Below are 144,179 nucleotides of genomic sequence, written 5' to 3' on the forward strand. Positions count from 1 at the left end.
AGGCGGTCTGTGCTTTTTTCATGAAGAGTTACCTTCCTTCTGGATACAATTTTAGCACTCATTCCTAGGGATGTCAATCCAACTCGAAGCCCGTGGGGTGGCCCGATTAACTCGTTAATCCGAGAGGTTTAGGGTTAAAAATTTTCAACTCAATAAAAATTAATCTCGACTAGCCCATAATCGACTAGCCCAGCACCCAATAGGGTTGGCCCAACTAACCCAATAGGTTAGCCGGAAACTCGAATACTTAACATAAAATATTTAGATATAAAAATTAAAAAATGATAAAATATTATAAAGTCTCATCATTTCACTTCTATGTATTTTTAATACAATACTTAACATGAAATATTTAGATATAAAAATTAAAAAATAATACTTTTTTAATATAGGGCAAATATCATGAAAATCCCTGAAGTATATCCACTTGATCAAAACTACCCTGAAACTTTTGAAATGTTCTCTAAACCCTCAAACTATCAAGTTTTTATCAAATATATCCCACATCTATTTTTCGGTTACCAAAAACGTAATGTGACTACTGGCTTGCCGGATACCATAATATAATTTATATTCTATTTTTCTTAAATGACATGGAAAAGCGATTTCGTTTAGTACCAATTTCTATCGTGTTTATCCATAATTCTAGGTTATTAGCGTAATTTTCAAACACGATAAGAGTGAATTTTAAATTTCAGAGTGAATTATTTTAAATGATATGGTACGAAATGATGTCGTTTTTACCATTGCATTTTTTAAAAAATAGAATATAAATTACATTGTGGCATCCAAAGAACCACATCACATTTTTTGTGACCGAAAAATAGATGCGGGATATATTTGATAAAAACCTGATAGTTTGAGGGTTTAGAGAACAGTTTCAGCGTATTTTTGATAAAGTGGATATACTTCAGGGATTTTCATGATATTTACCCTTTATATATATATATATATATATATATATATATATATAGGGAGAGGTTCAAGAAAGAACCATAAAAAAAAGAAGACCGGAGAACCATTTTCAGCCATTCGATCATCAAGATCTACGGTGGATGCATCATCTTGTTGGATGAATGCAGATCCTGGGTTCGAATCCTGAAGGGAACATTTTTTTTTTTTAGTGCATTAATTTTAATAGCGAATGCATTAATTTTTACAGTGGATGCATTAGATTTGATGGTTCTCCCGTTCTCACAAATAATGTAGTTCTCTCTAGAACCACACCCTATATATATATATATATATATATATATATAGAGAGAAGGGTTCAACAGAGAAGCTAAATATTGTGGAGAATAGAGAATTCGCAAAATAAAAACGAACAGATCTATAGTTTTAATGAACAGATCAATGTTCCGCATGAACAACAATTTGCCCCGGGTTCGAATCCTGCTGGTGGCGAGTTTTTCTATATTTTTATTAAATACGTCTGTTCATTACTTATGTTGATCTGTTCGTAAAATATATAGATTTGTTCGTTCTCTCGAAAAAGATAATTCTCTGTTGAACTCAACCCTATATATATATATATATATATATAGGGTCAAGTTAAACAGAGGATTATTATATATTTCATTTTGAACAAGTCTATACATTTTATGAACATATCAACATAACTAACGAACAGACGTATTTAGTAAAAAAAAGAGAAAAACTCGCTACCAACAGGATTCGAACCCGGGGCAAATTGATGTTCATGCGGTACATTGATTTGTTCGTAAAAATTGTAGATCTGTTCGTTTTTATTTCACGAATTCTCTATTCTCTAAATATTTAGCATTCTCTGTTTAACTTATATATATATATATATATATATATATATATATATATATATATATATATATAGGGAGAGGTTCAGGAAAGAACCATAAATAAAAGAAGACCGGAGAACCATTTTCAGCCATTCGATCATCAAGATCTACGGTGGATGCATCATCTTGTTGGATGAATGTAGATCCTGGGTTCGAATCCTGAAGGGAGCATTTTTTTTTATTTTTTTGAGTGCATTAATTTTAACAGCGGATGCATTAATTTTTACAGTGAATGCATTAGATTTGATGGTTCTCCCGTTCTCACAAATAATGTAGTTCTCTCTAGAACCACACCCTATATATATATATATATAAAATAAAACACTCAAGAGTGAGGGGTTAGATAGACCCCCAACTAGTAAATAAATCAAATCAACTAGCATCTCATACATGACGCTGCCCAAAACGTTGCATCTTTATATATTTATTATGTAAGTCGATGTTGAAATTTTACATATTTATGCGTGTATTTATTTATTACAAATATAATATGGTCAATAAAAATATATTAGTTAATTTTTTTAAAAATAAAACTTTTAGCTCGACTAACCCGATGGGCTAGCCCGAAATCCGAACATTTAGGGTTAGGGTTGAAAGTTTCTAACCCAATTTTTTTTCAAACCGTTTAACCCGTAAATCGATAGGGCTGGCCCAAAATGCGGTGGGTTGGCCCGATTGACATTCCTACTCATTCCTAAGAAGGACAACGTGACAATAGTGGCTGATCTCAGGCCTATTATTCTGTCAATTTTTTTTGTTTAAGATTGTCTCTAAAGTTCTGGCTTGCGGTTGAGCCAGGTGGCAGCGAAGCATGTGTCCTCTAATAAGTTGGTTTCATTGGGGGTGGTCTATTTATGACTGCATTATGCTGGGCTCTGAGGGCTTTAATTGCATGAAGAGGACGAACAAGGGCTCTAATATGGTGTGTAAGATTGATAAACGCAAGGCTTTTGGCATCAATCGCTGGGATTTCATCTATTAGCTCCTCAGGGCCAATCGTTATCACGAGAGATTCATCCAGTAGATTTGACTATTTTCAGTTCTGCCAAGATTTCGGTTATCCATAATGGTCAGCTTAGTGGTATTTTGCTTGCTCTAGAGGCATCCGATAGGGCGATCCGCTTTCGCTTATTCTCTTTGGCATCGCGGAGGATGTCTTGAGTCACTTGCTCTTCAATTGTTTTCAATCTCGGCATCTGGTGCCTATGAGTTACAACCGCGCTACTGACTTTTCCTTTCACTTGCTCTATGCTGATGACATTATAATTTTTTGCAGGGCATCTGTTAGGAATGCCCGTGAAATCAAACATATTTTGGATTACTGCGGCTCGATATCGGGACAATTCTGTAGTCAAGAAAAGTCGAATGTATTTTTTACTAATGGTGTTCTGCGTCAACTCGTTGTGCCACTAACCTTGAGCTCGGGTTTGCTATTGGTCACACGCCTGTCGTCTATTTGGGAGTGCCTATTTTTATAGGGCGACCTAATGATCGTGTTATTAACAAGTTTGCGCGCTGGAAAAATTGTCATTTATCTATGGTGGGCAGGATCTGTCTGGTGAGATCGGTAATTCAAAACTCCGTCATTCACTCCATGATGGTATATAAATTGCCTAGGGCTGGTAATCGGTCCGGTTCGGTTATAATCGAACCGATTTACCGATTAATCGGAATCGATTAACAGGCAAAGTGATAATCGAAAATCGAACTGGTTTTCAATTCGGTTAACCGATTAATTGGTTCGGTTAACCGATTAAGTGGTTACCGATTTTTAACCGATTAACCGGTTAATCTTAATAAATCTCAACAAATTGACAACATCTTTCTGCAGCTAGGGTTTTCAAAAGTTTTAGTAGCAGCAACCGCAGTACTTCTCGTCAACCGTCGTTTTTCCCGTCAGTACGCCCGCCGCCTTTCTAGGGAGACTTGATTGTATGCACTGAGCGTGGAATAATTGCCCAAAGGCATGGCATGACGCATTGCCCATCTTGATCTTGGAGCCCAGTGCATCCCAAATTTTGTGGATTTGGCATACCTTTTTCAATGTCACCAACTCGAACAACGACATCAACGTTTTGAACCAATCGCCTATGTTCTCCGACGTCTTGGAAGGACCGTCATCGCCGGTGATCTTTGAAGTCAACCAGCAATACTACCAGATAGGTTACTACTTGTGTGATGGCATATATCCGGAGTGGCCAACGTTCATCAAGAGTCCACCGATGGCGACCAATCTAAAGAGGTGAGGTTCAAGAAGATGCAAAAATCGACGAGAAAGGATGTCGAACGTGCTTTTGGAGTGCTTCAAGCTCGATGAGAAATCATTCGAAGTCCGGCCCGGAATTGGTATATTGAACATCTCAAGGACATCATGATGGCTTGTATTATTCTCCACATCATGATAGCGTCTAGTAGTGACTCGACGGAGAGTGCTCGATCAACACCACCTAGGTTCGAGGAATACGTGCAAAGAGATGCAATTCTCCGAGATAGGGCAGATACATGACATGCTCCAAAATGATTTGATCGAGCACATTTGGGCACGTTTCAGACCTCTAGGGCCGAAATAGTTATTTTAGGCTATGTTTTTTTTTGTTTTAAGTTTTATGTAATTTTTTTAATGTAATTTAAATTAATACTATTTTAATTTGAAGTAATTGTTATTTAAATTGGTGCCATTTAAATTAAATGAAAAATGAAAAAATCAAAACTAAAGAGAATGAGTACCTTACTCATAAGTGGTCCCCCACTCCATTGAGTAAAGAGCTTACTCAACCAATGTGAGTGCTCTTATTATGATGGGAGCCAAAAGCTTCATTCGAACATTCAAAGACGACGATATAGATCTCAGCCTCACAGCTGATCCCAAAAAGAACACCAAAATATGGCAAATACCTGTTCATATTTATACCAGGGAAGTATGGGAATGAGACAACTGCTGACCTTAATTTCTCTAATTTTTGTTACTCTTCGTTATTTCAAGAATGTCTGTCTGTGGTGTTAATTTTTTCATTATTTTGTTAATACTGGCAAACTACTATTTGAAAATTGTTGTTTTGTATTCATTATTTTGTTAATACTGGCAAACTACTATTTGAAAATTGTTGTTTTGTATCTATAAATTTAAATTGGTTCCTGTAATATGTATCTGATCCACTCATGTATACTATACCATTTCAAAGAAATGACAAAAACATGAGCTAAATTTTCATTCGTAGTGATTTGCTTGAATATTATACATAATTAGTAAAAGTTTTGTTTGAAACAACCAACAAGAAAAAAAAGAAAAAGAAAAAGGTGATCAAGCAAAACAGAGGCATCCTAACTAGGTCAGCACCCCTCTGCAAGCCATCATATCATAGATTAAAGTGGTGGTTGAGTTCAGCAGTCGTCGTCGCTGTCGTCTGCTTTTTTCTGGGGATGAAAGTAGACTACTGCGAGCACAAGTTGTCGAGAAGAATGGTGTGAAGTGTTGAGCTTGTATTCTTGCATCAGCCATTGGGTTTTCTTCTTGTCTTCATAATACTTGAAAGATGTTTTGTAGCCAATGATAGTTCCACTTATACTACCCTTGATTTCTTTGGGGGCCTGAGTTGGCTTCCAATTCCCCTTCTTCGATTTTATGCTTCGATCTGTCTTGGATTTTCCGATCTTCTTAATCATAGTATAGAAATACATCTTCCCATCTCCATGATCTTCTTCAACCAAACCTGCAAGTTCAGTTCAACATTACGTTATTAATTAATTTGCTATTGTAGCCCTCAACAAATCAGAAAATGTTACCAACAAATTTCAAAATTGTGATCCTGATCCTAAAAATATTCTACATGAAATACTCCCAAACTCATCATGCATGGATGTCTTTTAAATAAATTAACCAACGTATCAACACTACAAAAAACTAGTCTTAACGATGAAAAACTATTATTAAACCCAAAATTCCACCGGTAAAATAATCACAGAATGTTAAAGATATCGCTAACAATAGATTGACGACGGTAGTTTTCGGTCGTTAATTCGACATCTCAGTTGACAACCGATTTTTGGACGTCGAGTTAATCCGTTGTAAATATTATAATTCCATTGGTTGATGAAATCTGCATGTAAGCATGCACACGTACACGTACGGATTTATCATGCGTTTGTTATTTTCTTTTTGCTTTTCTAAATCCATATATTCAAGAAAGTGTGGGAAGTCATCAAGATTCAAAACCCCCGTAGAATCTTTAAACAAAAAGAAAAAGAAAAAGTGAATAAAATATATATACCAGAAAGTTGATGTGGCTCGTAATCGTAGATATCTGCATGCTTGATGATCCTTGTCTGCGGAAGAGAGGCTTTAATAAACTCCAGCTGTAGGTAGTGCACGATCAGCTCCTCGTCGGTCGGCCGGAACTTAAACCCGGGAGCATAAACAGAGTTGCCGCCGCCGCTGCCGCCACCTCCGCCGCAATCTAATTCGAACGGTTGATCATAAGGGGGATAGTCTTCGATCGTGAGAGAGGCGGCGTCCAATGGCGGCAGCGGCGCAAATTCGTTGAATGGATAATATGAGGGCACCTGAGAAGCCATTAATTATAATTCTTGAGAATCAATTTGATTGTGATGCAAATTAGGTACTACTCTTTATATATTAGGATTAGTATCGAGTCCGACTCATGATCGGGGAGAGATTCAAATTAGATTAAAATTACTATAATACTGTAATTATTTGTCAACTCTAATAACCAATCATCTAAAATTTAAGCTTACGAACGTTGTAAATTCAATCTCTTGAGAAGTATCTAGAAATTTGAAATTTATATACTGAAGAATATTATCACATTATAAGTTTTAGTTTGCATACTCGCCCACTGGACCTTAGTTATAAATAGATCTGTTGGGTCAAGGCCCATCTCATCATTTGTATTCTTTATATTGAGTCGTACCGCAACTGCCACTTTGCAAGTTTCTAATAGATATGATTTAAATCATAAAAATAAAAATAAAAATAGATATGATTTAAATAATTACTTTAAGAAATTGTTTACGGTATTTATTTACTATAAGAAATAATTTTTGCATAACTTAAATGTGTAGGAGGTGAATCCGACAATTACGGAAGTGATGTCAGTTACGTCTGGATCGACGGGCACTAGCAACCTGATACCACAAGCAACGTTAGAGGCTTAGAGCCCTCTGAAGAGCACTGATGGAAGGGCCTCCGATGCTCAAGTTAGTTAATCGATATAAATAATAGACGTAAGTAACGTAATGCAAATAAATAAATGATAGAAATGAGATAGTAGTAAGTGGTATATCCGGAAGATCGGGGTATCCCGGTGGTCGGAGTTAGGGATATTGAACTATGTGGAGTAAAGGGCGACGGACGTCCAAGCTAGCAGGACCAATTGGGCGATTGGAACCCTCGAGCGTCGTGAGCGTGGAGGCGGAACGGAAGAGCGGGGAATGCGAGAGTGAGAGATTATGTGCGAGTGCAAAAGTAGATACGAGTGATTGTGGATGATCCGATTTCAATAGTGATTTGGTATATATATATGTGACGTACCTATGGGGAGACGGTTAGGATTAGGGTTTGTTGGAATGCCCCTTGCAACCCTAGCAGTTCCAACTTCTTAGGGAGCGATCTCCCGCGACTCTCGTCTGACTTAGTTGCCAAGTAACTGCCGAATTTAGGGTTTTATTTTACGGACTCATGTATCCCCCGTGTGTGGATTTGACTCTGATCTCATTTCATCAATTGAGATATTGGCCGCTTCATCAAGTAAGTCCGTTAGCCCACGTGATTTTTGCTTATTGGACCTATACGAATAAATTATATATCTAGAAATGGCTAGTTCCATTCTCACCTACCCAAACTCTCATTAGACATCATTCATTATCTTTTTAGTGATAAACAATTCGATATAAAAGGTGTTGGTACGATTTAAATTTGACCTGTAATTGACCATATATGGGTTACTAATTTAAATGAGGGTTACTACACACATTTATCTTAAATGAGCTCGTGCAATAATATACTTTGATATTCCCTAAAAAAAGTATACTTTTGTAACTTGAAAAATTGTTTGTGCAATAAAGCTCATATATATGATGTAATAAAATGTGTAATAAAAATAGCTATGCTCGTCATTTTATTTTACATTCTACTCCATATAATTAATATTCTCTTTGTCCCATATTAATAATGCACAAGGGCCACACACAAGATTAATCTTCTTGAATTCATAACCAGATTTACGAATTCACAACTTAATATATGTTTTTGAATTCACAATTTAGTGATCTTTGAATTCACAACCAGATTTGTGAATTCACATCTTAATTGTTAGTGTTGGTTGTGAATTCGAGTTTAAAAGCTCGAACTCACAACTAGTTGTTTTGGTTTTTAATTCGAATTTTAAAACTAGAATTCACAACCAATTTGATGAATTCACAACTGAATTGCTAGTGTTAGTTGTGAATTCGAGTTTTAGAGCTCGAATTCACAACCAACTCTATTAATAGTAGTGAATTCAAATTTTAAAGTTTGAATTCGCAGCTAGAAAGAGTGGTAGTCGTGAATTTGAGTTTTAAAGCTTGAATTCACAATTAGAAATAATGCTTTGTGAATTTGAGTTTTAAACCTTGAATTCACGGCTAACAATATTTCTAGTTGTGAATTCAAAGTTTAAAACTCGGATTCACAACCAACTCTAACTATTCAGTTGTAAATTCGGTTTTAAAACTTGAATTCACAACTAAAATTAGTGCTGGTTGTGAATTTGTGGATAATTTTTAAGTTTTTTATGTAAGGGTAAATGGTAAGTGTGGCCAATTTTTTTATTTATTTTTATCTTAGTAGACAATTTATAAATGTACTATTCCAAAGTGTTTATTTTCAAAATCTCCTCTTTTTATTGAGGATTTATAAAATATTTAATAGACTCCAAAGAAATTATGGGTTGAGACATCTGACTAAAATGAATACTTGCTTGGATATTTGCCTTATTGCTGCTTAGAACTCGACAAATTCTAGAATATGGGCTTGATAATATTTAATACTCATTATAATTTCACGAATATTTTCTCCGTCTTCTTCTCATTGAACATTTCCTTCAAGGCATCATTCTCATGGAGTATCTCTCATACCCTCCATGATCTCTTGAAGAATAATCATCTATTCATTGCATCTCAGACAGTTATCGGAATTCATAATTTCTTTGGAGTCTCCTCCTACATAGGGATAATTACTTAATTATAATAAATATTTTATAAATCCTTAATTAAAAATCGCTCTGATGCCATTTTTACGAGAGCGTGGGATTTATACTTATAAGAAATCACGTTCACTGAGATAATTTATTAAGATTTACATACAATTTTGAAAGTGGACTTTTTGTACACATAAATTTGAAAGTGGGCTTTAAATTTGTGCAATTTATTTTGAAAGAGGGGATAATTTTGAACATTCTAAGATTTAATGGAGTTAAATTTGAACGGCAATTATAGTTCACGTATTTTATTGAATTTTTTAAAGTTCGTTTTAAAAATTGATTCTCGCCAAAATTGATATACTTACATGCAATTATCTCCAAAAATTGTGCAACAATAAACTCGAACCCAAAATTTTTGAGCTTAGAAAGCACCTACTTTCATATGGAATCGCCACTTAGAAAACAATTAACATTACTTATTGGAAAACTAGCGAAATAATTTTTTGCATGTAGCGAGAGTAACGATCAAAATAATTAATGAAGAAACCAACGTTTTTGCTCCACGAATTTTTGTAAGATTTCTAAGCATTAATAGCTAGCATTACGTCATGATTTTAACAATGAAACATAACTTAATTGATAAGATATTTTTCTTTCAATCAATAAATTAAATCGTAAGTTCGAGTCATTTAGAGAAATTAATGTGTAATCTTAGAAAAAAAAAAGAGTAAAAATTTAAAATGCCCACTTCCTTATCTTTTTTTGTAAAATGTCCTCTCTTATTATACAAAGCATTCTATGCCCTATTCTTTAAATACCATTTGATTTGATGGGTTTGCTTGCCTTTCTGTGAAAGTCTTACACATTTGATTGATTTGACACCTATTGACAAACATGGTTTTCGTACCTCAATTCCACATGATTTGTTGTCATTTCCCTTCATATTTTGCTTGCCAATGCGTGTTTGTACCATAATATTGAGTTTTATGAAGATTTGATGTCTTGGTGTAGTTTTGGAGTAATTTCAGGAAACATCAAGGATTAATTTGAGGATTTTGAAGATATTATATTGAATTACGTCTCGAGAGGAATCCGTGAGCGCAAACGGCGATCAAATCCGAGTCCGGACGAGGGAGAACGGAGCAAAACGAGCGGACTGCGCATAACGCCCAGTAGCCCGCGGTCACCACCCGCGGCCGCGGGGTAAGACCGCGGGTCAGCTGTTCCCGACTCAGGAGACACCCGCGGTCACCACCCGCGGCCGCGGGGCGGGACCGCGGGTCCCCTGAGCATCCCCCACGTTTGAAGGCCGCGGACGCGGGCCGTGACCGCGGGAAAAGGGCGGGGCTCCCCCAAATGGACCCCAAACGCGATTTTAGCCTCAAAACTCCATTTTTCTCTTCTTTTCCCCAATCATTCACCACACACACCCACTTCATCTTCCCCAACACTCCATTTCCAAACCCTAGCCTCTATTCTCTACCATTTTTTCTCTCTTCCACACACAAGAACAACACCAAAATCAAAGAAAGAAGGGGAAGACTTGGAAAGGAGCTCATCAAGACTACATGATTGAAGATCAAGATTATAGGATTTGTCTATGAATCTCTATCTCTCTATATCTTTATTTATGTTTTCTTATGACTTGAGATTTGCTTTTATTATGAATATGCTTGGCTAAAATCTCTTATCTTAGGGATTAGATTAGATGGATTTGTAATGGATTGATTTCTTTGTTCTATATATATCTTGATTGTGCTTATTGTTATCTTTTCAAGTCCTAGATTTATCTCTTGTATGATTGGTTGGCCACCTTTTGTGCATTTCTAATTTGTGATTTGAATCGGGAGAGGATAATTACAATAGATTAGGAGTTTGATACATATCATCTCAATAAACCGGGAGGTTGAGAGTTGGGTGAGGGCTTGTTGATCTTTTGTGCTCTTGGGAGTTATAGGTTAGAAATTGACCGGGGACGGCAATTATGACCCGTAATCTACTGTTTTATGTCGTCCGGGAGGGGGCTAAAACTAGTGGGGAGATCGCCCTAGATAAGTAGGCCATATCAAGATTAATATTGCTTTAGATTGAAGTTCATTACGATCCATCGAAATCTAGTCCCTAGGATAACTTTCCTTCAAGTCATTCCCCAATTTATTAACTAAGTTTATCTTGTTGTTATTTTACTTTGCTTGCTTTAATTTAGCTTTGTTTTAGTTATCAACACCTCTTCATCTTTGGTTGTCTAAATAGATTGAAAACAACTCATTAATAGTATTTAGAAGTTTGAATTCACCAATCCTTGTGGGATACGACCTTGCTTCCACTTATTGCAACTACACCGTATACTTGCGGCGTGGTGAAAATAATAGCGAACAAGTTTTTGGCGCCGTTGCCGGGGATTGGTTGAGTTTTTACTTTTGATATTGTGAAAAGTTGTTTTTATCTAATTTAGATATTGTTTTTATGTTTGTTTATTTATATGTTTATTTGTTTTTGTTAGAGAAAATTGCTCCACAACCGTAAAAGCGGCACCAAAAATGGATGATGGAAGGAATGAGTTGGTTGAGCAACTCCAACTACAATTGGCGTTGATGCAACTTAAGTTGCGTGTTTTGGAAGCCAAAAGAAATTGTAGGCAACCAATGATCCAAAAAGCCTTCCAACCAACACCTTCCTATGGTGACTTTTATGACATGGGGTGCAATGCCATGGAGTGGCAATCACCATTGGAGTATGAGGACCATTTCAATAGTTGGAATTATGAAATTTCTTATTCCACTCAAGAAGGCTTCCAAGGGGGAAATCGATACTATCAAGAGGAGAAATCAAATTCAAAAGACGATCTCCTTCAATGCTTCATAGCTACACAAGCTTGGATAGAAAAAAGTCTAGCAAAATCGGAGGTTATGCTAGAAGAGCAAAGAAGGTCTTTGGCTACCACTATGGAAAATCAAAAGCGAATTGATGATTTGTGCATAGCCATTAGCCTACAAAATGGAACCTTGTATGAGGAACCAATGCCGATGCTAAGTGAAGAGCCTCAAGAAGAGTATGAAGAAGATAAGGATCAATTCTCCAAACCCCTTGAAGTCGAGAGCCCAACTTTTCCAACGCAACCTCTACAATTCCAAAAAGATGAAGATGTCACAAGCTTTAAAGAATGCAAAGTCAAAAATTTTGTCGATCCTTACCTCGACATGGGCGATTCTATGAAGGCTTGCTTCTTTCACTTTTATTTATCTTCATCTTTTGATTTTCACTTTGATTTGTCTAATAAGGAATTGTTTGAGTGTGGTGGTACTCTAGATGGTGAACGAGATTATCATGACGCCCGTGATGTCTCAAGAATTGCAAAGCCACCATATTTTTGGGTCGCGGTGGATGGAGCATGCAAATTTGATGAGAAATGGCCACCGCCTAAGCCTCCACCTCGTTTGTGAGTACGAGACAAGTAACCATTTTCTCCTTCATCCAAACTTATTTCTCCTTTGTGTGAAATAAGTTTGGGGGGAGGGTGAAGATGGGTTACTTATCTCATTTATCCGTTGTTTATTTATTTAGTTAGTTTAGTTATGTTACAATAATTAGTTTTGTCTATGTTTTTTTAGCTTTTCCTTGTCTTTTGTTTTTGAGCTTGATTGTTGAAAAACATGAGTTGGATGAAATGTGTGTTGGGCTTATGATATGAATGTTGCTTTTGAAAAGAAATTGTGTGTATCACTTGTGGATTATGCATGAAAAGTTTGAACTTGTGACAAGTGAGTTAAATGTTTTGCCTCCAAGAACTTGATAATGAGCTTGTAAGATTTGAGCCATTGATTGTCATATTATCACAATCTCATTTTGTTCTTGAGTGTAAATCGATTGAGCATGTATGTTGGTCTCTAGAACTTGCCATGAGTCCTCTCTTGAAAATAAAAGTAGATGTGTTGTTAATATTGAAGTGATTTAAGGCCATCTTTGTTAGCCACTTGACCCCAATTGTGCCAAATTCTCATATGATCCTAGTTTACCCATTTTGTGCCTTGTAGCCTTTCTTTGAATGAACCAATGATAAAGGGGTAGAACTTAGAGTGTTAGTGGTTGCTTTGATGAAGAAAAAAGTTTGGGAAATGATTGAAATTGCTTATCAAGCTTTGATTGTGTGAAAATCACTAATCCCCTATGAGCTCAAAAAGAAAAAGAAATGAAAATGAATGTGAATAAAAGAGCATAAAGGGGAGTGATTTGCCTTTCGAATCATAGCCATGATAGATATCACTAAGGATGAAAAGATGAAATGTAGGGATTTTGGTTTTTGATTGATAAGAGAAATGGTGAAGTTGATTTGTTCATTGTGATTGATGGATTGTGGGATGAGTCACTTTGCCTAAAAAAACTACTCACCTTACCAAAGAGCCCTCATTACAACCCAATGAAAGCCCTTTTTGATCTCTATTTATAACACATTGAAGCATAGAGAGTTAGGACAAATGGCAAGCCTATGGTAGATTGCATGCATTGTTTCGAATTGAGTGTAAACACGTCCATTCTAAACACTTGAGAGTCGAGTGCATCATTGAAACATTCACCTTGTGAGGATTCAAGCTTGGAGGCTATAATGTTGAACTTACTATCACTTGTGACTTCTTGAAATGCATATCTACTTGTGATACACTAGTGAAATATTTTGAAAAAATTGAAGCCCTTGAAATGACACCAATTCATTCTCACATGTTTGTTATCTTTTATTTCTCTTCTCTTTGTTGTTTAGGGACAAACAACGCTTTAAGTTTGGGGGGGTTGACAAACATGGTTTTCGTACCTCAATTCCACATGATTTGTTGTCATTTCCCTTCATATTTTGCTTGCCAATGCGTGTTTGTACCATAATATTGAGTTTTATGAAGATTTGATGTCTTGGTGTAGTTTTGGAGTAATTTCAGGAAACATCAAGGATTAATTTGAGGATTTTGAAGATATTATATTGAAGTACGTCTCGAGAGGAATCCGTGAGCGCAAACGGCGATCAAATCCGAGTCCGGACGAGGGAGAACGGAGCAAAACGAGCGGACTGCGCATAACGCCCAGTAGCCCGCGGTCACCACCCGCGGCCGCGGGGTAAGACCGCGGGTCAGCTGTTCCCGACTCAGGAGACACCCGCGGTCACCACCCGCGGCCGCGGGGCGGGACCGCGGGTCCCCTGAGCATCCCCCACGTTTGAAGGCCGCGGACGCGGGCCGTGACCGCGGGAAAAGGGCGGGGCTCCCCCAAATGGACCCCAAACGCGATTTTAGCCTCAAAACTCCATTTTTCTCTTCTTTTCCCCAATCATTCACCACACACACCCACTTCATCTTCCCCAACACTCCATTTCCAAACCCTAGCCTCTATTCTCTACCATTTTTTCTCTCTTCCACACACAAGAACAACACCAAAATCAAAGAAAGAAGGGGAAGACTTGGAAAGGAGCTCATCAAGACTACATGATTGAAGATCAAGATTATAGGATTTGTCTATGAATCTCTATCTCTCTATATCTTTATTTATGTTTTCTTATGACTTGAGATTTGCTTTTATTATGAATATGCTTGGCTAAAATCTCTTATCTTAGGGATTAGATTAGATGGATTTGTAATGGATTGATTTCTTTGTTCTATATATATCTTGATTGTGCTTATTGTTATCTTTTCAAGTCCTAGATTTATCTCTTGTATGATTGGTTGGCCACCTTTTGTGCATTTCTAATTTGTGATTTGAATCGGGAGAGGATAATTACAATAGATTAGGAGTTTGATACATATCATCTCAATAAACCGGGAGGTTGAGAGTTGGGTGAGGGCTTGTTGATCTTTTGTGCTCTTGGGAGTTATAGGTTAGAAATTGACCGGGGACGGCAATTATGACCCGTAATCTACTGTTTTATGTCGTCCGGGAGGGGGCTAAAACTAGTGGGGAGATCGCCCTAGATAAGTAGGCCATATCAAGATTAATATTGCTTTAGATTGAAGTTCATTACGATCCATCGAAATCTAGTCCCTAGGATAACTTTCCTTCAAGTCATTCCCCAATTTATTAACTAAGTTTATCTTGTTGTTATTTTACTTTGCTTGCTTTAATTTAGCTTTGTTTTAGTTATCAACACCTCTTCATCTTTGGTTGTCTAAATAGATTGAAAACAACTCATTAATAGTATTTAGAAGTTTGAATTCACCAATCCTTGTGGGATACGACCTTGCTTCCACTTATTGCAACTACACCGTATACTTGCGGCGTGGTGAAAATAATAGCGAACACCTATCAATCATAAAAGTCAACGATTTGACAACTATCAGTCAAGAATACATATGAACGATGAGTGGTTAGATTATGTGTCCGCCCGGGCGAACACATAATTTCACCGGGCGGACACATAATTTTATCGGTCGGACACATGATTTGGGTGGCGGATCATGTGTCCGGCCGATGAAATCATGTGTCCGCCCGGTAAAATCATGTGTCCGGCCGGACGGACACATAATTTCACCGGGCGGACACATGATTTTATCGGTCGGACACATGATCCGGGTGGCAGATCATGTGTCTGACCGATAAAATTATGTGTCCGCCCGGTAAAATCATGTGTCCGACCGGGCGGACACATTATCTAGCCATCCACCGGTCATATGTACTCTTGACTGATAGCTGTCAAATCGTTGACTTTTATGACTGATAGCTGTCAAATCGGTCAAATATGTAAGACTTTCACAAAAAACCAAGCACACCCATCAACACCAAAGGGTAAAATATGTACTTCACATAATTAGGGCATAAAATGCTTTGAATGATAACTTAGGGCATTTTTACAAAAAAAATTAAGGAAGTGGGCATTTTTGCCTATTATTGCCGTAAAATACATCAAGTTTGTCAATTTTCTGGTTTATATCATCACTTTTTGTTTTGGTAAAAAAATACATGAATTTATAATTTGTATTCAATTGTCCCACCATTTATAATTTTTCCCAAATTAATCTGAGGTGGCAGTCGGATTGCCAACGTGGCTGCCGGAATTGCCAAATCAAACATACACACACTTCTCTCTCTCACACACACTCACACACAAACACGCGCGCACACACACGGACAGCCCCTCCCCCTTCTTCATTCTTCGGCGACGGTAGCGTCGCCGCCGCTGCCGTCCTCTCATCCCTTAAACCATCCCATGTCTCTCACTCTCTCTCACAGCCTCTCTCTCTCTCTCACCAACCGTAGAAACCGTAAAAACGAGCTCAAATCAGTAGCTATGGCTTCATTCTCTTCAGCTGCGGTCACCGCCTCCGCCACCGTAGCAGCAGCCACCGCGGTCCTCGTTCAGCTGCGACCGCCCCTCCTCCGCCAACAGAGTTCCCTCTCCGTGGCAGACCCAACTGATTTATGCTTAATTTACTCTACTTTTAAGGGTTTGTATGTGCAAGTTTTAAGATAATCTTCTGGAAATTGGTGCGTTTATGGTGTATTTTATGCTTTGCAGGAGATTTAGGCTTTCGAGATGGAAGAATGCAGTTTTGGATGAATTTGGCGTTTTCTAGGTGTTCTGGTCTCCAGAGCAGAGGAACCGAAGTCTCCAGAGCAGAGAAATCATCATTCCTCTGGAGTCAGAGAAGTCAAAGTCCAGAGCAGAGAAGCGCCAGCGTCAGAAAAGCGAAGTGCCAGTACAGCGAAATCAAGTCTCCAGTGCAGCGGAATCAATAGCCAGAGAAATCTCCATTTCTCTGGAGTCAGCGAAATCAAGAAGCCAGTGTAGAGAAGTCATCACCAGAGGAGTCAATAGTCAGAGCAGCCAAGCAAAAGTCCATTACAGCGGAATCAAGAAGCCAGAGAAATCACTGTTCCTCTGGCGATACCAGAGAAATCGTCATTCCGCTGGCAATCCATTCCTCTGGCGATACCATTCCTCTGGCGTGACCCGTTCCCCGGGTGACATCCATTCCTCTGGCGAGAGCTGCAAATTCGGCGAGAGTAGGAGTATTTTTCGGAGCGCGCATCCAGCTGGAGAGTTGCCTTATTTCACACGATTCTATTACCTTTAGAATTCTACTTTGCATGGCAACTTCCATGGTGATCCGAAGGAAATCTGAAATCTATAAATAGGTCCTCTTTTGACCTATTGACTGACCGAAAAACCCGAACCCGAGCATTCATATTTCAGTTTTCTAGCTTTAGAATTTTATTGTTTTCTAGTGTTCAAGGCTTGGATCAAGATTGAAGATTCAAGTCGCTACTTCAGTTTTCATTCAGTTTTATTTAATTCAGTTTTTATTATTGCTTTCTTTTTAATCATGTTTATGTTTTATTTTGCTATGTCTGGCTAGTTTCCTTTAGCTGATTCTAGGGTTTGTAAATAGTTGATTGAATTTATGTGATTTATTTGTTAATACCTTTGTGCCTTCCAGTTTATGATTCATAATTCATGGTGCTTGTTTTCTTGTGAATTATTTGGCCAATAGTTTGCATGTTTAGCTATTCGGTTTTAGACCTAGCGGAGATAACTGCTTAGCGGATTCAGGAATGTATGATATGATTTTAACCTTGAGACCTAGCAGAGATAGGTGGATCATAGGAAGCTATTCTTAGGAGCTATTAGGAGTTAGTAGATTTTCTTGAGACCTAACGGAGATAGAGAATTTACTAATCTACGATCGTTGCTGCTCTAGCGAGAGTAATTGATTAATTAAGTGATCTCTCATCATAACTGGATTAAATTGGTACATAGGATTAATAGATTAATTACATAGATTTAGTTAATGAATTTACTACCCTAGGATCAGTTGTCTTTCATATTTGATTTTTCTACGTGTGTTTATTTATTATTATTTGCGCTTTAGTTAATCATTCAAATCTCTACGTTTTGTTGCCTGTCTACTACTTAAGTTTGTTTAGGAGATAGCTAAAGTAGTTTCGTTGTGTCAGTCCCTGTGGATACGATACTCGGTTACTTATAATTTGTGCTACAATTGCGCCGTGTTAGTTGCGGTAATTTGTTGCTAATAATTTAGTGATCACCAACAGCGCCACTGCCTTCGCCGCGCCACCGCAGCAGCAGCCGCCGTCCCCCGTAATCCACCACATTTGTCCCAGAAATGCTCGAAATCCACCGTGGCTATCATATCCCTCTCCTCCGCTTCCAAAAACGAAGTTGTAGGGCTATCGTTTGAGGAAATCAAATCCTGTGCCGATTTTGGGGAAATCAAAATTGAGGAGGATTGTAGAGAACAACCAGTTGTAGAGGATGAGGGAGAAGTGGTTGCAGCAGGGTTGGGGGAAGGGGAAGGCTCTGCCGGGCTGGAGAAAGGGTGGCGGCGGAGGTTGGGGGAGGGGGAAGAGGAGGAGGACGGTTTGTTGGTGGGGTGGGGGGAGGGAGGAGGGGGACTGTCGGGTGGGTTGGGGGGGAGGGAGACGGTCTTTGGGTGGGTGGGTGGGTGGGTGGGTGGGGGAGATGTGGCAACACATCATTACTCTTAAATGCCATGTTGGTGCCATATAAGCTACGTAAATGACACATAAATTTCGATTTCGTCGGAGTTACTCATCGTGGGATTTTTGCGAACAAATTATAAATTCATGTATTTTTTTGCCAAGAAAAAAGGTGATGATACAAACCAGAAAATTTGTAAACTTGATGTATTTTACGACAATAACCCCTAAAAAGATTACATCATATTTTATATATATATATAGGGAAGAGTTCAATAAGAACATAAATATTTGCAAAGTCTAGAGTCATAATCTCGTTCGTTAGATCGATTTTAATCAAGGGCTGAGATTAAAAGCTAATATTAGTATCCCTTAAATTACTCACATCCCTCTCTCCTCTCTCCTCTCTCTCTCTTCCGTCACTTTTTCCCTCTCTCCTCTCTCCTCTCTCATTTCTCTCTCTCTCCCTTCCCTTTTTCCCTCTCTCTCTCTCGTCTCTCACACAGAACACACACACACACACACAGAACACACACAAAAGGTTGTAACGGGTATTCTAGGTGCGGGGATCTCCTTCGCCGTCTATCTGCCGGTGATGGAGGTGATCTACCGCGAGGTGCGGTACTACGCGATGGTGGTGGAGATGCAGCTGCTGATGGGGCTCTCGGCCACGGCGGGGATGGCGGCGGACGGCGGGTTCACGGACTTGAACTTATACGTATAATTCTGTTGAACTTATAATTCTGTTGAACTTATACGTATAATTCTGTTGAACTTGTGTTGAACTTGTCTTGAACTTCTGAACTTCTGAATTTGTTGAACTTATACGTATAATTCTGTTGAACTTGTGTTGAACTTGTCTTGAACTTCTGAACTTCTGAATTTGTTGAACTTCTGAACTTGTGTTGAACTTGTCATGAACTTAATTATGTATTTTGATTTTAAGATTGAGAGAGAGAGAGGAGAGAGGAGAGAGGGGACGAGAGAGAGAGAGAGGATAGAGGATAGAGAAGAGAGTAAATTAAGGGATATTATGAATCTTACCAATTTTAATTATATTAACTTCTAATCTCAGCCTTTGATCAAGATTGATCTGACGAACCAGATTGCGACTCCATTCTCCATCTAATATTGTGTTTCTGTATAATGCAACCCTATATATATATATATATATATATATATTCAATAGAGAATAACCCCTTACCTTAAGAAATAAGAACAAATCTATACCATTCAATAAATAAGATCTAACGTACCAGATTTAAGGAACATAATGGTTTTATTTTTTTTATATAATTGCAGAAATTATTATTCAGATCGAAAAGGCTATAGTTGTCATTGAGTAGGGTTCAGATTTGGGAAAGTTTCATCGAATCCCAAAATTTTCGCTCTTTGAATGTTTATGGCTTTGATTACCAGATTTCGACAGTATAGTAATCTTTCAATACTCAATACTATTTTCTTATTCTTTTTCGATTCAACGCCATTTGATTTACGGCGCATATGCGATGGATATCCAGAACGAAGAAGGTAATTTTTGTTTGATTTTTTTTGGTTTCTTGAATTTTGGTGTGAAACTATGATTCATGCTTTATTCACTTCGTCAGATTATTTATCTTTTAAATCAGTTCATTTCGTCAGATTATGATTCATGTATTTAGTTGAATTCCTGATTTGCAATACTCATACTAAAAAAAAAACTTTCTTCATTTCGTCAGATTTTTAATCTTCTGAACAAGTTGATTTGTATAGCTACGATTCATGTGTTTCGTCGATTTTAAGTAGTTTTCACGCAAATCTCATAAATGTTTCGTCGAATATAGCATTTGTTGGACCGAGTGATTAAGGTAAAATAGACAGTTATTACTCATTTGCTGGGTGTTCATTACAATAGTCGAAATATTCAACAAAATAATAAAAAGGTTCAACGAAACCCAAACAAACTGATGTTTGTAGTCGTTATTTACTGTGTTTTGGCTTAATTTTTTTTGTCTTCTATCTAAATGGGAATCTACGATTCAATATCCCTGGTAATATGTATGTGTAGATCTGTGATTTGTTAATTTTAATGTTATTATATAAATGTCCAGTTAGTAGATACTATTCCTTCCCGCATGAGTTCGTTGAATGTATAATGATTTGGTACAAAGGCATTGGATAAGGGGGGCCACAAGGTTACAGTAATGAAAAATTGGGCTTTTGTGCTGGGAGTATGTAATTAATATTTTTGTTCAATAGATTGTGTTGTGGGTTCATAACAATAAGCATTAAGTTTTGTTGAACTAAGATATATATTTAATATACATTGTAATGTGGGTGACAAATAATCATATTTGAAAGTAATCAATTTTAGTCCTGAATTATTGCAAATAAACATATAGTTGAAAAATCCATCACAGAGCATCCAAAAAATGGATAACGGGAATAACGAATTTCCATATTTGGATTATGGGAGACTATTATTTTACGGTACATTCAGTGAATATAGTATTGATAAATATCTGTTGTGGGTACTACTTTTATGATCAAGTTCATTACTTTATGAAATAAGTTCGTCAGTTATATTGAAAAATTCATAAAATTTATTGAAAAGTTCATTAATCTCATTTACAGCTTCTCACTAGAATTGAACCTTCGGATATAGTTTTTCAAAATTATTGAACTTATTTGTTTGAATACAAGACATTGTGATACACAATATTCATTTTATTTTTCAACTTTGTACTATCGGTTTATGTTTGAATTCATTATTTGTTTATCATTTTATGATGTTTTAGTTTTGGATGATCTTAATATATTGTTGTAGTAATTGATGTATAGTAATATTAGTTAACATATAGTTCGATGATATTTTTGGAAAATCTACCTATAATAATAATAAAAAATAATAAGTTCAGGAAATATAATATGTTAGTTCATAAATTTGCTTGCAAAGTTTATAATTATATTATATGTCTGAACTAATATATTAATGATGGTTAATATAAGTAAATTGTAATGTAGTGGACGTACATTTTGCTGTTATTTCAGTCGGAAGAATTAATCCAGATTTGGTACAAAGGCATTGGATAAGGGGGGCCACAAGGTTACAGTGTTGAAAAATTGGGTTCGACGAATTCCGCCATGGATAGCAAGAAAGTTGAAGGTAACAATTCATTTATTTGTGTCATTTATTTGGATGTTCATTATAGTAATGGTTAAGTTCAATAAAATATGAGCGCAAGTTCGACGAACTGGGAACGAGACATGTAACACTAAAAAACACAAACGTGATGTTAAATTGGTTTTCGATAGGCGATTTTCGTATGAACATATAGATATGTTAATTTTGTTTGAACATTTCAATTTTTAAGGTTCCCCACCAAGATTTATTGTAATGTTATGATTTTTTTCTTCGAAATCCAAATGGCTTGTAAAATTATGCTTGACCCATTTTTCCAATTTGTTTCAACAGATTGGTTGGTTGGAGCTCTGGTTTGGTTGAGTTGGTCGAAGAACTCGAAGTCCGGTGGTGATGGCGGGGTTGGAGATTCTCCCAATTCCATATCGAAGAGGTCTGTGAAGAAGTGGTCGAGGAGGTTGAATTGGGTCTCACATTGTAGGTGAAATTGTGATTTGGCAGCCGCGAAGCAGTGAAGCTTGAGTGGGAGAGAATGTGGGGTAGTTTGATGGCCTGCTAATGTTCAACACGTTCAAAACAATGTACCCTATGTTCATCAAATATATGAACTTTTTTTTAACATTACGCCATATTTTTATGAACTTAGCATTATTTGTGAGGAATTTAGTGTGCGTGTGATAATGTTTAAACAAATGACAGCTAAATTAGATATACACAAAAAAAATTGATAATAACAAAACAAAAAATTTGAACACTGAAATTTACCAATTGAACAAATTATATTGCAAAAGTGAAAAACAATTTCTTATTGGGTAATTAAACGTAATGTTTACGTACACTATAATTAGACATTGAATATTTTTTTTTTGAACTTTACGCCATCTTTTTATGAACTTGTTTAAATTTTTAATGAAAGTACTTGTTGAACAAATAAAAGTCTAAATTATAGTATTAAACAAATAAAATACCGTTCATTTTGAATGTTTTCTGACTTGTTGAACTTGTTTTAATCAATAGCTATCCTCCATGATGTATTACAAAGGATGGAGTCTATTATTTTAAAAAATGCCTCCAAAAGAGATGGAAAGCTACAGAGATTAACATATGGAAAGATAATGATTATATCTACCATAATTAAAAAGATTACAATCAGCTTAATAATAGAAAAAACGGTTGGCTGAATATTTGATATTACACATATGTCCTTGCTTTATTCAAGTCAGCCGAATATGGCTGTAAATCTGGAGCGTTGGATTGCAAGAAATCAAGGGATCTGATTACTTCTCACTTCTCACAATATTTGAGCTTCTCAATTGAACCCTTGCCTATATATATATATATATATATATATATATATATATATATATATATATATATTAATTGACGATTATATATATATATATATATATATATATATATATATATGGGGCGGTTATTCAATAAACCACCCTTATTTTAAGAATTACGAACCAGCAAAAATGCATGAATTTTATGTATAACACGCATGAATAAACTGTATAAAGGTATTAATTGCGAAAAATAATTAATTTTTTTGCTACCTTTGGGATTCGAACTCAGGACCATGAATTTATCCAACAAGGTGATGAATCAACCGTAGATCTTGATGATCTAAGGACTGAAAATGGTTCCTAATTTATATTTTAAGAAGCGTTCTTATTTTAGCCTTCCCCTATATATATATATATATATATATATATATATATATATATATATATAGGGAGAGGTTCAAGAAAGAACCATAAATAAAAGAAGACCGGAGAACCATTTTCAGCCATTCGATCATCAAGATCTACGGTGGATGCATCATCTTGTTGGATGAATGCAGATCCTGGGTTCGAATCCTGAAGGGAGCATTTTTTTTTAATTTTTTTAGTGCATTAATTTTAACAGCGAATGCATTAATTTTTACAGTGGATGCATTAGATTTGATGGTTCTCCCGTTCTCACAAATAATGTAGTTCTCTCTAGAACCACACCCTATATATATATATATATATATATATATATATATATATATATATATATATATATATGAATGAATTTACATATATACATATCTTCAACATAATTGTAACTTATCCTCAAATTCAAATTAAATATAGGGTTAATTGCCCATAAAATACTGAACTTTCGTCAAATTCTGGTTTTGCACACAAACTTTGAACTGTAGCGTGATAATTACTAAACTTTAGATTTTATCTGATTTTGCTACTAATCCAAATTCCGGTCAAATATCAGGCTAATATGACGTGCCAATATTTGACGTGACGTATCTATTGTTAATTTCTTATTAATAATAAAAAAAAGAACACAAAGCAAATAACCCAAATTGTCAATAATTTAATATATCAAATCAAATAATAGTATTTTTTTAATTCTCGAGTTTAAATCAATTTTTTCTAGTTCACTATTACACAAATGATTACTCCAATATATAAAATAAAAGTCATTCAAATAGTATAAATATATATAGTTTATAAAAAAATTAATCTTTAGATAATAAAAATTTAATAAACTTTATTACTTAGCTAAATAAATTTTTTATATATTACGTTATTGATAATTAAAATGTTCTTTGAGTGACACACCTAAATTTAAAGAATCTCCTTACTATTATTAAATTTATTCAATTAATTAATTCAACTAAAATATACTATTATTTGATTTGATATATTAAATTGTTGACAATTTGAGTTATTTGCTTTGTGTTCTTTTTTTATTGATAAGAAATTAAATAAAGAATATTATTTTGCCAACTAATTGTCACGCAATTTGAGTAGTTAATTGATGCATATTGCTTGTGCTTATAAATAAGTGTATACTATATATTATTGCTTGAAGAATTATGCGCTTGGAATCCAATTCAAACCACTTGAATACGTGTGGCAATGAAACAACGTCATCCCCCCCATTTATCTTTGTTTGGCTTAAATTTCCTCATAGTTTCGTATTGCACAAATTGAAGGAATTAAGTGGAAGAAATTTGTCCAATCACAATCACTATCACTATATTGGTGGAGTGTGGAGGTCACAATTAATTTATTACAGATATCTCATTGAGAATATTTTTTGTCTTCCTTATATGATAAAGACATTAAATGGGTCCATGGACTTTATATTAACTTTTAAAATTTAGTTTTCTACTCAATGGGTCATATGAATTTCATTATTAGGTACGAAGGTCATGAGTCTCTGCCTTATGCATCTGATCATTCTAAAGATATCAATGCGAGTCATATGAACTTCATTATCAGAGTGTTGATTAGTGTGAGACACTCTTCCTACTAAATAAGAACAATCAAATTAGTCGGAGGAGGTCTATCACTTGATACTTGTGAATAAGGGTGGGACGGTACCGTACACCTTTCTAAATTCGTCAAACCTTTATTACAAAAAACAAGCTAAATATCAAAGAAATTACCGAGAGCAAGTTGGCCCTCGGTAATTATCGACTGACGGAAAAAAAAACGGGTCCATTATAATATAGTTACGGACGAATTACCGAGGGGAGCAGCCGTCGGTAATTTATCAACGGAAAATGCCGTCGGTAATTTTAATTAACAATTTAATTATTTTGTGTATAATGATACCAACGGAACACTTGCTTACCAACGGCACTCACCGCTGTCGACTATAGCGGGTCGGTTATTACCGACGACACATGCCGTCGGTAATGTTGCAGTTCAAAATCGGGTTTTTTCTGCCCTAAACTGCATTTCCGCCGCACACCCGCTACGTCGTGCCGTCTCTGTCTCTGTCGATCACCGCCGCTGCCGTCCACCAGGTAATTAAGTCCTCCGTCGCCTCTCTCTCTCTCTCTCTCTCTCTCTCTCTCTCTCTCTCGCCCTCTCTTTTCTTTGGACTCGCTCTTTCTCTCTCTGGACCCTCTGACCCGTCTCTCTCTCTCTGATCCGCCCCTCTCTCTCTCTCTCTTCTCTCTATCTCCATTTCAGTCGAGCCGCTCTGCCGCCGCGCCACCACCGACCACCAGGTAAGTCTCTCTCTCTCTCTCTGACTCGTTCTCTGTCTCTCTGATTCGCTCTCTCGCTACTTTCTCTCTCATCTCAGTCCGTCGTTGCTCCGCCGCCGACCACCACCGTACGCTCTCGCCAATTTTATTTATTTATTTATTTATTTTTGTTTCAAAACTTGAAATTATAGTGATTTATGATTAATATCTCTCATTTAAGCAACACAGAAAGAAATAAAATAATTATGGGCTGAAATTTACTATTATGTGTTGAGGACAAATGATTACATATATGTTACTATATTGTGGGATATATTTAATCAATTTCTTAAGGATCTCCTCCCTTTGGGATAGAAATTGATTACTTCTTAAGGATCTTCTCCTAACAAATTATTATTTTTAATTTGATTATTGTATTTTTTATTGCTTATTTTATATTGTATTGCTTGAATAATTGGGAGCAGGGTAGACTTAATAAATTAGAACCATTATGGTTAACATAGCTATTGGTAGAGTCGAGCACTTGGTAGTTAGGATAGTGAGGTTATGTTGTCGAAATTTCGTTTGATTCAAGTAATTTATGACTTTTCTTTATTTTTTTTCAATTAGAATTTACAAGAATGAGTGATAATCGTATGTGGATGTATGCGAGATATAATGATCGTTCTACATTTGAAATGAGACTTGAGGGTTTCCTTAAGTATGCGATAAATCAAACGACTTACACAAATGGAGTAGGTAACATTAGGTATCCGTGTAGGAAGTGTAAGCACGAGGCCTTTTTATCGATGCCTACAATCAGAGAACATGTTACTAGGCGTTGATTTGTCCACAATTACACAACATGGGTTATCATAGGGAAGCACCAGTGTATAGGCCGCTAGAACTTACTAGAATAGATGAGGATGATGAGTCATACAATAACTTGTAACACCCCGATTTTCCATTAGAATAATATTAGATTATTTTCTAAAATATTTGAGGAATTTGAAGAAATTTAGGATTTCCTAAATTGCATTAGGTTTGAGAATAACATGTCATTACTCGCTTCTCATTATATTTTTTTTTAAAAAATCATTAATATTTCCTTAAGCATTTTCATAAACTCAACTGTATTATATTACAATATTATTCCTAGACTTGAATCTATATTTACCTAATAGCTATTCTAAAAAGATAAATTATACTATATAGATATTTAAATTATATATATACGAGAGTATATAATATATAGCGCATACATATGCATATATATCTTAAGCTAATTAAGTAGAATTTTATATATACATTATATAACACAATACGTATATATAGCTATACTAAATAGCTTTTAGTTAATAAATATCTACATATATATAAATAGTATGGTACAAATATCAATGCAAACCTTATTAATTTAAATCATGCATGCATGCTTAGTCATTAGGTATATATACGTGTTTGCATGATAGTAAATTAGTAAGTCAGCCTACAAGTAGGATATTGATTCAGCAAACCTACTACATATCAACTCAGCAAAGCTATATATTGCGGCTATATATATGTGATAAGTTGATCAAATAAAATCATACTAGACATGTAAATTACATACTTTCTTTAAGGAGTAAGTTATAAGTTGAGCACGTGATAATCATTTATACTACAAGCTCCACTGTATTTTTAAGGTGGGTTCTATTTTTCAAAATATATTTGAGTTATTAAACTCTGATGCTATTATATAAAATGTGGTATGTCCATGAAATGTTTTCACGTTCTCCCACTGTTTAATGCTCTTATGTTAACAATTGTGGCTTTTAATGGGTCTAACACACCTATTAAAAGTTGTGCGCACTGTCTTAAGGTAGTGGATTGATCCCCACGAGCCTTATAGACGAAAGGAGGATTTTGGGTTCGCCCTTAATCCGGCTAGATGGTGTAGCTGACGTGGGTTCGTCCCGGGGTCCCATCTAGTTAATGACGAATGAATGAATGATTACTTCTCAGGGGTCGCCCAGGGACTACGAATGAAATGATAAGGGTAACAGTGGTGTACGGTATGGCGCGCGCAATGAATGAAAATGTTTTGTGATTATAGAACTTAAATGTTTTATTTTAAAACCTTCTATAATTCACGTATGTGCATGGACTATCATATGAAAATGATCATTCAAAAATGCATGACCCACTGGGTACACTAGTAGGCCCACAAATCTTTTCAATCTTTTCAGGTTAGTAAGATGGTGGAGACGGAAGCAGCTGTGGCGGGTTGGCTGCAATATGTTGAAATAGCTAGCTACAAAATTATAAAAAAATATGTCATATATTTTGAGTATGTAAAATGCTAGTTAAAGATTTATTTATCGCTCGATGGAGAGTGCATGTAGTCGGCCCCTCTTGGACGCTTGACCAAAGCCCTCATGATCATGTTGTGCTATGCCAATTTCATGAGTAAGCTGGTCGGTCAACTCCTTTTGGCGAGCTAGACTCGGTTACCCCATCATTTACCGCTTTATTAAGATTGTAATTAAATATCCGACTGCTTAGCCGCACGTATTTGTAGACTGGTTCTAAACCACCAGCGTGCTGAGCCAAGCTTTCCGACTTGAATATTAAATATGTTATAATACTTAGTTTAATTATCTAACAACGATTACTATACATTAATATTCTTTAAGAATATTAACAAAAAGAGATGAACGTATATATTATTATATTATTATTATCCCCTTTCTTTCCCACTTCTTAAATCCAACCCCTAGTCATGTCCCGGCATTCGTGCCTTCCTTCGGGAATTGGGGCGTGACATAACTACCAAAGGATGATGTATGATCATGTTGGTCCTAGTAATTTTGAATATCCTCCAAATCTCGAGGAGCCGTCCAATCCTATTGCTCAACAGATTTATGACATGTTGAACTCAGCCGATAATTCATTGTTCCATGTGATACTTACTCACAGTTATCCTTTATGACACAATTCATGAGCATAAAAGTTGAAAACCACATGTCAGAGAGATGTTTCAATTAGTTGTCTTCGTTTTTTTAAATAGCTTTACCGAAGGATAACAAGTGTCCCGACGACTTCAATAGTACGAAGAGACATCTGCGCGGTTTGGGTTTACCAAGCAAATGCACTACTTTCCTTTGACGCTCCGACTGCAGAGGTTGTTTGCATCTACAACAACAACCGAAGCTATGCGTTGGCATGCGACTTCCACAGACGATGGAGTTTTTCGCCAACTGGCAAACTCTACGGCATGGAAACACTTGAATTCAATTTATTTAAAAAAATAGGTACTGTAAAAAAAGGGTCATATTTAAAAAATATATATATATATATACCGACGGAAGTGTAACTAAGATGGGTGACTCACTAAGAAGTTCGTATTAACGTATGCAATTACGTTCAAAATACATTACAAATACCAAAATACTTATGGGGTATAAGCAACATTGATTAAAAAATATATATTTTTTCGGAAAAAAAACCGACGGAAACGAGACCCTCGGTAATTTACCATCATTCTTTCGTCAGTACCACAAGTTTTAGATATCATCTCGACATATTCTAAGGTTATGAATGAATGATATTGTATATTGAAATAAAGTTTAAATGAATTAATAGGTGCTAGTTATATCAATAATACGCGTGTTCTGTACTGGTGACCACTCGAAAGGAACTTCAAGGTTAATCGTGCTTGACTTAGAGCACAACTAAGATGGATGACCTACTGGGAAGTTCGTCTTAACGTACACAATTAAGTTCAAAATACATTACAAATATCAAAATACTTGTGGGATATAAGCTAGATTGATTTAAAATAAATAAATAAATAAATAAATAAATATTTTTTGGAAAAAAAGAAAAAATAAAATCACTGACGGAAACTAGCCCTCGTTAATTACCGAGGGCACCGCCGTCGGTAACATGTCCGGAAAATTCTCGAAACTCCGACGAGGGTTACCGACGGCGTTGTCGTTAGTAATATGAAAGGTAAAAAAACTCGAAAAATCACCTGGAAACTCGAAGGATCTTTACCAACGGTGGTATATGCCGTCGATAATGTCATCACCAACAATGGTTTTTACGGCGACAGCATGCCGTCGGTGATTTTTTTTTCGACGGCGTTTTTCCTCGGTAATCCTCGTGTTTTTGTAGTGCTTATACATTACTTTTACCGTCGGTATGCAGAAATTTCATATACCTTACCTTTAACTACGGTATACCTTAGTTTAGTATACTTTTATAATTCTTTTCACTTAATTAAAAAATATATGTGAAAGTTTAAAATTCCTATTTTCACTAAATTTACATGAAAAATGTCCACTTCTATATAAATCTTTGCAGCCAAAGCCAAATTTAAGTTAATGGACTAAAATATACTTTAATGTTAATGAGTTTGCTTGATTTTTTGTGAAATGATTATATATTTTTTTATACAAGTACAGTTACGTAAGAAATGTATAGTAAGAAATGTATAATAAAAACATGTGATGATGGCTAAATTATAGAACAATTTATATACAATGAAATATTGAAATAAAAGCAGTAAATGAATAAAAAATAACAGAATTGATTTTCAACATTTAAATTTAATTTTCGACATGAAAATATATTTGGTTAGTCGTAGAAGTATCTCGATGCCCGATCAGATGATCTAGTCGCCCCGATCGAATGATCTAGCTAATTTGATCATTTGATCGTACAACTAAATTTTCGCTAACCCAATCACTGTTGTGAAAAAAATATACAGAAACCTGCGCATAGTGCATTTTTTCGTGAGGTATTAGGCACATTTTGTGAATCACATCTGTCACTTATAATTTTATATACATGTTACAAAAATAAAAGAATCTTGTATTTCTCAAATATTTTGCAGAAAAATAACAAAACATATAAGGAATGTATAAGAAATTGTCTCTCAAATACAATGGCAATCAAACATATCAGCGATAAGTTAGTCATTTTGGCATAAGATGATTATTTTTATAAAAGTTGCATTTTTCATATTGAATTAGTGAAAGTTGGTATTTTTGCCTAACACAAAAAATATTATTCATTGAAAATATGCGCTCATATAGTCATATTGAGTAATGAAATTCAATTTTTGGCCACCAATTTGAATTATGAAAAACACAAATTATGATAATTTTTTACAATTTCGATCAAAAATACCCTTGCTTGCACCCTTTCTCTCCCTCGCTTGTTGCTTCATTGGGCGACCGCTGGCACAATTGGCACTAATAATGTCAAGTGGACCTAATAAATGACACAATTGACACTAATTGTGCCATTTGTACCAACTGTCAGCGGCCGCAGGAAAATCATCAGCCGGACCGCGCCCTTTCTCTTAGCACAATTGGCACTAATTGTAGCAAGTGTACCTAATGAATGACACAATTGACACTAATTGTGCCATTTTTACCAACTGCCAGCGATCATGCTTTTTCTCCCTTGCCCACTCTCACTCACACCGCGTTGCCCAACAACCGTGGGAAAGTCAGTTGCCGAGCTCTTTCTCTTGGCACTAATTGTGCCAAGTGTAACTAATGAATAACACAATTGACACTAATTATGTCATTTGTACCATCATAACCTGCGAGCCCAACCCTAACCCGAAGTCCAACCCACGCGCGTAACCCTATCCAGTCCACCTAATTAAGAGCAAAATAGTCTTAAAACGTTAAAAAATGACCAAAATTTGTGTTTTTAAGATAAGCGTGGCCAAATATTGAGTTTTATTGTTTACTATGACGGGGAGGGCTAGAATAAAAACACTCTTAAGTGTATAAAATATAAATGATTTTCAGCCTTAAGATCATCAAGATCCACGGTTGATTCGTAACCCTTTTGGATGAATTCGTGGTCCTGGGTTCGAATCCCAAAGGTAGCAAAAATTTATTTTTCACAATTCGTAACCATGTTGGATGAATTCGTAACCCTGTTGGATAAAATTCGTACATTAAAAAACGTTTATATTTATATTTTAGGAAGTGTTTTTACTGTAGCCCTCCCCTACTATGACTATCTCATAAGTGGACTCTTTTTCATTTATCTCTCCCACTTTTTGACAAATATTTCCTCAAAATAAATTACTTATACTATTATAAACTATTTGTTCATAAACATCTATATATGCGCAAACCTTATGACCTATTCAACTTAGACAGATAAGTAATAATCAACATAGAGTTAGACCTAAATATACACCTTCATTATAAAATGATTACGTTTCATGATTAATTATTTATACAATTAAGCATTTTTATGTTCATTATTAAAAATTTCAAATTTCACCCTGTATATAAGATATGAATTAAGCAAAATTAATTGAAATAACATATTTTATACTATACAATATTTCAAAAAAAAAATCAATCTATTATAATAAAAGATGCAACAAGAGAAGTATCCAATTTTTCCATAAAAAGAAAAGAAAAAAATGAAGAGAAGTATCCAATTTTTCTCTCAAAAGAAAAAGAAAAAAAGAGAAGTATCCAATTTAACCTTGACTGGTACAGGATTCACAGCCACCACTCTCTCTCTCTCCTCCCAGCCTTCAGCTTGCCACGACTAGGACGTCATTTCAAAAGTACCCAATCATGTAGCGCCACATCAGCATTCTCCCCAGCGCCTAAAATACGTCCATGTTCAATGAACCTAGCACGGCCGCCCCCCGCCCTTCATTTCCCCGCTTTTATATATTTTTCCAAATCGTTTCTCACCAAAAACACACACTGCAAACAGATTTTCACAACAGTTTCCCAAAACCCAGTAACGGAAATTCGGGTTTCCAATTTCGTATTACAGCGAAGAATTCATTTCATCGATGGCGTTTTCCATATCCTCTTCGCCCGCAGCCGTTCATAGCCCTTCTCCATCTTCCTCTTTCGAGCAGCCCAGAGGTAAAATCTCGTCCCAATTTTATATTCTCGAAACACGTTTTGGTAATTCGATAAATTGAATCGCGTTTTCTCTTGCTTCAGCTGCGCAATTCGGCGCGTTTCAGCCGTTGGATAGGTCTAACCTTCCACCAGCGTCGGTGAGCCTTTCACGGCGTTGCGCCGCCGTGAAGCCTTTGAACGCGGAGCCCAAGAGGAGTGATTCGATCGTTCCGTCGGCTTCGACCTTGGCTGCTCCTGGTACGTAGCAAAAAATTCATTAGGACTGTGCATGCAGATTTTTTTCAATTGAAAAAGTTTTGAATCATAATCTGACATTAATTTTCCTATGCTATTTGTTAATTGACACGTTTGCCCTCGGTCGAATTTTAATTTTCGAAAATTCTGCAGAGGTGGTAGAGAAAGTGGAGGTAGAAGAGGACTTCGAGAAATTGGCGGAGGAGCTCCAAAATGCTTCTCCTCTTGAGATTATGGATAAGGCCCTCGAGAAATTCGGAAATGATATTGCTATCGCGTTTAGGTAATTCACTCACTGCCTGGATTGTTTTTAAGAGTTTTATTTATCATATTTTCATCACTGAATTTTATATAACAGAATATTTTATGAAAAAAGTTAAAAATTTTAAGCTTTTTAGAAGAAAATAACAATTCAGGATATTTTATAGAAATCGATGAAAGTTCGATATATAAAATATTATTAACTCAATATTTTATTGTATAGTTACCAACTATTTAGAAATACATGCGAATTCGATATCTACTTGTATGTTTATGCAAAGATCTCCGTTTTCCGGTTGATAAAAGATTAATATATATTCCCTAAACAAGTTGATTTCTATGTATAATAGTGCCTTGAAGACCATAGGTGACCGTTGATTATATATTGTTTAAATAAACACTGTTGTGGGGCCCTTTCAGTGGGGAAAGATACAAAAGGTGACAGAATCTTAAATATTTTATTTCACGAGTGACTCCTGAGTGAACCGAAGCACATGTCTAGGAGTCCAATTAATTTTGGGCCCGGGGCGTCCATGAGAAGTCATTTTCAAATAGTTGCTGAATTTAAATAATAATATTCCATATAACCCTGATGCGATCAAGCATTCATCCACCAAAAAAGCAAGGGATAAATTCATTTTTGTTGCGTTTTGCTTAGATGTTGAATGTAGCGTAGTGTTATGTTCAGTTTAGCGGCTTAGATCAGACTTTGTAATATGATATATTGTTTGGTTGGATGGAGTATTTAGTCTCGAGAGGGTATCACATAAGATTAGTCTTAAGTCTTGGACTGCCTTTATATCAAAATTAATTTTGGATAGTTTGAGATCAGTTTAATCTTTAGTAAGTGAACACCTTATGCTTGGGTTATTGATGCTAAATATTGTGACATGTTGTGAAGCATTTAGCTGACTGGTGCAATGTTAAATTTTTTGCAGTGGGGCTGAAGATGTGGCTTTGATTGAATATGCACACTTAACAGGACGGCCGTACAGGGTTTTCAGCCTTGATACAGGGAGATTGAATCCGGAGACATATAAATTCTTCGATGAAGTCGAGAAGAAGTATGGGATTCGTATCGAATACATGTTTCCAGATGCTCTTGAGGTTCAAGCTTTGGTTAGAAGCAAGGGCCTCTTCTCCTTCTATGAAGATGGCCATCAAGAGTGCTGCCGCGTGAGGAAGGTGAGGCCGTTGAGGCGGGCCCTCAAGGGGCTCCGGGCATGGATAACGGGCCAGCGAAAGGATCAGTCTCCAGGAACTCGATCAGAAGTGCCCGTTGTCCAAGTTGATCCTGTCTTCGAGGGTTTGGATGGTGGAGTCGGGAGCTTGGTGAAGTGGAATCCGGTGGCGAATGTGAAGGGCAACGATGTTTGGAACTTCCTCCGAGCAATGAATGTGCCCGTGAACTCGCTGCACGCTCAGGGTTACATCTCGATCGGATGTGAGCCGTGCACGAGGGCGGTCCTGCCTGGGCAGCACGAGCGTGAGGGACGGTGGTGGTGGGAGGATGCCAAGGCCAAGGAGTGCGGCCTGCACAAGGGCAACATCAAGGAGGAGAATTCGAATGTCCAAGCAAACGGGACTGCCCCGGCTGCCGCAGATCTCTTCACCACTGAGAACGTAGTGAGCTTGAGCCGGCAGGGAATCGACAACTTGCTGAAGCTGGAAAACAGGCAGGAGCCGTGGCTTGTCGTGCTGTATGCCCCTTGGTGCCAGTTTTGTCAGGCGATGGAGGGATCTTACGTGGAGTTGGCCGAGGCGCTGGCGGGGTTGGGTGTGAAGGTGGCGAAGTTCAGAGCAGACGGGGAGGAGAAGGCCTTTGCGCAGCAGCAGCTGCAGCTGGGAAGCTTCCCTACTATAGTCTTCTTCCCCAAGCGTTCTCTGCGTCCCATTAAGTATCCATCGGAGAACAGAGACGTGGCGTCGTTAATGGCGTTCGTGAATGCCCTCCAATAATGCATCTGCAATGAAAAGTATATAGATGGGTTGTGATTGTGAAGTGGTTCCTAATCGGACAGGGGATTTGGGATTTGGGATTTGGGATTTGGATGGACTTGGTAGCTATGGTGTATAATTTTGTAGCTTTCTTATCTCCCCCTCGCTTTTGTATCGTTTCAATGTCTCAATTTTGTAAGCTTTGATGGCGCCCATGTTAAATGATCGTTCGACGTGGATAAAAGATTTCGTGTTTTCTTGATTGAGTTTAGCAACGTTATTTGGAGGATGCATCACTGCAATACCGTGCCTGTGATCATGTTTGGAACTGAGGAATGAAAACTTTCTTGCTTCATTAATATTAGCATGAAAATACTTTCTATCAAGATTGACTAAGAAACAATGGGTTTATGAAAAATTGAAAATGTATGAAATAGTAGTAATATTCGAAATGATAAATTAAAAAAAAAAAAGCGATATTTGTGCTCTTTTATTTCCCATGTGAAAAAGATTTTAATTCCATAATTCTATTTTGAGTAAGGATTTTTTTAGGACAATAACTTAAGTCGATTTGAAAATTAGGATAAATTTTTTCAAAGCTTTAAAAATAAGACACTGATTAATAAGTGTTGTACCTCGGCTCATCATCAAATTTTTGGGCTTACCCGCACGGACCAAGCACGTGACAACCCGCACGGAGGGGATGATTATGTGATAAGCACGTCATTTTTAGGGTTCCAAATAAGATGTCACGTGCTTGGTCTAAGCGGGTAAGCCCGAAAATTCAGTAATGAGCCGAGAAATGTCATGTGGGTGCAACGTTTATTAATTAGTGTCCTATTTTTACAAGTCCGAAAATTTTTATCCTAATTTCCAAATCGATCTAAGTTATTGTCCTAAAAAACCCTCTTAACTCTATTTTTTTTTCTAGGGATCACTCATCCTAATACTACTCTCGTCCAAGCACGCTTCATTTAGAAGTTCTGATTGGATCCGGGGCATTTGTGCTGATATGATCAAACCTAATTCTACTACTCTATTAATATTTTTAGAATCTATTTCGCCCACCAAAATATTTTTACCCACATAGATAAAAAAATATTGATTTACCTTGTCAATTTAATACACTCGCAACAAATCTAGTGAGAGAGTGAGAAAAATATACTTAAAACACTTTTATTAAAACTCGTATCATTCTCTCCTATTATTATTTTTACAGGATGGAGGGAGTATATAAGTAGCATTCCTGGAAACGATATAAACTTAATGTGCCCAACAATTTATATTTTTAATATGAAATTCTCAAGCCAATGAGGCATAGCTCAAGTGGCAAAGCTAAGTCACTCAAAGACTCTTTTTTTGTGAAAGATCTTGGGTTTAATCATGTTGGGTCCCGGAGGGTCACTGAATTGGTGTATTGGAGGGGGGGGAGAGAGAGAAATACACCAGTAGGCTATTTTAAAAATGGGTTAATGGCATGTAAATTACCAAACTATACCCAAATTCTGGTCTGGGCAACGAACTTCAAAGTGAATTTTAAAAATTACTAAACTTTGACATTGATCTGAATTGGTCTCTCCGGTCATTTTCCGATAAGGGTATTTTTGGTAATACACACACGTGGCATGTTTTTGTTGCGCTGGAACTAACTTGGCACCACGCTGGCATCCGAATGGATTTAATTAAGATGAAACGTCGTCGTTAAGGTTTAGGGGGCAAAGACAACTGAAAAGTCGCGCCCTTTTCATTGTTTTAGCATTTTGGTTTTCAATTTGGTATTCATAATTTTTCTCTCGCTTATGTGTGGTTATTCCTTGGTTTTTCATTTCCATGTAAGGTTATTGTATTTCTGAAACAAAAAAAGTTATCATCTTTTGGAGAGGAAACTAGGTCCTAGTGTTTTTTTCTTGTTGGTGGGTTGTCTCTTTCGTGTGGAGTCGATGTTCGCTAATATTTTCACCACGCCACAAGTATACGGGTAGTTGTAATATATGGAAGCAAGGTCGTATCACACAAGGATTAGTAGTTTAATCTAGTGATTATCCTAATTCATTTTACTAGACTATTTAGACTAAACGATGGAGTGATTGGTTTGATTATCTAACTAAATACTTAACAAGTGCAAAGAAATGAAAACAAGTAAACAACGTGGACTAATGTAATGATTAAGATGATTTAGGGACTAGGAATCGATGGTTAAGCAAAGGACTTCAATTATAGCTCAATACTAATCTTGACGATCCTAATTATCTAGAGTGATCTCCCAACTAGTTCTAGCACCCTCCCGGATGACTAGAACGGTAGATTACGGGTCATAATTGCCGTCCCCGGTCAACTTCTAACCTATAACTCCCAAAAGCACACAAAGATCAACATACTCTCACCCAACTCTCAACCTCCCGGTTATCGAATTGATATGTTTCAAACACCTTATCTATTGCAATTATTATCTCCCGATTCAAATTGCAAATTAGGAATGCATAGAATGTGGCCAACAAACCATACAAGAAATAAAGCAAGAGTTTGAAAAGATAATGTGCAAAGGAACAAACAAGATTTATATTGAGCACAAATAATCAATCCATTACAATAATCATCTAGCCTAATCCCCAAATCAAAGAGAAATTTAGCCTATCATGTTCAACAATAACATACCCAATAACAAAGGAAACATAAATGAAAGAGAGAGAAAGAATGAACAAATCCTATTGAATAGCTTGCTTCAATCCTCTCTCCTCTTCAATGCCTTCTTCAAATGGGTGGTTGAGTGTAGTTATGGAGCTAGGGTTGTGAATGGAAGATTGGGAGTGAAAGGGTTGGTGTGTGTAATGAATGTTGGAGAAGAAGAGTGAGGAAGAATGAGAGAAAAAGGGGGAAAAATGGGGTTTTAGAGTCAAAATTCGCATCTGGGCCCACCAAAGGGCGGATCCCCGCGGTCGCGGCACGAACCGCGGTCTGGAACGTGACTGGAAAGGGAGGAGGCCGCGGTCGGGGACCGCGGCCGCGGCTCTGACCGCGGTCGACGTTCAAAATCGTTCTGTACTCGGGCGCAGGAGGCCGCGGTCGGGCCCGCGGTCGCGGAAGGGACCGCGGTTCAGTGTTCTTTAGCCACGGCTGGCTGCCGCGGCCGTGGGGTCCTGCGCAGCTGGCTTCGTCGGCTCCGTTCTCCCTAGTCCAAGCTCTGATTCTGGCGCCGTTCGCGCTCACGGATTCCTCTCGAGACGTACTTCACTCTTATGCTCCCACAATTCTCCAATCAACTCTTGATTTACCCTGAAAATATTCAAAAACTATACCAAGCAATCAAGACTTCATAAAACTCAAAATTGGGATACAAACACATATTAGCAATCAATTTATGGGGAAAATGACAACAATTCATGCGATATTGAGGTATGAAATCCATGTTTGTCAACCCCCCAAACTTAAAGCGTTGTTTGTCCCCAAACGACAAAAGAAAGAAATAAAAGTAAACAAACATGTAAGCATGAATTGATGTTATTTCAAGGGGCTTCAAATTTCAAGATTATTTCACAAATGTACCACAAGTAGACATGCATTTCAAGAGATCACAAGTGATGAAGAGTTCAATATTATGGCCTCCAAGCTTGAATCCTCACAAGGGTGGATGTTTCAATTATGCACTCAACTCTCAAGTGTATAGATTGGAAGTGTTTGCACTCAAATTGAATCATGTATGCAATCTTCCATAGGCTTGCCATTTGTCCTAACTCTCTATATTTCAATGTGTTATAAATAAAGATCAAAAAGGGCTTTCCTTGGGTTGTAATGAGGGCTCTTTGGTAAGGTGAGTAGTTTTTAGGCAAAGTGACTCATTCCACGATCAAATAATCATAATGAACAAATCGACTTCACTATTTCTCTTATCAAACAAAAACCAAAATCCCTACATTTCATCTTTTCATCCTTAGTGATATCTATCATGGCCATGATTCAAAAGGTAAATCACTCCCCTTTATGCTCTTTTATTCACATTCACTTTCATTTCTTTTTCTTTTTGAGCTCATAGGGGACTAGTGATTTTCACTTAATCAAAGCTTGATAAGCATTTTCAATCATTTCCCAAACTTTTCTTCATCAAAGCAACCACCAACACTCTAGGTTCTACCCCTTTATCATTGGTTCATTCAAAGAAAGGCTACAAGGCACAAAAGGGGTAAACTAGGATCATATGAGAGTTTGGACACAATTTGAGTTAAGTGGCTAACAAAGATGACCTTAAATCACTTCAATATTAACAACACATCTACTTTTATTTTCAAGAGATGACTCATGGCAAGTTCTAGAGATCAACACACATGCTCAAATGATTTACACTCAAGAATAAAATGAGATTGTAATTGTATGACAATCAAAGGCTCAATTCTCACAAGCTCATTTTCATTTTCAAGTTCTTGGAGGTATAACATTTAGCTCATCGTCACAAGTTCAAACCCGACATGCAAAATCAACAAGTGACACATAACAATTTCTTTTCAAAAACACAGTCATATCATAAGCCCAATAACAAACAAGTCGTCCTCACAAAATTTGCTACAATTATCCCAACACAAACCAAAACATCAAAAAGTCTCAATCTTCCAATTATTCAAAACAACAACAAAACAAGATAAAACCAAAACATGCAAAAACACAAGATAAACGAGACAACTAATCCATCTTCCCCCTCCCCCCAAACTTATTTCACACAAAGTGGAAATGAGGTTGGAGGAAAAGAGAAGGAGAAGTTGTCTCGAACTCACAACGGGGACGGGCACGGCTACGGCGACGGAAAGGGGCCATGTAAGGTGTAAAAGTGGCGCATATGCTCCTCATAGCGGCGCCGCTCCTCCTCTTGATATTGCAAGAAGGCTTCGTATTGCCTTCTTTGCTCTTCTTGAATTGCATCAAAACGGGCTATATTGGCGGCTTGGAAGGTGTCGAAGCGGCCCATCATCCTATCCTCAAATTCGGCACCCCATCCCGGATACGTCGGAGTGGTTGAGGTATCGCACCACCTTGTTCATATGCTTGCTCTTCCTCCTCGCCCTCGGGGGCGTGTTGTGCGGCATGGAGATTTGGAATGATGGAGGCGAGATGGGCGGCTTCTTTCAAGCCAAGGTTGGTGGCTTCGCCGGGGCCCAAGATGGTGGTGAGGGCCGGACTGGGCAAAGGGAAGTACACCAAATGGTTATACTCCTTAAGAACCCAAAGCAAGCGGGGACCGGCGGCGAGGAGATGATTTTGCACGAGGCAACGCCGGTCCAGGAGGATGTCTTGGGAGATTGGCTCCACGGTGATGTCAATATTAAAATGCCCCGCTATGGGGGTGATCATCCCCCCAATACAAATCTTCCCGCTTGTGATGCGGGCTTGAGAAGCAAATTGGTCCGCAAGAAGGCAACCAATGGACAACGAGCGACGGGCGAGAGCTCGCCGAATGAGCAAAAGCTCATTTGCACGGCAAAAACCTACATTCTCTCGAGCGAGGAATGTGAATCCAAATGCTCGTTGGAGTAGGCGGATCACGGGGTTACGGAGCGAGCTTGCTTTTGCCTTCTTGGAGTCGTAGTAGGGGACCTCGTCCACTTCGCCCCGGGTCATCAAAGACCAATTGGGTTGGGCATTGAATTCGAGTTCTTCCACATAAGGCCCGCCTCGCGGGCAACCCATCAAGTCGTCCAGATCATCGATTGTTAGCTCCCGGGGCTCACCCCCAAGTTGAAAAGTAATTCGAGATGGAGATCTATTTTCCTTTTGGAGGGTAAACGTGGAGAGAAACTCCAATGTGAGCCCTCGATAGCTTAACCACCCGCCGGTGACGGCCCTCCTCCATCCGCCTTGGTCCGCCAAGGTCCACACATCATTGGTTATGCCCATTGTTTCAATGGTATCCGAGCAAATGTAGCGACATTGCCGTTGAGGGAGGGCGCTTAGTTGCTCCTACTTTTCACGAGCGGCTCGGTTTGGAAGCTCAATGCCATAAAACTGAGGTTGGCGCGTCGTAATGATGTCCTCTTGTGCCGCGGCGCGTGAGCTAGAGGCTTTTTCTTGCCCTTCCCTCTAGTCAATCGTGGGGCCATAGCAAAAGGTGCCTACAAAAACAAGAGTGAGTTTTTCTTTTACAAAGACAAAAACAAAGATAAAGATACTTCAACAAAAACACAACAAACAACTAACATATTGAACTAAGCAAATTAACCCGAAAAAAGGGTGAATTCTTATTCTAAAAGCATAATAATTTCATCACCTTATCACAACGCATCTCACAACACACATAGCATCAATATCAAGCCCACAATCACTAAAAATATCCCCCAAACTTAGGCATTTATCCACATCCAACACAAGCAAAATCTCAAGCAAAAATGTCAATTAAGCATAAATTCACCGATTAAATTGCAAATAAATGAAAGACCCATCATCCTAGACATGTATAGAAGCAATTAAAAGCATCAATTCAACAATGTAGCACAATGTAGGAAAAATCCTAATTTTGAGCCATAATTGCATACAAACATGTAGAAGGCAAAATATCACAAAATAATCGGTAAAAATCATCTAAATCATGCTTAGAATGTATAAATGAAGGAATGAGGGCAAGTAAAACATACCTTGAAGTTGGATTTGGAAGTGAAAGTGGAGAAGAAAAGAGTGTAATTTCGTGGGTGTGTGTAAAATGGGTGAAAAGTGAAGTGAAAGGGTGAAAAATTTGAATTTTAGGGGTGAAACAGCCGGTCAACGCGGTCAACGGACGGGCAGGGGACCCGCGGCCACGGTCGGGACCGCGGTCCCTCGCCCAAAACGTTCTGGACTCCGCTCGGCATGAGCCGCGGTCGGACCCGCGGCCGCGGGCGGGACCGCGGGCCTACTGGGCGATGCTAAAAATGGGTATTGGGCAAGGCCCACGGCTGCGGGCCCGGCCGCGGCCGCCCTGGGTGAGCCCAACACCAAAAATAATCCATTTTTCATGCCTTTTTCAAGTTTCACCCCTTCAACTCTCCTCTTTTTTTTTTTTGTATTATTAGGAAGAGAAATAAGAACACAAATCGAAAGAAACTCACACACATATATAAATATATACATAGATCAATATATAAATACCTATGTATGTGTGTGTTTATTGAACTTGCAAAAATGAAAAGATACCTTGTTGGGGTGCCTCCCAACTAGCGCTTAGTTTAACGTCGTGAGCTCGACGTCTTCATGATCGTGTCATGTCCTTGGCTTGGCGAGAGTGATGACGGACACTTCATCTCGTGGCTCGGCTCAAAAATATGACTTGATGCGTTGGCCATTCACCACAAAAGTGCGTCCGTCGTTGCCCTTCAATTCAATAGCTCCATTGGAGGAGACCTTGTTGATGAGGAATGGGCCCGACCATTTTGACTTGAGCTTTCCCGGAAAGAGTGAAAGGCGGGAATTGAAGAGAAGGACCTCATCCCCGGGTGCAAATTCCCGTTTGTGGATCATCCTATCATGAAACCTCTTGGTCCTCTCTTTGTAGAGGCTTGAGCTTGCAAATGCCTCACTTCGAAATTCATCCAACTCATTGAGTTGGAAAACTCTAGCTTGGCCCGCCTTTTTGAAATCAAAATTGAGCTTTTTGACCGCCCAATACGCCTTATGCTCTAACTCCACGGGAAGGTGACATGACTTCCCATATACAAGTTGGTATGGTGACATGCCAAGCGGTGTCTTGTACGCCGTTCGATATGCCCAAAGTGCGTCATCAAGCAAGAGAGACCAATCCTTCCGGCTCCCATTCACCGTCTTCTCAAGTACTTGTTTAATCTCCCGGTTTGCCAACTCGGTTTGACCATTTGCTTGAGGGTGATAAGTCGTTGTCACTCTATGCTTCACCCCGTACTTTTTGAGAAGGCCTTCCATCCACTTGTTGCAAAAGTGGGATCCTCCATCGCTTATCAAGGCCCTTGGAATTCCATGCCTTGTCAAGATATTCTTTTGGAGGAACTTGATCACCACTTTGGAGTCATTGGTTTGAGTAGGAATTGCTTCCACCCATCTTGAAACATACTCCACGGCCAACAAAATGTATTGGAAGCCGAAAGACATTGGGAATGGGCCCATAAAGTCTATGCCCCATACGTCAAAGAGCACAACTTCAATCACATTGTTAAGGGGCATCTCGTGCTTCTTTGAAATTCCTCCCATTCTTTGGCATTGATCACAACTCAAAATAAATGAGTGGCAATCCTTGAAGATAGTCGGCCAATAGAAGCCACTTTGAAGCACCTTAAAAGCGGTTCGGTTGGTGCCAAAGTGCCCTCCACTTGGGGAAGAATGACACTCCCTCATAATAGCTCCCCATTCCACTTCGGGTACACACCGCCGGATGATGGTGTCGGCACATCATCGATACAAGAACGGTTCATCCCATAAGAAGAATTTCACATCATGAAAGAATTTTTTTCTTTGGTAACGATTCAACTTGGGCGGTGGGTGAATGCCGGATGCAAGATAGTTGACGTAGTCCGCATACCATGGGGTGTGGGCCTTGACTTGCAAGATTTGCTCATCGGGAAAGTTCTCATTGATGGGCACATTTGCATTTTCCCCTTCCACGGGATTCTCAAGTCTTGAAAGGTGATCCGCCACAACATTTTCACATCCTCTCCTATCTCGGATTTCAATATTAAACTCTTGAAGGAGGAGGATCCACCTTATCAATCTCGGCTTGGCATCTTTCTTCTCAAACAAATACCGGATGGCTGCATGGTCGGTGTGAACAATGGATTTTGTGCCAATGAGGTAGGAGCGAAATTTGTCGAAGGCATACACAACCGCCAAAAGTTCTTTCTCCATGACGGTGTAGTTCGATTGAGCCATATCTAGAGTCCTACTAGCGTAGTAGATGACTCTAAATAGCTTGTCTTTCTTTTGCCCCAACACGGCCCCGACGGCGATGTCGCTTGCGTCACACATGAGCTCAAACGGTTGCGACCAATCCGGTGTTATCAAGATGGGAGCACTCACAAAAGCCTTTTTGAGTTTCTCAAAGGCCACCAAACAATCTTTATCAAAGTTGAACTTTGTATCTTTTTCAAGAAGGTGACACAAGGGTTTGGTGATCTTTGAGAAATCTTGGATGAATCTTCGATAGAACCCGGCATGCCCAAGGAAGCTCCTCACGGCTTTCTCATTGGATGGTGGTGGAAGCTTCTCAATAGCCACTATCTTTGCTCGATCCACCTCCAATCCGGCTTTAGAGACCTTGTGTCCAAGCACAATTCCATCCCTAACCATAAAATGACATTTTTCCCAATTCAACACAAGGTTAGTTTCCTTACACCTTTGCAACACAATAGAACGATTATGGAGACAATGATCAAAAGAATTGCTAAAGATGGAAAAGTCATCCATAAAAACTTCCATTACATTTTCAATTAAATCATGGAAAATAGCCATCATGCAACGTTGAAAAGTAGCGGGGGCATTGCAAAGACCAAACGGAATGCGTCTATAAGCAAAAATGCCATAAGGACAAGTGAAAGCGGTCTTTTCTTGGTCCTCCGGGGCAATCATGATTTGATTATACCCGGAGTACCCATCAAGAAAGCAATAAAATTCATACCCCGCCAACCTATCAAGCATTTGGTCAATAAAAGGAAGAGGAAAGTGATCTTTTCTAGTAGCGGTGTTCAACATCCTATAGTCAATACACATCCTCCATCCATTTACTAACCTAGTTGCAATTAGCTCATCATGCTCATCTTTTATGACGGTTATCCCCCCCTTTTTAGCAACAACTTGAGTGGGACTAACCCACTCACTATCCGAAATAGCAAAAATAATTCCCGCATCTAGCAATTTGAGAACTTATTTTCTTACTACTTCTTGCATAATAGGGTTCAACCGTCTTTGACCTTGCCTCCTAGGTTTAAAATCATCCTCCATCAAGATCCTATGCATGCAAATGGATGGGCTAATCCCTTTTAAATCGGAAATTGACCATCCTATAGCGGACCTATACTTCCTCAAAACATTTAGTAATTGATCAAGCTCATGAGGAGAAAGGTAGGATGATACGATTACCGGATACGCCTCATCCTGACCAAGGAAGGCGTATTTCAAATGTTCGGGAAGAGGTTTTAACTCCAAGCTAGGAGTCTTCTTCTCCACTCCTTCATCTTTTGGCTCTCCATTCCTCAAGTCCAAGAAATATGCCTCTCCTTGTGAAATTTCCTGCACAAAGTTCATTTCATTAGTCTCAACAAATAAGTTGGAAGCATTAAACTCATTATTATCAACAAAAGAGAATAGAGGGTTTAGGAGGCAAGTGTCCATTGGATTGTTGTAGGTGTGGTACTCCTCCATGTTGATGCAAGACTCTATTACTTGCATCATCTTGCATTCATCCACCCTCATTTCTTCTTCTTCCTCCTTGTACTTGAGAGCCTTGTGGATTGAAAAGGTGAAGCTCTCATCATTTACTCTAAGGGTGAGTTCGCCCTTAGCAACATCAATGAGGGCTCTCCCCGTTGCCAAGAAGGGGCGCCCAAGAATCAAAGGCACATCTTTGTCTTCCACCATGTCCAAAACAACAAAGTCCACCGGGAAGATGAAATTGTTGACTTTCACTAGGACATCTTCTACTATCCCCTTTGGATAAGAAACGGAACGATCCGCCTTTTGAAGGGCAATTGTGGTTGGCTTGATGGTGCCAATCTCTAGCTTGTTGAAGATTGAGAGCGGCATCAAATTTATACTTGCTCCCAAGTCACACAAAGCTTTCCCAAAGCGATCATTCCCAATATCACAAGGGATTGTGAAGCTCCTGGGGTCCTTGATCTTGGTGGGTATTTTCCTTTGGAGAACGGCACTACACTCTTCGGTTAGATTGACCGTCTCATTCTCTCCCATCTTCCTCTTGTTTGATATGACCTCCTTTAGGAACTTTGCATAGGAGGGCATTTGTTTCAAAGCTTCAACAAGTGGGATGTTGATGTGCACCTTTCGAAAAATCTCAAGAAACTTGGAGAATTCATTCTCCACATTCTTCTTTTGATGTCTTTGAGGAAAAGGGATTGGTGGGCAATAAGGTGGTGGAGCCACGTACACTTCCTTCTTCTTTCCTCTATCTCCTTTTTCCTTGGAAGGGTTGCCATCTCCAACTTCAACCACAACACCACTTCTATCTTCTTCGTCGGGCATCTTGGGCTCTTCATATGTTGTCCCACTCCTTAGAGCAATGGCCTTGCAATGCTCCTTAGGATTCACGATTGTGTTGCTTGGGAATTGCCCTTGTTGGCGTTGATTGTTTATAGACTCGGCAATTTGTCCCACTTGTATCTCAAGCATTTTCAATTGCTTGGCTTGAGCCTCTAACTTCTCATCCGTTCTTGTCATGTGAGCTTGAGTCGTGGTCATGAACTTCATCAATATTTCTTCAAGGTTGAGCTTCTTCTCTTCCTTGATCATGCCATGGCTCACCGCAAATCCGGGCGGTGGTTGCAAGAAATTGTTTGGATTGCTATAGGAGAGGTTAGGGTGGCGGTTAGGTTGGAATCCTTGAGTGTATTGCCCTTGCCCTTGGTAGCCACCTTGTTGTTGGGGCCGGAAGTTCGCATAGCCTCGGTTGTTGTTGTTGTTGATGTAGTTCACATCCTCGAAGCTAGTTTGTTCTTCAACCACGGGCTCTACCCTTGATATTGACGTAGCATCAATCTTGCTATTCATGGCGGTCATTTGAGCCGTCAAAAGGGCTATGGGATCCGAGCTTGTAGTAGCCGCCACTTTCTTCAAGATGATCCTCTCCGTCGGGAATTGATGGCAATTGGTGGCCAAGTTCTCTATGATGTGAGCGGCCTCCGCGTGGCTTTTCTCCAACAATGCTCCATTGGCCGATGCATTTATGTCTCTTTGCATCTCACCACTACACCCGGTGTAGAATACACAAATGATTGTGTTTTGATCTAAGCCATGGTTAGGGCACTTCCTTAGCATCTCTTTGAATCTCTCCCAAGCTTCGTAGAAGGATTCTCCATCAAATTGGTGAAATTGGACTATGTCCTTCTTCATCTTCATGGTTTTACCCGGAGGGTAGAACTTGTTGAGAAACTTTTGAGCCATGTTCTCCCATGTAGTGATAGAACCACCCTCTAAAGATTGGTACCATGTCTTGGCCATGCCCCTTAGTGAAAAGGGGAAGAGTCGAAGTCGAATGGCATCCTCCGGGACTCCATTTATCTTGATGGTGCCGTATATCTCCAAGAAGTTTCCAAGATGTCCATTCGGGTCATCTTGGGAAAGACCGGCGAATTGGTTTTGTTGTACCATATTTATGAGGGCCGGCTTGAGCTCAAAATTGTTGGCGTTGATTCTCGGGGCATGTACTCCTCCTTGTTGGACAATGGGTTGGAACATATTGCTAACAGGTGGTGGTGGTGGTACATTTCTTAGAGCTTCTTGCTCATTGATTTGCCCTTGCATGTCTTCCAATTGCCTTTGGAGTTGACGGATTAAGTCGTGATTTTCCGCCATGACTTCCTCCAACTCTCTATCTCTTCTTGTTCTTGCTTTGTTGTGTCGGCAAAAAGCTTCAACCTCAAGGTCTATAGGTATAAGAGGTGCACCCTTAGACCTTGTGTTCATATACTACCTATCAACCAACAAAAACAAAGAGTCAAATCACAATCTTAAAATAGAAAACAAAAATTAAAGCAAGTAAAATGTCTAAAGTAGTTAAGCACAATGAAGCAAAATATCACAAGTAATGAAACTAAACTAATCCCCGGCAACGGCGCCAAAAACTTGTTCGCTAATATTTTCACCACGCCGCAAGTATACGGGTAGTTGTAATATATGGAATCAAGGTCGAATCCCACAAGGATTAGTAGTTTAATCTAGTGATTATCCTAATTCATTTTACTAGACTATTTAGACTAAACGATGGAGTGATTGGTTTGATTATCTAACTAAATACTTAACAAGTGCAAAGACAAATGAAAACAAGTAAACAACGTGGACTAATGTAATGATTTAGGGACTAGGCATCGATGGTTAAGCAAAGGACTTCAATTATAGCTCAATACTAATCTTGACGATCCTAATTATCTAGAGTGATCTCCCAACTAGTTCTAGCCCCCTCCCGGACGACTAGAACGGTAGATTACGGGTCATAGTTGCCGTCCCCGGTCAACTTCTAACCTATAACTCCCAAAAGCACACAAAGATCAACATACTCTCACCCAACTCTCAACCTCCCGGTTGTCGAATTGATATGTTTCAAACACCTTATCTATTGCAATTATTCTCTCCCGATTCAAATTGCAAATTAGGAAGGGTTAATGGTGTTTTTTACCCTATTTGAAAAAGGAAACATAAAATATACCCACCCAAAATTAAACATATAAAATGTACCCATTTTGAGGTTGAAAGGACTAAGATACCCTTAAAACAAAAAGAAAATACCAAACAAATCCCCTCTCCAAAAAAAACACCAAAAATCGCAACCTCTTCCCCCCACCCCAAAAAAAAATTGCAGCCTCTCCCCATCTATCTTTCTCTCAGCGCGCCTCCGCCTCCGCCGCCGCCGCCGCCCTGGCATCGTCGCCGCAGCCACAGATCCCGTCGCCGTGGCCGCCCAGATCTGCCTCCGTCGCGCGCTGCCGTTTTTCTCTCCAGCGCGCTTCCGGCGCGCCTCCGGCGCCTCCACGCACGCCTTCGCCGCAGCCTCCCGTCTCAGCCGTCCAGCCTCTCCTCCTCCTCTGCCTCGCCGCGACTCCTCTCCAAATCACAGGCGCAACCTTCTTCTTCTTCTCTCTCCCATCTCTCTCTCAGCGCGCCTCCGCCGCCCTCCAGCGTGCCTCCGCCTCCGCCGCCCTAGCGCCGTCACCGCAGCCACAGATCCCGTCGCCGTGGCCACAGATCCACCGCAGCCTTCTTCTTCTTCTTCTTCTTCTTCTTCTTCTTCTTCTTCTCTCTCTCTCTACCGATTCCCCCACCTGCACGATTTCCGATCTGATGTCGTACGATTTCTGATCTGAAGTTTGATATTTGAAATTGTGCCAAGATCTGAGGTTTGATTTTTGAATTTGTGCCAAAAATGTTCAGTGCTCGACGGTTCACATTGCTCGACACTCAATGCTCGACACTTAATATCGAGCAATAGTTCAATTTGAACTATTGCTCGTCTTGCTCGACATTGAACTATTGCTCGACATGCTCGACAGTTCTTAATTGCTCAACATGCTCGACAGTTCTTAATTGCTCGACACTCGATGTTCGAGGAGTCGAGCAATAGTTCAATTTAAACTATTGCTCGACATGCTCGATGCTCGACAGTTCAATGCTCGACGCTTTAGTGTCGAGCAATGCGAGCAATGCGCGAATTACACATAGGGGTAAAAATGTCCTAAGTGGGTAGATTTTATTGTTTTAAAAAAAGTGGGTATATTTTATGTTTCATCTTTCAAAAAGGGTATATCACATTTTGCCTCAATTAGGAATGCATAGAATGTGGCCAACAAACCATACAAGAAATAAAGCAAGGGTTTGAAAAGATAATGTGCAAAGGAACAAACAAGATTTATATTGAGCACAAATAATCAATCCATTACAATAATCATCTAGCCTAATCCCCAAATCAAAGAGAAATTTAGCCTATCATGTTCAACAATAACATACCCAATAACAAAGGAAACATAAATGAAAGAGAGAGAAAGAATGAACAAATCCTATTGAATAGCTTGCTTCAATCCTCTCTCCTCTTCAATGCCTTCTTCAAATGGGTGGTTGAGTGTAGTTATGGAGCTAGGGTTGTGAATGGAAGATTGGGAGTGAAAGGGTTGGTGTGTGTAATGAATGTTGGAGAAGAAGAGTGAGGAAGAATGAGAGAAAAAGGGGGAAAAATGGGGTTTTAGAGTCAAAATTCGCGTCTGGGCCCACCAAAGGGCGGATCCCCGCCTTATCCCCGCGGTCGCGGCACGAACCGCGGTCTGGAACGTGGCTGGAAAGGGAGGAGGCTGCGGTCGGGGACCGCGGTCGCGGCTCTGACCGCGGTCGACGTTCAAAATCGTTCTGTACTCGGGCGCAGGAGCCCGCGGTCGCGGGAGGGACCGCGGTTCAGTGTTCTTCAGCCACGGCCGGCTGCCGCGGCCGTGGGGTCCTGCGCAGCTGGCTTCGTCGGCTCCGTTCTCCCTAGTCCGAGCTCTGATTCGGGCGCCGTTCGCACTCACGGATTTCTCTCGAGACGTACTTCACTCTTATGCTCCCACAATTCTCCAATCAACTGTTGATTTGCCCTGAAAATATTCAAAAACTATACCAAGCAATCAAGACTTGATAAAACTTAAAATTGGGATACAAACACATATTAGCAATCAATTTATGGGGAAAATGACAACAATTCATGCGATATTGAGGTATGAAATCCATGTTTGTCAGTCGACATCGTGGGTTTCTGTTAGTTTGTGGTCCCCAAACACTAAACAATGGCGAAAAGGTAAATTCGAATAGTATTAAATTGATTTCGTTTGTATAAAATTCTATGTAAGCCTGTCGTTTGTGCATTTATGTTGGAGTATCACTGTTGTAGGGTTTTGCATGTTCAAGTTTAGCCGATTTAACCAATTTACGTATTTGATAATGATTTGAATCTTGGTTGGTTGTGGTTATTGTTGATTTGAATTTTGTTGTCATATTTGTAGTGCCTCTGAATTTGGTTTCCATATTTTCCATGGGGGTAGGTTCATTAACTATGAAGCTAAACAACATTACATAGGTGGGGGTTTTGACACTAAGATTGGGTTAGATCCTGATAGGTTCGGGTACTTTGATCTTCTTGACTATGTGAAAGAATTAGGCTATGTGTCCTGGGCTGGGTTGTATTATAGAATACCTAGAACTCAAACACATAAGGTAATAGTTAATGATCAAAGTGTAATGGAAATGTTGAGTCTACTGGATATGCACGCAGTATTAACTGTATGTGTGGATGGGGGTAGGCTTGGTACAGATATGGGTGAGGGAGGGAAGGTTTCTGAGGGAAAAGCTTGTGATAGCAAAGTCTCTGAGGCGAGGGACAAAGAGTCTAAATTACAAAGTGAGGGTTTAGTTGAGAAATATATTAGTGAAGCTGACGGGGAGAGTGGGTCTGGTTCTGAGGGAGATGATGAGAGTGTGGAGGATGGTGGTCTTGATGCTTTCTTTGCGGGTGAGAGAGGTTCTCAGGATGAAGGGGAGGAAAATTCTGAGGATGAAAGGGAGGAATTGGTAAAGGAACCACCAGCAGGTGATGATGGTGAGGGTTTAGTTGAGACAGTTGTAGAGACTCATTTGGGTTTACATATTTACATGATGATGGGGACTGGGGTCACCTAGATAATGCCACATATTCCGAGATTGACGATTTCATCATGGTGAATCAAGGACCAACACCTAAGCTAAAACGATAATCATAAATTATACCTAGTTTGATTAGCTGAAGAAGACGAAGAAAACAATTGAAAGCTAGAACACAAGAGAGAATTTGCTGCTGTATTTGAAAGTGAGAGATAACGTAGAGTACAAGAGAGCACGTATGTCCTATTTATAGATTACAAATGAAGGGTAAAACGGTAAATTCGTCTGTGGTGCATGCGCCTTGCGTGTTTGAGGGTAGAATGGTAACTTTGCCTAAACGCGGGAGACTTCCCCGCGCTTTCTAGTGCCTCTGCTGTTGAAGAGCATTCCTCTGGCGAGAACAGCTTCTCTGACGGATGTAGCTCCTCTGGTGGAGATGACTTCTCTGGCGAGGGTGATTTCTTGGGCGAACCTGATTCCTCTGGCAAGAGCCATTACTCTGGTGGGTGAGATGTCTCTAGTGAATGAGATTCCTCTGGTGAGAATGGTTCCTCTGGCAAGTACGACTCCTCTGGTGAGGATGATTCTTCTGACGAGTGTGTTTCTTCTGTCATACTTGTTCCGCTGGTGGGGTCGATTCCTCTGATTTGCATCATTTCCCTACTCTGCATATATCACTCCTCATCACATCAATATGGAGTGTTTCTCAGATAGTAGTGAGGGTGAAGATTATGAACCTAGTGAAAGTGAGTTGTCATATGTTAGTCTACGAAATCTAGACTATATATCTGATGAAGAGAACTTGCAAATGCGAAAGAAATTAAGAAAGGTTGATAGTGTTTTTAAACTGATGAATGAAAAAGATGGCTTCGAGGCCGATGTTGAACACACATACCAGTCTGATTACGAGAATGATGAAAAGGAATTTGTCTCGGATGAAACTGATTCTGACTTCGATCATAGGTTGAGGGTCAAGAGGGTAGTATATGATCCTAGATGTGACCACAACAAAATGAAGCCAGTAATTGGCATGTATTTCCAGGATATGCTTCAATGTAGGGCTGCTTTGACAACATGGGCAATAGAAAACGGCAGATATATCCATTTTAAGGGAGTATCTAAGAAAAAATTGTTGGCAAAATGTACCCTACCTTGCCCTTGGAAGCTATATGCTAGTTATGTCCAGCCTAATGGAACATTTATGATTAGATCTTGTAGTGGGGAGCATAGTTGTCCTAAGGCCATGTCTAATAAATTGTTGACTTCTCAGTAGATAGCCGGTAGGTACTTGAATGTCTATAGGGTTAGATATAATCTGAAGGTTAAAGATTTGCATGCTGATATTCTCGAGAGGTTCAAAGTTAGAGTGCCTAAGGACCGACTCTATAAGGCTAGGAGAATGGCTCAGGAGATGGTGAGAGGGTCTGTGGACGAACACTATGCCATGATAAAGAATTATGTTGCTGAACTTCATCGCGTGGATCCTGAAGGAAGGTTTGAGCTTCTGCTACAACCCGATAACACTTTCAAAGAACTGTACATTGGTTTGAGTGCTTTGAGAAAGTGCTTCAAAGCCAGCTGCAGACCAGTCATTGGTATTGACGGTTGCTTTCTTAAAACGTACTTGGGAGGCCATCTTCTCTGTGCTACTGGGAAAGACGGAAACAATGGGATGTTTCCCTTAGCATGGGCTGCGGTGGAGGCTGAAAATGAAGCCTGTTGGACATGGTTCTTGGAAACTTTGTTTGCGGATTTAGAGCTTCGTGATGGAAGTGGATGGGCCTTCATCAGTGACCAACAAAAGGTAACGAAATTCATTTTCTTTACATAAATTTTTTATTCTTAATATTCATATCATAGCTGTCTTTGTAATTTCGTGTCTTGTATTTCGTAGGGATTACAAAATGCGGTTGGTAGGTTGGCACCTCAGGCGGAGCATAGGAATTGTGCTCGTCATATCTACATGAACTGGAAAAAGGTCCACAAGGGTCAAAGCCTTAAAAACCTATTTTTTCAAGCGGTGTATGCAACCTATGAAGTTGACTTCAAAATCGCGGTTCAAGATATGAAAATAGAGTCACCGGCAGCCTTTGATGATTTCATGGCACGCGACACAACTAAATTCTGTAAGGCCTTCATCTCAACTTACCACAAGAGTGATAGTGTGGATAATAACATAAGTGAATGCTTTAATGGATATATACTAAATGCTCGGGGTAAACATGTTATTCACATATTAGAAGAGATTAGGTCTTCTTTGATGGTTAGGCAGGTTCAAAAATTCAAAGCCATGAGTCTTGTCACTGGTAAGATAACACCAAATATTTGAAAGTTGTTGGAAAAGAATTTGAATGCTAGTGCATATTGTATGACACTCCCTGCAATGTATGATTCATTCCAAGTGCATTATGAAGGAGACACGTTCATTGTTCATGTTAAAACTGGAAACAATGGACATAATGGATGTTCTTGTAGAGAGTGGGATTTGACAGGTATCCCATGCAAGCACCACTACTAGAAAAACGCTCATAGATAACGGATAAAATCCGTTATCTATGAGCAAAAAGCTGTTGTGTATAGTGGTGTTATCTATGATACGTATCATAGACAACGGTTAAAAAACCGTTATGTATGTGAGAATAGATAACGGTACGAGACGCTCATACATAACGGTATGAAACCGTTATCTATAATGATTATACATAACAGTTTATACCGTTATGTATGAGGATTTTTCCGTTATGTTTTGTATTTTTTTTGTTTTTTTTCCTATCATAGTTAACAGTTTTTTGTACTTTTTATAACGGTTTTAACCGTTATCTTTGATAGAAATACATAACAGTTTTTTTGTATTTTTTATAGTGTTATGTATTCCAACTATAAGTAGTATATTTAATATTTTTTCTCGATTTTTATATTATTTATCTCAAAAAATAAATAAATAACTTTAAAACAACAAAATGATAAAATCAACAATAACAATTTTATATATCATCCAAAATATTCATACATTACCATCCAAATGAACCAAGTATCAAGTATACATCATCATTGCATATTCGATTCAAAATTAAAAGTATCAACTATCTTATAGCTAAAACGAAAATCTATCATACTATGTATTCTAGCACTAAGTCCTCAAGAACTAGTTGCTCTTTCCTGAAATCATTCTTCCTCATGAAAGTAATCTGCAATAGAGATTTAGTGAAAAATGAAGAATGACCGCTACCATCAGAATTATTAAAGTGACAAACTAAAAAAATAGGCATCAAATAGGCAATCGTCTGAGGTAGCACATTACATAACTTAAAGTGCACCTGAGCCCTTCTTTTCTCTTCCATCTCTTCCTTGAGGGCTTCGTTACTGCACCTTCCCAAGAAGTCGAACATAAGATCCGACATAATAGCAAGAGCAGCTAGCAGAGCCTGCAAATGTCCAAGAATCCCCCAGAAGTAAAGATAATGAATGTAATTCCTGACAAATAGTATGAAATGTCAAACCAAATTAATAAACAGACTTGATATTGTTTCCCGATTGGACAAAAATCTTTCCCAATAGTTCTGCACCAAAAATTTACATAATTGATTAAGATGAACAGTGCATAGTTTTCCAAGAAGAGCTGGAGCTCTTTCAATTGTCATATTGAAAGGAACTCAATGAAGAATTCTAATAGCATACAATAAAAATAGATGCATAAATTATGAAAGCGTAGATATGTCAAGGCAAGTGGAGATGGGTAAAACTCACGTATACGAGAAACATCTACTTTCTTAACTTCACCCGTTGATCCATAATCAATTCCTTCTACTACTCCTCTTCTCTGCAAAGCCAAGGACACCAAATTTCAGCATACCAATGATCAGGAAACAAATGAGTTGTAGGAATGACATGATATTGAACAAGATACGAAACCGAAGAAGACGTCTTCTAACCTTAGCTGCCAGGAAATTACCACTTGCAACACTAACACCATCTGTAAAATATTTAGGTTCACATCCTGAGACACCAAAAACAGTTTCACACTAAGCAACAATAAATCCTCTTAACAATCGAATAATCTCGCTATGAAAAAAAAGGGGATAAACAAAGTAGAAGAAATTAAAAGGAATGCCCAAGCTAAAACAACCACAAATCACCAGACTAATTCAAACACCGCCATCATCTAACCTCTCCAAGCAAAACAAGAGACGATTTGAAGTAGGTATTGCATTAAATTGAGATTTTAACTACAAATTGACCTTTAGAGGAATCAACGACGAGCGAGCGAGCGAGAGAAAGCAAAGTTATAAAAACTAGTACAAGAACAATGAACTTACCATTTCCAGTTTGTTGCTGATATAAATATAATATACCCCTGCAACCAAAAGGAAAATAAAAAACTTAAAGGGTGACAAGAAGGAAAAGAAAACGCATTATGTGAGAAATAGCTATCAATGTTCAGATTAGCCCCAACTGTATCTCAATAGCAAGACAACCAATATAAAGATACTAGAAAACTAAAGTTCGAAACTCTTTCCCGGGGGATCAGACATGCCAGCTACTAATGAAAAAAAGATATCACCATAGCCAAAAGGACATGTTGATCATACTACAAAGCATTAAAATGTTATAAACAACTGTTAAACACCAAGAGCAGCTCAACAGATACAAGTATGAGAATATGAAACACAGAGCAAAATCGGTCAATGATCACACTAGCGATAAAATCAAGTTGGTGACGCCAATAATCAGATATGGTAGGAGACAATCCTATGTCCGAATATATAAAGCATTTTCTTTCACAAATCTTAACCCTCCTACTATTGAGTCATTGCTCCACAGCATCATGGTTATGTTTCTAATGTTAATATGCATTTCAGAAAGTGGAAGTTCCTTAATCATGTCAAAATTCCAATGGACATTATCGTATAGAGTTAAATAGAAAGATTTTTATATTTGGAAACAATCAGATAACACTGTCCAGCAGTGCAATAATCACATAACCCGTGGAAAACCAGTTATTATGGCATCTCCTGCTTCAAAACAAGGAAAGAATTTTAAGAATTTAGTCAACCGAAGTACTTCAATTGATGAATGATCTCATGATCTCATCAGATTTATTTTTCCTTTAATAAGTATGTGTCATGAGATACTTTCTCTAGATAATAAGCTTCACATTTTCTAATTACATAAAATAGAACATGTATATCAATTAAAAAAAACAATAATAAATGACGTGACTAATTCTTCAATAGGCACAAAAACAAAATATAATCAAAATCATCTAAGGCATACAATAATAAGAAGATATGAAATCAGATTATGAATATTATGTGATATCGCAGGAGCATACTTGGATGCTTGCTCATAGCTGAAGAATTTTACAGCTGAATTTGGGACAATTCGAGCATAATTAGTGCCATTCCCTTTGAACAAGACCCTAAATCCCTCAGTTCTCCATATGTACTTCAACCCTTGAATAGTACCATTGTACTTTATATTCTGTGAATTTTGAACCTGACATAGGAAGAGAACAAAAATACATCATCCAGATATTCCTCTATTAATATTTATTAAACGCATAGCCACATTAACATAAATAATATGAAACATTGTAGCTAATAGCACTTAATTCATGTTGATTAGTGAGAATTATCAAAGTCAAACAAGGATATTCCCAAAGCAGTTAAACTCATCACCAATTGAAGATGTCACCCATACTTCTCTATGACAAAATTCATCACCAATTACCATTATCTTCACAACAAAATGCAACTATCAGCATCCACACTATGACTTCTCAAAGACTAATATCAGGAAACAAATGTAAAGACTCTATAAATGAAACCGTTTGGAAGTGATTTTCGACCAAATTACACAAACGAAATCCGTCCGCTACTATCCGATAATCATAGTTCAGAACTAATAAACTTTCAGAAGAAGCCTCAACTACACTGAAATCAAACAATCGGACCAAAAAACTTACCTCAATTTCACGAATTGATTGTGGATAACTGCAACGCAATGCGGTGAAGTGGAGACAACAAGTATTGACGGATAACAACGAAGGCATCGATTGTGAATCTAAGATTTGTAGACTGAATTGCAGCCGAGGGTAATAGAGGCATTCAAGGAAAATAGTGGAGTCACCGGACGGACCAACAGAAGCGCCGAGGCCAGAGGAGGTGGGTGGGGGCGACGCAGCCGCGCACTAAGGCGGGGCGGAGGATCTGATGCGGGGGCGGCGACCTAGGGTTTAAAATTTGGACGTGGGAGAGAGAGAGAGGCGACGGGAGAGGGGGAGATGTGACAGAACAGAATGAGGCGTCCGTGGATATTGACGGGGAGAGAAGGCAGCGCGGAAAGATCGGCGGAAAAGGGCGGCGCGGAGAAGTCGAAGTCCTAGGGTTCTAGATTTGGAGGTGGGGGTTCATTGGAAGACAAAGAAGGGAGAGAGAGCATAGAGCCGTTGAAAGCGGCGGCTCGCCGGATTTCATCAGAGGCCATAGAGAGAGGCGATGAGGGTGAAATGGCAGACGGAGAGATGCGCCGGAGAAGGAAGAACGAGAGAGAGAGACGGTAGATAGATTCTGATTTTAGGATCAACAATTCATTTGTTATTTTCTCATATAATATAATATTATTTTAAAAAATTAATATTAAAAAAATTATACATAACAGTTTTTAGAGACGCTCATACATAACGGTTCAAAAATCGTTGTAAATGACTCTTATACATAACGGTTCTTTAGCGTTATAAATAACTGTTATAAAAGATGGTCATAGATAACGGTGGCGTAACGGTTTTGTAATACCGTTATGTATGCAACTAATACATAACGCAAAAACATAACGCATTTGTTCAAACCGTTATCTATGCATTTAGACAACACTACATAGATAACGGATTTTCGAAAAACCGTTATCTATTCCTAAAAGTGCGCTCATACATAACGGTTTTTGAAAAAAACCGTTATCTATGTACTGTTATGTATGTAAACTTTTGTAGTAGTGCACGTTGTTTCGGCAATCAAGTACATGGACCGTGACCCCCTTGATTATGTTGCTGAATGTTTTTATGTTTCAACTTATTTGGCTGGTTATGAGCATGGCATCAAACCCATTCTTGGCAAGAAGATGTGGCCCCAAATTGGTGGCAATGTAGTCAGACCGCAGACCGAAAAAAAAATGAGTGAGAGCACCACAAGAGAAGGAAGAAAGAATGTCAAAGCATGGAGTTGTCATGACTTGCAGCAAGTGCAAGCAACAAGGGGCCACAACAAATGGAAGTGCACCAATGAGGAAGTGAAGGTACCAGAAACTGAGAAGGTAATGAAATCCTTTACTAAAGTCATTTCAGTGAAATCATTTCATATTGTTTAAAATACAATGTTTTGCTTGTTTTAAATGTGGACTAGAGGAGGGTTGGAAGGCCTTCAAAACCAGGAGGAGGCAAAAACAAGGGCAAAGACCAAGTTCCTGAACAAGGCACGTCTAGCAAACAATCAAGTGCAAAGAAGAAAGACAAATCAAGCCGATTCACAGGATGAGGGACTGCCCTAAGGGGTATGAGTGTTTATGTGAATGAAAAAACAGGCAACACATTCTACCATGTAAGTCTCTCATTATATTTGTGTTATGTAGCCAATGAGTTGGTATTAATACATGTTTTATATAGGGTTCTAGTACGAGCAAGAACACAATGCAATTGCGCAAGTACAAGAAGCCAAGACGTAATGAAGAAGAAGGTGGTTCCTCTTAAAGGAATGTTGTCGGTGGAGAGAATGATGTGCCAACAACACAGGAGAGTAGGCTTGATGGGGGGCCTACTCCGGATCTTTGAACAATCTGCAAACTTTATGTTTTTTTTGAAACAACATAACATGGTAAACTGGTATTCGTATCTCATGATTTTTGGAAGAAAACCTATTTTGGTGTTTGGTTTGAACATATGTTTTTATGAAACAATGTTAAGAAGCATATATGTACTGTATTTGAATATATTGAGCTTGCCTTTTTTTTTTTGTGTTCTAATGTGTTTGTTATGAAATCAGTAACGAATGTATACTCAAAGCTTAACAAGTATTAAACCAAAAGTAGCCTTCACATTAATTCATTCATAAAATAGATAGACCTACTACAACTTCACCTATGTCTATCTAATACAAAAGGAAGAGAATCTAGGTCCTCTTCAACCTAACCAACTCCATACATTACTTCAAGATCCACAGCATAGCAAACAATAGAGCCACCACGCAAACAACCCATTTTGTCATCCTCAGCTTTGCACACTGACCACCGACGATGCCTTCAAGAGCCTCATTTTTAGCCTTCAGTAAATCCATCTCCACAGCCACTGAATGCCTATCACGGTCTCTGCACTACTAAAAATCAAAATAGGGATAACGGTTCATACATAACGGTTTTGGTCAAAAACCGTTATGTATGAGCGCACTTTTGAATATAGATAACGGTTTTATGGACCTCTGTTATGTATGTACTGTTATCTAAATGTATTTATAACAGTATCAAATTAAACGTTACGTAATAGCGTTATCTATTTATGATATATATAACAGTGCTACTGGACCGTTAACCCAACCGTTATGTATAAGCGTAATTTATAACAGTAGTTGTAACCGTTATTTCCTACTGTTATCTATGATTTTATATTTTATTTTATTTTAATTTTTAAAAATAAAATTATTCTTCTAAAAAATAAATATAACACTCCCGCCACCTTTTCGCCCAAAATCTCAAACCTTTCTTTCTAAAATTAATTTCACCCAAATCACCTTCTTCCTTACACTCATTTCCACCAAATCACCAAATCTCTTCGATTTCCCTTACCCTCGTCGCCGCCCCAGCCTTCTCCACCAAATCTCTTCAATTTCCCTTACCCTCGTCGCCGCCCCAGCCTTCTCCGACCGTCGTCGGCTCGCCCCGCCCCGTCTCCTTCGATCGACAGCCCGTCGCCCTCACCTAGCCTTTCCCGGACGACTCCGCAGCAGCAGCAGTTTCCAACGCCCAAGTTCCCAACGAAAGGTAATGCTATTTGGGTGCCGTCTCCTTCGATCTATTTCCCTTTTAGAATATAATGTCTTCTTATTCAGGGGATTTTACAATATTGACTTAATTATTGCAATTAATATGTGAGATAATATATTTTAGAAGTGTAGTGGTCGAATGCGTTGGAGCATTTTCTAAAAGTGATTTGAACCTTAAATCAAATTTTGCAGAAAATTCTAATTTTGGCCCACGATGGATATCCAACTTTGAAGAGTTTAATCATTTTGTGTTAAAAACAAAAGGAGTTAACTGAATCATCTTTGCTGGTTATCGTGTTGCATTAATTGAAAATTTTTAAAATTGAATTTTAATGATTTTAATTACAGGTATTATAAACAATGTATAAGGAAATTTTCATTATACCTAAATGAATTATTGTACTAAATGGAAAGAATGACTCAAATTGATGAAGGATTATGTTTTGTGTTCAGTTTTGGTGTTTATGTTGTTAAATGCAGGTGATTAAGCTCAGCTTCCATCATAAAAACTAGTAGTTTGAAATTTAAATTTAAACTAGTAGTGGTGTTAGACTTGTTATCACTTTGATAATACCTGCTACAGGAGAGACTTTCATCTTTCATTTCATATGGGATTATATATTTAGGGTCCCTTTGTGGTAGTAGTCTCCTCGACCTATATTAATTAGTCTTGTAAATTTAAGAGCAGTTGATTAGAAATGGGTTTGATAGCTTCCTGTTGGCTGCTTGTCGAATCTTTCGTCGTCCCACATGGATTTGTCAAGTGGTTTTTGTTGAGTTTGTACATTCATCCATTCTTTCTTGTTTTCTGCCAACTCTTTTATGATGCTCTTGAACCAGCAACTGAGCATATTGCGGTACAAGATTGCCAGCTTTTTATTGGTCGAAGTAGATTCGAATCAATAGAAGAAATAGTTGGCAATTGCTATGTTAAAGATTCATGGCGGAATCAGTACTTGTTTTCTGATCATTACAATTACACTACGTCTGCACTGATCATATACGATGTTAACATGTCGGAAATCATGGAGGTACACCCTGATCAGCACACATAGTTTCATATATATATATTTATCAAATCTTTAAGTGGCTTCTCTCTCACATATACATTGCAGTAATTGTTTGCTGAGATTTAAGTGATTCTAATAGAATATCTACTTTTGTGATTGCTTAGTTATTGATTGTATATTTATTTATGTGAGGAGATCCGAAGTTTATTAGTTAATACTCCATTTTCCAGTTTATGGCTTGTTTCTTGTTTGAAACTGTACAAGTTAAATAAATACTACTATTTCACTGAAGCAGAGCTTCCTTATCTCATTTAGTTGCCCATTGTGACTTGCTCATTCCATTATTTGTCTCTTGCAGGAGGAAGCTTCAACGATCAAGTCGGCTAGCAAATCATGGTACAAGACCATGATCTCGGATAGTGACTACACAGAATTTGAGAACTTCACAAAGTGGTTGGGTGCGTCTCAGTGATTCAAATCTTGATTTAAGTTGGCTAGCAAATCATGGTACAAGACCATGTCTATCGTTGAGCATGTATTCATATTCCTATTTGTTCTTGAAAGTACAATTTCTGGTTTCAGGTCCGTGTAAACACCCGACTCCTTTATCAACAAACTAAATTTAACTTGCTTCGTGAAGAAAGTGAGGGCTATGCCAAACTGGTAACCTTTCTCTCCCAACTGACGTTTCTTTGTCCCTTTCCCGTTCCATTCTTTATGCTGCTGCTTTGTGAGGAATTTGAGTTTTCATGTTTTGTCAACTCCTTTGGTTTTCAGTTAGTAGTTTTCTGCTCTCAATTTGGTACCTTCTTTACTCTTATTGTTCCTACTGCGTGATTTGTGTGAAAGTTCATAAAGTTCATCTAGATCATGTTCATTTGTGTGCTAAAACAAATGATGGGAATTTATATCTTTTAATAGAAACATTAATGTCTCGATAAGGGTTCATAAATTATTTAACTGTAGTGAGGGTCTTTTCTCCCTGGTGAACACTATATATTATCAATCTTCGAAAGGTCAAATCCTTTTGTATCATACTCGTGGACTTTTTTCTTGGAGGGATACTCTAGGATTTTTCACAGGTTCTTTGGATCATAGTAGTCTGTATACCTACACATTTAATGGAAAGATATGTCACTGGTTCAGCCTATGTGGGTTTTGAAGTAGATGTCTCATCACTTGCTGTAAACTTTCAGTTGATTCATTTTTTTTTTCATTTCTTTTAAAAGAAAGAAATTGTTTAATTGGATCACATCTGTTTTTAATTTGTCCTTCTGGTGAGCAGTGATATGAAAGATGCTTGATTAACTATCACATATTATTTCCGCATCAAAGAAGTAAAATAAAATAATTTATTATTGCAAATATCCTGAACAGTCACTCCAGTTTCAGAAATCTTTGGGTGGTGGGTACCGTGGGTTGGAGTTATGCTCCCCAAACATTGGCGAATGATTAGTTTTGTTCCCCTTATTTGGTCGATTATTACATTTCCAGTGTCTTTCAGGTTACTCTCCTGTGTCAAGTTCCTGAAGTATCGACTGAAAATCAATCAGCTGCAACAGTTGGCATAATTAAGGTAATGACTATTCCATGTTTTATCTTTAAATTTATGTATCATCCATTTCTGATTTCTGAATTATTGCAGTCTTTAATAGGTCACTTTGATCTGGACCCCAATCGCGTTTCACCATATAACTTCATGAACTTGTCTTGCATCCTTATGCTTACTATATTCCTCATCCTTATAACTTCAGTAGATTTCTAATCTTAATTCTCTGACGCGACATAGGTATGTGGAAGCATTTTGCCATCTTCAGTTATATCTTTATATTGCATGTACCTCTGCTACAGTGGACTTGCCAGTGAACCTAGGGATTACGAATGCAATGGTCTTCGCAAGCATTCTAGAGCAGTTTCAACCAGTAGTTTTGCCCTTGGGCTGCTCACAATAGTTTTATCTGTTGTTTATTCTGTTGTCTGAGCAGGATCTTCTACAATGTTGCTTTCTCCTCCAAGCTCTCCACGAGCAGGTCAGTTATTTTTAATTTTGTTTTTCGTTCATTATGAAATTACGAGTGGTTTCTACTAGGTGTAGCATTCAAATAGTGTTTTCTGTCAAACTGGAGTTACTTTCCACTACAAACCTATGTTTCCAGAAAAAGAATTTAACTTCTACATATTCGAGTAGGCTTTTTATTTGGAAATGCCTTTTTCCCCTTTAAGCCAAAACACATGTTCTAATGCTTTTCTCTTTGCATATTATTTGATCTCTCCTATTTTTTCTTTTCTTAACTAGTTTAGGGGCAAGAAGGTAATGATGTTTACGAATTGAATGTATATTTCCTCATTGAAATTGCCTGAATTGAAGTTCAGTTTTGGTAAACATCGTGCATAGGTTCTGGGAGGCCTTTGCTACCATTAGACAAGGCAGACGAGCAGTACGAAGAGAAAGAGAAAGAGAAGTCGAAGCCAGTCACATACTCATACTCATTTTTCCACTTATTCTTGTCCTTGGCTAGCATGTATTCCGCCATGCTGCTCACAGGTACGCTAAGTGTGTTTTATTACATGTATTGGACTGATCAAGTATATATTTTGTTTGACTTGTGAATTATAATCAGGCTATTAATCCTCTTATATCATCCCTAAGTGTGTTCTTACACATATAGTCTGTTTTACTGAATTATTCTCTCTTTCATGGTCAGGTGTACGGCGCGCAATAGCAGTCAGGGGTACGTAGGAAGATGTGGCATTTTGTTTGATTTTTGGAATTGATTTTCAATCTGGAAATGATGAAAGAATTTGGTGACAATTGTGTTGAACACCATTTTATGTTAATGTTTGGATGTAAATTAAATGACTACTTTAGGTACTTTGAAGCTACAATGTTTGGAAGTTTAAGTTATTTTATATAATATATTTTTTCGATTGTATTATTTGAGAATATTGTATATTTGTATGATTTTAAATTAGAAAATTACAAAAATCAGGCAAAAAAATAAAAAAAAATCGAAAAATATGGCTGATTTTATAACTGAGAATACATAACGGTTCTCACTGCCGTTTCTAATACAAATAAACACTGTTATCTATTAGCTAATTACACAACGAATAATATAAATTACATAACGGTAAGAAACTGTTATAATTCATACTCAAAGATAACGGAAATAACCGTTATCTAAATACAAAAAAGCGTTGTCTATAATAGCAAAATTGTATGTACGAATTATATTTTATAACGCAAAAATATTTTTCATAACGGCGAAAAATCGTTATGTTTTCTACCATATGATAACGGCGGACAACCGTTATGTAAAACATAAAAAACCGTTATCTATACAACAAATACATATCGGAAAAAAGACATTTTATAACAGAAAATTTCGTTATGTATTAGTATCATAGACAACGGTTTTGGATATGTTATATATATCCCAGTTACCGTTATGTATATATTGTATAGGTAACGGTATATTACCGTTATGTATGAGCGCCCTCATACATAACACCACTATATAGAACGGTAGTTTTGGTACATACATAACGGAAATTTACCGTTACGTATGAGCGTTTTTTTTTAGTAGTGCTGGTATCCATCACTTCACACTTGAAAGCAGCATTCTTTATGGCTTCATCACGCTCCTCTACAACAATACTCAATTGAAGCCTCAGCTTCGCAATCTGGTTTTTGTAGTGCTCATTTAGCTCCGGATCAAGCCATTCCCAAAGCTCACATGCTCCACTTGACTAAATCAACACAATAAGTTCATATCCAATCGACAGACTAAATCAAAGCAATAAACTCAATTTTATCTCAATAACTTACCCCTCGAAGGCGACAACAGTAGAAAAGGCGATAAGGGTTTACAGGAGTGTTCGATGTCCGCAACGACGCAAATCCATGTCGGCGGAGTTTAGGTCGAGGAGCCAAGTTCCCGAGTGCCACGTTGTTGTGTGGTTATACCCTCGGTCCGACGACCCTGAGCTCGAGAATGACTCTCCCATTTCACTATTCCAGTTCCACGACTTGCCCATGGAGGAATTCTTTCTACTCGAGTGTGCAAATGAAGGTAGGAAAGAGTAATTTAGGGTTTTATGTGTAAAATAAGGTTATGTGAATTTCATCTCTAAACGACGACATTTTATGAAGACTAAACAGTTGCATTTAGTCAGAGCTCCGGCCTTAACACGTAGGATTTTCGGAATGTCCATGTCATCAATTGTTCACCGAAAAATGACTAGAGTGACCAATTCAGATCAATGTCAGAGTTTAGTAATTTTTGAAATACACTTTGAAGTTCGTTGCCCAGACCAGAATTTGGGTATAGTTTGGTAATTTACATGCCATTAACCCTTTAAAAATTCTTTTTTAAAACTGAAGTTAGTATCGACTGATACTGAAAGGAGTAGACTGAAGTTATCAGTCTAAGAGTTTTAAGTTTTAGAAGGGGTTTAGACTGATATTGGTAATGTTTCAGTATTTGATTTCAGTTTAGGGGAACCAGTCGATAAACTAATAATCCACGTAAGGCTTTAGTCTAGAATTTTGAATTCAGATAAGTGTTATAAATCTTACTGACTATCCAATGATTTGTCAGTTAGACTGATAACACCCGCAGCGGAAATAAACTTTAAGAAATAGCCTTTGAGATTAACACTTAGCCAATTTTTAGGTTTCTCTTTTCAGTTTATCAGTTTCAGTTAGATAAAGAGTTTGTGCACAACAAAAGAAAAGAAAGTACTAAAAGAGACACACAACACGAGAATTTTTACGTGGTTCGGAAAGCGAGTTCCTACGTCCATGATCACCTGATCAAACTGACAAACGCTCTGGGGCTGTGCTTACAGGTGCACAACAAACCTTAAACTGAAACAACAAGGTTTCAGTGCTAATACATTGGATTGGACTTCTCGTCTCCTTCTCAGCTCGCAGTTGCTAAGACAACACGTCTAGCTTGCGGAGGTTAAGAACTCTGAATTAGAATAACTGTTCTAAACTCGCTCTTAATCAACACTTTAAACACTCGAAGGAATGAGAGGTTTGAAATCTTTCAACTAAGATTACTGAGAACAGGCTCTCGAGTAATCTGGGTTCTAGGGTTAAGATGGATCAGTTTGTGCCTAGAAATATCTAAGAGATTTTATGTAATCAGATTAATTGATGGTTGCAACAAGGGTTACTCTCTTCTTCGATTCAAATATTTTGGATAAGTAAAAGCTGGCTTAGAAAATTTGACTGAGCTTCAGCGTATGAATTTAAATCGGCGAAGATTGAAGGTGATCCTCGAGCTCTATTTATAGGCGGAGTCTTGAATAGATCCGTTGGAGAGATGGTCTTCAAGAATTCTGTCGTTGTGAGATAAATTTGAATCTTCGGCTGATGCTTCAATCTTTAAGGCTCCTGATTGGTTGAAGAACGAGTGTCCTTAGCAGTAGGAGTATGGTGCTTCTGAGTTGATAGCACGAATTAGGAAACTCTGCTTAGGCGAGGACGATCTTCGTATCAATCGCATTTAATGCGATTGTACTTGACTGGTATACGTGGCTTATTTTGAACTTGAGTCTTCAGTCCGAGGAAGAATGTCTTTCTGAATCTCTACTGATACTTGATTTAAGTATCAGTCCGCTTCTTCCACGTGTCAAGTACTAGTGTTTAGTTATAATTGAAACTTCAATGATATTTCATTCTTCAAATACTTTAGTCTTTTGGCTTTAGCCTTTTCAATTCCGATATTCAGTCAAGCATCTTCAGTCCAGTGGTCTTCAGTCTTCATTCTTCAGTCTAGCTAGCAAACTGAACGCTAACACTTGAGTTCAAAAAGTTCTAGTCTAGAAAAGAAAAATCTAAAGGTATTGGTATCTTCAAAACAAGGACAATGATATTTCATTAATTTCCCAACAAATCACGACTGCATGCGGTGTATGAAAGTATCACCTATCCATATACATTAAATCTCACATACAAAACATGAGAATTAGCAGCAGCAAAGTAACAATGAAAGAACTGCAGAAAGTAAAGAACAATGCACCACGATACCCAATTCGGTGATAAAACACCTACGTCTGGGGGGCCACGCCCAGGGTAAATTATCCACTAGTGAAGATAAGATATACAAAGGACATACAAAGGACACCCATTCTGCCATGCTGCTCCAAGCTCACTGACCTGAAAATATTTTAAAATTAAAGGGGATGAACACAAAAACGTACTTAGTGCTGGAAAATAATAAAGAATAATGATTTATCCAAACATGTATAAAATTGTGGAAAACGATACTCCTTCACAACTTGGCTCACCGGCACAGAATAAACAACACACCTTACCTCACCGGAAAGTAATCCAGTCTCACCGGCATGGAAATATAATCTACATTGCCTCACCGGTAAGTAATCCAACCTCACTAAAATGGAAACATAATCAACATTGTCTTAGCGACATTCATTCCTACCTCACTGGCATGCAAATATAATCAACATTGCCTTACTGACATCCATTCACGTCTCACTGAAATTGAAATATAATCAACATTGCCTCACTAGCATCCATTCCTGTCTTACTAGCACGAAAATATAATCAAACATTGCCTCACCGACATTCATTCCTGCCCCACTGGCATAGAAATAATAATCAAAATGACCTTACCTACAATGATTCATGCCTCACCGGCATGGAATAGTGATAACCAATATATGTCAACAGTGCACAGGGCCATGTCGTTCTCGCCGTCCATAAACCAATGACTCACCGTCACGTTGCTATAAGCATCACTACGCATACTCACCGTATGCAATCAAACTCGTATCTTAACCACAATATACACGTTGGACATATAAAATATTTCATAAATAGTTTTTAAATCACGTGGTATTTGAAACACATTTATCGAGTTAGAAGGAATTTCACCCAATGTCAAGCACAACAAAAAAAAAACTCAATTAATTCTAAGACGAGGGTCCTAGATGCGCAGCACCCGAAGAAAATTACTTGAAAAGAATATACTATAAGAAACTAGGCGGATACCAACGAAATTTTTCATCGATATTTTCCATTTTTTTGCCGAGTTAAACACGATCACTGATGGAAGACCGACACTGGTCGCCGTCAAATTTCTATATAGCTTGTTTAACCCAAATTTCTGGAATGCAAACACAGTTGAAGAAGACACGAGAAGAAAATGATTGAAAGCGTTTGAAATTTTGTGAATACGGTAGAAAAGGGGTGCAGAACGTGTTGGTAAATATATTTACGTGAAATACAAATATGCAGTTATAAACCTAATAAAATTTTACTCATTCTCTAATTATGTTAAAAGGAAATAACGCTAATTTTATTAATCTTTTACATAATCGGAATAATAAAATAAAACATACTAACGAATAAAATCTAAACTTTACCTATTTTATTTCTCGTAGCCCAACTTCTCTAAAAGCCCAATTCAAAGGACAATTATCAGATTCTATTCACTACGAAAAATTTATAACTCAATATATATAGGGTTGCATTCTACAGAAACATAGCTTATACAAGAAAATCTGAAACATTGAACATGACAGTAAATATTGTTGAACGTATAAATAATTTGTTGAACGTTTGGGGCTAGGGGATTCGAACTCTGAACTAGGGATACAGTACGAATTCCCTCAAGTTCAAGATTATAAAATCAAGCATGACAATATCATATTTTCATATCACTAAAACTAAATAATTTAACACAAGTAAAAAGCCAGGGATTACATTCAATCATGTCATGTTCTATATCTTGCAGGTGATTACATTGATAATTAGTCAAGTTTTGGTTGGAGTTGATTTACATAATGAAGATATTTCTCTTCATGCACATCGATCAATTTGATGGAGCTTCTAGCCTTAAGTAATCGTAAAGAATTCCACAAAGTGCATCACCAGCCCTTGCTTGGGTGAGAAACAAGCAATTGTCGCCGTTGATCAACAATGTCGATGAAATATCAACAATAAAAAGCTGGTAAAGTCCATGGATTCCATGTCGACAAACTGCGTTGTCGGCTCCCAAATTTATCACTTGAAACACTAGTTGCTCAGCATTCATTTGATTAACATGAACCTGCATTATTCATCAATGTGAAAAAAAACAATTAGAATGACCCAAAACTTAAACTAAGAAATTGATTGATTTTGGTTAGTTTTTTAAAAGAGACACAATCAATTCAATAAACTTATGTTTATCCTAATTTTAAGTCTTTCAGCATCACAAAATTTCAAAACATTACAAAATCATATAAGAAATATGACAAATGTTGTTTGACTTTTTTGTAGAAGCGGTGGTCTACATGTTTAGTGAGTTTTAATTAGAAACTAATTATGTTTCATAATAAAAATATGTCAATATTATTGGGACAATCCAAAAAGAAAAACAGACCAAAATTATTGGGATGAAAGGAGTATTATTTTTTTAATATCCCCAAATTTTCATTCCTATTTTTGTAATGCTCCACCTGAACAAAATGTGTGATATCGATCCAAAATTAGTACTACATACTACCTAAGACTTAAGTATTACATGATCTATTTCTTACCTAAGACTTAGTGCTCCACATGGAGAAAATGTGTGGTCCTCATTTGGATCTATATACTACCTAAGGGTGGGGGTTCGATATGATCCACTCCCTATATATATATATATACGGAGGACGCGCCACATAGCAGCAACCTCCCAAAACCTTCCAGGGCAAAAATGGTCATTTTGATTTTTAGTAGAAGCGTCATGCCAAAAATGGATCAATAGCTCCACATGGCCAAAAATAGATCTATATACTACCCAAAATTATTTGGACCTATATACTATGAGGGGAGTGGATACTACAGGATCCCAGTATCCACTCCCCTCATAGTATATAGGTCTAAATTTGGACTACACAATAGGGTCACGTGGCGCACTCCTAGCGAGCCACATGGCAGCAGCCTCCTCCCAAGGGCTTCCAAAGTCTTCCATGGCAAAAAACACAAAGGGGGTAAAATGGTCATTTCGATTTTTTTTATTACCAAAAATCCATTTTTTTTCCGCGACCGTCGTCAAAATTATGCATATGATTTTACACCAATATGCATAAACATAATCCCAAATATGCATGACGCTAGATAGAAATATGCATGGGAAAGTATCAGTATGCAAACCATCTGGTGTCTCTCGCTGTCGAAAAATGCTATGCATATATGTGTGTAATGTTATGCATATTTATGTTTTTCTTTATGCATATTCTTGCTGAACTATATGAATAATACTATGCGACACTGTCAAGTAGCTCTCGTCGTTGGTCACTTGACGGGTCACATACTGATACTTTCCCATTCATATTTCTATCTAGTGCAATTTGTGTTTACCTTTATGCATATTGGTGTTCGATATGCATAATTTTGACGACGGCCCCGAGAAAAAAATAGATTTTCCGTAAAATAATAATAATAATAAAATAAAATCAAAATGACCATTTTTGGCCTGGAAGGTCTTGGGAGGCTGCTGTCATGTCGTGCGTTATCCATATATATATATATATATATATATATATATATATATATATATATATATGGATCATATAGAACCCCAACCTTAGGTAGTATATAGATCCAAATGGGGACCACACATTTTCTCCATGTGGAGCACTAAGGGAATGACATGTGGCAGAGACCTTCCAAGATAAAATTCGCACAGGGGTAAAATCGAAAAAAAAATGAATATTAAAAAAAATTTACTTAATTTTTGTTTTTTAGATTTCTGAAACTTACATATTTTCATGCATATTATTACACAGAACCCTGCATTATTTTACACACACAAATGTGATAAATATAATTTTTTTTGGCCCCATCCACCCCATCCCCACCCCCCCAAAAAAATATTTAATTTTTTCTTTTGTCGTTTTTTTGTAGGCTACATTAACACGAGATGCATGGTTCGGCTTTAAAAAATACAGTGTTATGTTTTTCAATGTGCGTTTATTGATACAATATGCATTGTATTTCTCATCACCCTCACCCTCCACCCTCTCTCCCCCTCCTCCCCATCAATTTTTTTTTCGATTTTTTTTTTTGCATGATTCATTGACACGAGATGCATGGTTCAGTTTTACAATACATATTGTTCTGATTTACCATATGCATGGTTCATTTTTCTATATGGGGTGGGGGGTGGTGTGGGGGTGCGGATGGGGTGGTGAAAAATACCATGCATCTTTTATCAACGAACCTTGCATATTGCGAAACAGAAAAATGCAAATCATAAAACTGAACCATGCAGCAGGTGTTAATGAAGCCAGCAAATAAAAATGATTTTTTGACAAAAAAAAAAAAAAATTCGAGGGTGGGCGGGTGGGGGGTGGGGGGCGAGAAATACCATGAATATTGTATCAGTAAAACCTGCATATTGCAAAATTAGAAAATACATTTTGTAAAACCAAACCATGCATCTGGTGTTAATGACGCGTGTAAAAAAATGAATTTTTCGATAAAAAAAAAATGGGAATAGGGGTGGGAGGGTGGTAAAAATGCATTTTTTGTGTGAAGTTATGCATGTTTTTGTATAATAAAATGCATGGAAAATATGTCAGTTTTTTTTAAATATATATATATATATATATATATATATATATATATATATCGGGTTGAGTTCAACAGAGAATTATCTTTTTATTCATCATGAACAAATCTGTATATTTTACGAACAGATCAACATAATTAATGAACAGACGTATTTAGTAAAAATATAGAAAAACTCGCCACCAGCAGGATTCGAACCCGGGGCAAATTGATGTTCATGCGGTACATTGATCTGTTCATTAAAATTATAGATCTGTTCATTTTTATTTTACGAATTCTCTATTCTCCACAATATTTAACTTCTCTGTTGAACCCTTCTCTCTCTCTCTCTCTATATATATATATATATATATATATATATATAATAAAAGAAGTTTTTTTTAAAAAAAAATTTAATTTTTATTCCGATTTTACCCCTGGGCAGATTTTGCCTTAGAAGGCCTTGTAAGCTCCTTGCCACGTGTCACTCCCTTAGTGCTCCACATGGAGAAAATGTGCGGTTCTTATTTGGTTTTATATACTACCTACGGTAAGGGTTCTACTTGAGCGCTCTAATGAGACCCTTTATTTTTAGTGAGATATTAGACATGATCTCGTACATTTATTTTATCAATCCTATAACTTATATTGTATCTAGAGGGCGAATTTTTTTCTCAGCGTTCGAGGGAGTGAAATATTTTAAATTTCGTTATTTATCAGTATATACTGCATTGTTCATCAGTATATATGTCGTATTCATTACCAATTTTTTAAATTTCATTATTCATCAGTATATACCACTTTGTACATCAGTATATATGTCTTATTCATTGAAAAATAAGGGTTTCAGTGTCTCACAAAAAATAAGGGTCTCATTGAAGCACACCCCTATATATATGTGTGTGTATGAAAAGGTTTAGGCCACAAACCCTTTTTAAAATATAAATTACAACTCATAAATTATAAGTAAAATATGTATTAATTTATCGTGAAAATATATAAATTCAAAAATTAAAATTTTGCTATTTATGAGATTCGAATCCGAAACCTTGAATTCATCCAACAAACTGAGAAATTGACTAAATAAAAAATTCCTTTCTAAATACTCCATCTGTGATTTGTTCACAAAAAGTAGTTATTTTTTTGCCATTTTGGGACGTCCACAAAAAATTGTCCATTTCCATTTTTGAAAACTTTCTATCGATCACATGATGGATCATCCTATTATCGATCCACTCATAATACAATTACTTATCATTATTAACACTATTTTTTAAAATCTGTATTGTCCTCTTTTAGAACTTTTTTGTGAACTGAGAAAATATAAATTAAAAACTATATATTTTTAGTTTTTAGATCATGAAAATCTACAATAGTTTTTTCAAATTCAATATTTCGATTCTAATCATATAAGCAACAATGTATTTAATTTTTGAAATAAAAATGCTCATACTAATTCATATATGTTCCACGTATAATTTATCGATTCGTAATTTATATTTTAAAAAGAGTATATACCCTAATCCATCCTCACTACGCTTCTTAATTAAATTTTTGAACCCACTTTTGAGTTTTGAATGTAGACCGACAATCGAACTGATATTTATCGGTTGTTAATTAAATTTTTGAAACGAGCCAAAAATGGGCAGTCTTAAAAAGTTTACCTCCAAGTCGGAGCGGGTGGCTGAGGCAAGAGCCAATCTCAACTTGTAAATTCCTGCAACAACCAATTTCAGGTTGAATCTGATCTCCCACGTTGTTGGAACATACTTATTGTCTCCAATCCTCCTGCAATTTTCATTGACTTTTTAAATTGGCACGTATATAATTTATGAGAAAATAATATATGAAGAATTATATAATGTGCTTGTATTTGTATACCTATCCACATGAGCAAAGAACCAGTCTTTCTTTGCATCACTCACGCCTATAGTATAGATTTGATCAGACTTGGGATTTAAGTCTGTGTATCTATCCCATAGTCCATATTGTCTATACCTGAACCACAACCAATGCTCCCTTATCAATACTCCATTTATCTTTTGTAAAAATGAGAATTATAGTTAATATAACACATTGATTTATTCATGTACTTTTTAAATGTTATTCTCATTTTTCACAAACAATAGACATTCTCATTTAATCCTTTCTCTCTTTATATATATATATATATATATAGGGAGAGGTTCAGGAAAGAACCATAAATAAAAGAAGACCGGAGAACCATTTTCAGCCATTAGATCATCAAGATCTACGGTGGATGCATCATCTTGTTGGATGAATGCAGATCCTGGGTTCGAATCCTGAAGGGAGCATTTTTTTTTATTTTTTTGAGTGCATTAATTTTAACAGCGGATGCATTAATTTTTACAGTGAATGCATATTTGATGGTTCTCCCGTTCTCACAAATAATGTAGTTCTCTCTAGAACCACACCCTATATACCCTATATATATATATATATATATAGGGGCACGCTCCAGTGAGACCCCCTATTTTTCGTGTAACATGAGTACAATGAATAAGACATATAATACTAATGAACAAAACGTATATCTAATGAACAAGATGTATATACTGATGAAAAATAAAATTTAAAAAATTCGTAATGAATAAGACATATATACTGATGAACATGGCCGTATATACTGATGAACAATGCAGTATATACTGATGAATAACAAAATTTAAAATATTCTGCTCCCTCCAGGATTCGAACCCAGCGAAAAAAAATCACCCTCCAGATACAATATCAGCCATAGGATTGATAAAATAAACGCACCAGATCGTGCCCTAGATCTTACTAAAATTAGGGGGTCTCATTGGAGCGGCCCCCTATATATATATATATATATATATATATATATATTATAGAGAAGTTGAAATAAATAACACATAATTAGATGCAGTGATGTGTAGAGAAGAGATTGTTACTTTTCGGGGGTGTTGAGGAACAACTTGTTGACATAGATGGGGTTGACATCTGGCACAAAATATTTAGCTGCGGTGCGATCAGGGTAACCAATCTCCCACACGGTTGGGCCATCTCGTGGAGCCACGTACCTCACATTACCTACCTGTGTTTCTGATCCTGGTGATCAATATATACACGCACTCACATCAATTCATCCAATAATATATATATATGGTGTGGTTCTAGAGATAACTACATTATTTATGAGAACGTGAGAACCATCAAATCTAATGCATCCACTGTAAAAATTAATGCATTCGCTATTAAAATTAATGTACTAAAAAAAATAAAAAAATTGCTCCCTTCAGGATTCGAACTCAAGATCTGCATTCATCCAACAATTTGATACATCCATCGTGGATCTTGACAGTGGCGGATTCAGGATATGTGATTTGGGGGTACTAAATTTATACGATGTCTGAAAATATTTGTATGAGGGTTCGAGGGCGAGAGCTCTCGAGCTAATTATTTTTAAACATTTCGTACAGTTCATTTTTATATTCAAGTAGAATCTTAATGAATTTAGAATTAGAATCAATCACTTAATATAATAAATAGTTGTTCGCAGTTCTATTCATTTAACGACAAGTACATTGAAAGCATATAAAGACCTACTTTTACGCTTTTTTTTTGAAAAATTATTTCATATTCTAAAAAAATAAACTAATTCATTATTAATAGTTCATAATTTTACTTTGACTCGATCATTGACTCAAATTCAATACTAAAAATTAACTAAGAAATGAAAATGAGTCAAAAACAATACAAATTTAACAAACTAATATAACAAATTACTATAAAATATTAAATAATTAACATGAATATTATAATTATTAAAATGATATATTATATTTTTTCTTGTATTATATATATATATATATATATATATATATATATATATATAATAACGATAAATTTAATTACCTGCAGAGATTGTAAGGAGTTGTTGGTTGAGGTAATCACCAATAAACCCTGGAACCCACCCATGAAGGCCATAAACTCCTGGTACAACATTTTTTATGCTAAAGTTTCCCTCTATATCTGTCTGCACCCAGAATTGGTAATCCTGCACAAACCAACCACACCTTTTATTAGTCTATAATTAGTAACTGCTGAAACCAGAAAATTAAGTTTCTTAGCTGCCTAAAAACCTTGCTTTCGATTTGCCAAGAGCCCGCCGTTCTTGCAGCTGACAGCCCAACAAATGCAGACTTAGCAGGAATGAGGGATTCTGAAACATATCTGCTTCATTTGGACATGCTGCCCACTTTTATTACAAGAAAATATAATATATTAATACTACTATATTGCATGTATGTTCACCTATCTTGGACAAAGAGTCTTCCTGTAGCAGAGCCGCGCTCCTTGTACGTAAGATAATATGGTGAAGAGATGAAATCGTACGGCCATAACGACTCCTCCGTTAGCCTCTTAGGATTACACAAGGTGTAAACAACACGTTAACGTTAGATGAAATTAAGTACTACTCCCTCCGTCCCAATAAAAGTGGCCACATTTCCTTTTTGGGTGTTCCATTAAAAGTGGCTACTTTCTAAAAATGGCAAAAGTTTACTTTAATTAAGTCAACAATTACTCACTAATTTGGTCAACAATTGTAGGCCACTTTCTAAAAATGTCAAAATTACTCACTAATTTGGTCAACAATTGTAGGCCACTTTCTAAAAATTACTCACTAATTTTGATGGGTCACACTCAATTAAAATATAACAATCCCCTTCTTAATCTCCGTGCCCAAAAAAAAGTGGCCACTTTTATTAGGACGGAGGGAGTATAAAATCTATTACTCAATCCCTCCGTCCACCAAGATCCTAACACTTTTGGTGGACACGAGTTTAAAAAAAATAGTTGGTAGATATGTGTAAATTAGAAATGAATGATTATGGTTGAATTGAGGGTGAGGCCATATACAAATGATTGGTTGTAGTTGAAAGGACAAAGTAAGGGCATGTCCCTGAAAGTAAAGTATTACGCTCTTTGTGGACGCTTCCAACATTTAACACAAAAGAGATGTTTCCTATTTTTTCTTCCTTATTTTCACTTCAAGGATGGATAATATTATCTACTAAAAAATGGATGGATAATATTATCCATTTGTGAAGTGAAAATAAGGAAGGAAAAATGGTGAACATTTTTTTTGTGTCAAATGTTGGAAAAGATATTAGACATTTCAAAGCATAATTTTTTGTTATCCTTCATTTTCCATAGATAAATTTATCCATCAAACACAGCCTAAAATATATTCCATTTGTCCGAACTAGCTTGAGTCATATTCCTCTTTGAATCGTATACCTGCTTCTTTGCATCTGTCCATAGATTGTAAGACTGGGAAACATCTTTGGTGGTGTTGAGGTAGACGAAGAAGGGGCCCAACACCTTTCTCCATACTTCACCTTGTTCGAAATGAGCAACCATGTCGTCCCCAATGTAGTGGCTTCCGTGAAACATCTGTTACACTATCAATCATATTCTTGCATTTCTTTTATACTTTTTCTTTTCTGCACAATTAATATGTACATGTCTGTTTTTCTCTTACCCATTTCTGCAATATCGTACAGCTACATATTCTCTATTTTCATTTTAGCTTGTATTTTCCCCTATACACTAATTGCTCTTCGTTCCATTTCTCCAATGTATACTTGTGAGATTTCTTGCGGTTTCTATAAATTTCCCACTTTGGTTAATTGACACGTTTGGTTTCGGCACGGGAATTAAGTATAAAAGTGATAAAGTAGGAGAGAAGGTGATAAAATAGGAGAGAGAAGGTAATAAACTGATAAAATAGGAGAGATAAAGGTAATTAAGAATCCTTATTGTTTAGCTAATTATTACTATATTTAGAAACGTGTCAAGATTCGTGGGACGGATGGAGTAATATTTTGAAAGAATAATTTTAAATTTAGTAGTGTCATGCAAGCCAAACTAATTTTTCGAAGCCGTAAAATAGACCAAAGATACAATTAATTGTTTATAATTGAAGAAAAATATTTTGATAATTCAAAACATAACTAATAGTACAAAAATAATTTAGGGTTTAAAGAGAAATTTATACTTTATCAAATATTTTGAAAATGTAGGTATTTTTATATGTTTTGTCAAAAAATTTGAACTTTGAAAAATATACATGATTTATGTACCGCGCTCCTTATAGAATTCGACAATGGAATGATGGGTCACCTCACCAAATTCTTATGTGGATTCTTAGGATTTAAGAGTTTTTATATAATTTTATATTGAATAAAGCAGATTCAGGACATGAAGTATGATGTCTGAGTGAAAATTGAATAAGTTTGGAGAAGGAAAAGAGTTACAGCGAGGCAAGTGGGACCGGTGTGGCACGTGAGATTTTGCTTGGTGGGCCCGCCATTGCGAAACTCATGGCTGGGGAAGATGATCCAGAAGCCCACACTAGGGTTGGAGCTTATCCATCCATGGACCCCACCATCCTTGTTGTCCATCGAATATTGGTATTTATCATCAACCTATTACCATATCATTTCCAAAACAAATAAAAATTATTTTAGTTTGGAATAAGTAATTAATTATGTTTACCTCTCCCTTGAGGTCTGGATTAATGGGATTAAGAAGCAAAACAGACTCAGGTACAATAAGTTGTTTGCCTCTCCCTGGCAACAGATCATCTGGCATTGGCATTATGCGTTGTTTCTCGTCCGTGATCGCCATGTAATGAAACCTAACATTCAAACTTACTATTATGTCTCATTCTATCCACAATTCATACTCAATTATTGGCGCCATTAGCTAATAAAACCTTTTCATTTTCTCCACTACTGTTAACTAAAATTAGGCTTGATTAAGGGCTCGTTTGCTATGCATGATAAGTGTGCGATAAATACTTATAACACTCTAATATGTTGTTTGCTTCAAAATTTAAAGGCCTATGTTATCCATCTTTTTTGGATTCTGTATCACACCTAAGAGCATAAAATCTTTATATCTTACAAAATATTTTATTAATATTTAATAAATAAATAGATATCATAGTTAAAGATACCCCGTCTTATCCCATAATACGTAACAAACGAGCCCCATTGTATGATTTATGATTATTACAAAACAACATTATAACATAAAAGGAGCATTAATATATACTTCCTATGATCCATCATTTCTTGACCCATTTCATAATAGCACGAGATTCAAGAAATTTGTGAAGTAGGTGAATGGAATGAGGGTCTCACTTTATTGTGAGTGAAAACCTTACTAAAAATAGAATTGATCGAGAATTGATGTACAGATCAAAATGATAAAATGGGTCAAGAATTGTTGAACAAAGGGATTATATATGAAAGAACCAATAATTTTATCACTATTATTAAATAATTCACAACCATAGAACTCGATAGTCGCGTATTAATTAACCCTATTTTATAAACAATTCACAATCGCCAAGCTTCTTAATGGTAAATTGACCTTATATTTATAATTCACGATCAGAATGCTTTCTAATAGTAAAATCACAATATTTTTCCTACCATTCACATCCACGAAACTTCTAACTTCTTAGTCGTGAACTGGTCATATTTTGCCTATAATTCACAGCCACGAAACTTGCTATATATTTTGATATATTAACTCTATAGGAATGTGTGAGTTTACCTGTCGCGATGCAGCTTAAAGACCATTCGTGTTTGAGCAAGATCGAATGCAGGGCATCCTTGAGGCCGCTCGTAGATGGCGTAGCAGTAGAAACCCGATACTCCACTCCTTACAATGTATCTGCAAAACTCACAAATATTTAAACATCTGTTTTTAATTTTATCAAACAATTTAAATTAATAAAATTGTTTAATTGAATGAGTATATATATATATCCACCTCTGATCTACACTGAGGGGAAGTCTAGTCCCAGCAATCGAAGGATCGTAGCTACTCTTAAACGACACCTCCACGTTATCGTTGCTCAAGTTTATCACGTTGTATTCGGATCCTCTTAGCCTGTCAAACAAAACCACAAAACATGTCTTCAAATTTTTCAAAATTTCAAGAGCCGACTAATAAAGTATCTATTTTATTATTATAAAAATAAAAATTAATTACTAAATTATTCTATTATTTTTGTCATTTTTACAATTTTACCTTAATTATTATAATCTCTTCATCCACAAAAAATAATCCAGTTTTGCATTTTGGGGATGTATATAAAAATTCGTCCCTTTCCATTTCTGGAAATACCTTACCATTTATCTTCAATACATCTATATATTTATTCACCATTTCTAGAATATGGTAACTATTTTTCTCCACTTACAATACAATTAATTATCATTATTAAAATCATGTCAAAAAAAATTATCATTATTAAAATTACTTTTTAGTTGAGACCATTTTCTTCGATTACAATGCACTCAATCATTTTTGTTAAAACCCTTTAGAACTTTTTTTTTTGGACAGAAAGAGTAATAATTAATTTACAAATACGAAGCTTCTTAATTATTCTAGAGTTGACTCTACTTTCCCTAATTCATAACCACGAAACTTCTCGTGAATTGACTGTATTTTACCTACAATTTACGATCATGAAACTTCTTAATCGTGAAATTCATCATATTTTGCCTATGATTTACAATCACATAGTTTTTTAGTCGTCACGTGATCAACTAAGGACAGAATACTACTTTAAACTAGAAAAATAGTTAGTTTTTTTAATCTTATATTTTCTCTTTATAGATACCTTATTTATAATAGCAAAATGAAAATTTTGATATATGAAACTCAAATTTAAACCCAAAGAATAAAAACAACAACTTGGAATGAGAATACGTACAATTGGTATCGGTCCTGGCCTCCTGGCAAGTTCCAGTTTATGTCCCAGTAACTGCAAATTTGGTTTTGAGTTAATTTGCAAGAAATTTTGTCTTGTGAGATCATTAATTATTACTTCCACAACTAATTTCGAACACGAGGTACGTTTAATCGGTCTAAACATATAAAGTGAGAGAAATTAAAGTTACCCTCGGTTAAGTTGGTTGGATTTGAGGTCTAATAAATTGTCTATTCCTGCATACTTTATGGCGGTCAGCAGTCCTTGTGGTTTCATTATTGTAAGCCGTACCAATCCATTGTCCATTATAATCTGAGACCATCAAATCATATTTTAATACATATGAGAGAGAGAGAGAGAGAGATGTGGTGAGCTTACATTGGAACCATTGGCAGACAGAGTTACATTTCTCTTTGACATGATGGTTAAAGTGTGATATCTTTAATTCCTGCAATATTTTGAAGAACTGATATTTCAATATAATGTAGGGTTGTTTTTTTTTTTTAAGTGAATATAACGTATGGTTGTTGAGAATTAATCGAGAGAAAGGGTCCTTGTTTTAAACGAAATCAATGCTTTTTATGCCTTTATTTGTCTTGCTTTTACCAACTCAAAAACTGTTTATTTGCTCTAAATAATATAAATAGACTCTTTTCAAAGCGAAGACAGAGTTCTAGATTTTGTTTCGTAATGATGATATGGTAACTTAGTCGAAACATGAAAGCGACGTGCCATTAATTGTCTCTATTCAAATAATTAATCGATACTCTCTATGTGTTATTACAAATATTCCATTACTTTAATTTTGAACACAAAAAATATATATATATATATAAAAACTAAATAAAATGAGTTACTGAAAATTATTTAAACATTAAGTATAAAAAAAATACTCTCTCCGTTCCAAACGAAATGTCCTGTTTTCCTTTTTGGGTTGTCATAAACGAAATGTCATGTTTCCTTTTTGGGAAAAAATAAGGGATAATAAAGTGTCTAATTAAGTGTTTTTTTTTTTTTTTGATAAGAAAAAAAAAACTATATATAAAAAAAGGAAAGAGAAGTTGGTACCAGAGGTACCCAACAGTTTACAGAAAAGGAGCCATGGAATCTGAAGACCACCATGAGGCAAAGTTTTGCTCCACACCACACAAATTAAAAATACTAGCCCAACTCCACAAAATACTTTTGATCTCACACAACAAATTCTTCGGCTCCCACCCCTTGCCATCGAACCTACACTCATTTCGTTTCTTCCACAGCTGCCACACGGTGCAAATCCAAAGAGCCGTAAAAAATTTCTCATTTTCCTTCCCTGTGCCTAAGTTGATGAAGGACTCGAAATGCATGGTGATGAGCTGTGGCTGCGCAGTAGATATTCCAAGCCACCATTGGATTTCGTCCCACACCATCTCTGTCTTCGGACACTTCAGAAGAAGATGATTGACCGACTCGTTGTGATGGAAGCATGCGCTGCACATAGCATCCACCTCGTCCAACGGGATATTCCTCCTTTTCAAGTTGTCACACGTCGGCAATCGGCTTCTCAAGGCTCTCCAGGCAACAACTTTCGCCTTTTGGGGTGCAGCGGCCCCCCAAACTTTAGCCAAATGGTTCTTGATTAAAGGTACCAGTAAACTTGGCTCCCTTTGTTCCTCAATGCAAGCATATGCTGATTTTGTTGAGTACTTCCCGTCGCTTGTAGCCTTCCAACTCCAAACGTCTTTGGTACCTACAATTGGAGACACTCTAGAAATGATAGAAATGAGCTCGTTAGTGACCTCCTTCTCCCATTCAAAGAGAGGTCTCCTCCAAACTGGATCCCAAACCCAACTGTCGTTCTTCCATCTTCCATAGTCACTAACAACTGCCCTCTTATTAGCGCAGAGGTGGAAAAGTCTAGGAAAAGCCAACTTTAGAGGATTCCCCCCACCCACCTATGTTCCCAGAATAAAGTCTCCCATCTGTCCCCGATTTTACGATACAAATTATTCCAGAACCATTTATCATGCTGCCTCCCCTCTCCTCCACCCAAGGCCATGATTTTAGACCACCACCCCGTTCTAAATTTTTTACACCCCTGAAGATGCCACCCCTCATCGCCCCACTCAACATCCCCATAAATTGACTTAACAATTCTTCCCCAAAGCTGCCCGTTCCTTTCGAAATACCTCCAAACCCATTTCAAAACCAAGGCTTTGTTGAACCAATCAAGATTTCTAAAACCCAACCCCCCCTCCCTTTTGCTAGTGCAAAGCTCATCCCATTTAACCCACGCAATGGACCTGGATTCTCCACTCCCACCCCACAGGAACTTACCAAAAATAGAATTCAACGATTTTACCGTGGCTTTTGGGATGATCGAAAAGGATAGTTGATAAATTGGAATGGCTTGTAGGATCGCTTTCACCAAGGTTGCACGACTTGCCAGAGACAGTTTCCTCGACTTCCAGCTCTCGATTTTCATTTTCACTTTCTCCACAAGGTAGTTCCAGTCAACAATGCTTCTGCAACAGCCACCGATTTTGATTCCAAGGTATTTGAAAGGAGTTTTGCCGACTTTACAGTTCAACGTCTGCGCCATTCTCTCAATCTTTGAATCGTTGACACCGATGCCCATTAAACTGCATTTGTTGAAATTAACCGATAGGCCCGAGAGAAGTTGGAAAAGCTTCAAAATTTGTTTCAGCACAGCTGCATTACTTTCGGCGTCATCCAGAATGAAAATAATATCATCCGCGTATTGAAGGTGTGTGATTTTGACCTTATCTCTTCCAACCACCGCGGGTTCCAGGAGCTTTCTGTCCACGGCCCTACTCAATAAAATCTGAAGACCTTCAGCTGCAATTAGGAAAAGAAAAGGTGACAATGGGTCTCCTTGTCTGAGTCCTTTCTCCAAGCAGAATTCCCCCGACGGGGACCCATTAACCAGAACATTTGCCGAGGCCGAGTAGAGGCCCCCTTTTGACCCATTTCCTCCATCTATAGTCAAAGTTGAAACGCTGCAGCATACAATCCAAATAGTCCCATTCCACCGAGTCGTAAGCCTTTGCGAAGTCAATTTTAAATATAACTCTCCATTTTCTGTTTCTCTTGGCCTCGGAAATGACTTCATTCAAAATGACCACCCCGTCAAGAATAAACCTGTCGCTAAGGAACGCGCTCTAATTCTCGGAAATGATAGAGTCCATAACCGCTTTCATCCTTTCTGCAAGAACCTTAGCAATGACTTTGTAGAGACTGCCTATAAGGGATATAGGCCTAAACTCATCCAAAGAGTTTGCTTCAGGTTTTTTGGGGATAAGGACAATGAAAGAGGAATTACAGCCTCTCGGGATTTTGCCATTCGCGTGGAATTCGTTCATCACCTGTAAAAAATCCTCCTTAATGGTTTCCCAAGAAGCTTTCCAAAAGTTTATGTTGAAGCCATCCGGCCCCGGACTTTTACTACCATCGCACTTCCAGATCGCTTCCTTAATCTCCACTTCTGAAAAAGGTCTGACCATCCAGCTTTTCTCCTCCTCCGGAATCTTCCTATTGCAGAAATCAACTGGCAAGATCGGCATCACGCGTTTGCCTTTCTTAAATAAATTCTCGAAATGGTTCCTGATGCTTGCTTTCACCGCAAGAGGATCCTCCACCCACCTGCTTCCAATCTCAATTCCTGTCAGTTCATTCTTCTTTCTCCTGTTTGCAATAATTCTGTGGTAGAAACTAGAGTTCAAGTCCCCTTCTTTGATCCAGCTTGCATTTGCTTTCTGTTGGAGTAGGCAAACCTTATTCTTAGTCTGAAGAATAAGATTGGCTGAAACTTCATTTCTTCTACAAACCTTTGAATCTTCAAGGCCGAAAACATCGTCACAGATGTCCCAATGATGAAGCTCCTCCTTCAGCGATTTAATCTTTTGATTCACATTCCCAAACACGTTCTTATTCCAATCCTTCAGAGCAGCCTTCACCGTCTTCATTTTTTCTTTGAACATAAAACAACTCCAACCTTCAATCCGTTCTTCCTCCCAAACTTTCTTTACCAATTGTGAAAAATCTGGATGCGTCATCCAAGCATTGATGAACCGGAAAGGCTTTGGGCCCCAATCTACCACCTTAGTAGACAGAAGGATAGGGCAGTGATCAGAAATAGTCCTTGGTAATCCTCTACCCGTTGTTGTTGGCCAAACTTTAACCATCTTTCATTGACAAAGAACCTATCAAGCTTGCTTTTACATTTCCCGCCCGATTGATACCAGGTGAATTTCCTCCCTTGAGTCCTAATCTCAATCAGTTCGTTGTTCCGGATGAAAGAATCAAAGCTTCTCATCACCGGATTCCAACAATTATCCCCTGTTCCCACTCTTTCACCCGGTTCACGAACTGCGTTAAAATCTCCCAAAATGCATAGACAGGTACCCACTAAATTTTTAACTTTACACAACACCACTTATACTCTAATTAATTTGCTCCTTAATAACTGTGCCCAAAAGAAACAGGACATTTCGTTTGGGACGGATGAAGTATATATTACCAACAAATGAATGAGACATTTATAATGGTATGTCTCATATTATGAAAAATGTGACATTTGTAATTGGACAGAAGGATAACTATTTATGAATTATGATAGAAGTTGTAGTAACAAGATCTTTTAAGAAAATAAATATATTTCCATTAATTTAAGAGTCAATAATATATGAAAATAATCACCTTGTTATAGTAAAAATAAAAATTATTGATACAAATAAAAAATATAAAATTAGTTTTTTTTTGTGTAAAATACAATTTTACCCTTAACATAAAAAAGTGAAAATTGCTCACTCTTGCTCTCTTTATCTCTCTCCTCATTCATCCTCCTTATGAATCTTCATATTTCTGGTTCCATTCCTCGTCACTCAGCTTCCCTATTTTATCAACTTCTTCTTTTCCATTTGATTCATCTTTTTCTCGATCATGGAAAAGGCAGCAATCTTGGAGTTCGATTTCTCTTTCCTCGTCACTCTCTGCTTCGGAGATCAAAACTTGGATTTCCCCTTAATCTCGATCAGCATCCTCGCCATTTCGCTTCCACGAACAGAGCTCCGCCAGCAGCTTCAGCGCAGACTTCATCATCTGTAGCTAGATCTCGTCGGCGATGATGCATTAATTAGATAGAGTCTCATGCCTACACTACAACAAAACACATCGAAAACTGGCGAAAATAAGTTCGACAATAATCACCGATCAAATGACTGCGGATCTCCGACAGTGATTTTTTTAAAATATACGGACGTACTTACTAATGGAGTTCTGGCGGATACTTTTTCGAGGGCCGCCTTCCCTTGGTAATTTGAAATTTTTAAAATTTAATAATTATTTTTCATCAATATCGACAAAACGCCGGCGGAGGTTTCACCGACAGACCCTGTCCGTCGTGGAATTTTTAAATACAAACGCGTCGTCACCTTCATCTCTTTCATATTCGTGCCCTAGCCCTAATTACCTTATCCGTCGATTTCATCCCTTCCTCCAGCGAATCGATTTGAGCCCCTCCTCCGGTGAGTTTTGACATATCTCTCTCTCTCTCTCTCTCTCTCTCTCTCTCACCTGGTTTTTTCATTTTATTTTTTATCGGCTTTGAAGAAGTACTCCTGATGCATGCTATACATCTTTCCTACACAATTCTAGTCCCATTGCATTTTTTTTTCAGAACACGGTTCATCAAAAGTTTGTATTAGTGTGGACTCACTTTGGATATATTCCATAAGCTAATAATAGCCCACATTATACTCTTTTCCAGATGGAGTGATACCTCTAGAAAAGTCACTGAAAACATGAGATCTTTCCAACACATTAATATCATTATTAGATCCTGGCATACGAAAGAATGCATGTCATATCAAAGGTTATTGGTGGACGTCGTTTTCCACCAAATAATTTCTACAGAATTATCAAGAACTAATTAGTATAATGACAAGCAGGGTCGATCCCACAGAGAGAAGGTAAATCATTCAATTCCCTAAAATCTATAATTTTGGTGATGTCAGCACGCCTTAAATTTTGAGAAAATATTAATTAACTAAGAGAGAAAATTAGATCAAATAAAATAACTCTTGAAATCAATCAATACTTAAAAAGGTAACTCGGCTCGAATAAATTCACACTAATTCAAAGCTCTGATCATCGACGCAAAAATTAATTAATCCCTATCAACCAACTAGTTATAGGATACCGTGATACGCACTGACATGCCCCAATTCCTACTTACTGTGTCGATAAACGGCTGGATACGCCAGTCATAGATAATATTCTAATAGCATTGAGATGAAGGAACCCAGTTTAGATCAATTATCCTAGATACACTAGTAATAATTAATCCACCAATTTATTCCTACTACGAACATGGTAGTTTTATCACTAATCAGCTCTATTCCAACAATTACGGATTGAAGGTACTAATTGACTGTAATCTAATTTAATCTAAGATGATCAGACTTAAATAAAATCGGAATTATCTTTAAACCCTTGGAATAAATCAAAATTAACAGGAATCAATTTTAAAACCAAATAGATCTCACAGATTAATAAATTAGAGTTTCATTATTCTCGCCGAATTAAAAGTTTAGCTACTCATAATTAAATTAAGAACAAGCAAATAAATTAAAGTAAATATGAAACAAGAAAATAAATTAAATTGTGAAATAAATAAAATCACCACTTGAATTAAAACAAATAAATCGTCTGCTCCTTAATCTCCAACAAAGTAGCCGCCAATTCTAATGCCAAAAATTCTAAAAGCAATAAAACTAGAGCAAAAGTCAAACTTGAATATCCTAAGCTAATTGACGTCTAGTGCTAAATAAAATAAGATGCTAACCTAATTAGTTACTTCAATGCTAACCTAATTAGTTACTTCAAGTATATATATAGGCGGCTATGCTTAAAAATAAGCTAAGGGAATTAATCCGTAAACAAACCGCATAAAGGCCCACAAAATTTGGGTTCTCGGCTCCCACAACAACTTAAGCCCAAAATTAATAAAACAAGAGTATTAGGCTTTAATTAAATGTAAAATAATTAACTCCAAGCCCAATCTCTACATATCTCCATAAAATCACGCCTTTTTCTTCAAATTCACGTCATCTTCTCGAACTTTCTCCATGCACAAGTCTCCAACTCCATTCCATGCAACTTCTGCGCCAAAACACCACAAACTTGGGTAATATCGAATATAATCCATGGGAAACAACACGGATATAAATAACTAAAACACACCCATCAGTTATAATCAACAACGATTTCAAGAATAATCATTGGAGATCCACTACAACCTGTATACGAGCCTGTCCAACCCGTACAATTTTTCCACTTCCAATGCATACAATCTAGATTGCTTAATATTCTTTGAAAACTAAATTTTTTTACCAATATAAAATAGTCTAGCAACATCACTAGCTTTAGGAGATGTTATATATTGATCAGAAAATATTTTCACAGTTGCACGACTGAATTTCTTTACATATTTAGTTGCAGTTGACTCACAAATATTTATGTACTCGTCAGTAGTTGACACCTCATACGCCAATATTCGAAAGGCCCACCGCGTTGCTCGAACCAACCATTATGATTTTTGACAGCATCAACAATGCGTAGAAATAAATTTCGAGACATTCGGAAGCATCTATGAAACATTCATTCATTGAATGTTGGATTTTTACAAAAATAGTTGTTGAAGAGACGATGAGCTGCTGCTTATCGGTCACGATGGATTACCTTGTGATCAAGAATCGGACCTCCATGAATTCTTATGGCATTTCGATATTTAGTCAGTTGTGCTACAATAAGATTTTTATTCAAAATATATTGACCCATCTCAATTGATGTTAAACTTCACATTCTTGGATTAATTGTTCAAGTTCATCATCATATGCACTTGAACTTGAATAAGAAAATAGAAAAGAAGCACCAATACATGATGATTCATATCTTTTACTTTTTTCTTTTATGAGTAAAATTGAAGAAATAGGTGCGTGGATTATGGAAAACGTAAACTTCTTAAATAATAAAATTTTCCAATGCTTTCTTATCTGCAAATCTTAAATATTGAATTGCTACCATCCATCCAAATTTCGTTAAATCTACACCATCCACTTACCAATCTCTACTGTAGGAAAGATTTAATTGATTAGTTCATTCACTACATTGATTGACATATGGTCCTACCAAATGCTAAGAACTCTGCCAAAGTAGAAATCACTTTAAAGCTACATCATCCATCCCTCCGTAGGAAGCATTTTAAAAGCTCTGCCAAAGTTGAAAATATTTTAATGCTCCGCCAAAGTAAAAGGCATATCTTATCTCAAAATCTAAACATTATCATCCAATCGGATTTCATTAAATCTACACAATTTATTATTCTATACCTTATCCGTAAATCAACATTTATATATATGGTCTATTGTGTACATGCTTTCACACACAATAACATTATTCCATCTAGTATTAACTGCTGAAATAGAAATTTTATTAAAAGAAAAAAGAGAGCACCGACGCTAACAAAGGATCGGAACACAAAATATCCGACTAAAAGCAAAACAAAAACCGCTTAAAAAACCCCCCACAAAGTACCACGGGAAGACGAAAACAAAGGAAACGAAAGCTAAGAAACATCCTCGTCCCCAACATCTTCGTCATCCAACATATCACCCCATTTCTTCTTTTTGGCCACCGCCGACATAGCTCGGGCAGCATCGGAAGAGGAGTGAATCACAAAGTTTTGCAGAATCGCTCCTCCAGATTGAGCATGCTGTACTTTATTCAAGAACTCCACCGGCACCGGAGAGTTAAGAACGGCCTCCTGCAAAACACCAGTAGCCCGGCCAGCTGCTTGGCCATTCTCTATAATATGTCGGAGTCGGTGCTTGATAGAGGAATCAGGAACCTTCCCCTTCTTGTTAGCTCCCTTCGATCGCCCTCGGCCGCGAGTTATGGGGGGATCCACCGGCAACTCCTTCTCTGGCGTCACAACACTACAACTCGGGGCGGGAGAAGTCAAGTCCGAAACTGAGTGATCAATCTTCAAAGGAGGCATCCTATCTGATGGCGAAGAGCCCGTATTTGGAGATCCCGTGTCTATAACCTCCTCATCTACTTCTTCCACCACCCCCTCTTGAAACACTTTGCCATTATCAAAAGATTGCAAATTCATTCCTTTTCCATTGTCTATAGGATCCTTAGTCTCAAGAATAGCAAAGGAATTTGATGTCGAGACGCCAAGATCCGGAGCCACGTTCAAGCCATTCTTTTCCCCAATTTCATTAGGACAATCAGCGATATGAGAAGTCTCCTCATGGAGATTCTCATCGACGGCTTTGGGAATTGGCCGCCAAGAATCAGCAGATCTCCTCTTGCCTTTTCTGCTATGTCTTTTGAAATTCTGATCCTTTCTCTGGTTGACCGGAGAGGAAGGTTCAGTTTCAGAGCGATTTTTCCTGCAATCATCAACAGCATGACCCACCACGGAGCAAATCCCACAAAAATACGGTAAATTCTCATAGCCAAATTCAATTTCATAGATATCATCACCACATTTCACATCCAAAAATTCTGGAATATCATAAGCAACATTCATTTCCACGAGCACACGCGCAAAATGACCCACAGAAGCTCTAGCAGACATACCATCAATGATAATCGGTGTTCCAACCTGCCTAGCGATGCCAGCGAGGACCTCGGGGTGCCAATAATCATGTGGGAGATTGAATATACGAAGCCAAACCTGAGCAAGAGTAGACGTGGCCTTATTAGGATTGAACTTGGGAACCCAAGCCTGAAGATGTAGGATTCCAGTACTTAGGCGCCAAGAAACCTTAGAGAAGGCAATGGAATAATCCTCCTGCGAAGAGAATTTCAAAGTGAAAAAACCCTTTCCAAGGGGAATGACCTCCCAGGGAAAAAACCCTTTCAGCAGCGAAACGGGGAGCATCCCCTTTGCGAAGAATCAATCGACCATGCACGGCAAATTGGAACGAGCGGACTTGTCGTTGATGGAAAGCCGGAGAGATGTTGAGGCAAGGACGACCGTCCTCCATCTAGTATTAACATGTTTATCTTTCTTTAGCTAAGATTTTATTTTTCACGACTTTTTCTTGAAATCCTAATTACACAATTAGTGAAGATAAACACCTTTGTCATGTGTATAGGAAGATATCCCCAGATTCAGAAATGGGAATAGGCAAAAAAAGGAAAAAAAATCTAGAATCATATTATGAAGGCAAAGATCACTTGAAAATCTGACGAACCCATTTTTTGTGCTCTTTTTGTGTCTTTCAGGTTTAGATCGAGTCTTGTTTTCGTGTATTTTTTATTTGGGAGGACACATTTTGGGCATAAGGACAAGTGGATAGGATCTTGGGCACAACAAGCTGCATTCCACAAAAGAGGCACAAATTTGAGATCATTTTTGGGCACATCAGTTGTACTCCTGTGTTCAGACCAAGTACCGTACGGGATCCAGTTGCGTTCCAAGGCACAACGGCGAGACATGAGCAAAATCTAGCATTCCAGGGCAGGGTGGAAAAAGTTGATGTTCAAGGGCACAGCCGCAAGTTAGAGGTCGAACAAAAACTAAGTAGAATTGTGATGCTGACTTTGAGGCACAACCTGGCGTACAAGGGCACCCATCAACATAAGAAAAGAAGAAAGCGGATATCCACTTACCATATATAGGAGGATCTGCCCTGCTTTACTTGCTAAAGTTATGGGATGCATATCTGATTTAGGCTAAGCATATATGGAAATAAATCACAGCAACTTGGCTGCGCCCAGAAACCCTAGCCGCCGTGCCCAGAATCCCTAGCTACTGCACCCAGAAGCCCTAATCTACATAGACCTGGCCCAAGGCCCACTCCACTCTCTATATAAGGATGCACTCCCCTACGCCCAGATGACGGATTTCAAGACTGAACATTTTTTACACTTTGCACACTTTACTTTATTACTATGTAGTCATAGAGTAGTTTTGGGTAATCATGGCTTCGGCCATGGCTTAGTTTAGTTTATATTTTCTTGTTTTTATTTTCTCTGCCCAAAGTTGGTTTTGGGCAGATATGCTTTTTCCTGTGACCTTATTTCATTTATCAAAGTATTTTATTTTCTATCTTTTCCTTTGTCTTTGTTTATTTATTTATGCCTAGTTAATTTTTTCCTTCCTAGTTTGGGCATATTGAATTAAGTTATGTGCATATGAAATCGTGAGGTCAAAATGGGCACAAGATTTGTGCAGTCACATCCCCGAAGCATTTGGCCTGATACCAATACAACTTGGGCAAACCCAACGCTATATTTCGGCCAGTACTGTTCTGGGCACGACCAAGTTACAAGAAACAAGTGGGCTCAAGTTAGGAGGAATCTGGCTCCACATAGTGCGACAAATGTGGGAAATGTGATCGTATGTCCCCGGACATGCTTATTGGTCATTTGGGACCACCAATCCAATGAAGGGCGTGGATGAGGACGGGGTAGGTTGCACACGTGACACCTAAAAGGGCCCAGCCTATTGACGACTGTCCATAACCAAAGATGTGGAGGCACAATCAAAATCCTTGAACCCATGAGCAATGATTGTGCCCAGACTTAACGAGATTGTACCCAAACTGAAGGAACCACATTTTCATATATGATTCACGTGCCCGTGACCAATTTCGGATACCAAACGAATACATACAAAAATCACGTGCCTCTTACAAGAGAACGGATCTTACATGCAAATCCGGCGATGAGCGACTCCAGAGTGAATCTTCCGACTTGTTTCCCACGGAAAGACTTAATGTTAGATGGAAACGAGGTTCAAGTCCTTTCCACCTCTAGGATTGGCGTATCTCTCTCTCCTTCCGCTCTCACAGAACTCTCTTTTTTAGCATGCTATTGAAAGTTTGTTCTCCTTGGTCTCTTCTAATCTGGCACACATCCTCTCCAGGATGTCCTTCATCTCCTTAGCAGTGGAGCATTTCATAATATTGGCCATGTACTTTTCAGGGACCGTGTCAAAGATGATATTTTTGGCAACCATCTTGCTTTCTTTCCTCATAGGTGAACTCTGCTTTAGCTTTGGGCCTCTCCTAGTAGTAGGGTTCTCCTCCAGGTGTTGTAGACATCCTCTGGATTCGGTCCATGATGATTATCGGACCATCAGTAATCACCTCCCATATTTTGCAGTGTTGGGCGGTGAGAAAGTTCGTGATCCTAAACTTACAGATCTCATAGTTGTCGATCGAGAACGTCGGCAACGAAGACGACCTGCTAAAGTTAGTTTCCATAATAGCAATTTATATAAACTTAAAAGCGCAGATAACACAGAGGAAACTTAAAGATTTCAAAAGGATCTAGTTCACGTGAACCAGGTTCAGAACAACTTGTTTTTTTTCGAACAACCCACTTTGAAACCAATTGTTAGATCCAAGTGGGGTACTGAACTGGTGTATGAGAAGCGGGTAAAGGGGAGAATACACCACTAGGCTATTTTTATCAAAAACTGAAAATGATATGAAGTGAAAATGAAAGATCAGTTTAAGAAAGGGTTCAAGGCTGAGACTGATAATGAGTCAGTCAGTTAACTTCAGTGTAAAGAACTAGTCGACAAACTGAAGTTCAAATAAAGGTTCAGCCTTTTCAATTTTGAAATTAGAGTAGTGTTAGAAATATTACTAACTGTCTTCAAATTTGTCAGGTAGACTGATAACACTTAAGCGGAAGCGATTTTGAAATAGCCTTTAGTGAAACAAAATATCAATTTTTAATGTTTGTCCTTTTGATTATCAGTATTCAGTATATGTCAGAATTAGTGAGTAGATAAGAGCTGAAAACTTAAAGTAATAAAGAACACATGATTTTTACGTTGTTCAGAATACTAATTCCTACGTTCACGGTCAGAACATTAGGTTGGACTTCTCTTCGTTAGCTTACTGACAACCGATTAGGCTCGTGCTTACGAGTGCACAACAAACCTTCAGCTGAAAAACTCTTTTTTCAGTGTCAACACATTGGGTTGAACTTCTCTTCCTTAGCTTACTGGTGCTAAGTAAACCACACGCTTAGCTTGCGGGTGCTAAACAACCTAGTGTTGAGACAACTGTCTCGAACACTCTCTCAAACGCTCTTTTCTCACTCTTGAAAAGGGGTTCGAATTCCAACTAGGATTTCTGAGAACAGACTCTCAATAATCAGTTTCTAGGCTAATGATTTGAATGTATATGCCTAAGAAAACTAAGAGAATGTGTGTTATCAGTTAGACTTATAATTAGAACAGTAAGTATTCTCTTCTTCGATTCAAATTGATTGTAGTGAAGTTGCCGAGTCTTGAGTTCGACAGAGTTTTGGCTTGTGTGTGGAATCGTTGAAGAATGAGGTTGATCCATGAGCTCTATTTATAGGCAGCGTCCTGAGAAAAGATCCGTTAGAGGTGGTCTGTCTTTAGTTTTCTGCCGTTTGTGACTTAGATTCAAATTTGAGCTTAGGTCATCAATCTTCATCCTCTCTAAACTGAAAGATGGTACCGTCTTTTCTTTAGTAGGTGAGGTTGCTACAGAATAAAGCAGCACGAAAGGGGAAACTCCGCACTCTGAAGAACGATTCTGCAGATCTTCGTATTAAATGCAGGTGTACTTGTTTACTTTCCACGTGGCTTCTTTTGAAACGAATAAAACATCCTTAAACTGAGAATCAGTTTGGGACAGAGAATAAGTCCGAGGTTTCAACTGATACTTTACTTTAGTATCAGTCTCTGCTTTATCCAATGTGGCATGTATCAGTGTTTTCCTAACACTGATATTTTACTATACGTGTCCTTCAGTATGAGTTAGAAGTCTTGAATCTCTTATAGGGATGGCAATTTACTCACAGGTAACGTATAACCGCAAAAAGCCGTCAAAAGTGCTGATAAAAAGGCCCTCGTGTATTGGGGAGAAATTATGAAGAAATACAACGATCAACGACCTCTCAACACTATTCCACGCAACAACAAGCAAATCAAATCACATTTTGAACATGTCCAAAATGATGTGAAAGTTTAGGGGGCCATCTACCAATCTCTTTGATAATCAATTGCTTAAATCATTTGAAAATTCAATAAGAGACATTGTTTTTTAAGTACTTACTCATTGTGAGGTTCGGAGGGTCTCGAATAGGTATATGGGGGGGAATACACCTATAGGCTATTTTCGATCTTTACAAGAGATCAAAACAAAACTTCGAACACAAACTCAGACACCTGTTTACTGAAAAGAGTTTTGACCAAAACAGGGTTGACGACTGATACTGAATACTCTTTAGTAAGGAGTTATCAGTTAAGTCAAAGGAACTTAACTGATGCACGTAAGGCTTCAATCGAGTTTGATAAACAGAGATATTATAAATCTTACTGACTATCAGGAGATAGATCAGTCAGACTGATAACATACGTAGCGGAAAACTTTTATCTTGCAATAGCCTGTGAGTTGAGCACGTTGTTAGTCTTAAGTTTCTCTTTGCAATTAATCAGTTTTCAGTTTACAAAAGGAAGAGCACAAGTAAGAACATAAATACTGAAAGCTGTAAATAACACAAAGATTTTTACATGGTTCGAAAAACACTTCCTACATCCACGGTCGATTGATCAGACCAACAACTTCACTCTGCAAGTGCTTACTGGTGCACTGCAAACCTGAACATGTGCTTACAGGTTCACACAACCGAAACAACCGAAGATACAATCTTCAGTACCAACACACCTTGTTGGGTTTCTCACTCCTAGCACGCACTGGGCACTAGGATCTCAAGGAGAGAAAACACCTTTCTGAACTCCTTTACAACACAAACACTCGATTCAGTCGGTTGAAGAGAGGTTTGAAAACTTGCCAACTAAACTTCAAAGAACAAGTTCTTTGCAGTTAGTTTGACCTAGGCTTTGGATAAACTTGAATAGATCCGTTGGCGGAGAAGGTCTTCAAGATTTCTTTCGTTAGAGAGTAATTTGAACTTGGGCTGAGGCTTCAATCTTCGAGGTTCCTTGTTTCGTGAGAATGGCTATCTTGAAGAGCAGGAGATGCGACATCTCTGAAAAGGTAATCACCAAAGAGGAGTGACCTCTGCAGAGAAATGACGATCCTGAGATCTCTGCATTTAACCCGTCTGTACTTCTGGAGTGGGTGGTTTCCTTTTAACGTTGGAGGTTCAGTCCGAAGAAGAATGTTTAACTGATACTTGACTTTAGTATCAGTCCGCTGATTCCACGTGGCACGCATTAAGTAATCAGTCAAAATTGATTCTTCGACTCATGCTTCAGTCGGCAACTTCAGTCTTCAGTCCTTCGTTTTTCAGTCTTCAGTCTTCAGAACAACACATAAACTAGAAAAATAACTCTAACACTTGATTTCGAGCAGTTCTAGTCTATTACAAAAGAAACCTATTGATTTTGGTATCATCAAAACAAGGATTAGGATATTTCATTAAGTTCCCAACAATTTCCCCCTTTTTGATGATGCCAAAACCACACAACAGTTCTAAGCAAGAAAAAGACAGAACTCAAAGCACAAGTTATTAAACAGGGTGAATACTATTCCCCCTTAACAAAAGATCCTAAAACTTGTACTCAAAGAAAAGAACGCAACAGTTCAAACAGAACAAGGACAAGACAGAAAAATAGTAATCAGAGCCTGGACAAAAAGTCATTGTCTTCAGGTTGAGACCAAAAATAAGTTCTTTTTCATTTAAAGAAAAAACTGACGAGACATCAGTCGAGGTACAGGGCAAGACATACAAGGGAGCAAAAATAACAAAGAAAACACATGGGAAACCCATGGACTCCAGCAGTCTGCTTGTCTGCGCCTTGAACTTCTTGATCTTCATCTTCAGTCTTCATGTTCCTAAACTTGTTCCACTCACACTTATTTTCCGTTGACTTGAGGTCTTTACTGAAATGTCATCCTTACAACTTCTGGTGATCCTTTTACTTTACCATCTTCAGTCTTTCGAGAAGATGCAGGGAACTACCTTCGAGAAGGTTTTTCTCTGACTTCCTACTTTTCCCCTTTTTGGCAACATCAAAAAGAGAGCTGATGGTGGAAGCTATGATCAGATGGTACTCAACTCCGATTCTCAAGAACTCGTGGGAGGTCTCGAGAAGAGGATGAGTCCAGAGATGCAGAAGAGGAAGACGCAAGTGGCGAGGTGAGAGATGAGAAGGGAGACGGAGAAGTGAAGGAGAGCGAGAGGACGAGGGAGACGAAAAGATGAAGAAGGCTGCCTCAGAAAAGGGAGAAGGCTGCCTTGGATGAAGAAAGAGAGGCTTAAGAAGAAGAGAGAGGGGACGGAGATGGAGAAAGAGGGAGAGTATGAGAGAAGGGCGTGAGAAGGAAAAATCGAATCAGCGATAGTCATTGAGGACTAACACTGTCGATATTGCGCCGGTTGACAACGAGCTCCTGCTCATTGTTGTTGCACACCATGGAAGCTCACAAAAGATGTGAGAGAAGCCTGAAGGCCGGGTGAAGTCCTCTTTGGAGAGAGGGACTTCAAATCGTATCCTTGAGAACCGAATAGGCTTCTTGGTGCTGGGCATGAGGATGGAAGACACTCGCGTCGCTGGATATAAGTGAGAGTATAAACAAGTTTGACGTTGGAGAGACGTTGAGATCCAATGGAAGGGTCCGGTGTAGACCAAATATGTGAGCGTCAATCTCCCACTCCATGACTTCGCAGTCATTGATTTCTCCTTTGTCGGAACAAAATTTTTCTCTGCAACTTTTTGAAAGATTGAAATTTTTCTCACAGTGAAGGCTGTGGAAATTGTTAGTTGATGCAGAAAATAAAAGAAGACATCAATGTATAAATAGACCATTTTACCAAGAAAGAAGATGAAAAAGTTTTTCGAAAACTGTGCCTAAAATGTTTTTGAAGGAAAATTTCACGTCCGCCGTCACTGCAGAGGACGGAAGCTTCAAAAGGTGAGAATAATCATTGCATTTTGTCAAATCAATGAGATTCTCAAGATTTTCATTTCAGAGGCAAAAGGTTGGATTTTGAGAAAAGATCAGGACAAGTTAAATCAAATTCAAATCTTCTTAAAAGTACTTGTCCTTCACGGATATTTCATTTTCCAACAATCAGTTAAAGATTTTGAAACAAACTGATCAATTAGAGAAAACTTTTGAAAACAAACACAATACTCATAACTGAAATAACTGATTTTCAAAGAGTAAGTTGAAGATACTTACTGATCGACTGATCATTGTAGTCAGTCGATACCACATAATCTGGTTGACTTATCAGAATAAGTTCTCTTCAGATGAAGACTTGTCTTCATTTCTTTCCACGTCAGCAGTTGTAGAGCACCAGTTGGTTGACCACCAGTCATCGTGACTGTTGAGGAGATCTTCAAACACAGCATCACTCTTCTGGGTTGATGAGGCGGATCCTTCCATACAAATCGTTGAACCTTTCTTCAGGAAGAGCTTTGGTCAGCATGTCTGCTCTCTGAACTGCGGTTGGAATCCATTCGACAGAGATATTCTTCTTTTCGACGTGATCACGAATGAAGTGATGTCGAATTGCAATATGCTTGACTCTGGTGTGATGAACTGGATTCTGTGAGATTGCAATAGCACTGGAGCTGTCGCAATAGATTGGGACTTTCTTCTCTTCGATCCCATAGTCCTTTAGTTGTTGGACTAACAATAGGAGTTGTGAACAGCAACTTCCCGCAGCAACATATTCAGCTTCAGTTGTGGAGGTGGCGACTGAAGTCTGCTTCTTTGAAAACCATGAGATAAGTTTGTTGCCTAGGAATTGACAAGTTCCCGAAGTTGATTTGCGATCAATTTTGCTTCCTGCAAAATCTGAGTCTGAATATCCGGTGAGCTTGGAGTCATCGTCAGTTGGGTACCACAATCCTAAGTTGGGTGTGCCTTTGAGATATCGCAAAATACGTTTTGCAGCATCCATATGAGCTTCCTTTGGATCTGACTGATATCTTGCACAAACCCCGACTGTATAAGCGATTTCTGGTCTGCTAGCAGTCAAATATAGCAATGATCCAATGATTTCTCTGTATTTGGTTGACGATACAGATTTTCCTTCTGATCCTGGATCTACCTTCCAGTTTGTGTTCATTGGAATCTTGACTGATTTCATGTGCTGAATATCGAACTTGGCGATCAGTTCCTTGGCGTACTTTGACTTGTTGATCAGTATTCATTCGCTGGTCTGCTTGACTTGTAATCCAAGAAAGAAATTCATTTCTCCCATCATGGACATCCGAAACTTATTAGTCATGATATCAGCAAACTTCTTGCACATGCGTTCGGATTTGGATAATAAGATTATGTCATCGACATAAATCTGAACAAGTAGAAGATCTTCTCCTTCTTTGAGAGTGAACAAGGTTCTGTCCACTGATCATTTCTTGAACCCTTGTTCTACAAGATACTCAGAAAGAGTATCATACCATGCTCTTGGTGCTTGTTTCAGCCCATAGAGCGCTTTCTTCAGCTTGTACACCTTTTCTGGTCCTACAACCTCAAAACCTGGAGGTTGTTCCACGTAGACTTCATCGGTGAGCACTCCATTGAGAAATGCACACTTCACATCCATTTGGTGTACCTTGAATTCTTTGTGAGCGGCAAAGGATAAGAAGAGCCTGACTGCTTCCAATCTGACAACTGGGGCAAAAGTCTCATCGTAATCGATTCCTTCTTCTTGATTGTATCCTTTTGCTACTAGCCTTGCTTAGTTTTTCACTACATTTCCTTTTTCGTCTTTCTTGTTTTTGAAAATCCATTTCAAACCAATCACTTTTGCATCGTCTGGTCGATCCACAAGTTTCCAAACTGAATTCAGATTTAATTCATTGAGCTCTTCTTGCATTGCGATGACCCATTGAGTGGACTTCAGAGCTTCTTCAATGTCCTTGGGCTCTGTAGATGATAAGAAATAACTGAAGTTCTTATCTTCGTTGATGTAGTTCTGGTTGATATCAAAGACGAGGTTGCACATTGATCTTCGAGTCTTTACACCGTCTAATGGTTCTCCAATGATGTTCTCCTTTGAATGAAGTTTAAACCATCTTCGATACTTCTTGATTTCTTCTGGCGATGGTGGAGGTTCTTCAGTCATAATGGTTCTGAATTGTTCAGCAGTTTCTCGAGCAGGGGAGTGTTGAACTAGTGTTGCTTCAGCAGGTTCGACTTGTTCTTTGGCAAACGGAGTTCCCCCTTGACTGATGCTATCTGCAGTAGTTCCAGTCTGAGCTTCAGACCTTTGACTGATCTTCTGATATTGAAGCTTTTCAGTATCTTCTTCTTTACTGGGTCCCCACACCAAAATTGTAGAAGGTTCGGTGTCCTGCCTTTCAGTTCTGAAAACTTCAGTGTTCTCAACACTTCTTTCAGTTTCCTATTTTCTGAAATCATCAGTAGACTCATCAAAAACAACATGTGGTGTTTCTTCAACACAAAGAGTTTGAGAATTAAACACTCGATAGGCTTTGCTCGATCGTTCAGTTCCAGAGTATCCAAGAAAGATCCTGGATCAGCCTTGTTATCAAATGTGTTTAATCTCCTCTTGTCATTGTTGTGAATGAAACACAGAGAACTGAAAGCATGCAAATATGAGATTGAAGGCATCCTGTTGTTCCATAGTTCGTATGGAGTTTTCCCATGTCTTTGAGTGAGGAAGGAGCGATTCTGCGTGTAGCATGCGTTGTTGAATGCTTCGGCCCAAAACTTCAATGGCTGTTTTGATTCGGCTAGCATCGTTTTTGCTGCTTCCTTCAAAGACTTGTTTCTTCTTTCTACTACTCCGTTTTGCTGACGAGTCCTTGCTGCAGAAGTTTGATGACTTATTCCTTGTTCCTCACAGTAGTCACGAATGACGGCATTGAGGAATTCAGTCCCTCGATCTGATCTGATGCTGATGATGTTGACTTCCTTTTCAACGCTTAGTCTTCTCAGCAGCTTTGGCAATTCCAGCAGTGTCCCTCTCTTGTTGTAGTGAAAGATAACCCAAGTATATCGTGAATAATCATCCACGACAACTAAGGCTAGCATCGTTCTTGCTGCTTCCTTCAAAGACATGTTTCTTCTTTCTGCTACTCCGTTTTGCTGAGGAGTCCTTGCTGTAGAAGTTTGATGACTGATTCCTTGTTCCTCACAGTAGTCACGAATGACGGCATTGAGGAATTCAGTCCCTCGATCTGATCTGATGCTGATGATGTTGACTTCCTTTTCAACGCTTAGTCTTCTTAGCAGCTTTGGCAATTCCAGCAGTGTCTATCTCTTGTTGTAGAGAAAGATAACCCAAGTATATCGTGAATAATCATCCACGACAACTAAGGCTAGCATCGTTCTTGCTGCTTCCTTCAAAGACTTGTTTCTTCTTTCTGCTACTCCGTTTTGCTGAGGAGTCCTTGCTGCAGAAGTTTGATGACTGATTCCTTGTTCCTCACAGTAGTCACGAATGACGGCATTGAGGAATTCAGTCCCTCGATCTGATCTGATGCTGATGATGTTGACTTTCTTTTCAACGCTTAGTCTTCTCAGCAGCTTTGGCAATTCCAGCAGTGTCTCTCTCTTGTTGTAAAAAAAGATAACCTAAGTATATCGTGAATAATCATCCACGACAACTAAGGTATACATCCTACCGTTGTAACTTCTGGGAGAGATTGGGCCAAACAGATCCATGTGAAGTAGTTGAAGAATTCTTCGAAAGGAGTGTCCTGACTTTGACTTGAATGACTTCCTGGTTTGCTTTCCTCTTTGACATGCTTCACATTCTTGCTTCTTCTGGAACACAATAGAGGGTAAGCCCTCTACCAGTTGATGCTTAGCAAGCTTGTTGATCGTTTTGAAGTTTAGGTGGTTTAGTCTCCTGTGCCACAACCAGTAGAGTTCCAAGCTGCTTTTGCTGATGAGACATGTTTCTGGAGGGCTATCTTCCCATGAGACGACATAGAGACTTCCTTGTCTGATCCCTCTCAGAACCACCTTCCTTTGACTGATTCTGACAGTGAATTCATCATTTTTGATCTTCATTGCGAATCCGCTGTCACAAAATTGACTCACAGACAACAAATTATGTTTTAGTCCTGAAATATAGCTAACAATACTGATACTGGCGTCACCCATGTCGAGTACACCATAACCTTTTGTTTCTCTGATTGAGTTGTCTCCGAATGCAACTTTTGATCCAGCTTTCTCAACATATTGAGTTAGATATTCTTTGTAGCCCGGCATGTGCTTCGAACAGCCACTATCCAGGTACCATGTTCTGATTGAGGCTTTAACTTCTTCCTTCTTTTTGTGTTTTCTATTTTTGACCTGCAAGGAAGAGTTAATTTAGGTACCCAATCAATGTTTGGGTCCTTCAATGTTAGCTCGTGTTCCTTTTGGAACCCATATCTGCTTCAGAAACTGGTCTTGGTGTTGATCTCTTGCGCTTTGCCGGTTGTCTGACTGATGTAGTCGGTGCTTCAGTTGGCACATGAGCAATCTTCTATTGAGCTTTCCTTTTGAGAGCCTCACTCTTGTAGAAGCTTTGTCTGGTGAGTTGCTGAGGTCTTCTTTGCTCCACAGAGTATCTCATTTGAGATACGTGAGTCATTCTTAACTGATGGAGACTTGACTGATGTTGAGGAACATGAGTCATATGATGTCCAGTTGCATGCTGTCGTGATTGGCATTTGGCTCGTCTGGACTTATCATAGCTTTATCTCCATGGATGTTTTTCTCTTTCGGAACTGAACTGGTTTCAGTTTCTGACTGATGTTGTTGTTCTTCCCCCTGGACTGGTGAGAAAGATTCTGCTTGAGTCCTGATGTTCCTTGCCCTATCTTTGACTAAAATCTGCTTTCCAGTCTTCTCAGTAGGATGATATGGTTGGGGGCCTCCTAGGCTCGTCTGTAGCTTTGTGGAGGAGGAACATTTGTTCTTGCCATCAGTTTGCATTTTCGAACTTCTTCCATATCATGATCTCTTGATTCTTCTGAAGTGTTGTTTCCAGAAGTGTCAGCTGTTACTTCGATCACGGTATTCTTTCCTTTAACAGTTGAAGCAACCTTTCCTCCTATGCTTTCGACAAGGGCTTTTGAAGGAAAGTTGGTCATCATGGGAGACTTCATCATGCAGTCCTTGACTGTTTCTTCCAATTTGTGATTGAGCCTCTTGATTTCATGAGATGCTCTGTCACACTCTGAAGTAGAAATTCTGAGCTTTTCTACCAGTCGACTATTCTCCATGATCAGTTCGTCAAGATAAGTTTCATCCAGAAAGTAGATGATTGTCTAATTCTTGACTCATTCTTCATTGATCTCCTTTTTCATTTTCTGATTCTGCTTGAGGAGATCTTCGAACATTTTCCTTGACTGACAGTGATCAGACATGAGCTGATCGTACTCGTTAGTTTCATCGGCTGAGCTTTCTCCAAATTCTGAGTGATCTCCTGAAAACACCCGAGAGTTATCAGTAAAAGGAGTTTTTGAGTGAGAGTATACCTCTGAGCCGTTCATTCCGTTGTCGTAGCTGTTGTCGGCCACGCTTTCAGTTTCATTAGCCATCAGGGCTTGGCTCTCATCATCTGAGCTGGTAGAGTTGAAGTCGGATGATTCTGATGCTTCTTCGGAAGATCCTGCATCGTCTGCAACCATCGCTTTCTTCTTCGCATATTTTCGATCTCTCTTGGCTTTCAGCTCCTTGTGCTCAGACTGCGTCAGTTCAGGGCATTCAGATCGAAAGTGCCCTTTCTTTTTGCATCCAAAGCATTCCACATCTTTCAAGTCGAAAGCGGTTGATTTTCTTTCTCTGCTTCTGTTAGTGGAATATTTGGACTTGCTTTCTCTTTCTTTTCCTTTGTAGTGCTGCTTGTGGAACTTCCTGTACTTGCGGAACCTAGACTCCATCTTGTTGAATCTTTCAGTCAACAAAGCATATTGACTGAAGAAGTCTTCGGACTTGAGTTCCGCTGGTTCCTTTGTCTGCTTCTTGCTTTCTTTTGCTGATGCTTTCACCGCTGTTCCTTTTGAGGTTGATGGACCATCTTCGTCTGATCCTTCAGTCCTCTTGGTTCCAAGATTTCTCTGAATGTCGAACTCATTTGCCAAGAGATCAGAGAAAAGCTTGTTTGTCGGGAGCCGACTGAATTCTGGCTTGTTCTGATGAGCAACTGAGTAGATCTGCCAATCTCCTCGCGGAAGTGCTCGAAGAATCTTCAGGTTGATTTCTCGTTGAGTGTACTTGTCCTTCGAGATGGATTGAACTTCGTTCAGGATCTGGTTGAATCTGAGTTCCATCCCGTCGACAGATTCATTCTTGAGCATGAGGAAGGAGTCGAATTTCTGACAAGCTATGGACAACTTGTTCTCCTTTATGTCCTCGGATCCAATGCACATTCCTTCAAGAATGTCCCACATCTCCTTTGCAGTTTTGCATTTGATGATCTTGGTGACGTGCTTGTCTGGAACTGTGCCGGAGATGATGCTTTTGGCGAGGTTGTCAAGCTCATCCTGCTTCCTTTCTTCTGTGGTGAAGTCTGCCTTTAGCTTGATCTAGACATCATCGAACGAATCTCTAGATGGTTCTAGAGGAATTCTTCTGACAATTTCAGTGATGACGATGGGTCCATTGGTGATGACTTCCCACTTTCGGCAATGCTGGGCGGTGAGGAAGCTTTCAAGCCGAAATTTCCATATGTCGTATTTTTCAATACTAAACATAGGCAGAGAGGATACTCTGCTATGGTTAGTCTCCATAAAAAAAAATAGAATAGATAACAACAGATAAGAAAAGCAGTAAGCACTTTTTGAAAGAGAAAAGTTTTCGAGACCTTTGAGAAAAAGGATCTAGTTCAATTAGAACCTAATCAAAACAGAATTGTTCTTGCGAACAACCTGCTCTGATACCAATTGTTAGGTCCGGAGGGTCTCGAATAGGTGAATGAGGGGGGGGACATACACCTATAGGCTATTTTCGATCTTTACAAGAGATCAAAACGAAACTTCGAACATAAACTCAGACACCTGTTTACTGAAAAGAGTTTTGATCAAAACAGGGTTGACGACTGATACTGAATACTCTTCAGTAAGAAGTTATCAGTTAAGTCAAAGGAACTTAACTGATGCACGTAAGGCTTCAATCGAGTTTGATAAACAGAGATGTTATAAATCTTACTGACTATCAGCAGATAGATCAGTCAGACTGATAACACATGTAGCGGAAATCTTTTGTTTCGCAATAGCCTGTGAGTTGAGCACGTTGTTAGTCTTAAGTTTCTCTTTGCAATTAATCAGTTTTCAGTTTACGAAAGGAAGAGCACAAGTAAGAACGTAATTACTGAAAGCTGTAAATAACACAAAGATTTTTACGTGGTTCGGAAAACACTTCCTACATCCACGGTCGATTGATCAGACCAACAACTTCACTCTGCAAGTGCTTACTGGTGCACTGCAAACCTGAACATGTGCTTACAGGTGCACACAACCGAAACAACCGAGGATCCAATCTTCAGTACCAACACACCTTGTTGGATTTCTCACTCCTAACACGCACTGGGCACTAGGATCTCACGGAGAGAAAACACCTTTCTGAACTCCTTTACTACACAAACACTCGATTCAGTCGGTTAAAGGGAGGTTTGAAAACTTGCCAACTAAACTTCAAAGAACAAGTTCTTTGCAGTTAGTTTGACTTAGGCTTTGGATAAACGAGGTTTGCCTAAGGTCTAAGAGAATTTATGCAATCAGCAGGGACTGATTTTTAGCTTTGGGATTCTCTTCTTCGATTCAAACTTTGGAGAGTCTAGGCTTTAGCTGAGAAACAATTTTGGCAGAGTTTCAGCTTACGTCATTGAATCGGTGAAGATTGAAGTGATCCTCGAGCGCTATTTATAGGAAAAGTCTTGAATAGATCCATTGGCGGAGAAGGTCTTCAAGATTTCTTCCGTTAGAGAGTAATTTGAACTTGTGCTGAGGCTTCAATCTTCGAGGTTTCTTGTTTGGTGAGAACGGCAATCTTGAAGAGCAGGAGATGCGACATCTCTGAAAAGGTAATCACCAAAGAGGAGTGACCTCTGCAGAGAAAGGACGATCCTGAGATCTCTGCATTTAATGCGGCTGTACTTCTGGAGTGCGTGGTTTCTTTTGAACGTTGGAGGTTCAGTCCGAGTAAGAATGTTTAACTGATACTTGACTTTAGTATCAGTCCGCTGATTCCACGTGGCAAGCATTAAGTAATCAGTCAAAACTGATTCTTCGACTGATGCTTCAGTCGGCAACTTCAGTCTTCAGTCTTCAGTCTTTCGTTCTTCAGTCTTCAGTGTTCAGAACAACACCTAAACTAGAAAAAGAACTCTAACACTTGAGTTCGAGCAGTTCTAGTCTATTACAAAAGAAACCTATTGATTTTGGTATCATCAAAACAAGGATTATGATATTTCATTAAGTTCCCAACACTCATCCTACTCCAACAAAATCCATGATAACTTTAATTTCAAAGGGTGAACAATAGTTGCTCCAACCCATATATTATACAATATAAAAAAAAATTACATTTGCCGTCGGTAATTTTGGTCGGACGGCGGTGGTGCTATCGCCGGATGACACTGGCGGTGGTGATTAGCGGCGGCTGCATGCCGCCGGTAAATAGCGACGGCAATTGCCGTCGGTAATAAATAAATATTATTAAATTAATTAATAATAAATATAAATAATATATATTTAAATTAGCGACGATGCAACCGCCGCTAATTGTTTTGCCATCGGTAATGTGCCGATAATAGGCAAAAGGCGGGTCACCGTTTTTGCTGCCGCCGTGCCGTTAGTAATTGCCGGCGGCGGCGCCGCCGTCGCTATTCACTCGTTTTTTTGTAGTGAATAACAATTATCGTGAAAAAATGTATAATAATTTTGAAATATTATATTTCTTTGTATCAATAATTACTTTTTCTTATGACAATAATTATTTGACCTAATAAATCGAAAAAGGAACCATAAAACTGAATAAACATAAAATGCTAATTGTATCATGTAAACAATATTTTTCATAAACACTTTCCACTGTACTAATTCTTTCAAGCATATGAAACAAAGAATCATATTTTTATCTAAAATGATCATATATGTTGAATAAATATAAATAAAATATTCAATAAACGTAAATAATATTACAAAAAAAATATTAAAATGATACATGAGCTTATAACATTTTATTTAATTATCTATTCTTTCTTGAACATTTAGTTAGCATATTATGGCTCAGTTGCACAGTGCTACGATTGACTAAGAACACATGATTTTAAAATATGAGTCTGATGAGTTAAAGGAATTTTCATAGTGAATTGTGAGATAATAATGATTATGCATCTATCAATCTCTTTGAGAATCAATTGCTTAAATCATTTGAAAATTCAATAAGAGACATCGTTTTTTAAGTACTTACTCATCCTACTCCAACAACATCTATGATAACTTTAATTTCAAAGGGTGAACAATAGTTGCTCCAACCCATATATTATACAATATAAAAAAAAATTACATTCATATATTATTGAAAAGCAATTGAATTTTTTAAATATAAAAGTTATTTTTATTTAATATTTTTTATATATGATATTTCCCGTGCATCGCACCACCACAAATCTAATCACTTTAAAAAAATAAAAAATCCCTTCTTGTCCGTTAGTTATATATTTATAGGGTTTAGTTCTCATTTCTTACGTTAAATGGTATTTCTATTTAAAATCTTCCCTATATACTAGTTTCTTTTTTTTCTTTTTTTTTGAGGGAACCTATATAGACAGTTGAATTCACATAAGCAAGCAAATTTGATAGGATGGTATCTACCTATCTAATTAATCCTGCCTAATATCCTAGGATTCCTTTTTTTTTTATCAGAAAAAAGGAATTTCATTGAAGGGTACCAGTAGTACCAAAAATTACAGGAGTTTGGTGAACAAATCTTTGGAGCACCATTCAGAAAAAGAGAGATCCTTTGTGGTAATCTCAAAAATATTGTTCCAACTCCACGTCCTAACTTTAAGTTCCGAGATTAGATCCTCAATCTCCCAACCGACGCCCTCAAATCTGTACTAATATCCTAGGATTCCTAGCATGCACCTTGATTTTGTTTGCGCCCCAATATATCAATAACTGCATCCACATTTCATCATTGTGTATGCGAAACTTTCAACTCACTTTGTACGTAATAATGTTACTCACTCACTCCTGCTGTCGAAAACACAATCATAGTATCATAAGTAGAGGAGGCCTGTCCCCAAGGGGACACCAAGCGGTGCGACCTCCTGTGTGTGAACAGTGAGGTCCCGGATTCAAACCCCACTGCTCCCTCTCCCCAAGCCCCAAATTAAAAAAAACAAAAAAAAAACAAAAGTAGAGGAGGCCTAAAAAAATTCGAGCTTAAAAAGTCCGTCCAAACAACACTTGGGTTTTTGGGATTTTTGAGCTTTTTGACCCACTTGATATCAATTAGTTATCTTTTAAGATATACATTTAAAAATAATGTGTGCATGTTAATTAATTAGAGCGTGGTAGACAATTAACTACCTACTTCGAGTTGTTGCTTAAGAGTTTTCACGTTTACATTAATTTAGTACATGCTACCTACTTTTACACATTTGAATATGTATATACTCCAGAGGAAGAAATTCAACAATAAGTTTTTCTTATTCTTTTTTTTTTTTTTTTGGTCCAAGTGAAGGATGACCATATTTTATTTTTAGTATATCTTGTTTCTGTTACTATGTAAGTTTAATTTGGTCTTTGCACATGTTTCAAAAGTAGTATAGTGACGGTAAGTTTAATTTTGTTTTCAAAATTTCAATTTATAAATTAATATATTAATAATTTTTCATTCAATGTATGTACGCAATATATATTTGGAAGAAAGACAAGGCGCGTACACGCAAGACCCAATTTAAAGATTTTTTTTTTTTTACTACAAATTAACTTGAACGAACTTCAATTTGTTCAATATAATGAATTGGCGAAAGTTATTTCCTTTCCGAAGACGATTAAACAACGAGGCAGCTACACTCTGATGGAGATCTAGCTTATTTGCATATTGTGGATCGAGGCGACCCTCAACGCCGTCAAAAGCGCCGATCAAAAGGCCCTCGTGTATTGGGGAGAAATTACGAAGAAATACAACGATCAACGACCGGTCAACACTATTCCACGCAACAACAAGCAAATCAAATCACATTTCGAACATGTCCAAAATGATGTCAAAGTTTAGGGGGCCATCTACAAAAAATACCGAGCAAATTGGGGGAATCACTCGTCAACTTCAATAATTAAATTTATCAAACCAAACACGAGGGTCAATTCAAATACCTCGGTGCTTGGCGTATTCTCCGCGAATCTTAAAGATTTGAATCCACCGACGATGACGTCCATTCTTCGAAGCGTTCAAAGAATCCCGATGGGGTACATGACGACGTCCTCCGATCTGAGCATCACGGCCCATGGGCTAAAGGCGGCGAAACACGATAAGGGAAAAGGCAAACAAATTGAGTCGTCGACGAAAGGGGAAAATGGTGAATACATCAAGGCCATGAATAAAGTCACAAATTCCATGAAAAGTTTTTGCCAGGCGTAAGGCAACCTAGTCAACTCCTAAATCATGAGGAAGGATACGTCAAACATGGGACATACAGAATTGAATTTTCACAACAATTTGGTTATAGAAATTAACAAGGACCGAATTAATTTTATTTAAATTATTATTATTTTTAATTCATGTAAAGTTGAAATTTAATTTAATCAAATATTTGTTGTTTCATGTGATGCCCCGCTCTTTTAAATACATATTAAATTAAATATGTGCATAATTACTATATTTCTTGTGCATATATAATTATTAATGGAGATAATTTTATCTAGATAATATTATTTCAGCAAAAACCTGTATAAGAGATACAGAGTTGAGATTTAATATTCAGTCATGAATGAAACCAATAATTAAATTTATTGGTTTTACTATACGTTTGAGACTTTGTTTTACCAGTTTATTGATTTAATCAATAATGTTAGAATTTTAGATTTATAACCGATTTTATAAATCGTGTTATTTAAATCAAATTGCTAGAATTTTAATTTGAGATCATATGCATAATAATTTTATTATTTCACGCTATATGTGTTTAGTATTAAGTCGCGAATTAATTCCGACTTTCATGTATTAAATCTCAAGTTAAGGGTTTAATTTATACGACGAGTATTTAATTAGCGAGAACTGGATAATTACTACAGACGAACTATGAAAAAATTAGAACACGATGTATAGTCACATCAAAATCCTACACTATTCCACCTTTCCCTCCAACTCACCATTACTGCAGAAGATGTTTTTTCTAAAGTGAAGATTTCAGCAAATCTTACATTTTCAATCTAGCCGCAGCAAATCTTACATTTTCAATCTAGCCGCAGCAAATCCTACATTTTCAAAATCAGCCGACGTTCACTCACCTACTCCTACAAAATTTTCCATAGTCATAAATTTCATTGTCGCAGAGACCCATCTATAAATTCATCCAAACACTTCAGCTCTAAAACAAGCAAATTCTTAAACGCAGAGTTTTCTTTTGACAAGATTCGGTGAAGGTATTACTCGCAACTTTCTTCCTTTTCATACATAGCATTATCCAGAAATTCAACAAGAATGAGATCACATATGATTTTGTTTACAGTTTACAGAATTTGTATACGCATCAAAGCTTTCACAAGAAATCAGAATTAGAATTTGTATCTCACTAGGAATACAGAAAACCAAGTTTTCATTTCAAAATCAAGTCTTTACAGTTGAGTTTTCTGAAAATTATTCAAATTTACGAACCTATCGTGAGTGATAAAACGAGAGAGAAAGGATGGTGGATTGTCGGAGCTCTGCGACTCACGGCGACGGCGGCTCCGGGAGAGGCGGCTGCCGGGCTCTTGCTGCCAACAGCAGCGGCCGGCGGCGGCGCTCCACCAGCGAGCCACTAACCACCGGACGAGCCTGCAGCAACTCCAGGCCGCGACTCCGGCGAAGCAGCTACAGTCGGCGGCGACTCCGGGCAAGCCAACGGCGGCGGGAGCTCCGAGCGAGACGAACGGCTGAAGGCCAGATCCGTCGACCTCAGGCGAAGAAGCAACAACTCCAGGCGGCGGCGGCTTCACTGGCAACTGCCGGTGGAGCAGCGCGGCGGCGCGACGCCGGAATCAAGAACGAGAGCGAGAGAGGGATGAGATGGGTGTGTGCGTTTCAGGGATGAAGGAGAAGAGAGAGTTGGAGGGAAGGGAGGAGCAGGACGACGGCGGTTGCGCCGGATCCTTCGCCGGCCGCAGACAGAGGCGGCAGATCTTGAACGAGAGAGAGAGAGGTGTGCGTTTTTTTGTGTGTGTGCGTGAGTTTGTGAGGAGAAATGAGAGAGAGGCGTGAGGTATAAGAGACAGAAGAGTTTAATTGCTAATTGGGCCCCCAACTTTGGGCTAGTATTTTTTTAAAAACAAAAACTGATTTGGGCCGATTTAAAAAAAAAAAAATGAAATGGGCTCAAGTTTTTAATTAGACAAGTTTTAATTGATTAAACTGTTAATCTGAATTATGGTGTTAATTAGAATGGATTAATCCATTAATGAGACTTATTGTCTTTATTATGGATTAATCTAGATGAGAATTATTTATAAATGAAATCATTTTCTTAAATCAAATTTCTTAGCTCATTAACTATTTTCTTAAATGGATTTTATGAATAAATCAAATTAGTATTTATTTGGATTGAATATATTGAGTTATTAATTTAATTTATTAACTTAGCTTTTGGAGTTAATTGGATTAACTCTAAATTATCTACGAAGGTATTAAATATCCTAAGTTGGTATGATTAATGAGAATTTTAAATCCAGCTCATTAATCAAAGTCTTTAACTTAGTTTCATTATTTAATCTTCTGGATTATTAATAAAACTACTTTGGTTAGTACCTTAGAATAATAAGTTCTCCATTAATAAGGACTTCATAGTAAAAATGCATTCTCATTAATTGAAGATTCCTGAATGTCTTACCTTGAATTCTCATAATAAAAGGTCAAGCGTGGGAGTCAGTGCTATCGAAAGAATCACTGCCTTAGTAGCGAAACACTGCAACCAGGTAGGCATTACTTTCATATATATCAAATGAGTTTCATTTACAGTTGAACAATTATTTCATTGCAAAATCCTTGAACTGAAAGTTATTTTAAGTATTGTCTTGCCATAAAATGTTTAAATTTCAGTATGATATCTATCTGATGTGGCTTTGCCATGTTATGTAATCGAATTCGGGTCCTGAGCAGTTGATAGCTATCCTGCCAGGGCTAGTGTACACCCAGGGCCGTGAGTCATCGAGCGGGTTGGCCGGTCAAGTGTCCGTGAGAGGTGGCCACCTCTCCGGCACACAGCTTCAGATATGATAGAATACAAAAGAACTTAGACTGATCAGTCGAACTTTAGAATCACAAATGAATTTAGTATGCTTGGGCCTTTATAAGTAAAAATCCCTGGCTATACTTTTGAAATGGCATGACAATTTACAGTTATTAAGTATGTATATGATTTTCGGCATATGTCTACTGAGTACTTTGTACTCAGCCCTGCATGTATTTCTAAATGTGCAAGTTGAGCAGTGATGAGTGATGAAGGGGTGTCGTGCGGAGCTTTGTCATATTTACCAAATAAACTCTTGGCGGTACATGTCTTCATACATGTATCACGTTCTCATTTTCCGCTGCGAACACTCAGTTATGATGCAGTTTATTCTATTATGTTGGATTGTCAAATCAAGTTATTGTATAAACACTTAATTCGGATACTCATGACCGATTACTCGCTATTATCTATATATGTGTGACTTATTCTCATATTATATCTTAATCTTAATTTAATTCCTTTATAATTATTTATCACCCCTTTCTGTCCCCTCTCCTAATTTCCCTTCCCTAGTCACGGTTTCCCGGCTTACCTATCCTTAGTTAAGTCCGGTCGTGACAGAATGGTATCAGAGCAGTTCGTTTGCTCTGAACCCAAGAGTTATCCCAAAATTTATTCTTTACTGAATACTAGTGTTAGAAAGGTCAGTTGACAAAAGCTCAGCACCTCATCACAACATCCTGCTCAACAGAGAAACAGAGGTAAATATTTATTAAATGTTGAGAAAGTTGTATTTTCAAATGTTTGTACAAGTGCTTAAATCTCATGCTATATGATTGAGTAGATTCCTTGATGAACTTAGATGCGTTAGAAATGTTTGATCACTCTTACAAAGAACATAGAAGCAAAACATATACATGAGTTTAGTTATCATTCACTACAGTTGAAGTGAAAAACACAATAGAAGAAAGAAAATCAGGCGTCACTCGAGGATGTATAAAGATAGAGACATGACGGAGCGTGTCACTCATGATGATACGGGCATAGTTCGAATTGTTCAAACATATCAACTATTGCCTTACCCAATAAATTTATTTATTATATAGCTCGTAGTGACAAAAGTGCATTGAATGATTTACTATTTGTGCAATGAGTTGAATCTCTTTCAACCCTTAAAATTTCAATACATATGTAAGTATTGGGATTATGACTGCACGATCTAGGACTTGTGAATTATTAATTATGCATAAGTCAGAGATTAAGACCAATATTACTTATGATATGATCACGACTTGTGTTGTTAATACATGAGAGTAATTAGAAACCTACTGTTATAATAACTTATTATGAGTTTAATTATAGAACGTCATTCTTTCAAAGATGGCAAGAACACGACGCACCGCTAGAAAGCAAATGACGAGGCGACCAAGTCCTGAAAGTATCCTCAGGGAATACCGAACCTACACACGTTGTTGGGGAGATGACCTAGGAGAGTTCCTCGCCCATTATTATCGACTGTGGAAAGCTGCACATCCCCATGGAGCCACTGGTTATGACGGGATCATGCGCTTGATCTTATTACTTCCACCAGACTGGCAGGGATGGGCTACAGAGCTCGCAGGTGACTACGTACACACTGCAGAAGAGTCGTTTGATCCAGAAGGCGATTTTCCACGGTTCATCGCAGCAATTCACTACACCTATGATGCCTTTGGCAGAGCATTCAGGGGACCATATATGAGGCCAGGAGACCTTGCTCCTGTTGGAGTTCGTCCGGAAGAAAGGACCCCACTTATGCCTACTCAAGCTCCTATAACAGCAGATCCACCCATCCCAGTGCAGAGTGTTTCCCCACAACTGTCTGTTCTCGGTCGTCGATGCCGAAACGACTTCGAGGCCGGGACATCACGTCCAAAAACCCAAAGGAAAGAGACGCCACCACCCCAATCACCAGTCGGTACACCCCCGATACAGCCACCTCCACCAGGGGAAGAGGACCCCATTTACAGTGCGGCCATGAAACAATTAGAAGAAGTCTTGCGTCAAGCACGCGAACTTATTGATAAGGGCAAAGCCCTGGCATGCACTGACAACGATGAAGGTGAGATCTTGCGCCAGGCACTCAAGACTGCTGAAAAGGGGAAAGCTCCAGCCCACGATGACACTGGGGGAAGTAGGAAGAAAACTCCAGGCAAGGCGAGTTGGAAGCCACTACCTGCTCAGCCTCTTTCCCTTAAGAAGGGTGCTACGACCTCCGATGTAGGAACGCCCTGCAAGGATGTGGTGAAAATCCGACTTCTCGGTGGTCGTGTTCAGCTCGGGGCAGAGGGTGAGGAAACAGAGGACTACTACCTGGATATCGACTCCGAAGAGGATCCGGAGGAAGACCCAGAAGAGGATCCGGAGAAGGGCAAGTCTGCTAGCTCCCATGGATCGATAGTCTAGGGCAGTTGTATTTGCTTGTATGATGTATCTCGAACTCGTGGGTTGTAATATTCATCTATCTAGGAAGTTGTTACTACAGGAACGGTAACTACCTATGGACCGTTCTATAACTCCATATTATTCGAAGAGGCCTCTAGGAGGCAGAATCTTTAAGTACTTATATATAAATTCACGCCTTCAGTAAATTCGTGTGTTAAGTACTTATTATATTTTGTTGATTTAAAAGTTTTGCATACGATATAGCTAGTACAAGGAATTGAAGAAGCAATAAACGAGTGTTAGAATACATCTACCATGTACTAATAAACATATTATATTGACTTATCAGAATGCCACCAAAGAGAGGACGTCCAAGAGGTGGGAGAAGAATCCCACAAAATGATGAAAGAGGTCCAGAACCAGGGCCAGAACCAGAAATAGCTCCACAACCAATACGGCCAGAACGTAGAATAGAGGAATTGTTTTTACGTCAAAACCCACCTGTATTCAGCGGTACAGGAGATCCAGCTGAGGCTGAAACTTGGGTGCGTGCAATCGAACGCATCTTCAACTTTCTGCGATGCACCGACCAGGAACGTTTAACCTGTGTATCTTTCCAACTGACGGGATCGGCTGACTTCTGGTGGGAAGCCAGAATGAAGACAATGACAGCTGATCAACTAGAAAACCTCACCTGGGAGCAGTTCAAGATTGGGATATATGATAAATATATACCCAAAAGTTACCGAAAGAAGAAAGAGATGGAATTCTATAACCTGAAACAGGGGAGGATGACGGTTACACAGTATGATAGGATGTTTTGCGACATGTCCAGATATGCCCCAGAACTAGTTGATACAGACGAGAAAATGGCTGAAAAATTTTGTGCCGGTCTGAGGCATGAAATCAGGATGGCTTTGGCTAGTCATGGAGGGTTGTCGTATACTGAATCCCTCAGTAGAGCTCTAGACATTGAGGCAGCAATGCCATGGGAAAGACCAGTGGCAACACCTATGCCACCACCCCCACAAGCCCAATCCCAGAACTACAAAGGGAAACGAAAATGGGAAGGCAATTACAATGGCCAAACTGAGAAGAAACCATGGCAGGGACAACCACCCCAGCAACAGGGCTTTGGAAGGCAAGTTGCTCCTAATCAGGCGGGGAACAACCAACAGAAAACTTCACCCTGCCCAAAGTGCAACAAAAACCATGGTGGAATCTGCAAGGCTGGCAGTGATAGTTGTTACATCTGTAACCAGAAGTGGCATTATGCAAATCGTTGCCCAAATAAGCAACACAGGATGAGCTTAAGGCCAAACCCACCATTCCAAGCCCCACATCTGAGAGCTATCCAAGCGCTACCCCAGCCACGTCATCTGCAATTGCCGCAGCCTCAACAATCACATCAACCACAACTGCCACAACCACAGCCACGTCAGCAGCAACAAAAGATGCAACCGTATCACGCAAGAGCCTATGCTATCAAACAGAACCAGCCCGAGAAAAACCAGGGAAACCTGGCAGGTATGGGCATGCTACTCAACACACCTGTTGTACTTCTGTTTGATACGGGTGCTTCACATTCTTTCATTGCAAGTGCATGTGTGGACACCCTAGGACTCAAAATAGAAAGATCTAATTAGGACATGAGTATCTCTTCACCAATAGGAGGAACAATGACAGTAACGCATGTTTGCTCGAACTTAGAATTGAACATAGGATCACTAGAGGTCATAGCAAACAACGTATATGTTATACCGATGTCGGACGTAGATATAATCCTAGGAATGGATTGGCTAGCTGAAAACTACGCTACAATCTTATGCAAGGAGCGGAAGATCTCTTTCAAATTTCCAGAAAAAAATGCTTGGGAATTTCACGGGATAAGAATGGGTAGGAGAATACCAATTATATCCACCCTACAAGCAAGAAAGATGATGAATAAGAAGGACTCTCAGGCATTCCTCGTGTACCTAAACGGGAAAGCTGAGACAAAAAGAGCAATTGAAGATGTGGATATCGTACGAGAATTCCGTGATGTGTTTCCAGAAGACTTACCAGGATTGCCACCTAATAGGCAAGTGGAATTTACCATAGACTTAGAACCGGGAGCGGCGCCAGTATCAAAGGCACCGTATAGGATGGCTTCAAAAGAATTGGAGGAACTAAAAATTCAATTGCAGGAACTACTGGACCTAGGTTTCATCAGACCTAGTGTATCCCCATGGGGAGCACCCGTTTTGTTTGTCAAAAATAAAGATGGCACCTTGAGAATGTGCATTGACTATAGAGAGCTGAACAAGCTAACACTCAAGAACAAATATCCTTTGCCAAGGATAGATGATTTGTTTGACCAACTTAGGGGTGCGAGTGTATTTTCAAAAATCGACTTGAGATCTGGCTATCATCAACTGAAGGTCAGACAAGAAGATATACCCAAAACAGCTTTTCGAACAAGGTATGGCCACTACGAGTTCGTAGTTGTGCCATTCGGGCTAACAAATGCACCAGCTGTATTCATGGATCTCATGAATAGGGTTTTTCACCCCTACTTGGACAAGTTCGTCTTAGTGTTCATAGATGACGTCCTCATCTACTCCAAAAATGAAGAAGAACATAAAGAGCATTTGAGGACCACTCTACAAACGCTAAGGAATGAACGACTCTACGCCAAATTCAGCAAATGCGAGTTTTGGCTGAGAGAAGTCACATTTCTAGGACACATCGTATCATCAGAAGGAATCAAGGTAGATCCTGCTAAAGTGGAAGCAGTACAAGAATGGAAGTCGCCAACAAATCCAAACGAGATCAGGAGTTTCTTAGGATTGGCTGGCTATTATCGAAGGTTTATTGAAGGATTTTCGAAAATAGCAAGGCCAATGACGCAACTGCTCAAGAAGGGGATCAAGTATACTTGGACGGACGAGTGTGAGGAGAGTTTCCAAAAACTCAAGAAGATGCTAACTACTGCGCCGGTTTTAGCAGTCCCCGAACCAGACAAAGAATATGTAATCTACACGGATGCGTCCAAAAATGGACTAGGTTGCGTGTTGATGCAAGATGGCAAGGTAATAGCATATGCATCACGACAACTTAGACCTCATGAGTTGAATTATCCGACTCATGATCTGGAACTAGCTGCAGTAGTACATGCATTAAAAATCTGGAGACATCACCTATATGGAGTTAGGTGTGAGATTTTTACTGATCACAAAAGTCTGAAGTACTTTTTCGAGCAAAAAGATCTAAACATGAGACAAAGGAGATGGCTCGAATTAGTAAAGGACTATGACTGTGGTATTAACTACCACCCAGGCAAGGCTAATGTAGTAGCCGACGCATTAAGCCGAAAAGTCTCGTCAAAATTAGGACATCTTCTCACGAGAGAAGTTGAGCTTATAAAAGAATTTGACAAGATGAAGATAGAAGTGATTAAACCACCTGGAACTATAGCAGGCGTTGTTGAGACAATACCTAGTTTAAGAAAAATTGTAATACCCGTGCTTTTGATGACGTGTTTAATTGCTTAAGTTTGAGTAATTAGGGTATAGATCCCTTGTTTGATTACTTTGTAAAGAGATGAGGAGTTATATGAAGTTTTTTTTTTTTTTAAAGATGTTGAGATGTTCTTTCGATGATGTAAGAATGATGTGAGATTTTATATTCGTATTTGAGTTTGAGTATTCGAATAATTCGAGATAATTATTTGAATGAGAACGGTGAACTCGGAAGTGAGATCTGAGTCCGTTAAGACGTTTTTGAAAATTTTGACTTTTTGACGATGAATAGTAAAATACTGCTATTTCGTCTTTTTGTCGACTTTCAAAATCTTACGTGCACGTCGTCGAAAAATATTCTTAGTTTTTCGATACGAGTCCAATAATGAAAGTTTTTATTTTTGGACGACGAGTGAATAGTGAACTAGATTTTCTCGATAAACGAACCGAGCTCGTTTATCAGAATTTCGAGAACGAGCTTGTGTTTTCTATATTTATATAGAATTACGAGTGCAATGAAAGTGAGTAGAGGTTGAGAGGGCGAGTAACGAAGAGTATGGGTAGTTAATCGTTAAAACGAGACGAAACGAGATATTTAACGACTAACGGGTTAATATCCTAAATATCTAACCTACCGTACCCCTAACCACCCCCCCAACTGCCCACTATCCCTCTATCTCACCTAACTCACGCTGCACACACAACACACACACTAAAACACATTAGAAACACACACACTTCACGTTAACACCATTTCTTTGGTGTTCAAGCTTTTGACCTCCGATTTGAGCACCGAGACGAGCGCCGATCATCTTTTCGATCACGTATCTAAGTAGGTAAGATCTCTACCTACGTTTTGATGGTTTTCTTTTCGATTTTCGTCGACGTCGAAAAACGTCGATTCTCGACTTTATTTTGAAACGACGTCGGATCGTCGTGAAATTTTAGTATGTTGTTCTTGGGTAGATGTTGAGCATGTTTAATGAAGGGAGTAAGAACGGAACGAACCGTAGCTATGAAACCCATGAGGGCAGCCCCGTTTTTCACATATTAGCTTGTCTTTCGATTTTTGTTTGATCGTTTTGACTTGATATTTGTGCTTAGGGGTATGCTAGAATCGATATATATTAAATTCGTATTTTTCCAAGCACGAAAATTGTATAAATTTTTAGAGTATGATTATTTAAATTCGTGAAGTTTGAGGCGTTGCATAATGAATATTATTGCGTATATGTGTTCTACGATATCACATGAGCATGCTAATTGATTTACAATTTATGGATGATAATTGTTGAACGAAATTAAAACTGGAATTCTGTCAAAATTTTACAGCAGTTTCAAGCTTATGTTTCGATGAGTTTTCATTGCTTGATGGCTCTGAAATTTTAGTATGTTTATCTATGATATGTGTATTTCGTTGCTGCAAAATTTCATGTCTTTTGAATGATGTTTGCTATTTTAAAGATATTTTGAAAAATCCTTGACAGAATCTGTCAACTATTGGTAGACTTCACAAAAACGTTTATATCTATTAATCCATTAAGGATTTTGCATCACCGTTTTTTTTAAACGAAACTAGACTTCAATACTTTTCTAAAAACATAAGATTTCGATTTTTATGACCTCTGAAACAGAGCAGTTTATTATTTCAAAAATGCCCTGTTCTGCTGTCATATTTGTCCAACAGTAAAAGTGTATGAGTTTCATTGTTTATTTGGCAGATCATATGAACGTTTTCTCTTGTGAAATTTTTAACCAAATCTTCAAGGATACCTTTAGTTTTGGCTGATTAAATTTGATGGAATTTTATTAAGGTTTGCCTTGGTTTCTAATGGCCTAAACAAAATTGGCAGAAACTGTCAATCTTTGACAGCCTGCACTAAAAGAGCAATATCTCCAAAAACCTTTAACCTTTTTGGTTAACTACCATTTTTAGAGTGAACTACACTTCATGAAGTTTTTGAGATCAATTGGTATGAGAGTTTATGATGATTGAGTTGGTTGTTATGAATTTTTAAAGATGACACAAAAACAGCAAAACTTTCTAGAAAACAACTTGATTATATTTGTTTTGATGGATGATACGATATGACTAAATGGTGTGAGTTGTGAGAGTTATGATTAACGCACATAAATGTTGGTATCTGACACTCGAACAATTGGTGTCGAGTATAAATGATAGTTTACTGATAAAGAGTTTTGATGATTTTGAATTGTTTGGTTTGCGTTGAAAAGATGTCAAGATGTTAAGTTTTGAGTCGAGAGACGAGTTCACGTAGTGAGATTCACGCGTTGAAATCTCGTGGCTGACATTATATATGAATAGGTCATGCCGAAATTTTTAGTGAAATTAGAATTTGAGCATAGTCAATTCTTGTTGACCTGTGACTCAAATACATACCTAATGGAAAGTTTAACTTTCTAATTGGTTAATTAGACGAGATGAGAGCGAATAGATCTGCTAAGAAAGTGGACTTTTCGATGTGTTAAATATTTCTTTTAATTGAAGCGCTGCTAATTATAACATAAGGATGTTATAATTAATGAGTAATGACGAGAGATAATAATTGTTATATTGATTAACAATCAAGAGAGATGAACATTAGAGATACTAATGTTTCATAAAAGAGATTAGATTATTAATCGAGGTTTCTTTTATAACTTCTCACCAATTCTTCATAACGATGAAGGTCCTTTTGGGAAGTAACGACTTGAGGGAGAGAGTGACGTTACTCATTGATACAGAGACACAACGAGGTGGGCATTACTTTTACTATACGTATATAGAGATCCCCTGCTTGTCGTAGGCCTCTTATACGAATGAATGCATGAGATGATTTAACTGTTAATTTCAGTTTTATATATCTATCAAACGAGTTTAATGCTACCTTTGAGCAAGTTATTTCATGACAAAATCTTTGAGTTAAAGTTATTTCAAGTATTGTCTTGCCATAAAATGTTTAAATTTTAGTATGATATCTATCTGCTTTGGCTTTGCCAATGATGCAATCGAATTCGGGTCCTGAGCAGTTGATAGCTATCCTGCCAGGGCTAGTGTACACCAGTGACCGTGAGTCATCTAGCGGGTTGGCCGGTCAAGTGACCGTGAGAGGTGGCCACCTCTCCGGCACAAAGTTCCAGATATGATAGATTACAAGAGAACTTAGTCTGCAGACGAACTTTAAGAATCACAAATGAATTTAGTAAGCTTGGGCCTTTTTAGCGAAAAACTCCCTTGCTGTACTGTTTATGATGGCATGACAATTTACAGTTTTGAAGCATGTATTTTTATACCTAGGCATACGTGCCCACTGAGTGCTTTTGTACTCAGCCCTGCATATGTTTTCTAAATGTGCAGGTTGAGCTGATGTGATGATGGTGCTGCAATGAGCGGAGTCTCCAGGGTTGTTAATAAATAGTTAACCTGTCTAGAATATGTCTTCATACATATGTCTAGCTACTTTCCGCTGCAAGATGTTGTTGATGTTATAGTATGTTATGTCATACTTTGAGTCTTAAGAGAATGGTTTCATATGATGTATAACTTGATTAATGATATTAATTAACTTTTATGCAGTCTTTCATAGACTGTTTTCAATTGAGTATTAATGAATAAAAATGACGAGTTTTATTAAGATGAGTAAGTTTTACGGCTATAAATGACGCCCCTTTTCTTCCCCTTCTTCTTTAACCCCATCCCTAGTCGTGGATCACTCGGCCTAACTATCCCTAGTTAGGGCGGGCTGTGACAGAGTGGTATCAGAGCGAAGGAAAGCTCTGAATTAGAAGTCTTGAGTTTAGTCTAGAATGAGTCACTAGACTAATAGTTATTAACAACCGTGAGCTCAGCGCACCATCACACCAGGCTCAACGAGGTATGTAAAATTTCAAAGTTTATTTGACGTTAAATTTTGAAGAGCATGATGTTGAGGTTATATGATGAGTTATGATGTTACACTTTAAAGGTGCATAGTTTGAGTTTGAGGATGACAACATGATTAATAATGAATTATTATGTTGTAAGAGCATATGTTGATGTTACATGATGAATCATGAGAGCGTTTATATCATATGATGTTATATGATTGAGGATGCATAATTATGAGTTATGATGTGATGTATTTGAGATGTTTTGTGATGAGAATTGTTTGAGCAATTGTGATAAGTCACGATGATTTAGATGAAGGAATCTAATGTCATTGTTAAGAGAGATTTTTTTTACTAAGTAGAAGGATGAAATGAGAACTTAGAGCTAAAGCTTGAGAGAATTAGCAATTGCTTTAAGTACTTGTTGGTTTGAGTTATGAGTTTGAGTTATGAGCTTGAGTATAATAGCATGATTAATGATGAGTTATTAGCATGCTGCAATGACATATTGTACGATATGTTGAGTTGTTTTGTGACGCGAGTTTTGCTCACGCAACCTTAATGGTACTTGAGGAGGTATCATGAGCCATAGTCTTTGGAGATGGCTTTGAGAGAGAATTGTTGAGTTGTCTTACTGAGTCACGATGATTTAGATTAAGGGATCTAATATCATTGTTTAGAGAGATTCCCTACTAAGTAAAGACGGGACGAGATGAGAATTTAGATGTTTTGAGCTTGAGTTTTAAGATAACAGTACTACTTAATAGGAGTTTTGCTAAGTTATGTTTTGTTTATTTCTGTTGCTGGAGCCAAGTAGAGTTAGTTCCTAGAGTCACCTTTAAGTTCTCCTTATAGGTTGGCCAGGACTGTTGGCACTGCACGAAAGTGGACTGTTGTGAGATCGAACTCAGGAAAGATCGGATACGAGGACGAGGCGTACAGTATGTGGTACAGAGATACCTTAGCAGATTTTCAAACACATGTTCATAGACTATGAAAGGATGAAAGCCTTATGGTTGTTACTAGACTGGATGGCATCGTGCACCTAGTCCCCGTGCTACCAATCGAGTGGTAGGATTGAGCAAGGAAGAAAGCCACTCAATATGATGGGACATGTCGTCTTGAGCATTTGACCCACAGGAGATGGGATTTGTTACAGATACCCAGATTTTCTATGCGGATCTACTGACCGGATGCCTGTTTTCTACCAGGGACTCTAGAAGAGTGTAGTAGATATCGAGTCGATCCTTGAGTATCAGTTACCAAAGATGATAAAATGATAAACGATAATGAGGATGAGAAGTAGCCGAGGAGGGCTAGAGTTGATGAGGATGAGAAGAGAAGTCGATGTAGGCTAGAGCTAAGGATGACCTTGAGAGTATGCGCAGTACACCCTCGTTTTTGATTAGTTGCAATTACATTGCGATGTATATAACTTACTTAGGAGATACTGGTACTTGAGATTTTGACATGATGATAGATAAGCATGCAAATATAGTACCCTACTGATGTTAAATAGATGGATGTTCCTAGTGTGCTAAAGTAGTAACTAGATGAGTTAACTAGTAGCAATTACCGTAGGAGGTCCAGACCGAGACATAGTACTATTAATGGTGTCGGTTTAGAAGGGACATTACGATAGATACTATGGTTTTTGTAGGGTTTAAATAACCCCTTTATGTAAGCCCTCTAAAAAGAGGCATTCTACTGATGGATATATTAGGTTGACCAGAGTGGTCTTTTTGTTAGCATTTCGTGAGTGCTTATTGCCTTACAGATGAATGTTGAGGTGACCGTGAGGGTTTCCTTAAAGTTGAGTTAGTAAATTGAACTTGAGTTTTGAGGATGCTTAGAGCGTTGGTCGAGTTGAGTTTTCCTTTTGTGATTTCAAAAATGCCTCAAAGATGTCATCAAGAGTGTGATGTGAAGGATAGGCGGGATAATACTCCGCCACCACCACCGCAACATGAGAGGAGAGTCGAAAAATATTGAACTTTCGAAACAAGAGTCTAGAACATAGGACCCTGAGTTTAAGCTTTTAGCTTGCTGGTGTGAACTTAAATTTTGTTATGTATAGTATGTTGAGGGTTTAGAAGACACAGAATTTCCAAGTTCGGGATAGTATATCCCGTGTGACTGGGGAGTGATTATGTTGGACCTGGCCAGTCCGCATGATCCAAATCTCAGTAGACGTGTTTTGGGTTTATAAACCCATGTGTTTCAACTTTCGGTTGAAAAGCCAGATGGGTTCTTACTCTAGGTCATTTTTGTTCGACCTGGTAGTTACTTCATTCTACCCTCTGGTCATTCATTTGAGTCTCTTGAACAATTTGTTTTGATGTCGTTCTAGTGTTGAACCCTTACAACTTTTGAGTTATCCTAGTAGATTCTTTTGATGTATAAGACTAGTGAGAGGCACGTCAGAAGACTTTAACACCCGAGCAACTGGTAAACTACACCTGAGAACAATTCAAGGCTACTCTTGAGAAATATGTACCAAGGAGTACAGTAAGCAGCAAGAGGCTGACTATCGAAGTTTGATGCAAGGAAAGAAATCGGTTGTAGAGTATAACCGAGAATTCTGTGAGCTATCACGATTTGCTCATCAGAAGATGGATACTGATGATGAGATGTCTGAGTTTTATGTGCCGGTTTAAGGCAGGACTTTAAGGTAGTATTGGGCAAGTTATTGGATGCATCAGTTAGAATCCTGTTTAATACAGGAGCCTCGCATTCTTTAAGTGTTTGAAGCATGTTACCTTCAAACTCGAACCAAAACGAGCTAGTCCCAAGTTGAGAGTAATCACTCCTGTAGGAAGAGCTACTACAGTTTCTCACATGATTTCTAAATTAGAGTTTGAGTTAGGATCACTAAAGATGAAAACAAGAACCTTGCACTTAATGCCTATGTGGAACGTAGACATTATTCTAAGGATGGACTGGTTAGCAGAGAACTTTGCCCCGATTGATTGTAAGAAGAGACAGATAACTTTCCAACCACCTGGGAAGGAACAGACATGTTTTCACGACATTGATAGAAAGAAGAGAATTCCAATCATTTCGGCACTTCAGGCGTCGAAATTGGTAAAGAAGAAAGGAGCACAAGCTTACCTAGTTTACTTGAATGATGAAGGAGAATCAAGTAAAAAAAAACTTTGAGGATGTAGCAGTGGTAAGGGAATATAGAGATGTATTTCCCGAGGTCTTACCAGGATTGCCACCAACAAGATAGTTGGAGTTCACTATCGACCTAGAACCTGGATCAGCACTAGTGTCGAAGGCACCCATAGAATGGCGCCTAAGGAGCTACAAGAGCTGAAGATTCAACTACAAGAATTGCTCGAGTTAGGTTTTATTAGACGTAGTGTATCCCCGTGGGGAGCACCAGTCTTTTTGTCAAAAGAAGGATGACACGTTGAGAATGTGCATAGATTATCGAGAGCTGAATAAATTGACACTCAAGAACAAATATCCTTTGCCGAGGATAGATGACTTGTTTGATCAATTACGAGGAGCGAGTTTTTCTTGAAAGTTGACTTGAGATCATATTACCACTAGTTCAAATTTTGACAGGAGGATACACCTAAGACAGCTTTTCAAATGAGGTATGAGCACTATGAGTTCATAGTTATGCCATTCGGTTTGACGAAGGCACCAGTAGTTTTCATGGATCACATGAATCGAGTGTTCCATCAATAACTGGATAAATTTATCCTAGTTTTCATAGATGATATTCTCATCTATTCGAAGAATGAGCAGGAGCGCCAAAACATTTGAGAACGATGTTGGAAACGCTAAGAGTTGAGAAGCTTTTTGCCAAATTCACCAAGTGCGAGTTTTGGTTGAACGAAGTAACTTTTCTAGGACATATTGTATCATCCAAAGGAATTAAAGTTGACCCCGTCAGGGTACAAGCTGTACATGAGTGGAGATCACCAACTACGCCTAACGAGATTTGCAGCTTTTTAGGCTTAGCAGGATACTAGAAGAGGTTTATTGAAGGATTTTCCACGATAGCAAGACCGAGAAAAGAAGCTAAGTACAATTGGAAAGAGGAGTGTAAAGAGAGTTTTTAAGAGCTTAAAGGAAATTGACTACAACACCAGTGCTGCTAGTCCCGGAAATGGATAAAGAGTATACCATCTACACAGATGCGTCAAAGAATGGGCTAGGATGTGTTTTGATGCAAGAAGGAAGAGTTATAGTCTTTGCATCACGACAACTTAGATCCCACGAGATAAATTATCCAATGCATGATTTAGAGCTTGCAGCCGTTGTGCATGCCCAAAAAAAAAAAAATTTGGAGACATCATCTCTACGGAGTTAGATGTGAGATTTTCACGGACCACAAAACTTTGAAATACTTTTTCAAGCATAAGGATATTAACATGAGGCAAATGAGATGGCTCGAATTAGTAAAGGATGTTAACTGCGACATTAACTATCACCCTGGCAAGGCCAATGTAGTAGCCGATGCATTGAGCCGAAAGGTCTCGTCAAAGTTAGGATGTATTCTCACGAGAGAGGATGAGCTTATAAAGGACTTTGACAAGATGAGGATAGAGATGATAAAACCACCAGGGACGATAGCAAGTATTGTTGCGACGATGCCTAGTTTGAGGAAAATGGTGATTGAAGCACAAGGAAAGATGAGACAATGAACAAGTTACGAGAAAGGGTAAGAGCAGGAGATCTCAAGAGTTTAAAAAAAAAAAAATACGATCATGAGTGAGACTCATAACACGCCTTACACCGCCCACCCAGGAGGCACAAAGATGTATCAGGTTGTAAAAAAATAGATTTTTGTGGGACGGAATGAAATGAGACATAGCTTCGTTTGTAGAGCGATGCTTAGCTTGTCAGCAAGTGAAAGCATTACACCAACGACCCTATGGGAAGTTAAAACCGTTGGAGATTCCCGAGTGGAAATGGGATCACATAGCGATGGATTTTGTGACAGCTTTACCCAAAAGTCAAAGAGGAAATACAGCAATTTGGGTGATTATAGATCGACTAACAAAATCTGCACATTTCATACCGATCCTAATCGCGTATGGACCAGATAAGTTATCACAATTGTACGTTCGTGAGATTATAAGATTGCATTGAGTACCGGTGTAGATCACCTCAGAAAAAAAAAAAAAAATTTACATCACGTTTTTGGATGAGTTACAGAAAGAGTTGGGTACAAGGATGAATTTTAGCATAGCAGGCGATAGAAGATATTATAGGAACTACTATCCTTGATAGAGGAGTAAATCGGGATAATGTGTTGCCACTAATTGAGTTTACCTATAAGATGTGAGACAAAGTTTCGAGATAAGAGACAAAGTTTTCTTGAAGGTTTCACCCTCAAAGGGGATGAATAGATTTGGAGTTAAAGGACAGCTTAGACCCAGAGTTATAAGTCCTTACGAGATATTGCAAAAGATAGGTCCAATAGCGTATAGGTTGGCTTTGCCACCTAGCTTTGGAAATGTGCATAACGTGTTTCACGTGTCACAATTGAGAGGATACATATTTCCGACCCAAACCATGTGGTTTACTAAGAAGAAATGATCTTAGAACCAGACTTGAGTTATGAAGAGAGACCTCAGATGATGCTAAATTATAAAATTCGGCAATCGAGTAATAAGTCGATTGCATTGGATAAGGTCCAATGGAGATATGATACTTAGAAAGAAGTGGAAAGAGAGCTTGAGGATAAGATGTGAGAGAAGTACCCGAAACATTTACAAGAGGTACAAATTTCGGGACGAAATTTATTTTAAGGGGGAAGGTATGTAATACCCGTGCTTTTGATGACGTGTTTAATTGCTTAAGTTTGAGTAATTAGGGTATAGATCCCTTGTTTGATTACTTTGTAAAGAGATGATGAGTTATATGAAGTTTTTTTTTTTTAAAGATGTTGAGATGTTCTTTCGATGATGTAAGAATGATGTGAGATTTTATATTCGTATTTGAGTTTGAGTATTCGAATAATTCGAGATAATTATTTGAATGAGAACGGTGAACTCGGAAGTGAGATCTGAGTCCGTTAAGACGCTTTTGAAAATTTTGACTTTTTGACGATGAATAGTAAAATACTGCTATTTCGTCTTTTTGTCGACTTTCAAAATCTTACGTGCACGTCGTCGAAAAATATTCTTAGTTTTTCGATACGAGTCCAATAATGAAAGTTTTTATTTTTGGACGACGAGTGAATAGTGAACTAGATTTTCTCGATAAACGAACCGAGCTCGTTTATCAGAATTTCGAGAACGAGCTTGTGTTTTCTATATTTATATAGAATTACGAGTGCAATGAAAGTGAGTAGAGGTTGAGAGGGCGAGTAACGAACAGTATGGGTAGTTAATCGTTAAAACGAGACGAAACGAGATATTTAACGACTAACGGGTTAATATCCTAAATATCTAACCTACCCTACCCCTAACCACCCCCCCAACTGCCCACTATCCCTCTATCTCACCTAACTCACGCTGCACACACAACACACACACTAAAACACATTAGAAACACACACACTTCACGTTAACACCATTTCTTTGGTGTTCAAGCTTTTGACCTCCGATTTGAGCACCGAGACGAGCGCCGATCATCTTTTCGATCACGTATCTAAGTAGGTAAGATCTCTACCTACGTTTTGATGGTTTTCTTTTCGATTTTCGTCGACGTCGAAAAACGTCGATTCTCGACTTTATTTTGAAACGACGTCGGATCGTCGTGAAATTTTAGTATGTTGTTCTTGGGTAGATGTTGAGCATGTTTAATGAAGGGAGTAAGAACGGAACGAACCGTAGCTATGAAACCCATGAGGGCAGCCCCGTTTTTCACATATTAGCTTGTCTTTCGATTTTTGTTTGATCGTTTTGACTTGATATTTGTGCTTAGGGGTATGCTAGAATCGATATATATTAAATTCGTATTTTTCCAAGCACGAAAATTGTATAAATTTTTAGAGTATGATTATTTAAATTCGTGAAGTTTGAGGCGTTGCATAATAAATATTATTGCGTATATGTGTTCTACGATATCACATGAGCATGCTAATTGATTTACAATTTATGGATGATAATTGTTGAACGAAATTAAAACTGGAATTCTGTCAAAATTTTACAGCAGTTTCAAGCTTATGTTTCGATGAGTTTTCATTGCTTGATGGCTCTGAAATTTTAGTATGTTTATCTATGATATGTGTATTTCGTTGCTGCAAAATTTCATGTCTTTTGAATGATGTTTGCTATTTTAAAGATATTTTGAAAAATCCTTGACAGAATCTGTCAACTATTGGTAGACTTCACAAAAACGTTTATATCTATTAATCCATGAAGGATTTTGCATCACCGTTTTTTTTAAACGAAACTAGACTTCAATACTTTTCTAAAAACATAAGATTTCGATTTTTATGACCTCTGAAACAGAGCAGTTTATTATTTCAAAAATGCCCTGTTCTGCTGTCATATTTGTCCAACAGTAAAAGTGTATGAGTTTCATTGTTTATTTGGCAGATCATATGAACGTTTTCTCTTGTGAAATTTTTAACCAAATCTTCAAGGATACCTTTAGTTTTGGCTGATTAAATTTGATGGAATTTTATTAAGGTTTGCCTTGGTTTCTAATGGCCTAAACAAAATTGGCAGAAACTGTCAATCTTTGACAGCCTGCACTAAAAGAGCAATATCTCCAAAAACCTTTAACCTTTTTGGTTAACTACCATTTTTAGAGTGAACTACACTTCATGAAGTTTTTTAGATCAATTGGTATGAGAGTTTATGATGATTGAGTTGGTTGTTATGAATTTTTAAAGATGACACAAAAACAGCAAAACTTTCTAGAAAACAACTTGATTATATTTGTTTTGATGGATGATACGATATGCCTAAATGGTGTGAGTTGTGAGAGTTATGATTAACGCACATAAATGTTGGTATCTGACACTCGAACAATTGGTGTCGAGTATAAATGATAGTTTACTGATAAAGAGTTTTGATGATTTTGAATTGTTTGGTTTGCGTTGAAAAGATGTCAAGATGTTAAGTTTTGAGTCGAGAGACGAGTTCACGTAGTGAGATTCACGCGTTGAAATCTCGTGGCTGACATTATATATGAATAGGTCATGCCGAAATTTTTAGTGAAATTAGAATTTGAGCATAGTCAATTCTTGTTGACCTGTGACTCAAATACATACCTAATGGAAAGTTTAACTTTCTAATTGGTTAATTAGACGAGATGAGAGCGAATAGATCTGCTAAGAAAGTGGACTTTTCGATGTGTTAAATATTTCTTTTAATTGAAGCGCTGCTAATTATAACATAAGGATGTTATAATTAATGAGTAATGACGAGAGATAATAATTGTTATATTGATTAACAATCAAGAAAGATGAACATTAGAGATACTAATGTTTCATAAAAGAGATTAGATTATTAATCGAGGTTTCTTTTATAACTTCTCACCAATTCTTCATAACGATGAAGGTCCTTTTGGGAAGTAACGACTTGAGGGAGAGAGTGACGTTACTCATTGATACAGAGACACAACGAGGTGGGCATTACTTTTACTATACGTATATAGAGATCCCCTGCTTGTCGTAGGCCTCTTATACGAATGAATGCATGAGATGATTTAACTGTTAATTTCAGTTTTATATATCTATCAAACGAGTTTAATGCTACCTTTGAGCAAGTTATTTCATGACAAAATCTTTGAGTTAAAGTTATTTCAAGTATTGTCTTGCCATAAAATGTTTAAATTTTAGTATGATATCTATCTGCTTTGGCTTTGCCAATGATGCAATCGAATTCGGGTCCTGAGCAGTTGATAGCTATCCTGCCAGGGCTAGTGTACACCAGTGACCGTGAGTCATCTAGCGGGTTGGCCGGTCAAGTGACCGTGAGAGGTGGCCACCTCTCCGGCACAAAGTTCCAGATATGATAGATTACAAGAGAACTTAGTCTGCAGACGAACTTTAAGAATCACAAATGAATTTAGTAAGCTTGGGCCTTTTTAGCGAAAAACTCCCTTGCTGTACTGTTTATGATGGCATGACAATTTACAGTTTTGAAGCATGTATTTTTATACCTAGGCATACGTGCCCACTGAGTGCTTTTGTACTCAGCCCTGCATATGTTTTCTAAATGTGCAGGTTGAGCTGATGTGATGATGGTGCTGCAATGAGCGGAGTCTCCAGGGTTGTTAATAAATAGTTAACCTGTCTAGAATATGTCTTCATACATATGTCTAGCTACTTTCCGCTGCAAGATGTTGTTGATGTTATAGTATGTTATGTCATACTTTGAGTCTTAAGAGAATGGTTTCATATGATGTATAACTTGATTAATGATATTAATTAACTTTTATGCAGTCTTTCATAGACTGTTTTCAATTGAGTATTAATGAATAAAAATGACGAGTTTTATTAAGATGAGTAAGTTTTACGGCTATAAATGACGCCCCTTTTCTTCCCCTTCTTCTTTAACCCCATCCCTAGTCGTGGATCACTCGGCCTAACTATCCCTAGTTAGGGCGGGCTGTGACAAAAATGGTGGTAGAAGCACAAAGAAAGGATGATAAGATGGAAAAATTACGGGAAAAGATAAGATTAGGAGATCTCAAAGATTTCCAAGAAGCACCAGACAATGCCATACTCTTTGAAGGAAGGATATGCATTCCTCAAGATGAAGAACTTAAGAATAAAATCTTGAGCGAAGCCCATGATACCCCTTATACTGCCCACCCGGGAAGTACTAAGATGTATCAAGATCTAAAAGAGAATTTCTGGTGGGAATGAATGAAACGAGATGTAGCCTCGTTTGTTGAACGATGTCTTGCTTGCCAGCAAGTGAAAGCCTTACACCAAAGGCCTTACGGGGAACTACAACCCTTGGAGATACCAGAATGGAAATGGGATGATATAGCAATGGACTTCATCATAGGATTGCCAAGATCCAAGCGAGGTAACACGGCTATATGGGTCATTGTGGACAGACTTACGAAGTGTGCGCACTTTATACCAATCCCAATCACCCATGGATCCGACAAGTTAGCTCAACTTTATGTTAGAGAAATTGTGCGTTTGCACGGAGTGCCAAAGTCAATTACATCGGACAGAGATTCCAAGTTCACATCCAGATTCTGGATCAGTTTACAAAAAGAACTGGGCACAAGATTGAATTTTAGTACAGCTTTTCACCCACAGACAGATGGTCAGTCTGAAAGAACGATTCAAACATTGGAGGATATGCTGAGGACAGTAGTGCTAGACCAGGGTGAAAACTGGGAGCACATTTTGCCACTCATCGAGTTTGCATATAATAATAGTCACCAAGCGACTATCGCTATGGCACCCTACGAAGCACTGTATGGGAGAAAGTGTAGATCGCCACTTTATTGGGATGAAGTGGGCGAGAGAAAAATCCTAGGGCCAGACACAATAGGTGAAATGATTGAAATCGTTCGCCAAATCCGACAGAGGATTAAGGAGGCCCAGGATAGACAAAAGTCATATGCTGATAAACGCCGAACTGACTTACAATTTGAGAATGGAGAAAAAGTCTTTCTGAAAGTTTCTCCATCAAAAGGGATCATTAGGTTCGGAGTTAAAGGAAAACTTAGACCCCGATTTATAGGACCCTATGAGATCCTAGAAAGAATAGGCCCAGTGGCTTACAGGCTGGCATTACCGCCAAGCCTAGGAAATGTCCATAATGTTTTCCACGTATCACAACTTAGGAAGTACGTTTTCGATCCAAAGCACGTGATACACCAAAATGAGATGATCCTTAATCCAGACCTGAGCAATGAAGAAAGACCTGAAGCAATTTTAGATAGAAAGGTGCAACAACTCCGAAATAAATCAATCACCTCAGTGAAGGTTCTTTGGAGGCACCATGGACAAGAAGAAGCTACGTGGGAACTCGAAGACAAGATGAAAGAAAAATATCCAGAGTTGTTTAACGAAGGTATGCAAATTTCGGGACGAAATTTATTTTAAGGGGGGTAGTATGTGATGCCCCGCTCTTTTAAATACATATTAAATTAAATATGTGCATAATTACTATATTTCTTGTGCATATATAATTATTTATGGAGATAATTTTATCTAGATAATATTATTTCAGCAAAAACCTGTATAAGAGATACAGAGTTGCGATTTAATATTCAGTCATGAATGAAACCAATAATTAAATTTATTGGTTTTACTATACGTTTGAGACTTTGTTTTACCAGTTTATTGATTTAATCAATAATGTTAGAATTTTAGATTTATAACCGATTTTATAAATCGTGTTATTTAAATCAAATTGCTAGAATTTTAATTTGAGATCATATGCATAATAATTTTATTATTTCACGCTATATGTGTTTAGTATTAAGTCGCGAATTAATTCCGACTTTCATGTATTAAATCTCAAGTTAAGGGTTTAATTTATACGACGAGTATTTAATTAGCGAGAACTGGATAATTACTACAGACGAACTATGAAAAAATTAGAACACGATGTATAGTCACATCAAAATTCTACACTATTCCACCTTTCCCTCCAACTCACCATTACTGCAGAAGATGTTTTTTCTAAAGTGAAGATTTCAGCAAATCTTACATTTTCAATCTAGCCGCAGCAAATCTTACATTTTCAATCTAGCCGCAGCAAATCCTACATTTTCAAAATCAGCCGACGTTCACTCACCTACTCCTACAAAATTTTCCATAGTCATAAATTTCATTGTCGCAGAGACCCATCTATAAATTCATCCAAACACTTCAGCTCTAAAACAAGCAAATTCTTAAACGCAGAGTTTTCTTTTGACAAGATTCGGTGAAGGTATTACTCGCAACTTTCTTCATTTTCATACATAGCATTATCCAGAAATTCAACAAGAATGAGATCACATATGATTTTGTTTACAGTTTACAGAATTTGCATACGCATCAAAGCTTTCACAAGAAATCAGAATTAGAATTTGTATCTCACTAGGAATACAGAAAACCAAGTTTTCATTTCAAAATCAAGTCTTTACAGTTGAGTTTTCTGAAAATTATTCAAATTTACGAACCTATCGTGAGTGATAAAACGAGAGAGAAAGGATGGTGGATTGTCGGAGCTCTGCGACTCACGGCGACGGCGGCTCCGGGAGAGGCGGCTGCCGGGCTCTTGCTGCCAACAGCAGCGGCCGGCGGCGGCGCTCCTCCAGCGAGCCACTGACCACCGGACGAGCCTGCAGCAACTCCAGGCCGCGACTCCGGCGAAGCAGCTGCAGTCGGCGGCGACTCCGGGCAAGCCAACGGCGGCGGGAGCTCCGAGCGAGACGAACGGCTGAAGGCCAGATCCGTCGACCTCAGGCGAAGAAGCAACAACTCCAGGCGGCGGCGGCTTCACTGGCAACTGCCGGCGGAGCAGCGCGGCGGCGCGACGCCGGAATCAAAAACGAGAGCGAGAGAGGGATGAGATGGGTGTGTGCGTTTCAGGGATGAAGGAGAAGAGAGAGTTGGAGGGAAGGGAGGAGCAGGACGACGGCGGTTGCGCCGGATCCTTCGCCGGCCGCAGACAGAGGCGACAGATCTTGAACGAGAGAGAGAGAGGTGTGCGTTTTTTTGTGTGTGTGCGTGAGTTTGTGAGGAGAAATGAGAGAGAGGCGTGAGGTATAAGAGACAGAAGAGTTTAATTGCTAATTGGGCCCCCAACTTTGGGCTAGTATTTTTTTAAAAACAAAAACTGATTTGGGCCGATTTAAAAAAAAAAAAAAAAATGAAATGGGCTCAAGTTTTTAATTAGACAAGTTTTAATTGATTAAAGTGTTAATCTGAATTATGGTGTTAATTAGAATGGATTAATCCATTAATGAGACTTATTGTCTTTATTATGGATTAATCTAGATGAGAATTATTTATAAATGAAATCATTTTCTTAAATCAAATTTCTTAGCTCATTAACTATTTTCTTAAATGGATTTTATGAATAAATCAAATTAGTATTTATTTGGATTGAATATATTGAGTTATTAATTTAATTTATTAACTTAGCTTTTGGAGTTAATTGGATTAACTCTAAATTATCTACGAAGGTATTAAATATCCTAAGTTGGTATGATTAATGAGAATTTTAAATCCAGCTCATTAATCAAAGTCTTTAACTTAGTTTCATTATTTAATCTTCTGGATTATTAATAAAACTACTTTGGTTAGTACCTTAGAATAATAAGTTCTCCATTAATAAGGACTTCATAGTAAAAATGCATTCTCATTAATTGAAGATTCCTGAATGTCTTACCTTGAATTCTCATAATAAAAGGTCAAGCGTGGGAGTCAGTGCTATCGAAAGAATCACTGCCTTAGTAGCGAAACACTGCAACCAGGTAGGCATTACTTTCATATATATCAAATGAGTTTCATTTACAGTTGAACAATTATTTCATTGCAAAATCCTTGAACTGAAAGTTATTTTAAGTATTGTCTTGCCATAAAATGTTTAAATTTCAGTATGATATCTATCTGATGTGGCTTTGTCATGTTATGTTATCGAATTCGGGTCCTGAGCAGTTGATAGCTATCCTGCCAGGGCTAGTGTACACCCAGGGCCGTGAGTCATCGAGCGGGTTGGCCGGTCAAGTGTCCGTGAGAGGTGGCCACCTCTCCGGCACACAGCTTCAGATATGATAGAATACAAAAGAACTTAGACTGATCAGTCGAACTTTAGAATCACAAATGAATTTAGTATGCTTGGGCCTTTATAAGTAAAAATCCCTGGCTATACTTTTGAAATGGCATGACAATTTACAGTTATTAAGTATGTATATGATTTTCGGCATATGTCTACTGAGTACTTTGTACTCAGCCCTGCATGTATTTCTAAATGTGCAGGTTGAGCAGTGATGAGTGATGAAGGGGTGTCGTGCGGAGCTTTGTCATATTTACCAAATAAACTCTTGGCGGTACATGTCTTCATACATGTATCACGTTCTCATTTTCCGCTGCGAACACTCAGTTATGATGCAGTTTATTCTATTATGTTGGATTGTCAAATCAAGTTATTGTATAAACACTTAATTCGGATACTCATGACCGATTACTCGCTATTATCTATATATGTGTGACTTATTCTCATATTATATCTTAATCTTAATTTAATTCCTTTATAATTATTTATCACCCCTTTCTGTCCCCTCTCCTAATTTCCCTTCCCTAGTCACGGTTTCCCGGCTTACCTATCCTTAGTTAAGTCCGGTCGTGACATTTCAATATTTAATTTAATCAAATATTTAATTTAATTTAATTTAATTCAATATTTATTTCAATATATAAATATATTTAAATTGAGGAAACAATAGAACGAAAATTAAAGAGCCCGATTTAAGAGCCACCAATATGGAGGAGGAGCTCTCTAAAAGTGGGAATGACTCAAGAGCTCCTTAAAAGCCACTTAGATTAGAATTAACGGTGACCTATCTCTTTAGTGGCCGACTACCATTTCGTTAAACTATTTAGATTAGAATTAACGGTGACCTATCTCTTTAGTGGTCGACTACCATTTCGTTAAACTATTTAGATTAGAATTAACGGTGACCTATCTCTTTAGTGGTCGACTACCATTTCATTAAACTATAATAAAATAAAAGGTAATAATTTGTTGATTTAGACCAACAGACCGACCTTGGTCTCGTGCCAACACAAATGAGACCACAAGGTCTTTTTTTAATTTTAGATAAAAGAAGGGACATTTGGCGCAGTTTGATTGTGTATATATAAAAAAAATTATAATTTTAATTTCTCTAGAAATAGAAACCATATTTGTTAGTATATTTTTACACACACTAAAATTCTATATTCTTTTTTACATATTTCATCTATTTTTATTTATAAAGCTTTCTCCATTTTGTTGTCTTATTAATCTAGTTTGGATTTTATTGGTACTGATATATTTTCTATATATTGCTCAATTTTTTTTTGGTATTTTTGCATTTTTCATTATAATTATAATTATAATTATATATTTTTTATTTTCATTATATGTAGTTTTTATGGTTAAAAATATATATATAATAATACTTTACTCGTCCCTAAAAATTGTGGTCTTATTATCATATAAGTGCGTCCCTGAAAATTGTGGTATTTCTTTATTTGGAAATGACTTCATAAACTTCTTCACTCACTATTTATAAAAATGTGTGTGACCCAAACTCCATTCAAACACAAACTATCACATTGCTCTTAAAATCCGTGTCATCTTCATTGCACCACAATTTTTAAGGACAGGGGAGTATATAAAATATTGTGGTTGAGTGATTGAAGTAACCATGAATAAATCTCTTAAAATGTGTATGTTGGATTGCGATGGATATTGATGATATAAAAGAGTGAGATATTAATTAAATGTTAAAAGAATTGGATAATTGAGTGATTGGAGTGATTGGTATTAATTTCTCGTCGGATTTATTGATAAACGGTGGAGTTGGCTTTGCACCGGGTGATGGTTAGTCCGAAGCTCGGAGCATGGCTTATTCTACTTTTAAGTTATCAGCGGTTTGCTTTCGCTTTTAGACGGATACTCTTTTTCCTTTTACAAGATTTTCCCACTGAGTTGCTTAGAAAAGGTTTTAACGAGGTCCAGCTTTTAACCGCGACTTTGTGCTTCTAAGGGTTCTCTTAGATTTTCCTTTTTCTTTTAGATCTTTATATAATCAAGAAAAATACATCCAGAAAAGTTTAAACATGTTCGATCTTTAGATAAAAATATATAAATAAAAAGACATTTAGTGTATTGAATTTATATCATTATATTTTATATATTTATTTATTTCAGATTCAATATATATTGTATTAAATAATTTTTCTTGATCTTTAATTTAATATACCACACAAAAATAATAAGATGTGTTTTGTGTAAAGAACATAAAAAATAAAATTTTTAAAATTGCATACTTGACGTCTTTTTCAAAAATAAATATAAATGCCATTTCAAAAAAATGATTAAGAAAACAATTAAATTTGAAGAACATATTATCCTAATTCATTTCATTCATGAATGAAAATTTTCATTTGACAGATCATGCTAAATCATGTAGTTCCGAATATTAATTAATTAATCATGTCTTTCATTTCATTATAAGTCACTTTTTAAATGATAGCGAACAAATTGGGTAGAAATAAATTTTATTCAGTTTTTTTTTTCCATTATTTTCGGCAGTTAGTATTAGATTTAGAGTAGTGGATGTATATTTTTCTAATTCCAATTATGTCCTTCAAATTGAATAAAATTACATTTACTTTGCTTTTTATATATACTAGTGTACCTCCCGCGCTATGCGCGGCGAATATAATTTTAGACTTGCGCAATGTTGAGTTGGGTATTAGATTCAACAACAGATTTATGAAAAAGTGAAGAAAATCGAGCTAAGAGCTAAGATTAACAAAGAAATTGAGTGTGCAAAAAATGTAGAAAAGAATATAGCATTTGTTTATTTGATTTCCTCTTATGGAAGGACTGTTTACATTTAATCTTAGGGGGTCTATTTATAGTCTATTATTGAGATACAATACTAAGGCCCATTTAGTCTCGTTTCGATGCTCAAATAATAATATTTGATAGGTGCAAATCGTTGGTTGCCACGTGTTTAAAATCAGCATTTCTGTAGTCAGAATATAAATCTTTCGCTTCGCACTTTTATTCTGATTCCCCTTTAGCCTCAGATCTGGAGCTTTATCTTCATGTTTCGTATTTTCGCTGAAGTTAGATCTTAATATATTTTAGTGCCCAATTTCATCATGATCACGTAAGTTGTGCATATATATGCTTTATAATATTAATATAAACTAATAAAATTAAAATTTTATACCAAATTTATTATTTGCAAAGTGATATAATATTTTAATATTTAATTTTATATCAAATTTAGTATTTGCAAAGTGATCTAATATTTTAATATAATCTAAGTAATTCATATAAAAAATATAACATGAGCTGAAAAAAATAACTAAAAAATAATTTACTATATTAAAATTTCAAATTGTCATAAGCTTATATTCACATCCATTTTCTATATATTATATATGAAATTAAACATATTCTTATGTTTGAGACGCATACTGCATATATTATCTATGATGAAATCACACAAAATAGTAAAAATTGTATTTTGTGTAAATAATAAAGAGGGTATAAATTTAAAAATTTACAAATTTCACGTCTTTAAAAAATTTCATTTTGCCAATAAATTTCCTATTGATATTTTTTAATTAAAAAAACACAATTGAAAATTAAAATATTAGAATTAGGAAAAGAGAAAAATATAAAAAGTCCGAAATACAAATTTCAGTTAAAAAAATATATCATTACTTAAAAATATAAATAATTTAATATATTAAACTTTAAATTATTTAATATAACAAAATTAGTGCAATAGAAGATTTCAATTATTTAATGTTTATAATTATTTAATTATTTATTATGCAATCATTTAATATTGTTATTTATTTCATTTTGATTGGAGATGGAGAACAATTCTTGGTGGTTTATTAATTTATGAGGCAATCATTCAATATTGTTAATTAATTCTTCGCAATTTATTAATTCTTTTTTTTTTTGACAGTCGCAATTTATTAATTCTTAGAGTTGGAGTAATTGATTTTGTTTAGAAATAGTGGTTTTGCAGCAAACTAATTGTTGGTTAATTTATAGGAGATTGTGATTATAATTTTTTACTTAATTTTTAATTATATCCTTCTAATTGAATTTAATTATATTTACTTCTCCTTTTATATATATATATATATATATATATATATATATATATATATAGGGTGTGGTTCTAGAGAGAACTATATTATTTGTGAGAACGGGAGAACCATCAAATCTAATGCATCCACTATAAAAATTAATGCATTCGCTGTTAAAATTAATGCACTAAAAAAATTTAAAAAAAATGCTCCCTTTAGGATTCGAACTCAGAATCTGCATTCATCCAACAAGATGATGCATCCACCGTAGATCTTGATGATCGAATGACTGAAAATGGTTCTCCGGTCTTTTTTTATTTATGGTTCTTTCTTGAACCTCTCCCTATATATATATATATATATAGATGACATAATATGCTATTAATGATGTTTTGATATAAATAAAATAAATATTACTCCGGAGTATATAGTTTTTATAATTTTAAAAAATTGAAATACGGTTCTAATTAAGTACAATATCATTACTTTTTGAAGGAAACTATTATTGATTATACATATAAATTAATTTATGTATTACAATTTTAAATCATCATAACTTACTTATTTCAAATCTATTTTTCACATATTTTATGTCAAATTAAAGGTCATTTCATGAGCTTTAATTTAAGATGTACATTACATATTTTATCTAACACATAATTACTTGAAAATTTAACAATCTGATTCTATCTATAAAATAAGAAACTAAATAAATAAAATATTTAACTAATATATTCAACAACAAAGAATATGGGAGTTTGTTTTCCTTAATTAGTTACCGGCAGTTTTTCTATTTAAGTGGAGCGGATTTTGTGAATTGATTTTTATCCTTTAATTTAACTATTCATTTTTTCCAATTCCAATTATGTCCTTCAAATTGAATGAAATTACATTTACTTTGCTCTTTATATATATAAAGATAAAGATATTTCTCCCTTCCTCATTGAAATGTGGTCTAATAAAGATATCACGAATTAAAAAAAAAAATTGCATGACAATTGTGTTTTGAGTGGGATTGAGCTCCACCTCTTTTTATAAATAATGAGAGGTAAAATTTATTGGAACATTTCTAAATAAGGAAAGATCATAATTTGAGGGATGGATGAATTATAACTTAAGATTTTTTTTATTTTTTTTTATGATTATAAATGTAAATTGACGATGCAATGTTAATGAGTTTAATGTATTTTTCTTTTTATTATTTTATAACAAAAAATAGAATTTAATACTGAACGGATATCGTGGAAAGAAGCGAAGAAGGTTGGGTTGGGCTTGCTAATTTGCAACCCAAGCGGACACGGTAAGAATCCATAGGCTTTAGAACCAATCAGTTAACTAGAAATGTGTAAGCATCTCCGATGATGTGTTGGAGTAAGAAAATCCAACACCAGCCGGGGACTCGAGGAAGATGACATTTGCAACTGTAGCACAGACTTGCTTAACCATCAATTCTCATATATATATATAAATAAACAAGTTTGATTTATATCAACTTAATTACCAGTGTATTGATTGTACCAAAGGGTTTTGCCATCTGGATTCACTTATACAACATCATTCACTATTCTATTTTTGACAAAATATATTATATATAAAAACATAAAAAAGAAAGCTTAAGCATACTAATTACCTCCATTAAGCCACAAGACGAGAGGCTTTGTGGAAGAGTCAGCAAAGTAATAGAAGAGAGCTCTACCGGCATTGGGATTAATTTGGTGATGTATTTGTCCTCTCCCGCCAGAAACACATGCAAAAGAGAGCTTGCACTTGCAGTTGCACCCTTCATTCTTTTTTTCTTTTTTCCTTCTCAATGCTGTATGTAGAAAGGGAATGGAGCATCCTTATATAGGCCTCAAGTGTCAAAAGTTTTCTTGTTTGGAGGTAGAGTTTTAGTTTCCTAGTAAAATACCAAATGAAGAGACCATATTTGTAATGCATGTTGCCCAAACTCACACGCATGCAGCTGCCTTGGTTTTGTTTATAAACTTAAATACTCACTCCTAATAACTGCCTTTCCATTTGCAATACTTTCAAGAACTCTTTATATTACAGCAGGCTAAGCAGACTTCCTCTCTTTTCAGGAAACTGGTAGTTGGGATTTGATTTTGATATGATCTCGTAATCTTTTATTTTTTTTTTATCGTAATATTGTAATCTTCTATTCTTGTTAATTGTTATCAGTAACCAAATTGGTTTAATTATTGTTTTAAATTAGAATCAGGGGAAAAACCATGTCTTTAACACTAAAAACGAACTCAACATAAAAAAAAACCGTTGTATTGTTGCAGACTCAATATTAACACTAAAAAAAAAAAACCGTTGTGTTGTTGCAAACTTACAGTGCCCTAACGTCTAAACCTAAACCTCTTCATGTTTTCCTGAGCATCGATCTTCATGTCTTGCTGGGCGTCGATCGGATTGTATATGGGAGCATCGATCTGGTTGTATATGGGAGGAGAAAAATTGGTGTTGGTGTTGATGTTTGGGGGAAAAAAAGCTTCATTACTCCTCAAAAAAGAAGAAGACGCTATGTTTGGCTGCGAAGAAGAAGCTATATTTGGCTGCGGTTGCTGCTGCTGAAATCCCAATGTCTCATGATTTAGATATGAAGAAGCTATATTTAGCTGCTGCTGAAATCCCAATGTCTCATCATTTAGATATGAAGAAGCTATATTTAGGTGCTGCTGAAATCCCAAGGCAAGATGCTGCTGAAATCCCAATTGCTCCTCAACTGGTGGGGCCACCGTTCCATCCAACTGGAAATATACATCACGAAATGATGGATCGGCTTCTTGATAGCCACCAAATGTGGATTGTTTCAGTATATCTTCAAGATAAGCTGGGTTTTGCTCAGGATAATAATAATTAAAAGGATATGGATTTTCGGGCAGTATTCCTGGAAGATTTTCGATCGCAGCAGCGACTTCATTATCATCATCATCATCATTTCCTACAACAGCGAATTCAGAATCAGAATCATCATCGCTTTGCTCCTTAGCCTCCTTTGCATTTGGATTCTTCCTTTTGTTGTTTGGTAGCCTCGTAGCTTTCTCATACATGTGGCATAGAACCCAATCATCCAACTGCAAAAATCATGTTCTCAAACAGCAAAAAATCATGATTTTCAAGAGAGAAAATTAAGTATATATATACCCTCATGTCATCTTTACTCCTCTTCTTGCGTGCAGGAGCATTAACCCTATATTCATGCATTATCCACTTAGTCTTCACACCCTTCTGAGGCTTTCCTTGATAAAACACCAATGCCTTTCGGAATCCGATGGTTGCATCTCCAACCATCACCGGTTTATCAGCGCCGGTAGCCTTCCAGTACCCCGACTCCGAACCTCGATCCGGCCGCTCTCCGTTTGGATACTTCCGATCCCTCGGTGTGAAGAAATACCATTCCTCTTCATATCCCAGTTTCGGAAAGTTCGCTGCATAAAATCAACAAAACAAATCCAATTTTCAAACCCTAGCTAACAAATGTAATTAGCATTGCGCCTGGAAATTATAAATAAAAACGGAATAGTTTTGGTTGAGTAGAACAAGCTAGTTTCTTTAACGATGACGAACGAATATATGCACAAAAAAATTCCAAAATACAAACATTATAAACAATTTCACTGCTGTAGAAACCCTAATTAATATGGGTTGCGAATTCAAGGGTTAAGATTCTCTATTTTTCTTGAGATTGAAACAGCAGAAATTATACTATATATAAAGCAGTATACTAACTTGAACTTATTAAGTTTAACAAGTTTCTTTCATAATGACAATACAAATTCATGTATGATAGAAGAAACGTGTAAACAATTTCTCTGCTGTGAAAACCCTAATTAACAGACATGCATTACGACTTCAAAAAAGGGAAGAAGACTCTCTATATTTCTTGAGTTCGAAACAGTATAATTATGAAGCTCAAAGAAACCTTTGTGAATTCAAACGTGAAAACCCTAATTAAGAAATATTGTGAATTCAAGAAAGAGAAGAAGATTGTCTAGTTTTGGAGAACTGAGTTGCAAACAGCAGAAAATCATATAATAAAACAGTAAAATTTTGAACCTTGTATGTCCCAGGGGTTGACTTCTTTGAGATTAGTCTCATTCATTCCATCAACGGGGATAGGCTGGTTGTCGATTTTCTTCTGCAAGTATTCCACAATGAGCTCGCCGTCAGTGGGCCTGAAACGAAACCCCGGCGCATAACTCTTCCACGCCGGCACGGCCATTGGAGCTGCCGGTGCCCGAATTTGTTCATCTTCCGAGTGCCGCTGCTCTGTTTCTTGATGATCCATGCTGGGAAGTAGTGGGAGCTGATCGAGAGAATGTGAAGCGTGAAATACAAGCTTCAAACCAAGATACACTGGTTTATGGATAAACGAATTACTATTATATATTAGAGTTTGGTGCGTATCCTATCGTATTTCTGATAGATTTGACATTTTTTTATTAATTTAATTTGGAGAGATAAATACTAAATCGAATCATGTGTTTATCATTTGTTTAGTTTGGAAAATCTTTCCTTGATTCTTTTTTTTTTTTTGTCTTTTCTGTGTGATTTTTTTTTTTTTTTTTTTGAGGAACTGTGTGAAAATTAATAACATGCAGTTTACGTGAATAGATGTGTAAATTTTGGTTTATACCACACAAATCACGAGCACATTCAATGTCATTTTGTTCAGAATTTGCGTTATTTATTTATTTATTTTTCTCAAACGATTATTAAAGATGCTTTTAACGT

General features: G+C 37.5%; 6 protein-coding genes, 4 long non-coding RNA genes and 1 other non-coding gene across 17 annotated transcripts; 6 read left to right on the forward strand and 5 right to left on the reverse strand.

Annotated features, from left to right (window-relative positions):
* Positions 1–5,045: 5,045 nt before the first annotated feature.
* LOC131011200 (putative NAC domain-containing protein 94) lies at positions 5,046–6,483 on the reverse strand. The gene is made up of 2 exons (XM_057938994.1): positions 6,083–6,483; positions 5,046–5,524 (listed from the first exon to the last, which is right to left on the reverse strand). The coding sequence occupies exons 1-2, from the start codon at positions 6,384–6,386 to the stop codon at positions 5,196–5,198; spliced, it is 633 nt and encodes a 210-aa protein (XP_057794977.1). The 5' UTR covers positions 6,387–6,483; the 3' UTR covers positions 5,046–5,195.
* Positions 6,484–19,808: 13,325 nt separating this feature from the next.
* Positions 19,809–22,183, forward strand: LOC131011201 (uncharacterized). Its single transcript, XR_009096784.1, has 3 exons — positions 19,809–19,975; positions 21,476–21,590; positions 21,900–22,183. It is a non-coding gene; the product is annotated as an uncharacterized LOC131011201 (long non-coding RNA).
* A 10,073-nt stretch (positions 22,184–32,256) lies between these two features.
* LOC131011202 (5'-adenylylsulfate reductase 1, chloroplastic-like) lies at positions 32,257–35,136 on the forward strand. The gene is made up of 4 exons (XM_057938996.1): positions 32,257–32,441; positions 32,523–32,678; positions 32,829–32,958; positions 33,875–35,136. The coding sequence occupies exons 1-4, from the start codon at positions 32,366–32,368 to the stop codon at positions 34,893–34,895; spliced, it is 1,383 nt and encodes a 460-aa protein (XP_057794979.1). The 5' UTR covers positions 32,257–32,365; the 3' UTR covers positions 34,896–35,136.
* An 8,111-nt stretch (positions 35,137–43,247) lies between these two features.
* Positions 43,248–46,244, reverse strand: LOC131007994 (uncharacterized). The gene is made up of 3 exons (XM_057934900.1): positions 44,752–46,244; positions 44,581–44,667; positions 43,248–44,187 (listed from the first exon to the last, which is right to left on the reverse strand). Exons 1-3 carry the CDS (start codon positions 46,242–46,244, stop codon positions 43,248–43,250), a joined length of 2,520 nt encoding a protein of 839 aa, XP_057790883.1.
* A 568-nt stretch (positions 46,245–46,812) lies between these two features.
* On the forward strand, positions 46,813–46,919 carry LOC131013819 (small nucleolar RNA R71). Its single transcript, XR_009097897.1, has one exon. It is a non-coding gene; the product is annotated as a small nucleolar RNA R71 (small nucleolar RNA).
* Positions 46,920–54,151: 7,232 nt separating this feature from the next.
* Positions 54,152–57,731, reverse strand: LOC131011203 (uncharacterized). Of its 2 annotated transcripts, XR_009096785.1 has the most exons (8): positions 57,145–57,731; positions 56,512–56,675; positions 55,496–55,533; positions 55,112–55,176; positions 54,927–54,999; positions 54,697–54,739; positions 54,497–54,604; positions 54,152–54,367 (listed from the first exon to the last, which is right to left on the reverse strand). XR_009096785.1 is itself a non-coding variant. In XM_057938997.1 (7 exons), exons 1-7 carry the CDS (start codon positions 57,229–57,231, stop codon positions 54,595–54,597), a joined length of 480 nt encoding a protein of 159 aa, XP_057794980.1. In that variant the 5' UTR covers positions 57,232–57,731; the 3' UTR covers positions 54,152–54,594. The 2 variants fall into 2 exon arrangements, 1 of the variants encoding a protein (XP_057794980.1); XM_057938997.1 differs by having other exon boundaries at positions 54,152–54,604.
* A 2,196-nt stretch (positions 57,732–59,927) lies between these two features.
* Positions 59,928–64,151, forward strand: LOC131011204 (uncharacterized). 6 transcript variants are annotated; one of them, XR_009096787.1, is made up of 7 exons: positions 59,928–60,203; positions 61,574–61,722; positions 61,798–61,878; positions 62,720–62,791; positions 62,861–63,245; positions 63,611–63,760; positions 63,921–64,151. It is a non-coding gene; the product is annotated as an uncharacterized LOC131011204 (long non-coding RNA). The 6 variants fall into 6 exon arrangements; XR_009096786.1 differs by having other exon boundaries at positions 61,574–61,673; XR_009096789.1 differs by having other exon boundaries at positions 61,574–61,673; positions 62,871–63,245.
* A 4,732-nt stretch (positions 64,152–68,883) lies between these two features.
* On the reverse strand, positions 68,884–81,118 carry LOC131011205 (probable rhamnogalacturonate lyase B). The gene is made up of 15 exons (XM_057938998.1): positions 80,922–81,118; positions 80,734–80,855; positions 80,547–80,597; positions 79,598–79,717; positions 79,379–79,498; positions 78,311–78,452; positions 78,070–78,240; positions 77,051–77,206; positions 76,064–76,170; positions 75,892–75,982; positions 75,665–75,806; positions 74,701–74,857; positions 73,649–73,765; positions 73,432–73,555; positions 68,884–69,299 (listed from the first exon to the last, which is right to left on the reverse strand). Exons 1-15 carry the CDS (start codon positions 80,961–80,963, stop codon positions 69,063–69,065), a joined length of 1,899 nt encoding a protein of 632 aa, XP_057794981.1. The 5' UTR covers positions 80,964–81,118; the 3' UTR covers positions 68,884–69,062.
* A 37,440-nt stretch (positions 81,119–118,558) lies between these two features.
* On the forward strand, positions 118,559–121,491 carry LOC131011206 (uncharacterized). Its single transcript, XR_009096792.1, has 3 exons — positions 118,559–118,692; positions 120,547–120,613; positions 121,215–121,491. It is a non-coding gene; the product is annotated as an uncharacterized LOC131011206 (long non-coding RNA).
* A 6,721-nt stretch (positions 121,492–128,212) lies between these two features.
* LOC131011207 (uncharacterized) lies at positions 128,213–131,145 on the forward strand. Its single transcript, XR_009096793.1, has 3 exons — positions 128,213–128,346; positions 130,201–130,267; positions 130,869–131,145. It is a non-coding gene; the product is annotated as an uncharacterized LOC131011207 (long non-coding RNA).
* A 10,570-nt stretch (positions 131,146–141,715) lies between these two features.
* Positions 141,716–143,803, reverse strand: LOC131011209 (NAC domain-containing protein 19-like). The gene is made up of 3 exons (XM_057938999.1): positions 143,502–143,803; positions 142,590–142,873; positions 141,716–142,519 (listed from the first exon to the last, which is right to left on the reverse strand). Exons 1-3 carry the CDS (start codon positions 143,731–143,733, stop codon positions 141,782–141,784), a joined length of 1,254 nt encoding a protein of 417 aa, XP_057794982.1. The 5' UTR covers positions 143,734–143,803; the 3' UTR covers positions 141,716–141,781.
* Positions 143,804–144,179: the final 376 nt, after the last annotated feature.

The sequence above is a fragment of the Salvia miltiorrhiza genome, chromosome 2 (genome assembly GCF_028751815.1).
Source record: "Salvia miltiorrhiza cultivar Shanhuang (shh) chromosome 2, IMPLAD_Smil_shh, whole genome shotgun sequence".
NCBI classification, from domain to species: Eukaryota; Viridiplantae; Streptophyta; class Magnoliopsida; order Lamiales; family Lamiaceae; genus Salvia; species Salvia miltiorrhiza.

Bases quoted from the DNA above. Each gene is read 5' to 3' on its own strand.
- LOC131011200 (XM_057938994.1), bottom strand. From the start codon at position 6,386: ATGGCTTCTCAGGTGCCCTCATATTATCCATTCAACGAATTTGCGCCG. The intron at 5,525-6,082 runs GTATATATATTT...CTGAACTTGCAG, and splicing joins CGAGCCACATCAACTTTCTG to GTTTGGTTGAAGAAGATCAT.
- LOC131011202 (XM_057938996.1), top strand. From the start codon at position 32,366: ATGGCGTTTTCCATATCCTCTTCGCCCGCAGCCGTTCATAGCCCTTCT. The intron at 32,442-32,522 runs GTAAAATCTCGT...CTCTTGCTTCAG, and splicing joins CTCTTTCGAGCAGCCCAGAG to CTGCGCAATTCGGCGCGTTT. The intron at 32,959-33,874 runs GTAATTCACTCA...AATTTTTTGCAG, and splicing joins GATATTGCTATCGCGTTTAG to TGGGGCTGAAGATGTGGCTT.
- LOC131007994 (XM_057934900.1), bottom strand. From the start codon at position 46,244: ATGACAAGAACGGATGAGAAGTTAGAGGCTCAAGCCAAGCAATTGAAA. The intron at 44,668-44,751 runs GTTGAACCCTAT...TATTTCGGATAG, and splicing joins AGGAGGCAAGGTCAAAGACG to TGAGTGGGTTAGTCCCACTC. The intron at 44,188-44,580 runs GTTAGTAAATGG...TGTGTTGCAAAG, and splicing joins GATGAGCTAATTGCAACTAG to GTGTAAGGAAACTAACCTTG.
- LOC131011203 (XM_057938997.1), bottom strand. From the start codon at position 57,231: ATGCCTTCGTTGTTATCCGTCAATACTTGTTGTCTCCACTTCACCGCA. The intron at 56,676-57,144 runs GTAAGTTTTTTG...TTCCTATGTCAG, and splicing joins AATCAATTCGTGAAATTGAG to GTTCAAAATTCACAGAATAT. The intron at 55,177-55,495 runs GTAAGTTCATTG...TTGGTGTCTCAG, and splicing joins TCAGCAACAAACTGGAAATG to GATGTGAACCTAAATATTTT.
- LOC131011205 (XM_057938998.1), bottom strand. From the start codon at position 80,963: ATGTCAAAGAGAAATGTAACTCTGTCTGCCAATGGTTCCAAT. The intron at 74,858-75,664 runs GTAATTAAATTT...ATTGATCACCAG, and splicing joins ACTCCTTACAATCTCTGCAG to GATCAGAAACACAGGTAGGT. The intron at 73,556-73,648 runs GTATACAAATAC...TGAAAATTGCAG, and splicing joins TTCTTTGCTCATGTGGATAG to GAGGATTGGAGACAATAAGT.
- LOC131011209 (XM_057938999.1), bottom strand. From the start codon at position 143,733: ATGGATCATCAAGAAACAGAGCAGCGGCACTCGGAAGATGAACAAATT. The intron at 142,874-143,501 runs GTTCAAAATTTT...GATTTTATGCAG, and splicing joins CAACCCCTGGGACATACAAG to CGAACTTTCCGAAACTGGGA. The intron at 142,520-142,589 runs GTATATATATAC...TGATTTTTGCAG, and splicing joins GGAGTAAAGATGACATGAGG to TTGGATGATTGGGTTCTATG.